General features: G+C 50.9%; 1 protein-coding gene and 2 long non-coding RNA genes across 4 annotated transcripts; 2 read left to right on the forward strand and 1 right to left on the reverse strand.

The window, feature by feature from the left end:
- Window positions 1–2,207: 2,207 nt before the first annotated feature.
- Window positions 2,208–19,906, forward strand: LOC141975593 (uncharacterized). The gene is made up of 4 exons (XR_012635956.1): window positions 2,208–2,297; window positions 5,774–5,828; window positions 16,974–17,290; window positions 18,710–19,906. It is a non-coding gene; the product is annotated as an uncharacterized LOC141975593 (long non-coding RNA).
- A 3,370-nt stretch (window positions 19,907–23,276) lies between these two features.
- Window positions 23,277–90,749, forward strand: ADORA1 (adenosine A1 receptor). Of its 2 annotated transcripts, none has more exons than XM_074936084.1 (3): window positions 23,277–23,469; window positions 24,621–25,001; window positions 89,765–90,749. In XM_074936084.1, the coding sequence occupies exons 2-3, from the start codon at window positions 24,661–24,663 to the stop codon at window positions 90,516–90,518; spliced, it is 1,095 nt and encodes a 364-aa protein (XP_074792185.1). In that variant the 5' UTR covers window positions 23,277–23,469; window positions 24,621–24,660; the 3' UTR covers window positions 90,519–90,749. The 2 variants fall into 2 exon arrangements, with proteins under 2 accessions (XP_074792185.1, XP_074792184.1); XM_074936083.1 differs by lacking the exon at window positions 23,277–23,469 and adding an exon at window positions 23,995–24,065.
- LOC141975594 (uncharacterized) lies at window positions 26,882–60,131 on the reverse strand. The gene is made up of 3 exons (XR_012635957.1): window positions 60,110–60,131; window positions 29,703–30,013; window positions 26,882–27,268 (listed from the first exon to the last, which is right to left on the reverse strand). It is a non-coding gene; the product is annotated as an uncharacterized LOC141975594 (long non-coding RNA).
- Window positions 90,750–103,695: the final 12,946 nt, after the last annotated feature.

Here is a 103,695-nt window from a genome sequence, read left to right on the forward strand (position 1 = left end):
GTGCTGGGGAAGGGTAAAGGGGGCTGGGGAGCTCCAGCCTGGTAAACCCCCAGGCTTCAGGCCTTGCTAAAGGCCAGGAAAGATACTGGGGCTACAGAGGTGTAGCCTGGGAATAGGCAGAGGCAGCAGGTCCTAACCCTCTTGCCAATGATGAGTGGCCATTATAGACTGTAGCCTGCCCCAGGGAAAGGGGGCTAGATGATGATGACTGGCAGTAGCCACTGAGGCAAGGTGGGTTTAGAGAGTTGGGGGTTCCCCTGGGAGGGGAGACCCAGAGCTTGGGATTACTGCTGGGGGCAGAACCCTGGGGTAAAGAGGCATTGGGGTCCAGGAGGGACACGGGGCCAGCGGCAGGTGAGACACTGGCCTGCAGAGGACGCTCCTTACGCTGGAAAAGAGCTGATGACCAGCAGACATGCCGCACCGGTGAGTCGTCCCTTTGCTACAGCACAGAAAAGGAACTGTTGGTTATAGACCACGCGGCAGACGGCTCTGCCCCACGCGCTGTGGTGTGGACGTCCTCCTCACGGTTTTATGATTATGAATCCTGCGTGTGGCGTTTCCCCTAATTAATGTCAGGTGACTTCCCTCCTCCCATTAAATGTTTCTTTTCTACACTCTGTGCTTGTGAGGGGGGAAGTAGGGCCTCTCAGAGGCGCCCGGGGGTGGTGTGTAATTTTCCTAGGTTTCTGGGTGGGGGCTGAAGCCGGTTCTATGTTGTATTGTTGACAAGGAACCCCGAGATATTGAACCGGGCCCTGGTTGCTGTTGGCTCCGCCTGGCAGAAGGTTAGACTAGGGAAAGGGTAAATTGCTCTCGGCAGCTCCTAGCCCCACTGCTCAGCTGTCAGCCCTCTGCTCCTCGTCCTACACTGGCTGGTGCAGAGAGGGGCAGGAGCCACTGAGTGATGCCCAGAGCCAGCCGGCATAGTTGGGGCTCATGCAGGCTCCCCCTGTGATGCGGGAGGAAGACTAAGGAGAGAGAAAGTGGATGAGAGTAAGGGTGAGGGGAGGGCTGAGGAGAGAGGCCAGGAGAGGCTGCTGGACAGAGCCTGAGGCGCTCCCAGGTTCACAGTTTTCTCCCCTCTAAATCCTGGTCTGCCCCTAGCGCTGGAGGGCTGAGTATCTGTGGACAGCAGGCGGAGGCTGGGGCAGCTGGGAGCGAGGGGTGGGTGGGATGCCCCTCACAGTCGGATGTGGGAGGAGGAGGCTGTGGGTAAGAGGCCGAGGATGAATCCAGCCTCGGACAGCAGTTGCTTCTGAGTGCCAGGTGCACTGGCCAGGACTCTGCCTTCAACGCCGACTCTTTTCTAAAGCCTCAGGAGCTGTTTTAAAATAGTGGCCTTGCAGCTGGCCTGGCAGCGCCAGAAATGCCCTGTGTATTCATACCATCGGCGCTGCTCAAGCATCCATCCTGCCCCAGTGGGAGCAGCACCTTTGGGACCCGTGGAGGGGGTGGGTGTTAGCCCTCATGCCCCGCCTAACCTCCACCTCCCTGCTGGGAATGTTACTGAAGATCTGTGCATTGAGATCCCTGCTCAGGGTGCAGGTCACTAAAGAGCCATCGAGGTGGCCTAGAGATGAACGATGCCATCTCCCATTACTGATCCTCTCCGCTCGCCTGTCCCCAAGATGTCGAGAACTTCAGCCTGGCTGGGCACTGGAGACAGGAGCTCAGGCAGAGGGCTTACGGGAAGGACAGCAGCCCCCGCCGTCCCTGCGCTGCTGTATTCCATGAGCCCAAGCTGTGGGATGTGATTCCAGTCTATAGAGATTGTTACCCCTGAATGATGGGCTATGTACCTTTAGCATCCTGTGGGCAAGGTAGAGCATCACCAACCAAGCCATGCTGACGTAGTGGGCTCTGTGTGCTCCTCCCCCCGTTGGCACTTCCGCCCTGGTTACAAAGGCCAGAGAGTTTCTCAGAGAAACATGCCAAGATTTTTGTTTCCCTCTATAATCCCAGCCCCCCAGTGCAAAAAACTTCCATAATTATCTTCCAAGCTAGCGGTTTCTCAGCATGAGTGCAGAAGAGACCCAGTTAGCAAGGTTTTGGGAAATGAGCATGTTCCCAGGACGCTCTTGCCCAGTGCCTGTGTCTCAGCTGGTCACTTTTGAGTCATTTAGTTAATCATTGCTTGTGAAGAAACGGCTGATGTGAGCAGAATTTCTTGGCAGCCGAAGTCTCTGTCTCTCAAGACGTCTCGGGGTGAGTTCAGAACCTTGTGCTCAGTACGTGCCAGGAACCATTTCCTACACCCAGCCCACTCGGCAATGTAGCACTTCAGACTGAAACAGGTAACTAACATGCATGTGTTTCGGTAAAGGCCTTCAGGCCACCTCCTTCCGGTAAGACGGAGGCTCACGGTTCATTACCTGGTTTATTGGTAAATGTTCCTTGGAGAGTAAAATCCGGGAATCCGAGGCCCCGGTGGTTGCTCTGCTAATCCCCTGTGGTGCATTGTTAGGCTAAGACAGGACTTGGGCGTTACTGCAGCCACCAGAGTGCAGCTGGGTTTGCCTTTTTTAGCAAGGTTAATTCTGTGGGGACGTTCAGCCCAAATTCCCCCGTTGAAACAGACGCGTCTGTTTCAAAGCAGGAGAGCGGCAGGGTTATTGGCCCTTTGGGGTCTATTCTGAGCAAATATAGTTGTGGGGAGAAGTTCAGGACTGACACCGGCGAGGCTAAAGCTCCTTTTTGTCTGTAGAGTCAGCAGCAGAGCAAACGCCCTCCATCCCCCGCCCGGCCTCTAGGCCTCCGCCCTGAGCTGGAGGGACTGTTTCTGGCAAAGACCAAGCAGCTCCATCTCCTGGGAAGGAGAGCTTTGATGGGGCCTAGCCTAGCCTAATGTACAGCCGTCTGCTAGGGAGTGGGTTGAGACCATCCAGGTTTTGTTCACAGTTCTCCTCCACACAGCCAGACATGGGCTACTGCAGAGCTGAGGGCATTAGCTGGTGATCTACAGGAGAAAGGCCCTGGATGAAGCTTAACTAGCAACCCCTGGGCCATCACATACACCCACTGCATTCGGCAATGCGCATGCAGAGACATGCAGAGCATTCTGTGGTATACACGTGTGTGTGCACAGCTTTCACTAGTGTATATACACACACAGAGCACTCTGTAGTACACATGCAGATGCACACACATACACGCACACACAGCATTTGGTGGTTCTCCTCTTAATCAGACCCCTCCAAGATGCATTTTGAGTAACTGTCCCAGGGCTCCAATGTTGAGACTGAGACTCCCTGGTGCAATGGCCCTGGCCCCAGGCCACACTCAGCCCAAAGACGCTCCCCACCCTCAGAGCAAGGCAACCCACATCCCTTCCTCAGCTTTCGCTTTTCCTCAGGGCAATACCGCATCCATAGCACTGAACAAACTGCCAGCCCCTAACCTAGAGAGGAATGCTGAGGAAGCAGCCCTGGGCAGCAGGTAGGGGAGAAGTGACATAGGAAAGATGGAGAGCATTGACCTGGCTCTCCCATAATCTCTGTTCAATTCACAACTCTACCACAGCCCTGCTGCATGACCATGGGCAAGTCACTTAAGGTATGTCGACACTGCAAAAAAAATCCCAAGGCAGTGAGTCTCAGAGCCTGAGTCAACTGACTCCAGCTCCTGCTACGGGGCTCAAACTAGCAGTGTAGACATTCCTGCTTCAGGTTGGAACCTGGGCTCTGACACCCTTTTGTCTGGCCCGTTGAAGACGGGGAGTCTCTCAAGTGCAGCGTCGCACGCAATGGGGCCCTGGTCCTGTTTGTGTGCCTGGCTCGGGGACCCGCAGGCAGAGGAATACCCTGCAGAGAAGAGCTGTGATGCAGGAACTGCCCAAACTACGGCACCTATTAAAGGGAGGCAGTCCTAAAGCTGTGTGAAAGAGCCATTCAGCCCAGGAACCTGGCTGTGGAGAATGCTGCCAAATGGGCAAAGAAATGAAATGGGCCAAACCGAGCAAAACAAAGCTGCTCTCTAATCTCCTTCTGGCTGAGTGACCCCGGGTGCCCTCCAGAACCACAGGAGGTAGAAATGTTGTCAGAGAAGAGTTTTAAGCCACTGAATCCTTCTTGAGTTGCCTTTATGGCCTGTCTGTCGTGTGTGCCTGGCTTGGGAACATTGATACGTGGGGCGAGGATCTGGCTTCCTCCATGGGAGCGAGGGCAGATGAACAATGCCCACTTGTGAAATAGGCTTTCAACAAAATGGACGGATCTTTCGTGATAATCTTTGCAAGAAACGTGATCCAGTTTTCATCCCTCTCTCTCTGTCATCAACTCCCCTCCAGGGGTGTGCTGTGGAGGCAAGCGCTGTAGTACTCCCAGGCCAGGACTGGGGTCTACGGGCCCCCAGAGACCCTCACATATTCTGGGTAACAGAGGATTCCTCTACTGGGTGCCAGCCACTACAAGCTGTGAATGCCCCCCACACAAGGGCTTTGTTACAATAAAACAGCACAACTGTCCCTAGCCCAGCCCAGTGCCCGGCTAGAAGGGAACCATATCATAGAATATCAGGGTTGGAAGGGACCTCAGGAGGTCATCTAGTCCAACCTCCTGCTCAAAGCAGGACCAATCCCCAACTAAATCATCCCAGCCAGGGCTTTGTCAAGCCGGGCCTTAAAAACCTCGAAGGAAGGAGATTCCACCACCTCCCTAGGGAACCCATTCCGGTGCTTCACCACCCTCCTCGTGAAATAGTGTTTCCTAATATCCAACCTAGACCTCCCCCACTGCAACTTGAGACCATGGCTCCTTGTTCTGTCATCTGCCACCACTGAGAACAGCCGAGCGCCATCCTCTTTGGAACCCCCTTTCTGGTATCAAATCCCCCCTCACTCTTCTTTTCTGCAGACTAAATAAGCCCAGTTCCCTCAGCCTCCCCTCATAAGTCATGTGCCCCCGCCTCCTGATCATTTTTGTTGCCCTCCGCTGGACTCTCTCCAATTTGTCCACATCCCTTCTGTAATGGGGGGACCAAAACTGGATGCAGTACTCCAGATGTGGCCTCACCAGTGCCAAATAGAGGGGAAGAATCACTTCTCTCAATCTGCTGGCAATGCTCCTACTAATGCAGCCCAATATGGTGTTAGCCTTCTTGGCAACCAGAGCACACTGCTGACTCATATCCAGCTTCTTGTCCACTGAAATCCCCAGGTCCTTTTCTGCAGAACTGCTGCTTAGCCAGTCAGTCTATAGTCTGTAGCGGTGCATGGGATTCTTCTGTCCTAGGTTCAGGACTCTGCACTTGTCCTTGTTGAACCTCATCAGATTTCTTTTGGCCCAATCCTCCAATTTGTCTAGGTCCCTCTGTATCCTATCCCTACCCCACAGCTTATCTACCTCTCCCCTCAGCTTAGTGCCCTCTTCAAACTTGCTGAGGGTGCAATCCACACCATCCTCCAGATCATTAATGAAGATGTTGGGAGTGGGGGGGGAAGCCCTAGGACTGACCCCTGGGGCACTCTGCTTGATACCAGCTGCCAACTAGACATTGAGCCTTTGATCACCACCTGTTGAGCCCAACGATCTAGCCAGCTTTCTATCCACTTTATAATCCATTCATTCAGCCCATACTTCTTTAACTTGCTGGTAAGAATACTGTGGGAGACCGTGTCAAAAGCTTTGCTAAAGTCAAGGTATATGACGTCCACTGCTTTCCCCTCATCCACAGAGCCAGTTATCTCCTCATAGAAGGCAATCAGGTTGGTCAGGCATGACTTGCCCTTCATGAATCCATGTTGACTGTTCCTGATCACTTTCCTCTCCTCCAGGTGCTTCAAAATGGATTCCTTGAGGACCTGCTCCATGATTTTTCTGGGGACTGAGGTGAGGCTGACCTGTCCGCACTTCCCTGGTTTCTCCTTCTTCCCTTTTTTAAAGATGGGCAGTATATTTGCCTTTTTCCAACTGTCTGGGACCTCCCCCGATGGCCACGAGTTTTCAAAGATAATGGTCAATGGCTCTGCAATCACATCAGCCAACTCCCTCAGCACCCTCGGATGCATTCGATCTGGACCCATCGACTTGTGCATGTCCAGCTTTTCTAAATAGTCCTTCACCTGTTCTTTCACCACTGAGGCCTGCTCACCTTGTCCCCATGCTGTGCTGCCCAGTGCAGCAGTCTGGGAGCTGACCTCGTCTGTGAAGACTGAGGCAAAAACAGCATTGAGTACTCCAGCTTTTTCCACCTCCTCTGTCACTAGGTTGCCTCCCCCATTCAGTAAGGGGCCCACCCTTTCCCTGACCACCACCTTGTTGCTAACATACCTGTAGAAACCCTTCTTGTTACCCTTCACATCCCTTGCTAGCTGCAACTCCAGTTGTGTATCCCCACGTAACCTCTCCATAATCGCCCCACCAGTAGGCCACTGCCCTGTTTTGTCCTGCCAGCCACAGGCAATGGGCTGCTTCCTTGTCCAGCTCCCAGGCCCAGTTCCCAGCCTGCTGCTCACGCAGCTTCTGTCCCTGCCCTGAGTCTGGTCCCCTCGGATCCTCCGGATGCTACCACCTGTTCCCATATACTGCAGGCTGTGGATGGATGCTCGCTTTGGTAGCACTACACCATCTACTGGCCAGATCCTTCCCCTCCAGCTTAGCCGGGGCACAGGGAGATATCCAGGAGGAGCCAGCAAGTTTATTCCACTATGTAGCATTTTGCAACATTTCTGGTAAGTTCTGGAGCCCGGCCATTTGCAGGAGCATACGCAAGGGACAAAGTTAATGTACTGTGGGAACTTCAGCACTGAGTGTCTCTGGCTTTTGTGTCGTAAAAATATCCTGTCTTGGAATCCATATCCTCTCAAAGCCGCATCACTGCAGCAGAGCTCCAAGTCCTAGCTCTGGAGAAGCTGGCTCTGTAGGGGAAAGGCTATAGTACCCTTTGGAGCTGGAATCCACTGTTTCAGGTAACTTTGATTCCGAGACATTTTTAGATATGAAAAGCTGAACATCGACAGCATAAGAAAGGAGGATCTGCGCAAGGGGAGGTTCCTCTGGAAACAATCAGTTCACTCATACCTTTCGCTATGCAGCCAGGGTTTGGAAATACCCCGTGATTGTAATAAGGGGAATTAGCCAGGGCCAATGAGAGACTCAATCCCAGACTCAACTTCTTGGCTGCGCAGATATTGCAGAGCTTAGAGGGATTCGCAGAGAGCTCTGTTATTAACAACAGCGTCTCTTTGCTGCAGAATGTCAGTGCGTGAGGACTGGGGAAAGTGCCTTACAGGGAGTGAACGAATGAGCTCAGTCGGTTTCATTTATCAAAAAGCTAACGGGGCTTTTGAGGGAAATGGATCTGCGTCCTCCTCACGCCACCCACCAGTGCCTGACAGCAGTCAAGGAAGCTAAGGATCCAACCGGCGAGACAAATTCCACGAGCTCAGCGAACCCCAGCACTGTCGTCACCGACAACCCCAACACGCAGCCCAGTGACTTCTGTGTCGTTGGTCCAGCTCTACGCTTGTTCCAGCTCAGTGTGGAGGGTTTGTCTGCTGCCAAGCGTGATTTACTCAGCGTTCTTGCTCATTGACATACTATCGACATCATTTGCTTGCAAGAGAGACACGTGACAACTGCCGAAGCTGGGCATTCTAGTATCGATGGCTTCAACCTGTTGTGCCAAGTCACATAGATTCGGTCTGATATTGCAGATACATCAGCTGAATGGTCTACTGAATTCCGTGATAGCATCTGGGTTGGCGGTTTCTGGCTAGCAAATGTTCACAAGCATCAGCTGGAACCAACAGGTTCTACCAAGCCTGCCACACCCAGCTGTCTACATCAGACTTCAACAGCCATCACACAGACTGGGGGTATGAGGCGGTTGACACCAATGGTGAACAACTTGCAGACTGGGCATCTCGAAATGACCTCGCCCTTATCCATGATGCTAAGCAGTAAGGCACATTCCATTCTTCTAGATGGGATTGTGACTACTCTCCTGACTTGTGCTGGGTCAGTTCAGTTCATGGCCATCCTCAGCCAGCAACATGCCAAGTCTTTGGACAACTTTCCACACAGTCAACACAAACCGTCGCTGATCCATATCGGGCTACAGCTCCCAGTTGTCAAGAGTTCCAAAAAGAAGCAGTGAAATTTCTGAAAGGCCGACTAGGAAAAATTCCAGGAAGTGCTGGAGAAGAGTGTGGTGACAATACCAGCCCGGCATCTCTCAGTAAATGAGACCTATTGTCGCTTCTGTGGTGCTATCTACAAAGCAGCCTGCAGAGCCATCCCACGTGGTTGCCACCCCTCCTACATCCCCTGTCTCAACACGGAGAGCGCTGCCTTGCTCAAGCAGTATGAGGCATCTGGTGTCCCAGATGTCACCGACCATCTGACAGAATCATTGGACACTGCTCCCCATGCCAGATGGGAGGAGACGACCGAGAGGATGAGCTTTACCTGCTCCAGCCGCACGTGTTGGAGTCTGCGCCGATGGCTTGGAGCAGTGCAGCAGCCACCTGCACTCTGCCGACCCTCAGTGACACCCAGCCAGGTAGCTGGACACCTATTTAAAGTGGCCAGAGTACTTTTGGAGAAACAGGTGCAAAGACAAGTGAGGAACGAATGGCGTGCGTTTAAACATGTACACCAGATCAGAAGCTGCCCAGAACCATTCACTGGAACAGACACTGGGTAGCATCAAGTGTGGAACAGCTGCGGGCTATGACAACATATTTCCTGAAAAACCTTGGCCCCTGTGCTCGGCTTTGGCTTGTGAAATTCTTCACCAGGGTCATCAGTGAAGGGAGGCTACCAAAGATATGGTGCACTGCAAAAGTCATTGGCCTCCTAAAGCCCAGAAAGGACCCAAGTCCATCATCAAGCTATCGTCCCATATAATTATTGTCGGTGTGCTTCAAGGCACTAGAGCGCATGATCCTACAGCACATATTACCCAACATGGAGAGAATTTTGAGCCCTGACCAAGCCGGCTTTCACCGAGGCCATAGCACATGCGACCAAGTACTCGCGCTGACCACATTTTGTTGAAAATGGCTTCCAGAGACACTTGAAAACAGGAGATGTTTTCATCAATCTAACAGCGGCATACGACATGGCATGGCACACTGGCCTGCTCATGAAGGTAACATGGGTCCTGCTACCTTGGGTCACAGGCGTCGTTGAACTGTTCCTCTGCAATAGGCAGTCCAGAGTCCATATGGGGGAGAAGACGAGTGCTTGGAGATGACGGAGCAACAGGTTACCCCAGGGCTCTATTCTTTCTCCCACCCTCTTCAACCTTTACATCAGTGACCTGGCAACAACGGAGTCATGGTAGTTCACTTATGCAGATGACATCTGTCATGGTACCCAGGCCTGGACATTCCACGAGCTCGATGCCACCTTAAACCGGGACATGGTAAAGTTACCTGATTACTATAAGACTTGGTGCCTCCAGCCAAACGCCATAAAAACAGTTTCCAGTTTGTTCCATCTTCATCATGCCAGTGCAACCCGAGAACTGAATGGTCAGAAGGCGAAGCTCGAAGTAGAACCGGTCTATCTAGGTGTGATCTTAGACTGCACACGGAGTTACCATGCCCACCTGAAGAAGACGTGCAACCGTTTTCTTAGCAAACTGGCAGGTTCGTCATGGGGTGCTCGCGCTCCAACTCTGTGGACGTCCACTCTTGCCACCTCGTATTCGGTGGCGGAGTCCTGCGCACCAGTGTGGAGTCGATTGTCACACACCAAACTGGTGGATACGCAGTTACCTGCCGCCATGCGCATCATCTCCAGCACCCTGGGTCCGACTCCACTCCCATGGCTCCCAGTTCTGAGCAATATTGCTCCTCCTCATATCAGATGAGAGGGTGCCACTGGCAAGTTACTGGAGAAAGTACGCACCAACCCAAGCCTGCCACGGCACAATGACTTTTTCTAAACCACCAGCTGCATGTTTTCCATCACGTCACCCATTATGGTCTCATCCGCCACGCCAGGATGGTAGGGCAGAAACACTCTGGCGAGAGGAATGGATATCTGTTATAATCCCAAACCAGTCCCTTTGTCACCAATCCCACAATCTGCCCGCCTGGTTTTGACCTGTCCTATTGCCAATGGTCCCTGTTGAACAGGTTCCGGACCGGGCAAGGTCTCTGTGCAGCCAACCAGTGTCGCTGGGGCCTTTGGGACAGCTCTTTGTGCAGCTGCGGGGCGACACAGACCATGACACGCATTGTCGAGGAATGCCCGCTGACTAGGTTCAGCGGTGGCCTAAAAGAACTGCATCCCACCCCTGAAGAGGCCATTGCTTGGCTAGACGACTCTGCACACTCTAAATCACATAAAATCAAAAAGCTTTCAAGATGACCTGATGATGGTGTGTAGGCACCCTCTTGGGGAGAGAACACCGTGTGCTAAAAGGCTCTTTAACTAGTGGAGAAAGGCAGAGCAGAGCAAGAACCAATGGCAGATTAATTTAAAGGCAGATCAATTCAAATTAGAAATGAGGCACATCTTCAACAGGGAGGGTGATTAACAAATTCCCCAGGGAAGCGGTGTATCCTCCATCTCTTGGTGTCTTCAGATCAGGACTGGAAGCGATGGTGCAGCTTTAGCCAAACCCAGCACGGTGCAGGGGTAATTGGATTAAATTCTCTGGCCTGTGGTATACAGAAGGTCAGACTAGATGATCGAATGGTCCCATTTGGCTTTAAAATCGGTGAGCCCTGACAAACGTGAAGAGGTCAGTGTGCGTGGAGGATATCAAGGAGAAGCCGCAGAGCATTGGGATGCAACCCCCCCCGCTGTATCAATCAGTTGCAGGAGCTTGTACGGCTTCCATTACTGTAATATCCGCACACTGTATTTATTCTCACACTCCTCTGTCAGGTGGGGTCAGGCTATTATCCCCATTGGACGGATGGGCAAATGAGGCATGGGGGGGGGGGGGGGGGGACTAAGTGACTCACCCAAGAAATCTGTAGGTGAGTGGGGACTTCACCTCATGTCTCAAGTCCTAGGCTAGTGCCTCCCCACTGGCCCATCCTTCCTCTCTAGCTACACTGTCCTCCTCTCTGCCCAGATCCCCTCCATGTCCTGTACAGAGCACAAAGACCTTTCTGAACCCAAAGAAGTCACCAGTTTCCTCCAATTCACAGCTCTGGCCCCACACAAAGTTGCCTTTGAAGATGCTGGACAAATTTATGAGTGTGGCTGCCTGCTGGGGTCATAGGTGCTGGAGCTAGGGGTAGGGATGGGGTGCTGCAGCACCCCCTGGCTTGAAGTGGTTTCCATCATATCCAGGGTTGGCAGCTGGGTTCAGTGGCTCTCAGCACCCCTGCTGTATGCATGGTTCCAGCGCCCCTGGTCGGGGTTGCTTGAGACAGTGGGGAGCAGGGCTCGGCTGCCCTGGGGCTCACTTCCAGTTTGTCTTACATTCCTAAAAGTTCATGCTTCAGGGTTTCAGACGGCTACTGGCAGGGGTCAGGACGGGATTTTTCCCTCTCTAATGTATTCTAGATTGTTGTTGGTTGTTTCATTTTTTGGTCTCTTTCCTCTGAAGCATGAGAGATGGCCATGGCTGGAGGTGGGATATTATTCAAGTTGGGCCAGAGCTTTGAGGTGGCACTCAGCATTTGCTCTCTCAGGTGCTTGGCTTGGCGAGCTCACATGCGCAGGGTCTCACACTGCCATATGTGGGGTCAGGAAGGATTTTCCTCCAGGTCAGATTAAGAGGGACTTTGGGGCTTTCTTGCTTTTCTCTGCAACATGGGGGTGACTTGCCAGGATTATCTGGGTATATCGCACTTAATCATTTCCCTGCCATTAGGAAGACTTCACACACTGGTGCACCTCAGTCCCTAGCCTATTCTCTGCCTGTGGCACACAATAGGCACTATTATGTGCCACAGGTGGAAAATAGACTAGGGACCTAGGTGCACCAGTGTGTGAAGCCTTCATAATATTTGGGTACTTCATAATACTGTGATACTTGGGTCTGATTTCACTTGTTGGGCTCAGTGAGCAGGTGCTGGGAGGGACTGGTGGCCTGTGACATACAAGAGATCAGACTGGATGACCTTGTCCCTTCTGACCTTACACTCTATGACTCTATGCCAGTGGAGAATGGTCCTTTTGAAAATCAGGTCACAGAGGAATCCTGCCTTCAGTGTTTTACCTGGCTCCACTCACTGCCCAGAACACAATCAGCCCTTTCAATGAGCTAAACAAATGTGTCACCGGTATGATGAGGATCCTTTGTTCTCTAGACAATAGCCATAATGGAGCCCTGTGTTCTGTTCAGTGTGTTGTTACCGAAAACAGAGCATGGGAACTGGAAAAGCGCAAAGGAGAAAGGGTGTTTAAATCAACCTGTCTGGGTGGCTAGCGGGGTCCTGGCAACGTCATCCGACACCAGATGGCCTGTGTTATGCAGGAGATCAAACTCTATGCTCATTCGTATTCTCTTCTGCCCTTAAACCCTGTAAAATCTGCAAGCCTCCCAGTCCCGCAAATAACAAACAATGTTGCAATAGGTCAAATATTCCGCCCTGTGTCTGGACTGGGTTGTTTTAAATGTTCGGGTTTTTTTTCCCTTCTCCTCTGCTGTTTTCAGTTGCAGTTCTCTTCCATCCCTGCCCTTTCTACCCTGCATCCTCTCTCTTCGCGTCACCCTGCTTTCTACCTTGCCCTGCAAAACTCCCCTCTTCCTTTGCGCTTTTCTTGTGCCGCTCTCCAAGTGCTCTGCAAACGTATCATTTTCCCCATGTGATAAATGCAGAAGCTGGGGCACAGAGGAGGGGCAGCAGCTTGCCCAAGGTCACACAGCAGGGCAATGGCAAAGGTAGGCTCTCTGGGGTCTCCGGGTATGTCTACGCTGGAGGTGAGTGGCAGGAGAGGCTGGCTGCCCTGAGAATGATCCCCTCTGAAATCCTGGATAGGTTCTCAGGCTCCTAGTCCCTGGCACCACTGCTCTATACTGCCTCTTTAATGTGCTCACTCCATTGGATATTTGGTACGTCTACATAAGCTGGGAATTGAACCTTTCAGCCAATGCAGACATACCCTCAGTCCAGTGTGGTGCCCACTAGGCCACACTGCCATGCACAGGGGTGATGGAGGTACGGGTAGAAGACAACCATCATCCATCACTTCCGTACACCAAAGCAACCTGCCCACTCTGTAATTCCCACTGACTTCTTGCTCCTACTTAGCTCCTCTCTTTCTTCCTCTTCCACATGCTCTTATTTAATGATCTTCTTCAAAACACTTAAACAGGCTCTTGGGTCCATTAAGGAAAAAGGTTTTGGCTATTATGAATCTTCCCTAATAAACATCATGTCACGCGGGCACTCATGCAAAGCCTTTAGTGAGTTTTTTTTATTTATTATTTTTCTTGACGTGATTGGTTCACCTGGGCCTCTTGCACCAGGAAAATTCATCCTTTTCTGGAGTCAAAATCTAGAAGATCCAGAGGCCTAGTCTACACTAGAAAATTAGGTTGGCGTAATGACAGTGCTCAGGGGTGTGAAAAATCCACCCCCCCCCCCCGAGGGACATACTTAAGCTGATCTATCCCCCCTCCCTTGGGGAAGTGGATTACCGATGCCAACAGGAGAACCCCTCCCCAAGGGAGGGGGATGGGTCCTCTTGACTAAGCGGCTCGGGTATCTACACTCAAGCCCAACAGCTGCGCAGATGCAGCGGTTCCACTATAGCATTTCAAGCGTAGACAAGCACTTCCCTTTACAGAATCGCCTCCCCTGGGGCACGGTGTCTGAACCCGCAGATCTGTCAGCTGCAGCGGGGTGACCAGTTTTATGTTCTGTGTTTCTGCAGCTCTCTCCTGCTGGAAGAGACGGGCATAGTCCGGGAGGGGGGGCAGGCAATGATCTTATTTGTCCTACGAACACCAATGTGCTGTTTTTTTTGTTTTGTTTTTTGTTTTTTTTCCCCAATGGAAACATTTGGCCTGCTCCTGCAATGCCCTGAACATAACTTCATTATAAATGGTTATTAGGAATTGCCCTTGGATTAGCTCCCAGATTGATAGTATTAATGTTAACTCTTTCCAGCGCTGGCTTGGGATTAAAATAGGCTCTGTCCATGGAAAAAGTGTTCATGAATGAAAAGAAAAGAAACTCTGTATCTGGATCCTAATGACAAAGTGCTGATGCTCGCCTGTTTCAGGAGACACACCCTGCTCATCTGGAGCCTGCCAAGCTCAGGGGCGGGTCAGGAATTTGTTCCTTCAGGCAAATCAGATGTGCCCGGTAGAGCTACTGAGCCTGCCAAGGACAAAGCTGGCAGAGATGTCATTTCTGGAGCTTTGGAATGCTCCCCTCTTTTCCCTTTCATCAAGTGACGTTTCAGACGTCCTAGGGTGCATCGCGAACAGCTCCTCAGGGGGCACCTTGTAACCTCCTGTTTCTCCCCACTTGGCAGGTACGGTGGTTGAGGCTTGGATTTCTATAAACAAAGCATAAATCCTTGCAAGTCCATGCTCGCTGTGGTATGTTTTGGTACTGTCACTTTAAAATTACAGAGACAAGGTGGGTGAGGGAATATCAACAAGCTTGCGGACAAAGGAGATCCAGTGGATAGAGTGTACTTAGATTTTCAGAAAGCCTTTGACAAGGTGTCTCTCACCAAAGGCTCTTAAGCAAAATAAGTAGTCATGGGATAAGAGGGAAGGTTCTCTCATAGATAGGAAACAAAGGGTAGGAATAAATGGTCCATTCTCAGAATGGAGAGAGGTAAGTAGTGGTGTCCCCCAGGGATCTGTACTGGGCCCAGTCCTATTTAACGTATTCATAAACGATCTGGAAAAAAGGGTAAACAGTGAGGTGGCAAAATTTGCAGATGATACAAAACTACTCAAGATAATTAAGTCCCAGGCAGACTGCGAAGAGCTACAAAAGGATCTCACAAAACTGGGTGACTGGGCAACAAAATGGCAGATGAAATTTCATGTTGATAAATGCAAAGTAATGCACATTGGAAAACCATAATCCCAACTATACATATACAATGATGGGGTCTAAATTAGCTATTACCACTCAAGGAAGAGATCTTGGAGTCATTGTGGATAGTTCTCTAAAATCATCCACTCAATGCGCAGCGGCAGCCAAAAAAGTGAACAGAATATTGGGAATCGTCAAGAAAGGGATAGATAATAAGACAGAAAATATCATATTGCCCCTATATAAATCCATGGTACGCCCACATCTTGAATACTGTGTGCAGATGTGGTCGCCCCATCTCAAAAAAGATATATTAGAATTGGGAAAGGTTCAGAAAAGGACAACAAAAATGATTGGGGTATAGAACGGTTTCCGTATGAGGAGAGATTAATAAGACTGGGACTTCTCAGCTTGGAAAAGAGGCGACAAAGGGGGGGAGATATGCTAGAGGTCTATAAAACCATGAGTGGTATAGAGAAAATAAATAAGGAAGTGTATTATGAGAAGGAATAAATAACAAGAACAAGGGGCCACCAAAAGAAACTAATAGGTAGCAGGTTTAAAACAAACACAAGAAAGTATGTTTTCATGCAATGCACTGTTAACCTCTGGAAATCCTTGCCAGAGGGTCTTGTGAAGGCCAATACTATAAGGGGGTTCAAAAGGGAGCTAGATAGATTCATGGAGGATAGGTCCATCAATGGCTACTAGCCAGGATGGGCAGGAATGGTGTTCCTAGCCTCTGTTTGCCAGAAGCTGGGATTGGGTGACAGGGCATGGATCACTTGATGATTACCTGTTCTGTTCATTCCTTCTGGGGCACCTGGCACTGGCCACTGTCGGAAGACAGGATATTGGGCTTGATGGACCTTTGGTCTGACCCAGTATGGCCACTCTTATGTTCTTATGACCAACGTCCACTGTGGAAAAAGTCAAGCTCTTCAGAAGCTGTCTGTCTTGAAAGCTTGTCTCTCTCACCAGCAGAAGTTGGTCCAATAACAGATATTCCCTCACCCTCCTTGTGTCTCAAATATCCTGGGATTCTCATGGCTATAACGCTGCAACCGTCTTTAAAATTAGTCATGCATTGTCACCAGAGGGCTGTGTAAGGGGGTCTCTCACAGCCCTCCCGTACTATAAGTTAGTCCTCGGAACCAGGGAGCAACACAATACTGAACAGGAGAGAGACACAAGATTTGTGGCCTTCAGCCCCAGTCTGCCTGCCACCACGCTTAGGGTCTGTCTACAGTGCCATCAGGGGGTGTGATTTCACCTTTAATCCAGCTTGCTCAGTGACCGAGAGCATGATGGTTGTGTGGAAGCCCAGCTGGGACCCTGGGTAATTGCTCGGGTGGCCAGCCCATGTCCATGTTGCTGCAGCTTTATTGCTCTTGGTACTTGCAAGATGTACTCCTGGATGCATCAGGCATGTGCCGCATCACAGACCCAATTGCAATGTAGACATACCCTGAGATTTAGACTAAGCTGTGCCCTAGCTGACTGCAGCCAGTTTCTTGGCAGCCCACACATTTGACCTAGTGGCACAGACGGGTCCTCTCTCTACCACTCAGACTCCTCTCCATACTGAACTTGGGTTCTTTCTCTCTGGAAGACTCTTGCACCAAGGAACCACAAATAGCATTCAGTAAGAAGGCGCTCATCCTCCCAGATCCCTGTCATGCAGAGAGATCATTGTGCTTATAGGAGGCAGTGTGGCCCACTAGCTAGAGCACTGGGCTGGGACCCAGGAGACCTGCATCCTAGTCTTGTCTTTCACACTGGCCTGCTGGGTGAGTTTGGGAAAGTCATTTTTCTCTACGCCTCAATTTCTCTATCTGTAAAATGGGGAGATGATACTGATTTCCTTTGTAAAGTGCTTCGGGATCTATGGATGAAAAGTGCTAGATAAGAACCAGGTATTATTGTCCCCATTGTATAAATAGGAAAGCCGAGTTCCCAATTCTTGTGATATTTGGTGTTCTTACAGCCTTAGCTCCTGGAGTCATGTGATTATGTGAGAATCTCACTTTTTTTCTTTCTTTTTCTTTTATGAAAGCTACGTTTATAGCCCACATGGCAGAGGAGAAAAGCTTGGAAATGTGACCTGATGGCTCAGAAAGCTGACAGCAACTGAAAGAAGCCTGAGCAGTGGACCAAAAAGGAAGTCCCACAGCCAGCCAATTAGAGCCAGCCTCTTTCCCAGCTCCCAGCGCAGAGGGCGTGGAGTCAGAGCACTGCTGCGCTGTGGTTATACTCAGCTGCCCACCATCCCATAGAGGCCTCGGACAGCCTACACACAAAATGAAACACCCTGAGGGTTGCTCTAACTTACATCAGGAGCTGGCTGGGACCTGAGGACCAGGAGGCACAAAGGTATCCTCACTTTATTTTGCCCCGTATCTCCCTGCCCCTCTGCTGAGGGTGTGTCAGGCCCCCCTTCTGTTGCCAGTCAGTGGCGGCTATAAGTCTGTCACACAGCTAATGAGGGAGGTTTTTAGCAGTTTGTGCTCTTAGCTCTGCAGATCCCTAGTTCAGGCTCTGGTGTGTCGGCCAACATGACCGCCATCATGAATGCAACCCGTTGCCAGTGGAGATTCAGGTCCTGAGGGAGGCCTGATTGCCCTGGGTTGGTTATTGCAATGAATGTATGCAGCTTCTGCAGTGTGAGCCACTCCCCTGGGGGGCTGCTTCCTATCCCCACAGGGCAGCTGACTCTCGGCCCCTGTGCAGAGCTTCTGGGGCAGCTTCTAGACAGCAGAGAGATGGGCTGGGTGTGTAGCACCCATACTTGAGGTGCAGAGTTTGCCATCTTGGAGGTCTGCTGTCCCAACACCGTCTGTTTCATGTCAGACGTTCTCAGTATTTTGGGTGGCTCAGAGCTGTTCCCAAGCCCCTCTTCATGTGTCACCCTGGCCCCTCTGTCATGGTCCTGCTTTGAGCAGGAGGTGGGACTGGATGACCTCCTGAGGTCTCTTCCAACCCTGATATTCTATGTGAGAGGGCGTGGCTAATGCAGTGTCCATATGACATCCTCACCGGGCATCCCAGGGACCCCCATGTGTCCTCGGAGAGGCTGAGTTCCTCAAAGGTCACACAACCCCCACTCAGTAACCGTGGCATGCACTAGCCTGCCCTAGAGGACCGGAGAATGAAAGCCATGCTGCCAACTTTCATGATTTCATCGTGAGTCCGGTGGGTCTTTGAGGGTTCTCATGAATTTCTGATTTCATCTTCCAGTTTGGTGAAGGTCTGCCCTTATCCAAAATGGCTGCCCTCTCTCATTGCGTTCGAATGCCTGGCAGTGGCTAGGGTGACCAGATGTCCCAATTTTATAGGGACAGTCCCGATTATTTGGGGCTTTGTCTGATATAGGTGCCTATTACCACCCCACCCCATGTCCCAGTTTTTTCACAGTAGCTGTCTGGTCACCCTAGCAATGGCAGTTCTGGCTTTGGACTTTCTTGAACTGTTCTTGCGACAGAACAGTCGAAAAAGGGTGAACTGACCTGAAAAAATGCAGTCATTCACCTGAGAAAATCCTGACCTTCAATCATACCCTGTGATTTCAGTGTAGACCTACCCAGGGGGATGCTACATCACTGCTTCCTGGTCCCATCACACACGGCTCCTGGTGTCACGCACAGGACATGTACGTGTAGCAGACAGCTGCGAGAGCATGATCTGGGGTTCCACCTGGGCTCAGTTCGTCACCTATAAGGCTTGCACAAGGCCTGAGTTCAGGCAGTTTTATCTTTCTCTGTTGGAGGTTTCTTCATGTTCATTCCTAAACAGAGGTTCTCCAAAAGGACATTCCCACTCTAATGTGCGGGCGACGAGGCGGGTGCGTTAGCAGACGGCTTCTCCCCAACCTCGTGGGCTGGATTTTCCAAGAGAGCTCAGCACCTAGCAACTCGCATTATTCTCAGTGGGGCTCTCAACAGGAGCTGGGCGCTTTGGAAATGCAGCGGGTGCACTCTGGCCCTCGGGGCGAGAAGACACCAACATCAGGGCCCAACTCCATCACGCAGCCCTGGAGTCCTACTTTCAACCCCAGACCTTTAACGAGAGGCTTGTGGCCTGTAATCAATGTAATCTTCCTCCCACAGGGCAACATGGGGATTTCCTGATTCACTTACATTCCTCCCTCCATGCCCACAGCATCCCCATTGTCCTCTGCTGCCAGAGCAGAGTTTCCCTCTGCTTTAGCTGGGGCTAGGAATGTGATAGCAAATGGCTTTTCTGCCATGGCCATGTCAAAATCCGGTCACTTCTTCCTTCAGGACAGCTGTGAGATCGGCCGGTCCTCTGTCCACATGGGTAAAACTCTTGTCCAGGCCCTTTGTCATCTCACATCTTCACTACTGCGCCCTCACCCCCGGGCGCACACACACCCCTTTCCCAGCCTGTCTAAATCGCTCCTTGCTGCTGCTTTGGGCTTGCTGCTTTGGCCATATCCCCCCTCTCTCTGTGTCCCTCGGCCCCCCCCTTCCCTGCCACATCAAATGCTAGCTACTCATCTTCGCTTTTAAGGCTCATCATGGCCTATCACCACCCTACCTGTTATCTCATACGCACTACAGAGATGCCCACACCTGCCGCCGCTCCTCCAGCGCCCGTTGCTCAAATTGTCCAGCCAGCACCTCCGTGCTTCCTCCCCTGGCGCCCCGCGGGGGGAGCGCTCCATAAACCTCTGCTAGTCACCTGCCTCTTAACGCTCCCCTCTGCTGGGATGCAGACAAAGAACTCGACGACAGGGTGGCAGCTGGTGTGCGGAGAGCGCGGCTTGTCAGGCCGCGCAGAGTGGCCTCGTTATTACCTTGCGCCTGCCCCCCGTCTGTGTGTTTGTAGTCGCTTGTCATGTACCTACGCTGTCTTGTACGTATATTGTGAGCTCTTCAGAAAAGGGGCCGTCTTGTTCTGTTTGTACAGCACCTGGCACAATGGTGCCCTGCTCCCTTACACTACCATAATACCAATAATAAATAATACAGCCACACTGACCTCTCGCATTCCGGAGACAGGCTAGCAGTAGTTTTAATTAAGTCCTATTATTTATCTATCAAAACTATAGGCTCTGACTCCACGGGTGCTCCGGGGCTGGAGCACCCACGGGGAAAGAATGGTGGGTGCTGAGCACCCATTGGCAGCCCCCCATTAGCTCTCTCACCTGCCGGCAGGCCCCAAGCATCCCCCTTCCCTGCTTGTGCCTCCCACGAGGCAAGGGGGGAGAAGTGGGGACAGGGCACGCTCGGGGGGGGCGGGGGGGAAGGGAAGGGGGAGAGCAGAGGCACGGCAGGGGTGGGGCCTTGGGGGAAGGGGTGGATGGAGGTGGGGCCTGGGGCAGAGCTGGGGGTCAAAGCACCCCCCGGCACTTTGGAAATTCGGCATCTGTGATCAAAACCCCACATTTCATTGTCAAGAGATAGTCCCACTGCTCTGGGCTTCACCTGTCTGTCTTGTCTGTATTTTCCTTGGGACATGATCCCTATGTTCTGGGGTAGATCCAGCCAGCAATGGTAAATGATCACGCTAAGATGGTGGCACCCGAATGTTCTAACGCTGTTTTGCATGGACTTGTTGGTCCATTCTAACGTTAGTTACACTTTTCCTTCCTCATCCAAGTGTCTGCCCACAGCTCTCTGCTCATCCATTTGCCGCTGGATGATAATCAGGGTGCTTTACTATTCTGAGGAATATTTGAAATTCCTCGGATGCAAACGGGGGATCATTATCTGACGTGATCTGGTCAGATGACCTAGAAATGGCAAACATTATGCAATGCGTCACAGGGCCTGGCCAAAGGAGTGTTCTTCGTATGGCCACCTCTTATTAAGCATTACTCACAACTTACTCTTTTCTGCAAAATGAACGTGCAGTCTTTGCCAGAACCCAATGAAAGCTTTGGCAGACTGGCTAGAAATCCAGAGATATTTTCTCCTTTGATTTGTGCCCTTAGATGGAACTTAGATCTTTCTGCTACAAGGTTAGTTTTGGACATCTGCTTTTTAAGAACCTCTTCCAAGACTTTCTACTGGAAGTCACCTAGTCCCAGTGGAAAACCTAAACGCCGCAAATGCTAGTTGGCCCCACAACATTAGAAAAATGATCTTTTTTTATCAATACCCTTCACAACATTTGCATAAAAATACACTTTGAATCCGCAGACATAAAATCCCCCTTGTTCCTCCTTTTAGTGAAACTGGAAGCAGTCCCATATTTCCATAGTTGGCCTTTTAGCTTTTCTGTTTGTTTGGGTTTTTTTAATCGGGAGGCAGGTTTCTTGCTCTTTCGCAGTCTTGGAGCTCCTCCCTTGGAGGAAGGCTGGCCTGGGGTTAGTGCACTAGCCTGGGCCTTTGGAGAGCTGGTTCAATTCCCTGCTCTGCCACAGATGCCCTGCATGACCTCGGACAAGTCATGGAAGGTAGGTGCACATGGCAGCTGAGAGGTCTGATTCCCAGAATGGGTAGCGCATGGGCTAGCACCTAAAAACCACAGTCTAGTGGCATGGGCTAGCTGCCTGCTGAGTACATACCCAGGGGTCAGGGCGGACTGAACTTGGGTGGCTAGCCCAAGGTCGCACCACAGCCACGTTGCTATGCTTAGGTGCTAGCTGGGACAGAGCTAGCATATGTGTCTACCTGTGCTGGGAATTACATCTCCCAGCAGCTGTCTACCTTGAGTCCCTCTGAGCTTTGGTTCCTCGTCTGTCCAACTGGGTTAACAGCATTGTCCTGCCTAACAGGCATGTGTGAGGACAAATACATTTAAAACTTGTGATGCTCTCAGCTATTCTGAGGGCCAGAGAAGTACCAAAAGATTGTTTCTGCCAACCCATCCTTCCTCCTTACAAAGCTTATTGTACTTGCTGTCCACAAAGAGCAAACAGGTCTTCTAAATCAGTGGTTTTCAACCTGATTTCATCTGCAGACCCCCTAAAAACTTTCACATGGAGATGCAAGTCCCTTTGGAAATCTTAGACATAGTCTGTGGACCCCTAGGGGTGCCTGGACCACCGGTTGAAAACCACTGTTGTAAATCCAAATGACCTTTTATTTAGGTTTATGAGACCAGCTGAACAAGAAAGAACAAAAGTCAACTCCCCCGAGAGAGCACAGTGCGTATCCCTGCTGAATCCTGGGAACATAATGGTGGCTGAGCTGCGTGAGCTCCGCTGTTTAAAGGCTGGGGACACACAAGTGAAAGGCAGTGCAGTTTCATAGCTACACAGGTCACAGTGGGTGTTTACGCCCTGGTATTTTTGAGACTCTTGCTTGAACTACACCTAATTAATCAAAGACAAATCTAGTTGGGTAAACTTTCTGGACTCTGCTAATTGTGCATGCTGATTTTAGGACTGTAGGGGCTGGAATTGGTCCAGGCAGGGGTTCATAGTTACTCCACAGCCTTGCAAATGCAGACAGTGCATTGCTATTGGGTAATACAATGGGGGGTGGGGGGGGGGAGAGAGACCAGGAAACTCCACAGGTAGCAGGGTAGCACCACTAACCCGCTTCTTCTGTGGCATATGGCACAGGTGTGGCCTTGAATGTTGTTGGCATCTCTTCAAACCCAGCTCTGCCTCCAAACCTAGGCCCTGATCATACTCCCCTAACATGGAATAGTCTCTGAGTCTGTGCCTAGCCCTGCTGATGTCAGAGGAACTCTTAATGGTGCTCCCAAACACAGAACCATAGAAGATCAGGGTTGGAAGGGACCTCAGGAGGTCATCTAGTCCCACCCCCTGCTCAAAGCAGGACCAACCCCAACTAAATCATCCCAGCCAGGGCTTCGTCAAGCCAGGCCTTAAAAAGCTCTAAGGATGGAGATTCCACCACCTCCCTAGGGAACGCATTCCAGTGATTCACCACCCTTCTCGTGAAACACTGTTTCCTAATATCCAACCTAGACCTCCCCCACTGCAACTTGAGACCATTTTTCCTTGTTCTGTCATCTGCCACCACTGAGACCAGCCCAGCTCCATCCTCTTTGGAACCCCCCTTCAGGTAGTTGAAGGCTGCTATCAAATCCCCCCCTCACTCTTCTCTTCTGCAGACTAAACAACCCCAGTTCCTTCAGCCTCTCCTCCTAAGTCATGTGCCCCAGCCCCCTAATCATTTCCCCGTTGCCCTTCGTTGGACTCCCTCCAGCATGAGTAAGGGGGTCCCAATCTGGCTCTGGTGAATTAAACACAAGTGTGCAGGTGAGGCCATGAGCGCGTCTCCTGCATCTCCTCTGTTCGCAGGCACTTCCAGCCAAGCTGCTTGGGGGCTTGATTTGGAAAGGGCCCAGGCGGTGCTGGGGGAAGTCATCCCCAGATCGCAGGCGGTGTTTACAGGCCGCCCTCCTGGGAGTTCTGCCCGGGCTGACGGTCCCACTCTCGGGCTGCGCCGGGTCCCTTGGCAAACGGGAGCTGCAGGCACTTTCCACCGCGGCAAGGACAGAGGGTGATGCCGGCACAGCCCGTGCCTGCCGCTTCATCCGAGCCCGAGGGCAAGACTCCGCGGTTGGACGTGCTAATCTCTCCCCCGGCAAAGCCAACCCCGCAGCGAGGGGTGAGGCCCGGGTGGGACTGGGGTGTGGCGGTCCTGGAGATGGGGGGCGAGCTTGCAGCTCGTGCTGGAACCTGGCTGTGGGGCGGGGGGGCTGAGGCTGGGGCACACCCCTGCCCTGCAGTCCCTGCTTCCTCTTCGCCCCTCCAGGCGCCGGGGCAGCCGCGCTCCGAGCCCCCGGCCGCCGTCCCCCCTGCCCGGCCGCCGCTAGCTCTTTAAAATGTTGCCGGGCGAGAGCGCGGCGCGGGTGGCCATGTGATTGCCGGGGCGGCTGCAGGCGGCGAGCCGAGCCGAGCCGGGCTGCGTCCGGCTGGTGAGCGCCGCGGCGGCCCCCGGAGCCCGGGCTGCCAAGAGCAAGGAGCCGGCTACAGGCGCGGGGTGTCGGGGGGCGGGATGGAGGAGACCCCCGTAGCCCCGGCGGCCGCTCGGACGGGCTGAGTCCGCCGCTGCCCCGTCGGGGGCCGGCCGGCTGCACGGTCGGGAGCCGCGCGTCGCCTGCCGGCGAGGAGCGCACGGGCGTGCGGGGCGCAGCCACCTCGGAGCCGGGCCGGCGCGGCTGGGAGGCGCCCGCTGCTCCGGGGGCGCAGGGACCTGCCTAGGTGAGGGGGGTGGAAGGTGGACAGGTGAGGGAGGGGGTCCACAGGTGGGAGTTGGTGGCCGGCGTAGGTGGAAGGGGGACGGCCAGTTGCGGGAGGGGTGGACAGGTGAGAGGAGGTGGGCTGGTGAGGGGGGGTGTACAGGTGGGGGAGGAATGGCCAGAAAGGGGTTGGCCAGGTGGGGGAAGGGTGGACAAGTGGGAGAGGGGTGTACAGGTAGGGGAGGGGTGGCCAGGTGACGGGGGGAGTGGGCTGCTGAGGAGGGGTGGATAAGCGGGAGAGGGGTGGCCAGGTGGGGGAGGTGTGCCCAGGTGAGAGAAGGTAGGCTGGATGGGGGGGTGGACAAGTGGGAGAGGGGGTAGCTGGCTGGAGGGTGGGTGTACAGGTTGGGGAGGGGTGGTCAGCAAGGAGGTGGCCAGTTGGGGGATGGGCCGGCAAGGGAGGTGGCCAGCAAGGGGGCGGACAGGTGGGGGTTGCTGTCCTCACAGCTGCTCTCCAGTTGGTGGGCTAGGCATAATGCCATTGCCGGGGGTAACTGTCTTCCCCACGTGTTTGCAGGTGACCAACGAGCCCTGTCACCAGCGGGGACCAGGGCACTATGGCACATTCCGTCTCTGCCTTCCAGGCTGCCTACATCACCATCGAAGTGCTGATTGCCTTGGTGTCTGTGCCAGGGAACGTCCTGGTGATCTGGGCTGTCAAGAAGAACCAGGCTCTGCAGGATGCCACCTTCAGCTTCATCGTCTCTCTGGCTGTGGCTGACGTGGCAGTGGGCACCCTGGTCATCCCACTTGCCATCGTTATCAACGTCGGGCCGCGGATGGAATTCTACACCTGCCTGTCGGTGGCCTGCCCCGTCCTCATCCTCACCGAAAGCTCCATCCTGGCTCTGCTGGCCATCGCGGTGGATCGCTACCTGCGTGTGAAGATCCCCCTAAGGTAGGAAAGCCCCTGGGCACAGCAGAGCCTCTGCTGCCACCTTTCAGACTCACCTTGTGACACAGCCAGGACGCTGCTGCTAACAGCATGAAGACAGGTCCATCTGTAATCCTGGCTGAGATCAGGCACACCCCAGCTCCCTCTGCAGTAGCAGGGCCACTCTCATGTCTCCAACCCCCTCGTGTCTCCATCCCACTTAGCAGGCTGGACGGCCAGGGGGTCTGTCCGTCCATCGTGCGGTACATGCCTGCCACGTTGACAGGCCAGCCCGTAGCGATCGTGACAGCAGCGAATGTGTCCAGCTCCACAAGGGGGGCTGGTAGTGCCCGGCTGCCCTAGAGAAGAGGCCCAGAAGCTCTACCTGATACAGAGCTGCTTGCCCTACTCTGGCTTGCCCACACACTTAACACTTTGCTTCAACACTTCCTCCTGGGATGTGTTTCTTTAGAATGTGCCTGCGAAATGCGCTCCTTTGCCATGTGCCTTGCGCCATGTGGCTATGTAACCCCCCCACACTCCCAGGCCAGCACAGAGCAAGGAAGCGTGCCCTGGAGTTGAGCGCCACTAGAGAGAGGATTAATGGCAGTGGCATGCTTCAGACAGCAGGAATGTGAAGACAGCCCTGGTGTGACTCCTGGCTCAGAGCGGGGCATGGAAGCCAAGCGTCTGATTATAATGGCTTTGGGGCATTCAAAGCAGGCAGTGGTCTGGTGCCCATGCTATGCGGGGACTCCTGAGGGTCCAGTGCTGGTGCTGCCTTGGGGCAGAGAAAGATCCAGTGTTTGAATCAGTGCTTGCCACCTGCCCCCCTCTCCGTCCTGGGGCAGAACTGCCTGCCCAGAGGAAGGGCTGCCTAGGGAGATGCTCCAGAAGTTAGGAAATTCTGGAATCCTTATCCTCCTTGCTATTATGTTTGTTGACAAAGCCAAGCCTATAGTAAGTGAGTCTAATGGCCATCACATTGCGCCCCGGCAGAATGCGGGGTATAAATCAGGGAATGCCCTTTGTTTGAACTCTGCAGTGCTGATAGGAAATGTTTAACCCCTTCACTTCTCCACTGCTGCCCTGGTGCTCCTGGGCTGCCAGGCTCAGTGGCCTTTTCACGGCAGAGACCCTGAAACCCATGGTGGGCCCTGGGTATGCCTGGCGGGGGGGCGGGGGTGGGGGGAGGGGAGCTGCAAGGTTGCTAGATGTGGCCGTGCTGGAGCTGCGTGGCTTCTAGATGCATACGTACTGCAGGGAGCTCTCTGAGGTTCCTGCTTTGGTTGCTTCTGCTCCTACTGGCTGGAGTCCCTGGCTGGCTCCCCTCGGCAGTTTTTTCCCAGGGCTCCATGGCAGAAGGAGAGGGGCGGCACCCCCAGACCATGCTGCACGTAGTGGTCGTGGGGGTCCTTGAGGAAGGAATAAAACAAACTAGAGAGCGTCTGTGATGAACTGCTCTGCACAGCTACCCTGGGTTCTCAACCCAGCTTCCAGGGCACATCTCTCAACTCCTAGATTCATCATACTGACCCTCCTGAGGAAGCGTCTCTACATTATAATCTTCCACAAACATCTCTCTGCATCTTCCCTCTTACAGAGAAACCAGTTAGCTCTTAAATATATACATATATAAATAAACAGCTAACAACCATCTTATAACATGGATGTTAAATACTCTACCCATGTCCAGCACGTTTCCAAACCCAATGTGTCAACTGCCTAGAGAGGAGAGGTTACCAGCACATCTCTCTGGAGTGAGTCTTTACCACTCACTTTCCCTTTCCCTTTCTCCAGTCATGGCCTCTATTTTCATTCAACCTCAAATCGGCATTTCTGTGAAAGGTACAAAAGAGTCATGGCTACATTACAAACAAAATTAATGTCTCCTTTCATCCAGAGTATTTACAGGAGAACAGGAAATAGCCATTTCAGGGACAGCAGCTGCCTTTGCTGGATGCTGGAGCTTTGCAGACAAAGCCCGTGGCACAATTATTGCATCCAGCTGGGCAACAAGGAGCAACAGCCCTTTTTGCAAGAGGTGCACCTGCAATTTTTGGAGTCAGGAGCCGCCGGTAGCACAAGGACAGTCCTGGGGATCCATCGCTCACTGGGTTGCTGCGATAGCTGCTCGGTCACACGGAGGATCCGAGGGGAGGCGAGGTTTTTCTCCAGGCAGCTTAGCAAGTCCTCTGAGTCTTTCAGGACGTTTTTATCTCCCTCTCTGATCTTCACGGGATCTGCCTTTCAATAGTTGTTCTCTTGTTCCTTGCCAGTTTCTCCTTTGTCTGTTGATGATTAAGGATTAGTCAGTTTAGAAAGGCCAGAGTCCACATCAACTGTCAATGTGTTGGAACTTTCTGGGATTACTCCTAGATCCCTTTGATTAAAATGTGTCCCCCTTGTCTGTCTGGACTACATAAACCCTTGGATGCAGCTGTTCTTTAATGGTACCCCTTTGGCCCCAAATATGAGACGTGTGATTCCTCAGGCACGCTCTGTCACCTGGGTTAAGAGATGGGGAGATCCCGGCCCTTTTGTCAAAATAATTCTGCTTCCAGTTCTGATTTTCTTTCATCTTCTGCACAGTTTCATTGTCATGAGATTTCAGCACGGTATCTGTGATTGGTACATTAGATCTGATCCTCCTCCCCTTTACCAACTGAGCTGGAGAAAAGCCATTCTCCAGGGGCGTACGTTGGTAAACCACTAATGCTTTATACAAATCACCCCCACTGTCAAAAATCTTTTTTCAAAGGGTCCGTTACTGTCCGTATTGGCCTTTCCACAAGCCCATTCGATTGGGGGTAATTTGGGGTTGATGTTTTGTGGTGAAAATCCCAGTCTATGGCAAATTGCCTAAATCTGCACTGGAAAATTGTGACCCATTAACACTAAAGATTTCATCTGCCATTCCATGCGTGGAGAAGATTCCCTTCATGCCAGCTATCGCTGATTTGCTATTAGTACTGTGCAGTGTGCAAATTTCTGGATACAGGGAATAAGAAGCTGTGATTGCCAGGTAAATAAGTCTGGGCCAACCTTCTCATAAGGCCTTGGTGGAAGCCGGTGAGGTCTCAGCAGCTCTGCCTGTTGGCATGGCTTGAATTTCAAGCATGAAAAGTAGTTTCCTACCACATTAGTAATGTCGTGGTTGATCCGCGGCCAATACAGCACCTCTCGTGCTTGTTGTTTTCACTTTTCAATTCCTAAATGACCCTTGTGGATCTTCTGTGGCATTTCTTTTCGGAGGCTCATTGGAATGACAGCCTTACTGCCCGTGAAAATCACCCCATCTGTCACAGCCAGCTCATGCCTGCAGTTCCAATGGTCTCTTATAGTTGGGCAGCAGCTGCTTCTTTCTACAGGCCACCTTTAATGATCACTTCTTTAAGGATCCCCAATGATTCATCTTTCTCTCTTTTTCCTCTTATTAGTTGCGGTTTCCTTCTCATTCGGCACTTGTGACAGCAAGTAATGGTCTTGGGGTTCATTAACCAACAAAGTGGTGAACGAGGAAGGAATAAACCTTTTAATAAAACAACCCAGAGAGCGTCTGTGGTGAACCGCTCTGCTCAGCTCGGCTGGGTTCCCCCCCCCCACCCCACTCTCTCTCTCTTGCTGGGCACAGCTCTAAACTCCTAGATTCATCATACTGTCCCTTATAAGGGAGCGTCTCCAAATTATAAACTTCAGCAAACCTTTCTCTACACTGCATGGACCTGCTGTGGCCACAGCCCAGCTGAACAGCCAGAGTTTGCTTTGTCGGACTGTCTAGACAGGGTGTCCTGGCAGGGCTACTGTCCTTCCTGCGAGAGACACCCCCCACCCCACCCCCAGCTCTTGCGGTGAGCGTGATGGCCTGATTAGCCCAGACTGGCCTTCTCCTTTAAGAGTATTCTATTTATCTCACAGGGGAAAAAAAATCCGTGCCAGTTTGGCCAGAAGTAAAGAATTTAAACACAGCAGCTGGGGAATGCACAGTTGAAATTCCAGCACCAGGCTTGTCCCTGCAGCCTGCCCATCTCCTATCTACCAACCTAAGGCAGTATGCATGCACCCTCCCACCTGAGAGCTGTACCCCCCCACCCTCTCCACCAAACGGAGCTCTGACTGCTCTTTTGGATCCATGATGATATTACTATTCTGTATTATTATTCATTTCTATTGTGGTAGCACTTAGGAACCCCAGTCATGAATCAAGAGTCCGTTGTGCAAGGCACCGCACAAATACGGAACTAAAAGACCATCTCTCCCAGCCCAGGAGTGCCGGAAGGATAGTTGTTCAGAGATCTCTAGGCCTTCTCAAGAGGGTGAATTGAGGGGCAGGAGCCTGCAGGAATCTCACAACTGTATGGGCACAGCTAGTGAGACAAGGGGGTACAGTTAGCCGGGCTCCAGACTGAGAATTGCCTGGTGGTCCCCTTGTTTTACATACTAAACCTTACATTTTTAACAAATGTGTTGCTGTGGGAATTTCTTTGCTTTTATGTGTATTTGCCACAGTAAACTAGTAGCAAAGCAGGTCGCATCGCTACGCAGCTTGCTTGCAACTGCTTGTAGCAGTTAAGGCTGCAGGGATACAATATCGTAGTTCAAGGCTGGGACAGACAATGTTTGTGAAGGATTTTTCCGAGCTATATGTAATTTTATACCTGGTTTATCATTGTGTAACCACCTCCCCCGCCCCACGTGTTAAAATTACTCCAAAAATATTCTTACTGGGTCTGGAGCTTGCAGCTTTAAGCACCGCGTCACTGCACCGTTGATCAGGATGACGCTGAGGCCAGGTCGACCCAGCTACGGTGCTCAGGGTGGGGTGTGATAAATCCACACACCTGAGCAATGTATTTCAGGCAACCCAGTGCAGACAGGATGCGGTCGACAGAAGAATTCTACTGCCTCTCGGGGTGGTGGATGAACTCTGCTGACAGGAGAGCCCTTCCCGTCGCTGCAGTGAGCGGCTGCGGCTGCCCAGCTTGACAAAGGAGTTGATCACCACACCTGGGTGCTCGGCATCGCTGCAGATCAGACTGCTTGGGAGAAGTATGGTGATAAAGTGCCGGGCCATGTCCCTGCCCTGCGTAGCCTGGCTCAGGCAGCGTGCCAGGGATGAGCGGGCTGTGACTGGCTGATGGGATAGGGCAGAGGAATAGGTGCCTTCTAAAGGGGATGGTGAGTCAGGAAGGGCCGTTTGGAGACATCCAGAGCGTAATCCCCATGCCTGTGTGCCCCAGCTGGTGTTTTGGGAAACCCTGGGGCGGGCTGCTAACCCAGGGTCCTGTGTCTGGCAGTTCAGGCACCAAGACACGAGGGAGCAGAGAACCAGGCTGTGATGGGATTCTGGAATCTGTCAGCAACCACAACAGGGCTTTACACAGAGAGAGAGAGAGAGACACGCTGCCACCCTGTCACACTGCAGAAGGGGCTCAGCTCTGACCTCTGCACCAGCCGCTTTTCGCCTCTTTCACCTCCGTCCCATTGGGTTGGGGAGGACTCGGGACTGACCGCTCAGAGGCAGTGCAAGCAGGCATCGTCTTCCAGGTGGAGGAACCAGGCTGTCTGCCAGCATGTGCATGGCACAGGGGGCTGATAAACCAGCCCCCACTGGATCATGCTGTTAGCCACAGTCATGCTGTTAGCTGTGCTGGAAGGATGGCCAAGTGGCATGGGAGCTGGTCTGGGAACGTGGAGACCTGGGTTCAATTCTTTGCTGTGCCACAGCCTTCCTGGGTGACCTTGGGAAAGTCACTTAGTTTCTCGCTCTGCCTCACTTCCCCATCTGTACAGTGGAGATAATAGCACCTAATATTGTTCCATGCACGTACATGGTACAGACTGGGTGGGGCTCAGATACTACAGTAGTAGGGGGCATATAAGCAGAAGTGGATTTACAGTAAAACCCATGCTGCCCTGGCACAGGGCCCCCCCAATGACAGGGGGCCCCAAAGTCAGGCAGCTGCAGGGGCAGAAGCTTGGTCCTGGGGCTCCTGCTGCAGGCTCCGCACCCACCGGCAGCCAAGCTGCCCCTTCCCCACCTTGTCCCCCGAGTGTGCCGTGTTCCCGCCCCTCCCAGCAGTTCCCCCGCCACCAAATAGCTGTTTGCCGGTGCTCTGGGAGGGAGCAGAAGAAGCGGGGCCGCAGTGCACTTGGGGGAGGAGGTGGAGAAGAGGCAGGGGTGCGGCCTTGGGGAAGGGGGTGGAATCGGGACAGGGTGGAGCAAAGGCAGGGCCCCCGCACTCTCCCTACTCATACCCCCCCCAGTCCCCTGCTGTGAATCAGACAGGGTGCTGGGGTGGGGCAGGGGGCTAGGAGCACCCCCGCAACCCCAGCCCACACCCCCATCCCCTGCCCTGACTCCTGCACCCCCCTCACATACCCCCTGCCCACCCTGACTCCTGCAACCCCCCCCCCATATCCTCACCTGCACCCCTCGCACCAAAGGGAGCTGCCCCAGGTAAGCGCTCCACACCCCAACCTCCTGCCCCAGCCCTGAGCCCCCTCCCACACCTTAACTCCTGGCCAGACTCTGCACCCCAACCCCCAGCCTGCTCCTGCACCCTAACTCCCTCCCAGACCCTGCACCCCCAGCCCTGAGCCCCGTCCCGCACCCTAACTCCTGGCCAGACCCTGCACCCCAATGTGTTTTTCATTTTTTTTTTTTAACGAAGCCCTCTTATCCAAAGCACTTTACAATCATTCGCTAACGGTACAAACAATATTTGGAAAGATCATTAAATGGTCTGCCGAGACCCTCCGCGATTTTCAAGTGGTCTGTGGACAAACAAGTTAAACTACAAAAACAATCAAGGTACCTCCCTTTATTTTAATTTACTTCCTACTACTTACAGGAGGAGGATGAAGAAAAAAATAAGGAAAACAGAGGCTGGGGGAAGATAAGAGCGAATGTTCTTTTTCTTGGCTGGGCCCCACGGAGGGGCCCCATAAATGAAGCTGAGCACAGGGCCCCACTAACTCTAAATCAGCCGCTGAAGATAAGTTAAGCAGAGTAGCCCTGAGGAAGGGACATGGACCACAGTCACTGACCACCCAAGGCAGGACAGTCGCGTGGTGGACACCAGTGGGAAGGTGGGGCTCTGACAAGTAGCTGCCACCTTGTCTGATAAAGGGCAATAAGGCCAACCCTTTCGGCTGTTCTGTTTGCTCTTAAATTGTCCCAGAGCCCTGTCTCCAATCAGCAGCTCCCACAGCGAGCACTGGCTCTGTGTTTGCTGGCAGGGCAGGTGCGCCGGTAGCAGATGGGGGAATGCTTGTCTGATGCTGCGGGCTCCCTGTGAGTGGAGCAGGAGCAATGCGTCCTTGGCCAGCACCTCAGCTCCATCTTTGTGCAAGCGGCCACGCTGGTCTTCCTTCCAAATCAGCGTCCGTCTGAGTTCTGGGGCTTCTGTCTCAGGGTCCTGCTTGTTTTTCAGACCCCAGAGTGGTGGGGTCACTTGGCTTCAGGAGGGCTCTTCACAGTCAGTCATTTAGTGGCCACGGGGAAGTTCTGCTCCAGTAGGGACCACTGGCCAGATGAGAGAACAATGTGAGTGGACTGAATTTGGCCCCACGTTTGAACCGTTTGACTTGACTTCCTCTGCCTCTGTTATCCGCACCTGCAAAATGGGGCTAACGCCCGGCTAGCTCACAGGGTATGTCACAAAGGCTCCTCCGATGGAAGCCCCACGGCAGGTCAGCATATGATTGCTACCCACAATGACCAATATTGTGTGTGCCGCAGTCTAGTGCTCACCTACCAGGGCAAGCAGGCTTTGCAGTTACCACTAGGAAATAGGCAGGCTGGTGCACTAGGAAACGCTTTGTTTTGCATCCTAGCAAGAGACTCCTGAGCATTAACCCAGTGATTAAAGCTAAAGCTCCTGCTTCAACTCTGGGTCCCGTCCCCCCATCCCCACCCCTTCCCCCACAGTGCACTTTCCCAGAAACCTGCATGATCAAATTAAGTCCAGTTGCAGAGCAGCAGACGTGAGGGAACCCAGAGTGCTGAGTGCTTTCCTTGCCTGGCTCCCATTTTTTTGCTACGTAAGAAGCCACATGTGAAGTGATCCAAAGCAGCTGAGGCATCTGGTTAACATTTGGAACGTTCTGAGCCTCGTGGCTGCAAGACAAACGGGGGATACTCACGGCACGGACACGCTCTGGGCTGCTGCCAGAGGTGACCCAAGGAGCTGGGAGGCAGATAGCAGCAGCAGCTTGGCTGCCCGGCTTCTGCCTCTGCTTGGCTGGGTGCATGTCTCACTCTGAAGTTCGCATTCACAGATCCAAGGCCAAATCAGCACGGAGAAGAACTCTTTGCTCGGGAATGGAATGCACAGTTCAGAACAGGGGACTAACCTTCCCTCGTGCTTTTTAAGCACTCGCCCGACCATGATTTTCAATACAGCTCAGGGCAAGGTTCCCAAGCATAGCCAGGGTCAGATGTTCCAAAGAACTCGGCACCCAATGTGCACCCAGCGTGCTGAGCTCTTGGCAAGCTCATCCTGCTTGTAGAGGTGTCTGACTGAGAACAGGCCATCTTGGAAAGTGACTGCCAAGCAATGCTAGTGAGTGCCTGGTTTGGGGAGAGCATGGTGACCCTTTGGATGATGTGTTTGGGCTCCAGTGCACAGGAAGCTGAGATGCCAGCAGCCCCAGGTGACGTTTTACTTTGTTTTTTTGTGGCAAACAGGAGATTTAGGCTTTTTAGTGACCTTCCTACATTCATCGAGGTTAAGGCCAGAAGGGACCATTATGATAATCCAGCCGCAGCTCCTGTCTAACGCCAGCCCTAGGACTCCCCTGAATGAATGTACCTGGTTTTGTCTAAAGCTACATCACCAATTGTTCTGCATCTACCTTCCTAGTGAAAGAGGGGGTAAACTGCTTAAATACCTGACCCTGTCAGTTAATAAATAAATACATGTCAACAGGCAGAAGGAAAGAAAAATAAAACGGACTGTAAGTGGCTTTCTTTGATGTCCATGCAGAGAGACGGTTGTAGGCTCTTTCAGCAGGGGCTATCATCACAATACAATAAAGTAATAAGAATCTGAGCACAGCTGGACTGGGTTGGGTCAAGCTGCAGCACCCTGTATATCCCTGTTTCTGAGAACAGCGTATGGGGCATCACCACTGAAAACCGATAGGTACCAAGCCAGGCACCTTCCTCCACTGGGTCACCTCAGAAATAAGGGTGGGGCAGCTGCACTGGTCTCTCTCTCTCTCTCTCTCATGTGCGTGCGCGCGCACACACACGCACGCACACACGCACCCCCTACCTGTTCTTGCTGCTCTTTCAGCAGCTTCCCACAACGATCTAATGTAGTGCCAATCTTTAAAAAAGGGAAGAAGGAGGATCCTGGGAACTACAGGCCAGTCAGCCTCACCTCAGTCCCTGGAAAAATCATGGAGCAGGTCCTCAAAGAATCAATCCTGAAGCACTTACATGAGAGGAAAGTGATCAGGAACAGTCAGCATGGATTCACCAAGGGAAGGTCATGCCTGACTAATCTAATCGCCTTTTATGATGAGATTACTGGTTCTGTGGATGAAGGGAAAGCAGTGGATGTATTGTTTCTTGACTTTAGCAAAGCTTTTGACACGGTCTCCCACAGTATTCTTGTCAGCAAGTTAAGGAAGTATGGGCTAGATGAATGCACTGTAAGGTGGGTAGAAAGCTGGCTAGATTGTCGGGCTCAACGGGTAGTGATAAATGGCTCCATGTCTAGTTGGCAGCCGGTGTCAAGTGGAGTGCCCCAGGGGTCGGTCCTGGGGCCGGTTTTGTTCAATATCTTCATAAATGATCTGGAGGATGGTGTGGATTGCACTCTCAGCAAATTTGCAGATGATACTAAACTGGGAGGAGTGGTAGATACGCTGGAGGGGAGGGATAGGATACAGAAGGACCTAGACAAATTGGAGGATTGGGCCAAAAGAAATCTGATGAGGTTCAATAAGGATAAGTGCAGGGTCCTGCACTTAGGATGGAAGAATCCAATGCACCGCTACAGACTAGGGACCGAATGGCTAGGCAGCAGTTCTGCGGAAAAGGACCTAGGGGTGACAGTGGACGAGAAGCTGGATATGAGTCAACAGTGTGCCCTTGTTGCCAAGAAGGCCAATGGCATTTTGGGATGTATAAGTAGGGGCATTGCCAGCAGATCGAGGGATGTGATCGTTCCCCTCTATTCGACACTGGTGAGGCCTCATCTGGAGTACTGTGTCCAGTTTTGGGCCCCACACTACAAGAAGGATGTGGATAAATTGGAGAGAGTCCAGCGAAGGGCAACAAAAATGATTAGGGGTCTAGAGCACATGACTTATGAGGAGAGGCTGAGGGAGCTGGGATTGTTTAGTCTGCAGAAGAGAAGAATGAGGGGGGATTTGATAGCTGCTTTCAACTACCTGAAAGGGGGTTCCAAAGAGGATGGCTCTAGACTGTTCTCAATGGTAGCAGATGACAGAACGAGGAGTAATGGTCTCAAGTTGCAATGGGGGAGGTTTAGATTGGATATTAGGAAAAACTTTTTCACTAAGAGGGTGGTGAAACACTGGAATGCGTTACCTAGGGAGGTGGTAGAATCTCCTTCCTTAGAGGTTTTTAAGGTCAGGCTTGACAAAGCCCTGGCTGGGATGATTTAACTGGGAATTGGTCCTGCTTCGAGCAGGGGGTTGGACTAGATGACCTTCTGGGGTCCCTTCCAACCCTGATATTCTATGATTCTATGATCTCCTCTCCGAATCCTTCATTCCTTTTTAAAAACCCTCTGCTTTCGGTCCTGACTCTCAGCGTCCCCGCTTGCAGGCCAGATTGAATTAAATCAAGGCCCTTTAAATCGCGACTTAAATCACCGAGTGGAAAGCCTCAATTTAAATTGTGTGTGTTAATCAACTTCCCCATTTGTACGTCAGTTATGTTCTAAGGAATGGTTCCTTTTTATTGCTTGACGTAACTGTTTAAAATGTGTTGATTTACAGCTAAATAAAGCCTTCACACTAGATTTAGTTCATCTTTTTTGCTTCCGAGGAGGGAACGTGATAACTATATTCGTTTATTTAAGCAATTATATAACTTAATATTTTCATATTCTTATTAAGTGTACATTTTTAGTATGGCAGAAAATGGCGAATGATACATTGCTTATTTGCTGCTGTTTTGCAATATTTCTAAAGCGTGATCTCAAAAGCTAGATGTTTTGCCCCTGATTCTTTATATAGAAAAGCAGCCTTTAATGCAGAGTTTTTGCTAGAGGCTCACGGATTCAGCATATTCAAAGGAAGTATTTTTTTTCACACAACGCACAGTGAACCTGTGGATCTCCTTGCCAGAGGATGTTGTGAAGGCCAAGACTATGGCAGGGTTCAAAAAAGAACTAGATAAATTCATGGAGGACAGGTCCATCAATGGCTATTAGCCAGGATGGGCAGGCATGATGTCCCTAGCCTCTGTTTGCCAGAAGCTGGGAAAGGGTGACAGGGGATGGATCACTTGATGATGACCTGTTCTGTTCATTCCCTCTGAAGCACCTGGCATTGGCCATTATCAGAAGACAGGATACTGGACTAGATAGACCATTGGTCTGACCCAGTAGGGCCGTTCTTATGTTCTCATATTTATTTTTTTATTTAAATATTGTAATAGATTATAATTAGTTTAGCCCTGTTGTATTAATTCAAATGGAATATATGGGCTAAAAGTGTTAACATAACCCAGCTGCTGTCCAACAATAGACAGTGTTAAATAAGGCTTGGCATATGGCGACCTCCACCTCCTCAATACCATGGCAAACACACCATGAAAACTCCATTTAACCTTCTAATAAAGAGACAGAAAAGGAGGAAAAACAGTTAAAGCATTTGCAATGTAAATGATTACATCAGGCTTTCATTCTAACAGCATCCCTTGTTTCCTTTTGGGGGAGAGAGTGTTTTGGAAAACGCTTCTCATCTGACAGTCTTTTAGCTGGAATCCAAGATGATGGTAATTGTCCTTTTGGGGGAAAAAAGGAGACCTTGAGATAGGCTAGAGCAGCTGTTGCTGTGGTTAAAATCCGGTCCTGACACCCTAGAAAAGAGCCTTCTATGCAGATGATCTAATATCAGTTTTATCTAACCCAAACATTTTCCTAAAATTAGTTTCTGAAGAAATGAGGACTTTGGGAAAGTGCCTGGATTTATCGTAAATTATGCCAAATCTGACACGCTCGCTGTACGTTTGCCAGACTCTGAAAAGTCACTCCTCCAGAAAACATTTGAGTATAAACAGGTAACAAATTCTATAAGGAACCTGCAAATTCAAATCTCAAACACCCTAGAAGAGCTCTAAGATGAAATGTCAAACCACTCCGTCAGCCAGTGAACCAAGCTCTGGCGGGCTGGGGGCAGCATGCAATTTCCTGGTTGGGAAGAATAGCCACAGTCAAAATGAATATTCTGCTAAGGATCTCTGTCTTGTTTCCAAATCTTTCTGTGATTATCCCAGATAAAACCCTAGCAGAAATACAGAAGCGCTTGTTTAGAATTTATATGGAATTAAAAAAAGACCAAGAGTGAGCGCAGATACTTTGTACAGACCCAGTAAACTGGGTGGACTAACTGCTTCAAATATTCTGTGGTGTTAGCAAGCCAACCCATTCAAAGCAGAAGTGGACCGGGGGCACGGTAACCCAGCCCAACAGTGGGTCCTGTTGAACAAGAAAATTGCTACAGTATAAAACTTCACTAGGCTACCATAAATTAATAAAAAAATCACGCCTGCCAGAAATTTACACAAATCCTTTAGCAAAGGCTTCTCTAGGGGTTTGGGATAGAACTAGAGATAAGATCAGTTCTTTCCCCTCACCAGCGACACCCATTGCACATAATCCAGCTCTTAACCCAAATTGCAAACCAGAGAGCTTTAAAGACTGGGACAGCCATGGAATACACACGGTTGTCCAGCTATTCGGTAAAGAAACTTTTCTAACTTATTTAGAGATCACAACTAACTTTAACTGGCCCACTGGCACTGGTGTGATCACTGCTGGAGAACTGTGTCCAGTTCTGGGTCCCGTAATTCAAGAAGGATGTTGATAAATTGGAGAGGGGTCAGAGAAGAGCCACAAGAATGATTGAAGGATTAGAGTGATAGCCTCAAAGAGCTCAATTTATTCATCTTAACAAAGAAAAGGTTAAAGGGAGTCTTGATCACAGTCTACAAGTGTTTACATGGGGAACAAATTTTATAATGGACTCTTCAGTCTAGCAGAGGAAGGTCTAACATGATCCAATGGCTGGAAGTTGAAGCTAGACAAATTCAGACTGGAAATAAGGCATACATCTTTAATGGTGAGAGCAACCACTGGAACAGTTTATCAAAGGTTGTGGTGGATTCTCCATCACTGATCATTTTTAAATCTAAGATTGGATGTTTTTCTCAAAGCTCTGCTCTAGGAATCATATCGGGGAAGTTCTCTGGCCTGTGCTCAGACTAGATGATCACAATTGTCCCTCCTGATCTTAATATCTATGGATCTATGAACATATGGGCCGAAAGTGTTAGCATAACCAAGTCACTGTCCAACATTAAATAGTGTTAAACAAGGTTTGGGGTTTGGTATACAGAGACCTCTGCCTGCTCGGTGCCATGGCAAACACACCATGAAACGGCCTTTTCACCTTTTATTAAAATTACAGAAAAGAAGGAAAAACAGTTAAAGTCTTTGCAATGTAAAGTATTAAATAAGGCTTTCATTCGAATAACGTCCCTTGTTCCCTTTAGCTGGAGAGAGATTTTAGAGGGAAGACCCTCCCTTGTTTGACAGTCTCTTAGCTGGTATCCAAGATGATATAATTGCTGTTTGCGGGCAAAGAGAAGAAGTGAGTTGAGCTGGGCTGGAGCTGTTGTTAAAATCCGATTCCATCTCATCGCAGGTGGTGGTTGGGATCAAGCCGGAACTGGTAGAGGGGCAGTGTCATCTGAGTCCCTCTATCTAGCCTGGTTTGTCAGGACATTTCTCAAGATCAGGTTAACAAAGGCCTGGGTCTCTGGAAAGGGTGCGGGCAGCAGCTGTGATGGTGAAGTTTTTGTTCTAGCAGCCTCTGTCTGTTCCTCCCTCCCGTCCTTCTCTCTGTTCTTCAGTAAAATTCCTTTCTTTAAAGACCCACAAAGGGGAACAGTGGGTGAAATAGCCCATTCTCTTGTTATTTTGTCCACAATTAGGCCTACTGTCTGACACATCAATTTTGATTCATTAACTTCCGGCTTCACCGCACCTGATACTCGTTCAGCCCTGGAATTATCTCTGGAGGCCCTCTCTTGCTGATGTTCTCTTGCACCTGTTGATAACGTTCTTTATTGAAAATAACGTGACCTACTTTCCACGGTAAATTCCTAAGCAGGCAAAAATTACAGACCGCTTGTCACATCTTTTATACGAATGTCAGATTTCATTAGAACAGGTTTACTCATTTAAATAACAATCGAAAATCTGATTTAAATAAAAAAAATCCAATTTAATTTCTTTTTTTTTTTTTTTCAAAAAATCATTGATTTTTATCCCGCCCGCTTGCTTGCCGGTCCTAGCACTGCTGAGTGCAATGGCTCAGCTCCTGCCTCCCACGTCCACCCAACCTTCTCCTCACAGCAGTGGAATGAGGAGCTCAGCTGGTCTGCACCTGAAAATGGAGCTTCCCTCCCTTGTCTGTGCAAGCTGCACCCAGGAGACGCCAGGTCTGGAAATATCACAGGAAAGGCCTTTTGCGGGCTCCTTGTGCAGGCACCACAAAAGGATTTTAACGAAATGTCTTTGATCTCCGAGCAGGCTCAGCTTGCTGCTGGTTTTAGGGATTTGTGAGGCTTCTTATTTGCTCTGACTTGATACCCACCACCCCTCTCTCTTTCAGAGATTCCTCCCCTATGCACGCTGCCATCTCCACAGCAGGAACCTGGGCAAAACCACCCAATATTGTCTGAAAGTGTGAGGTGTAATTCTGTAAGGGGGAGGTAGGCAGAGCGGCCTGGAGGGTGAGGCCAGGGCTGGAAGCCCCAGACTAGGATCCTGGCCCTGCTTTTGGGCAAGTCACTTCCTCTGTCTGAGTCTTCATTGCCTGTCCAATGAGGTGGTTGATGATGCTCAGTGTGTGTCACGTGTGAGAGGAGGGATGGTCAAGTGGTTGGGTGCCAGCCTAGTTTTTGGGAGAGCTGGGCTTAATTCCCTGCTCTGCCACAGGTGGCTTTATAATCTTGGGCAAGTCCTTTAGTTTCTCTGGGCCTCAGTTCCCCATCTGTACAATGGGGATAATAGCACTGTCCTGCCTTCTGGAGGGCGGGGTGTGAGGGTTAAAATGATAATTACTGAACTGCCCAGATCCTGTTATATGATGAAGGGGGCCAGAGAGATACCATGTGATGTGAGTTTGCTGGAGGAATCTTGCAGGAAAGTCATGATGTTCCTAAAGGTGGGAGATGGGGGGCGGGGGGTAACGTGTCTCCTTTCGCTCCCACACTGTGCCTCGTGCGCCCCAGCAGCATGGAAGCAAAGGTCACTTCAGGAGCCCCATCTGTACCAAGCAGAACAGAGCAGGGACTCTCCCCTGCCCCATCTGCAATGCATACGACTGCTGACACGCAGGCCTGGGCTTCCTGTCCTGCAGCCACGCTCTTGACTCATTGTGCTAACTACTGGGAAGACGGAACAAGTTCAAAGGGGCCGGAAATGAATGAAAGGGAGCATCTGGCAGGAACAGAACCCCGCCGAGGGCCACTTCCACCTATAGGGTCCCATATCCAGGATGCTGGTAGAGATATCAACAGAGAGAATCGGCGGGTGGGACTGGCTCCCTCCTCTGGGTCTTTACCAAAGTCTTAACTTCCCTGCAAGATTCTTGGGGGGAAATCACACGGTGGAGGCAAGCTGTGAAGGCCTGTATGCAGAGAGCCTGCATCTTTGATCTGAGAAACTGCTTCAGGCCGGATGCTTTTATGGCACAATGCCCCAAAGGCAGAGCTCTGAGGCCAGCCAGCTGCCTTAAAGTTGCCCTCCAGGTGAGCACCCAAAGTTGCTGCTGGCCTCTGCCACCCGTTGCAGAGTGAGCCTGGATCTGGAGGGGTCAGTGCCCACCAGGGACGTGACCCATCTGACCCAGCAGGCTGCTGGGGGACGGACTTTCATAAACAACACCAGCAATGGCAATCAGCCTGGGAGGGAGGCACGAATTAGTGTTGTCTCACTTGTTGGAAGATGTTAGGGCTAAGTAGAGACCTGGGAAACCGCTGGAGTGCTGGGATGGTATTAGGGAATAGAGTCACGGGCAGGCATCGTTTCTTCGCTTAATAGAGAAGTGTCATCCCTCCCCCTCCCCCTCAGCGTGTTGGGAATAAATAAGCCTTGCAGCTACATAAGAAATGTCACGGTCCGAAAAAATACCCTTTGTGTAAAAGAAGTGTGATCTCCCCCTCCCGTCTTTCCCAGCTACACAAGCGAGCCCTGGGTCATGGCCCCTTCCTCCCGCCCCTGAGAACCGCTGATTCAGGGAATTTGTAGTGACAAATCACTGGAAAGAAATGTATTTTCAAGGTAAAAATGCCTAAGATGCGTAATGCTGTGAACAATAGAAAGGGTTGGGTCTACTAATCGTATGGGTGTTTCTATTACTTAACGGGGGGGTTGGGGGCGTTGTAACGGATGTAGGCATTTACATACTAACTTAAATTTAAAAGGAGCGTGCTGTAATTAATCCAGTGCTTACTGGACAATTGGGTCGAGGGGAACGAGTATCGCAATAAAGAAGCCCGCGCTCAAATCCGCCTCCGGGTCAACCAGCTCCTTTGTCTTCTAACATCACCGTTGGGCTCCCCGACCCGTCTGTATCCAGCTGTTATCTCTTGTCTGACACTTGGCACTTAATTCATGCCTGGCTCGCTCGGGCTACGTCCCAGTACCCTGGCTTGGCAGGTCAGAGCCCCAGCCCCTCTGGGCTTGCAGCATCGGTTATGAATGTAAAAAAATTGCTTGAGCCCCAGCACATCTTTCATTACAAATTAAGCCCTGCTGATCCTGTACGTTCCTTGGGATAAGGATCGTCTTTTGGTTCTGTGTTTGTACAGCCCCTAGCACCGTAGGCCCTGGTCCGTGGCTGGGGCTCCTTGGTGAAACTGCAATGCAAATAGTAAATTGTCATCACCAGCTCTGGATTGGCAAAAAGCTCTCTGGACACTGCTGGCGAGCGAATCCCACCCTTCGCTCAGTAGAGGCCAGTAGAGGTAGTTGAAATGTTTTGGGCGAACAGGAAATTCACTTGGAAATGCAGTTCTGGGATGACCGAAATTATCTGCAAGCATGGTGGATAGGTTCAGCCCAGTAAAAACGAGGACTTTGAAACAGTTCATTCTGATATTTTTTTAAACAAATCATTTGGCCTTTTGGCTTTCAAAAGGTTGTTTCCAAACAAGGTTTGAAAACGCTCTCTTTGACCCGAACAGAAGCTTCTTGATGGTTTGGTTCTGGCACCAAGAAAACGGAAATTGGCGGGGTTTTTCAGTATAACCACCGGACCAAAACCGCAGTGAGTCCCTCAACTCCTGTGTCTACAGCAGCCCCGTAGGACCAGCGCGTGCCAGCCTTTATTCATGCTGAGTACTATCTTCCCCTGCAAGTGGTCCTATTGGTCTTGCTGGGGCTACTCATGGAGGAAGCTGCTCCCCGGCAGAACCTGGTGAATCCTGAGTGAACAGCAAACAAAGCCGCATAGCCAGCGCTGCAGGGTGAAGAACCATTACCCCTCCAGCTCTGGAAAGCCTGAAGGATCTTACTGTTGTCCTACAGGGCCGTCTGTGTATTGGCACTTACAAACCTTGTGCCCCTTTAAATTCTTTCAGACCCACTTTACTTTGCTGCTAGCCCCTGTGAGAGACAAGGCCATGGCCAAAGGGCTCAGGAATCTGGTCTGATCGGGTCTTCCCACCTCCCCCTAAGACTTGCAGTCTGCAGGGATATGCTTGGTGGGGTGGCAGGGCCTGTGAACTACCAGGGACTGGTAACCCTGTTTACAGGGAGAATAAAGCTCCTGCTCTGTGATGAGTGCAAACCTGAGATCTAAATGGTCTGGGTGGGCTTCTGCCAGTAAGACCTGCCATGAGCCCTCTTCTGGATGGCTTCATAGAATCATAGAATATCAGGGTTGGAAGGGACCTCAGGAGGTCATCTAGTCCAACCCCCTGCTCAAAGCAGGACCAATCCCCAACTAAATCATCCCAGGCAGGGCTTTGTCAAGCCTGACTTTAAAAATACCTAAGGAAGGAGTTTCCACCACCTCCCTAGGTAACGCATTCCAGTGTTTCACCACCCTCCTAGTGAAAAAGTTTTTCCTAATATCCAACCTAGACCTCCCCCACTGCAACTTGAGACCATTACTCCTTGTTCTTTCAAAAGAGAGGCAAGCCAGAAGCAGGGCTTTGCATCCCTCCTTGCTAATATGCGGAATGTCTTTCTGAAAGTTCTGCTTCATCTTAGCCGTGAGCTCTGGGTTGGATGTGAGAATCCCTGTGGATGGTTCTCTGGCCTGTGCTGTGCAGGAGCTCAGACTGGGTGGTCATGTTGATCCCTTTTTGGTCTGAACATCTCTTGAAATGGACAGAAAATTAAAAATGGCTTTAAGGGAACACTTTTTCACATAATGCATCGTTACCCAGTGGAACTCTCTCCCCCAGGATGTCATGGAGGCTTAGCTTGGTTTAAAAAAGAAATAGACATGTATAGGGGAGGCAGAGTGGCCTAGTAGATAGTGTACTAGAGTGGGACTCAGAAGACCTGAGTTGGATTGCTGGGTCTGCCACTGGCCTGCTGGGTGACTTCAGGCAAGTCACTTATAACTGCCTTGTGCCTCAATTTCCCCCAGCTGTAAAATGGGGATAATGATACAGACGTCCTTTGTAAATCACTTTGAGATCTATGGGAGGGGGGAATTAAAATACTCTATTATTATAATGAGAACATCTCCAATCACACTAGCTAAGGGGAACATAACACATGGGGCGTGAGCCCTTATAAACCAATCACTATGTAACAGAAATTGGAGGAACTTTCCCTTGAGGGCAGGTGATTCCATAATCACCCACTGGGGGCTTTCTTGCGCCTTCCTTTGCAATGTCTAGCACTGGCCATTGTTGGAGATGAGACACTGGACCAGATGGGACCCGCTGCTCCGATGTGACAGGTCTATCTTGTAGCATGAGAAAGGGTAACTGGGAGCTCCTGGCTGACTTTTCCCACACCACTCTTTGCATATATTAGTATTTTTATTATTTGTATTCAAGTAGCACCTAGCAGCCCTAGTCCCGGATCAGGACCCCACTGTGCTTGACGCTGTACAAACACAGAACAAAACCAGCCCCTCCTTCTGAGAAGTTACAATCCAAGTATAAAACAAGAGACAACAGGTGGACGCAGACAGATGAGGGAGCCCAAGGAAGAAAATGAGAGAATACAGGTCAGCATGACAGACCGTGGTCTCAGCACACCGGCAGGCTAGCCCTTGCCAATATTTCATGCAGGCTTCATGACCAAGGGGAGTTTTCGGGCAGGAGTCCAAGCAGGATGAGGAGGTTGTTCTGTATATTGAAGCTGTGTGTGGTGAAGGCTAAGGCTATATTTACTCCTGAGCAGAGGCCGTGCAACATGCAGAGTCAGAGGGAGGCCCCCAGGGATGCTGCATGGAGGGGCAGCCAAGACGCTACAGTGGGTTTTAACATGGGACAGAGCAGCCCGGGGCCGGTGGTTGAAAAGGCAAAGCGCTGCACATCATTGTTGCTCTGTGAGCGTCTCCCCTGGGTGCTTGTTCTCCTAACAGCCAGAGCACGCGGAAGAAGAGAAGACGCATTTGTAGGGAGTCAGACGGGTTCATTCTCCAGAGCCCTGACACACAAACCATTTCCTTCCGGCCTGAAAGTTTGCATCTCACAAGGAGTTTTAGGCTGTGGTTTGGGGCGGGGGGAGGGGGTGAGTGGCAAGGCTTTTGCCATCTAGCCTGTGGTGTAGAGATGGGGGGGGGGGGGGGGGAACAGTCCACAATCGCCTCGAGCGATTTCATGCGATCGCCTCAAGCGAGGCTGAAAAGTCGCTCGGAGGTGCGAACTGGACAGCCGCTCCGCGGGGAAGAGAAAGGTGTAAATGCCTGCCCGGCTCAGTGAAGGGAGTATGTGGGAGCTGGTGAGTCAGGCGCTACGTGACGGATACAAGGGTGGCTACAGAGGAACAGCTCTATGTATGGTAACGCCAGCACCTTTCAGAGGCGTTAAGCTGAGCCTTCCAAGATAAAATAGCTGAGCTAAACCAGGGGCATAAATCTTCCTGATAAGCCCTGTCACGGGCTACAGGGAGGCTTCTGGCCTCCCAGAGCCAGAAGTAGGGAGAATTCCAGACATCCTTCTGACAAGACACCCATAATAGCTAAGGCGTGGGAATGATTCTAGCCAACCAGTCTGTGGCTTTGGGCCAGCAGATCCTAGTTGCCTTCAAGGGCAATAAAATATGTGGAGTTGCTTCTGAGGAGTAGTTCCCAGGGAGCTCAGGTGAATGAAGTGCAGCCCTGTGACCCCCAAAATCCGGGATAGGCAGGAGAGAGCTGCAGGAGCTGGGTGGGGTTGATGAGGCTGGAGCTCCGCTTCCTCCCCACCCCTTTTGAGGTGTTATCTGAGACAACCAGGGGAGGTCCTGTAGCCTGTGACGTGCAGGTCAGACTAGATGATGATGATGGTTCCTTCCAGCCTTCAAGTCTATGAGCCTGTGACAAACTGAGTAGGGCGTGATCAGAGGGCAACGTTGCCGGGAGATGGAAGCAGCACTGAAAACCTCACGTGTTCAAAAATCATGAGTTAGGATCCCCCCAGAATAATGAGATTTAAACAACGAATAATTCTCTGGTTTTCGTTGCTTCCCTTCTGGGTTTTGAAGCTTTAGGAGTCATGTTTTCCAGCTTTTCTCTGCAACTATGAAGGCCAGAAACTGTTGGGGTGTTGTTTTTTCTTTTTTCACATGATAGCTGAGATTCCCCACAATAACATGACTCCAGAAGGTGGGGCTCTAAGAAAAATACCAAATATTGCCAGAGTCGCGATACATTTGCACAAGTTAACAAGGCTGTATCTAGTTTAGCGTGAGAGAAGGGTCAATCCAGATATGTGAAGAAAACCGTTTCTTCCATGTTTTCTCCCTCTTTTTTAAATAAATCATTTTTTTAAAGATGACTGCTGTAGTCTGAGGTAATTCTCGCCCCCCAACCATCCTCAGAAAACGAGAACCCCTCAGCTCTCCAAACACGTAGAGAAGGTTAAAAACTTTCTGCAGCCTCAACCTTAACTGGGATTTTGGTCAAATGCCCTGTCCTGGGAGGTGTGTCACCCAGGACAATGGTCAAATGCACACAAGATGAGGCCTAAAGACCAAGGAGGAGATGTGTATTGGTGCAGGTGACAGCAGAGCAGGCTGGGTGCATGGTTGGTGTGGCCACAATACTGCTGACGCCTGCCCCTTTGGGTTAAGGTGTAACCTCATAGTTGAGGCCAGAAGGGACCATTCTGATCTCCTGTATCACACAAGCCAGAGAAGCTTGCCCAGGGACTCCTGCATCCATCCCATAGCTTGTGGTTGAGCTACTGCAGAGCACATGGAAAGAGACATCCAATTTAAGACAGCCCTGGGGCCACTTGGCGGGAGGAGTTTCACGGCAAGTCCACTGACGGCAAAGGTGGCTGGTTCACCCGTAGCTGCTCCAGTACTGCACACGCTGTGAGCGCTATGGGACAACCCCAGAACTGTATTTTCACTGAGATGGTAAAGAGGTGCTGAGCCTGGGATTTTGTGCCGAGGCAGGGAAGCCACTGCAGACCCACAGCACAGACTCTATTGGTGTGAATTTGTGTCTTCTCCTCTTGCTACTACGCCATTGTACGGGCACCCAGCCTGGGGAAATCCAGAACAAGAGTGCCTTTTTCTGATTTACCTTAATCCCCTTTGGTCTTAGTCTAGAGATGAGAAAGCTGAGGGGCGACATGATAACAGTCTTCGAATGTAGAAAGGTTCTTAGAAAGAGGACTGTGATCAGTGGTTCACCATGGCCACCAAGGGTAGACCCGAAGGAATCAGCTTAGTTTATAGAAAGAGAGATTTGGCTGGATTTTTAGGAAAAACTTTCCAACTCTCAGGGTAGTTCAGGGCTGGATCAGGTTTTAAAGAACTGGTTGGACAAACACCTTTCAGGGCTAATCTAGGTTTACTTGGCCCTGGGGGGTGGGCTAGATGACCTCTCAAGGGCCCTTCCAGCTCCCCATTTCTTTGATTCTATAAGTGTGTCCACACAGGGACCTATTCTGCAATAGTTATAGCACTGTAAATCCACAGCCTGCCTTATTCTGGAGTAACTTTCCTGTCAGATAGTCACCATCACATGGTGATTTTCCAACACCCCTCTGCCAGTGATGAGCCTGAAGACCAGTGGCGCGCTCACCCCGGTTAGCTGTATGTGCATCGACCAGTCTGAGGCTGTGGAAATGGTGGGCATTGGAATGGGCTGTAGCAGGGGAAGAAACTGCCTTCTGCTTTGCTTGACAATCTGAGTGCTGCTTTATTTGTGTCCTGGCCCCGCTAGTGCTTTGCACTATGAGTTCTACTGCAGATATTCCAAGTGGTTCACCGATGCCTGAGAGCCGGGCGTCAGACCAGCTACGCCGTGAACGGGAAGTGTTCTTACAAGCAGGGTAATGCCGTGCTGAGCCCCCGGGTGGATCATCAGCTGAGTGGATTGAACCTGGGACTTCTGGGTCTTCAAGCATGAGCTTCCACTGCTTGCGGTAAAAAGGCCCGGCTCTGTCAACCAAGAATGCAGCAGGATCATTGATATCTGCAAGTGGCCCAGCCAGCACTAGAGGGGGACAGAGCATCACACTGATGGGGGTGGGTTACACTGACACCCGATATGTATTGCTCCCTGTGATGACAATGCTAAGTGACATCACATCCTGTTGCCAGTGACCAAAAAGCACCATGAACAAGGTCAAAGCCAGCCTGACGGCAGGTGTCAGGGCACTCATTCTTTAGTAGCACTTCCCTTGTGTAACAGCAATTACTCCTGGTCTTTGTAGGGCTGCCCTAGGGGCATGTGCCGTTCTAGCTCCTGTTCCGATACACAGCACAAGCTTCTCCTTAGATAGAAAGAAGCTTATGAATCTGCCTTGAAAAACCATGGATTCAGATAACGGGGGGGAATTCCCCAGGTGGAACTAGTTCTAGGACTCCTGCAGACCCGTAAAGTCCTTTGCGAAATTTGGGAAAGCACAGACACCCAGAGGCCTGGCCATCCTTGCTAGAGAGGTTTGAGACCTGGGTTTGACATGAGGGATGATTCAACCTGGCAGATGCAAGCGATGGTAACACACCAGAGGAGGAAGCTGTCATGTCCAAAGAGACCGAGGGCAGAGAGGCCGAAGCCAATTAGACGTGAGTTTGCAACGTGATATGGCAGCAAAAGAGACTTGTGGGTTTTTTGCAACACACGTGCAGAAGGATCACGTCATGGAGCGAGGGATTAGGGCGTGCTAGTGTCCCCATGGCCCTGAGGAGGCCAAGCCTACAATCCTGCAGTCTGTTCGGAGCACCTCTGCACCAGGAAGAGAAAGATCAAGTGGAAGGAGTTCAGAAAGCAGTGACCAAAATCATTAGTGCCACAATTTCCAGGAGGGCTTGACTCCCAAAGGTAGTGGACAAATTTTCAAAGAGCTGGGCACATAGAATCATAGAAATGTAGGGCAGGAAGGGCCCTCGAGAGATCATCCAGTCCAGCGCCCTGTGCTGAGGCAGGACCAAGTAAACCTAGACCATCCCTGCCAGGTGTTTGTCCAGCCTGGTCTTAAAAACCTCCAGTGCCAGGGGTTTCACAACCTCCCTCGGAAACCTGTTCTACCTCTTAACTATCCTTAGAGTTAGTTTTCCCTAATATCTAACCTAAATCTCCCTGGCTGCAGATTAAGCCCATTACTTCTTATCCTACCTCCGTGGATGTGTTGGGTGCTGAGTGTGTGGAAATCTGTCTGGGTAATCTTTAGCTCCAAGAGAACAAGTGGGTTGAGTTAGGAAGAGAATTAAAATTAGTAAGTGTGGGTGGCTTGGCTGAGGGGCCCCCTCCCATTTTCACAGCGCAGAGAGTGGGTGAGCTGGGCATGGATGCAAGGGGAATTGGAATAACTGTTGTGACAAAAAGAACAGGAGGACTTGTGGCACCTTAGAGACTAACAAATTTATTTGAGCATAAGTTTTTGTGAGCTACAGCTCACTTCATCGGATGCATGCAGTGGAAAATACAGTGGGGGGATTTTATATACACAGAGAACATGAAACAATGGGTGTTACCATACACGCTGTAATGAGAGCGATCAGGTAAGGTGAGCTATAACCAGCAGGAGAGTGTGTGTGTGCGGGGGGGTCCTGCGCTTATTGGCGGCTTTGCTCGCTCAGAGGTTCACGGCAGCCCTCAGTTTGGCCACTTTTGCCAGTGGTTCAAACCTGCTGTTCACTTAGCTAACCTCATCACTGGCCAGCATGGGGAAAAGGAAGGAGAACAATCCCCGCAGACTCTGCTGGTCCACCTAGTGGGTTGGGGGAAAGGCCAGGGACCTTCCTCTCTGGTGGAACCCACAGTCCAGGTCAACTCCTCCTGTATCCAACAAGGAGTTGGGGAGACGGGGGGAACCCGGGCCCGCCCTCTACTCCGGGTTCCAGCCCAGGGCCCTGTGGATCACAGCGGTCTATAGTGCTTCGTGTAACACCTGTGTGATAGCTACAACTCCCTGGGTTACTTCCCCATGGCCTCCTCCCAACACCTTCTGTATCCTCACCACAGGACCTTCCTCCTGATTCCAGATAGTGTTTGTACTCCTCAGTCCTCCAGCAGCAGACCCTCTCATCTCAGCTCCTTGCATGCCCCTCCCTGACTGAAGTGAGGTCCTTTTTAAACCAGGTCCCCTAATTAGCCTGCCTTAATTGATTCTAGTAGCTTCTTAAGTGGCTCCAGGTGTCCTAATTAGCCTGGCTGCCTTAACTGGTTCCAGCAAGTTCCTGATTGTTCTGGAACTGCCCCTGTTACCTTATCCAGGGGAAAGGGACCTGCTTAACCTGGGGCTAATATATCTGCTTTCTATCACTCTCCTGTACCCTGTTGTTCATTAGTTGTCCCCTGTAATTATTTGGTTTTTCCAGGTCCTGTGGACCCCTCTCTTAGGCTGGGGGGGATCCTTTAGCAGTGGGCGGGCTTTGCCCACCCACTTCCTGGATCCCAATAAGATCACTCTCCTGTAGCCATCTGGCCCAACCCTTTCACACTGTGTATATCTGAAGGGTGGAACCATCAAGAGAAGTTGGTTAAGATGGCACAAGGGTTCAGCTAAGAATGAGGGGGCGACATTAAGAAAGGGAACTGTATGTCGAATATGAGGGAAGTCTTCCTTGCAGTGAGCTGTAGCTTGCTGGGAACTCCCCATGGGTACAGCTGGAAGCCTAGACACTGAGGGTATTGACATGTAGGCTGGACAGAGCCCCAGATACCGTGCAAATGCAATTGGGAGCAATTCTACTCAGCCAATTGAATAAACTACTGAATGGTTCTTTCACTGCTAATTTTTAGTATATGGGTAAAATTATCAAGAGTGCCCAATAGCCAGATTTGTAAAGGTTTGAAATCAGGGGGAGTTAGGCACCTAAAAACTTTTTAAAATCTGGCCTTAAGCACCTAAATCTCATTTCCAAAAGTGACTTGGGCATTTAGGAGCCTTAATTTCCCTGGAAATCAATGGGACTTAAGATCCTATGTTAATTATGTGCTTTTGAAAAATGTAGCTGATACCATTATTAGACTCTCACACCATTCTTACTGGCATGTGAGCAAAGGCGGGGGGAGGCTGATTTCCCATGCTGTTTGAAAAGAGGAAAGTGATGAAAACTGGAGGAGTTAGATCCCTCTAGAAATCGCATAGAGCTGTATTTCTCCTGCGGTGCAGAGCAAAACCTGCAAAAAAAGAAAGAAAGAAAGCTGCTACGATGAATCCAATTATAAGCCAGGCTGGTATCTAGTTATAGTTCCTGGAGTTTTAGTTGTGTGTGTTTGAAAAGGCTGGCTGTACTTCTAAGGAAGATCTCCTTTTTCCAGAGCTGGGGGGCTCTTGTAGAACTTGCTTGCTCTGTCAGTGGGCCTTCCCCTAGAGTAATTTCAGTCTCTTCTCTTGCTGCCCACTGGTGCAGAATTATATTTTTAGCAACTGAGGGTGCCCGGAGGTCACCTTTATTCCCAGGAAATAGGTAAAATCCATTGAAAACTCCATTGTCACCGAGGACAAAAAATAAAAGATCAGGAGATGGATCAAAGTCCAGTATCTGGTTAAGCTGCAGCCAGAAATTTTTGAGTCCCTCTAGGTCACATTTTTAAATGCTCCAACTCCAGAGTCTTCAGGCTTCAGCACATTAGGTGCTTAATCCAGCCACGTGTCACAACGGGAGACGAACGATTCTCAGACCCTGGCCCTCAGTGTTTCAAAGCCACGGATGGGCCATTCAGGCACCTACCTCCACAACCCTTTTCCTTAGAAAAACTTCTTTCCATCTCTGGTGCCCGGGATTTTTAGTCTTCAGGGTGGATAGTGATTTGTGAGCCAGGTGCAGTTTGACGTCAGGGAGACCCAGATATTATTTGTATTGCAGTAATGTCCAGGAGCCACAGTCCTGGACCGGGACACTGCTAGGCGGGATGCTGCTCAAACAGAACAAAAAGACAGCCCCTGTGCCAACACACTGACAATTTACATAAGTACAACCCCTGATGTTTGGGTCCATCCTCAAAGGCTCCAGGTACCAATGTAATTTCTGCAAATCCTGGGAACAAACAAGTTGTCTAGATACCTGGAGTGTGAGAGCTCAGTGGGAACTGAGATAACCCACTGTCCCCCGCTAGCCATTGTTGTCAGTTTGCCTGCGTGTGTGTTCTCTCCGTGTGCTGTCTCAGCTCTGCGCGGGTAGCTGGCTCAGCAATCTCGAGGGAACTGCCTAGAAAGACCTGACTTGGCTTGGTGGCAAACCAAGGCCCAGGTTCATCGCCCTCAGCACACAGTGCTAACATCCCATAGACTCTACAGGGCCACGAGTTCGAGTGTGCAGTGCCAAGGACCAGCATAGTTAGCAGCGGGACTTTCTGCTACCCCCTAGGCTGGACAAAGGTGCCCCTCCTAGGATTTCTCTTTTAGACATTGATACATACTGCACTCCTGACATGGGTAGTTACCAACCGCTTGTACCTGCTGGTTCAAACAAAACATCCCCGTTCGTCCTGTCCTCCTGTCTTTGTCTTTGCTCGAGGTCGGTACCATTTCCTGGGATTGTGTTTATGCCATATCTCTGTATTGGTGCATACCTGTACTAGCCTTCTGGAAGGTGTTTACATGAATACCCTGTGCCTCATACTTCTTGGGAGTGCCTGTGTTTTAGCAACACCAGCTGTGCTTTTGCAAAGTTCATGTACTGGACAGGGAATTTGCAAACAAGTGCCTGCTTTCTGACAGGGCCTGACTTCCGCTCAGAGCATGGCTTTTGCTAACTTTGGTTCAGGCCTCAGGCTTGCACCTGGCCCAGTGCTCCAGACTCTCTCTTTCTCTCTATTACAGCCACGTCCTTGTCTCCTAGGGTACGTGAACACTGCAGTGTAAACCAAGGGTTCAAACTCAGGCTCAAGCCTAACCCCTCTTCTGTTTACACACAAATCACGCTAACCCAGGGCTCAGACCAGGGTTCCAAGACCTCACCACGTTGAGGGGTCCAAGCCTGAGTCAAGCCGGACCCAGGGTTCAAGCCCTGTTTCTTTACAGTGTAGACACAATCCCACTGGACTTATGCTCCAGGAATCAGAGAAAAGTATCCCACAATCCCCCCAGGCCCGCTTTCTTCGTCCTCTGAACTGTCATGTTTTCCCACACTGCATCACGAACGAAGGGCGAGAGCAGCCACATTTTGGGAGGGAGCTAGGAAATCTGGGGTACTGGGAAGTTGGACTCAGACCCACATAATGGAGTATAGATACTGGAGCCCCACGTCGGGACCCAGGGTTCAATGATTTTCTGGGGTTACAAACGAGTGTAGACGCTCTGCTAACTCGAGTTCTACTACCCCTGGGCTTACACTGCAGTGTAGACAGACCCTCTGAGCTTCCCCATGTTAGGCTCACTGTGAGCTCACTGTGCTCGATGGGTGGCACCAGGGAAAAGAAGCTGATTGTATCCCAGTTCAGGAGGCAGGGACGGGACTTGAAGATGAGAGGAGACTCCGAAGCAGAGCTGAGTGAATAATGTAATTTTCAGTACAAGAACTGTTTTGATTCAGACTGAAACCTTGTTATTATAATTTTTCATCAAATCAAAGAGATTTTGTTTCAAATTGACCTGAACGTTTTGGGTCGGTTAGCAACAAATATTTGTCAGGTTTTCAATTTGTTCAGAATTGACCAAAACATTTTGGTTGGCTCAAAACAATTTTGTGGTCAAGATTTTGGTTAAGATTCAGCCATTTTCAGGTGTGTTTCACCCTCTTTTTGTATTTGGTTTTTGAAAACAAAATAGCTGAAACAAAACGTTGAAAATAAAAAAAAAATCCAATTTTTTTCAGCCAAAACGATATGCCAAATTCTATGTGACTTCACAAGTAATTTTGGAGCCCTGAAAAAACGCATTTTTCTGGAGAAAAATCTATTCACCCAAATAATGCATCCAACTCTGCTCCCGAGAGTTCACAAGAAAACTTATTTAGACAGTGTTAGGGTTCCTTCCCCACTCTGAACTCTAGGGTACAGATGTGAGGACCCGCATGAAAGACCCCCTAAGCTTATTCTTACCAGCTTAGGCTAAAAACTTCCCCAAGGTACAAACTTTGCCTTGGCCTTGAACCGTATGCTGCCACCACCAAGCGTGTCAAACAAAGAACCGGGAAAGAGCCCACCTGGAAACGTCTTCCCCCAAAATATCCCCCCCAAGCCCTACACCCCCTTTCCTGGGGAAGGCTTGATAAGAATCCTCACCAATTTGTACAGGTGAACACAGACCCAAACCCTTGGATCTTAAGAACAATGAAAAATCAATCAGGTTCTTAAAAGAAGAATTTTAATTAAAGAAAAGGTGAGGGAATCACCTCTGTAAAATCAGGATGGAAAATACTTTACAGGGTATTCAAATTCAAAACACAGAGGATCCTCCTCTGGGCAAAACTTTAAAGTTACAGAAAATGGGAATAAACCTCCCTCTTAGCACAGGGGAAATTCACATAAAACAAAAGATAAACTAATCCACCTTGCCTGGCTTACCTATACTGGTTGCAATTATGGAGACTTGGATTAGGATGGGTTGGAGAAGATGGATTTCTGTCTGGCCTCTCTCAGTCCCAAGAGAGAACAAACACGTAAACAAAGAGCACAAACAAAAGCCTTTCCCCCCCAAGATTTGAAAGTATCTTGTTCCCTTATTGGTCCTTTGGGTCAGGTGCCAGCCAGGTTAGCTGAGCTTCTTAACCCTTTCCAGGTAGCAGGATGTTGCCTCTGGCCAGGAGGGATTTTATAGCCCTGTATACAGAAAGGTGGTTACCCTTCCCTTTATTTATGACATACAGTGTTTGATCTGAATCAGCATTCAAAGCCCTTTGACAGGACAGGTGTCTTGGGGCCCCAGGTTTGTCTACATGGGTATGGTATTGCCAGTAAATTTCCCTGTGTAAACAAGCCCTAAGTGTGGCTAGCACGATCCAGTCAGGCGTTCCCTAGCTCCGTGTTCATTAAGCCAGAGATCAAAGCTAGCTCTGGGCAGCAGGGGGCTTCCCTTGGCAGGGCAGGCGGAAATCTGGATTACACGGCACATTCTGCTCTCGGAGGGCGCACAGCTGCCGCTCCGCCGCCGTGCGTCGTTGGTTGACAATCACATACACAATCAGGTCACTTCAATAAGCCACGGATCCACCAAGCCAGTCAGAAAGGGATTAACCTGGGCTCTAATCAGCATGTCTGCTGCCGTATCCCTATTGCAAGTGCCTGGATTTCCCATGGCATCAGCAACCCTCCCTGTGATGGAAGCAGGGCGAGGGGAGGGGGGGTCCATAAGCCCCCCTCTTCCCCCAGTAGGGCAGATAACAGGGCACTTCATCCCAGCAATAAGGAGGGGGAAGGGCCCTGAATCTTGCTCATTTGCCAGAGGGGTATAAAGGGGCTTCCTGGCATTTGTGGGAGTGTCGATTCCTGGTCTTTTAGGACTAAAATTCCAAGAGGAGGCACAGGAGCTGTGCGAGTGAATCATGCAGCAGGGCGCACTGATTGCACATTGGTGCACGACTGTCGTGGCTCTAGAGCCCCGTGCATGAGGTGCTCACGGTGGCTGCAGCCTGTGTGAAGCATCAACAAGGGTTGCAGGAAGACAGCGTAACGCAGATGGTGTGCTCAGACGAGAGAGAGCAGACGGGGTTGTGGAAAAGAGGCAATTTGCATCACCAGGCGCAGCTCGCCCCCTTGACCTGAGCCATGTACCCACTGACAGAGCGGCTCAGAGCAGTGACTCACCTTACCCAGACTCCTCTTGCTGACAGTGGCTGATCCCACCAGCTGCAGAGGGCGGCGTCAGAAACTCTGCCGAAGCAATTATGGATAAAGTCCACCTAGGGTCATTCTCCTCTTGAGGCCCGCTAGCGGCGGGGGCAGGGGGGAGGGTTACGCCCCTCTGCACATTCAGGGGCATGTGAGTCATTAACAATCTCTCTTTGCACAGTGCTCTGCTCCCCATTCCCCTCAGGTTGGTCGGTGGGGGAAGATTTGATTGGAAAGATTTTCATTGTTTTTGTGGCAGGTGAAGATGCCACCTGATGTGCTGAGATACCACTGAGCCCACCTGCTCTGCCATTCCAGAAGGGGAGGAGGGGTGTCCAGTACCAGGTGACTTGGACCCGTGTCTTTGCAGGGCTGTGGCAGCCATTGCTCGTCGGCTTGTCTCGAGCATCAACAGGAAGACTAAGCTCTTTTACAGACCATTGTCTCTGCTAATGGCCCATTAGCACTGTCTGGCTTTCTCACTGAGTCAACAGTGTGCCCTTGTTGCCAAGAAGGCTAACAGCATTTTGGGCTGTATAAGTAGGGGCATAGCCAGCAGATTGTGGGACGTGATTGTTCGGCATTGGTGAGGCCTCATTTGGAGTACAGTGTCCAGTTTTGGGCCCCACACTACAAGAAGGATGTGGAAAAATTGGAAAGCGTCCAGCAGAGGGCAACAAAAATGATTAGGGGTCTGGAACACATGAGTTATGAGGAGAGGCTGCGGGAACTGGGATTGTTTAGTCAGCAGAAGAGAAGAATGAGGGGGGATTTGATAGCTGCTTTCAACTACCTGAGAGGTGGTTCCAGAGAGGATGGAGCTCGGCTGTTCTCAGTGGTAGCAGATGACATAATAAGGAGCAATGGTCTCAAGTTGCAGTGGGGGAGGTTTAGGTTGGATATTAAGAAACACTGTTTCACTAGGAGGGTGGTGAAGCACTGGAATGCGTTACCTAGGGAGGTGGTGGAATCTCCATCCTGAGAGGTTTTTAAGGTCAGGCTTGACAAAGCCCTGGCTGGGATGATCTAGTTGGGGTTGGTCCTGCTTTGAGCAGGGGGTGGGACTAGATGACCTCCTGAGGTCCCTTCCAACCTTGATATTCTATGATTCTAAGATTGTTGTAGCTGAAGGGCTGGTTGAGGGTGACACCCAAAGTAACCCATTTGAAATACAGTTATCTAGCCAATGTTCCTCACTTCAGATACAGAAGTGATACAGGCATACAAACTGGATAATCGCATTCAGTAAATCAGAACCTATCCAATGATATCTTACATGAGCCACCTTGCATAAAGTACATCTCAGTTTTGTCATATCCATATCATAAGCATATTTCCATAAAGAATATGGAGTGTAACATCAGTTGTGTCTGAAATTTCTGCCGGTTTCTAAGGTTGAAAAGTCCCCCGCAAACAACCACCCCTAAATCCAGGCGAACAGAGAGAGCCATTCCGAAAGAAAGCTGCTCTCAGCATCGCAGCAGGATGGGAATCTGACCTAAGCAGCCCCGTTATAAGAGAAGCATCTCGCTCTCAGCTGAGCCACTCGCATGCACATATTCAGCTGAAAATGAATGTATGCTGGGAGAGAGCCTGAAATGCCGTCATCTCTCCTGGTCCACGCTCCCAGCTCTGCCTGCGTACGTCATGAGGAGTGAGTGAGGCGAGAAGAGGCTTTTCCCTGCTCAGATGGACTCTAGGCCCAATTTCTGGGTGGCGTGAGTGCTCCCGACACGTAGGGGGAAGGGGGTGGGGTGATGAGATGGAACCCCCCGCCTCCCACTGTGACAGCCAGGAAGGAGTTAATAGACAGACCACTTACCCACCAGCTGTGACTCAGGGGCAAATTAGCAGCAGCTGGCATAAAGCAGCTTAGACTGAGATGTGAGGCTGCCAGAGAGGCTGAGCGTGGCCTTGAGGAGACAGAAGTCCAGTGTGGGAGTAATGGAGGCTACAGCCCTGTGAGACGCCACAAACAGGAAGGGTAGGAGCAGCCCAGGGAAGGGGTGAGGGAGTGTAAGGCGCAGTCCTTAGCTGCCCAACACAGAGTCCTTGGGCTGGGACCCAGGGGAGAGGGCAGACCTGGGTTCTCCGCATGATGGGAAACACAAGCCTCTGCCCTAAAAGAGGCAGAGACTGGCATGTCTGAGAGGGGGGTCCAACGGCGTGACATAAAGGCTATTAGACTTCGGGTTTTTCTGTTTCCCGGGAAGGGACGGAACTGAAAAGTGACCCGCTGGGACGGGAGGATGTGTCTGACAGCTGGGAGTGGTAGACCAGACGTACCCCTGCAATGCCACATCCTGGCATGTGGGCACGCTCTGGCCATGAGGACAAACCGAAACTCCCATCTGTGTGGGGTTAAGGCCCGCTGAATTCAATGGGAGCTGGCTCAGGCCCTTAAAGAGGAGTTGGAGGGGGAGAGTGTTCCTGTTTTTACTTCGAGCCCCACAGAGGCCTCGAAAAGGGAGTTCGTAAAGACAGGATGTCCCTGAGGTGTGTTTGGAAACAGCTGCCACACTGAGCCCTGGTCCCGATTTCAAAGCTTGAGATGCCGACCCTGCTCGGTAGCGAGGAGGAGCCGAGAGCTAGAGGTGGAATGGAGATTTCCTCAGGAGCACAGGGTCCAGGATCACCTGTCTGGCAGAGTTCAGAAATGAGAGGCGGATCGGGCATCATTGAATTAATATGCTCCTGATTATGCTGTTTGCAGCAAGAGTCACATTCTCTGCTTTGACCTGTGAATCCAAATCAGTCCGTCCCAGGGAACGAGCCCTGGTTGTCAGCCTGGTGCGTGATCCGCGAGGATCGAGGGATCATGAAAATTCATTTTTCTGTGCTCATGACAATGCACCACAAGGTTCGGAGGAAGCTGTAAGACGCCTCAGACAGGAATAGTGTCAGCACCGGAGCGGTCGCTCTGGGCCATGGTTTCCAAAGCGCTCAGCAGGTTTGGTGCAGAGCTCACGTGGCAAATCCAGCCCCGCACTAAGCGACGGACAGTTGTGAAGCCCTGGTGCTCCTATAAAGAAATGAAGCCACCGAACCCGCAGCCACTGTGTGTGTAACGATTGTTGGGAGGGGATGTAATGGGCCTTGCAGGGACAAAAGGACAGTGAGGGGGTCGCTGTAATTTTGCAGGCGGGAGACACCGACTCCTAAGAGTTTGTGAAGTAAAACCAGCTGGAAGCTCCTTGGAATTTGAGAAGAGATCGTCCAGGTTCCCACAAGTCTTGTTGTCGGAGTTACTGGGGCGGGGAAAAGGGAAAAGTGATGCAAGAAAACAGGAGGAGTCAGGGACAGCCAAAAGCACAAACTCCAAGCCACCAAGCCCCTGTTCAAGGGCCTGGAGCCTGGGGCCAGCTTGCCCTGGTAGTTAATCAGATGCAGAAGGAAACAGGTGTTTCCTACAGGGAGCAGGGCCCTCCTTTGGGAGGGAGAACAGGAAGCAGGAAAAGTTGCGTGGCCCCTGGGATAGGCTGCCAGGGGGGTGGCAGGGGGAACCTGCTGGGGAAAAGGGCCTTCAGAGCTACAGCCGTGGGCTTGGCTAAAAGAGCTGGGAACAGGAAGGGCTCGGCAGAGCCCAGGAGTTGGTACAAAGGGCGTGTAGTAGGGGTGCTCAGAAAGCGGGGTGACTTTCATGTTGTTGTCGTGTTTAAGAAGGGCTTGGTGTGCCCAGCGTTGAAGGCCGGCTTGCAAGGAGCCTCGCTGGCAGTGGAAGAGTGTCTATGATTTTGCAGCTGTTGAACAGTGTCTGTCAGGGAGGGAGAGCAGAACCAGCCCAAACCCTTTACAAGGAGCTGGAGACTCCCAGGAAAGCAGTGCTGTGTTTGCGCCTCGCTGACGCATCTCTTACATAACACTTGCCGTGGTGTTTGCCCACAATGGAGGCCGCAGGCACCCCACGACTGTGCTTGTGTGACCTCCGTCCTGGGGCACAGACTGTCCAGCTGCAGAGCCCTTAAGTCTGTCCCATTGACTCCTGACAGAGGAGACTCAGGCACAGTGGGACCACTCATACAAGGAACTGCTCCCCGGCGTAAGTAAGAGTGGCCCAGTCAGACCCAGAAAGGGGACAAATCCCAGAGAAACCCAATGTGAGCCGTACTTTGACAATGAGACTGGGTTATAAATAGCTCATCGGGCATACTGTGAGATGATAATACCTTGCCACAGTGCTTCCCATCCATAGATCTCCCAAGTGCTCTACAAAGGCGGTCAGTATCATTATCCCCATTTTACAGATTGGGAAACTGAGGCACAGAGATGGGACGTAACTTGCCCAAGGGTACCCTGCAGGTCAGTGGCAGAGCTGGGACATTTCTGAAAGCATTAGCCTGCTTTTGTTATGTTATTAATAATACACAATATTTTCTGCACCTAAGGAAATCTAGGCAGAAATGCAATTTAACATACTCTTCACTGAACTGGCATTTCTCATTAATTTTAATGTTGAAATCAGCCTGTTTTAATAGGTATTAAACAGCAGCCCCCAGAACACTAACCTGTAGAGAGATTGGATCATTCATGCCAGCAGAGTCTGAAGCTTTTTTCTGTCGAACCGTTCAGGGTTTTGAAGTCCAAACTAGCTTTAGTTAACACGCTACCCTGAAATCGTTGACTACATGAGTCATCGCCTGAACTCCCAGGCAAGGTCCACTTCCAGAGAGTTCATTCTGCACCAAAACAGAGAGGAAATTTTTCATTGACTAGTAAATTAACTGGAAAATGCATTTTTTGGCGCACAGAAACTATTTGTGAACTGGGGTTGAATCTGGCAAATAGTTTCAGCAAAACAAATACATATAAAGTCTAAATGTTTTGTTTCAGTTTTTCATTTAGAACCATTTCGTTTCTGCCACTTCAAACGTTTTGATTTTTTGCTTCAAAACAGCATTTCATTTCAAATTTTCATTTTATTTTATTTTTTAAAGTGCACACACCCATACATAGAAAGGTGGAAAAACACCCGGAAAAATGGCCCAAAATAAATCAAAAAATGAAAAGGAGAAGAAAAAAATGTTTTGGGTTAAACAATATGTTTTGTTTGAGTTGAAATGAAATTTTTCTTCCCCCTCCCCTCTCCCCCGAATTTGGTTATAAAAATAAACCAGCTTTGGTTTTATTTTCAGAGTTTGTGATTCGGCCCCTGAACTGAGAAATCAACGATTCTCTCAGCTCTGTTCTGCACTACTGACGTCTGCTAATCCTAAGGGGCAGTAAACTTGTAGGCACAAGTGGTTCAAAGTAATCAGCCTGTATATACACATACAAAGCAGAGGGCTTGAATCCCTGCTCTGTTCTGGTCGACATAGGTTTTCATGTCGCACTCATCCCCGCAGCATCTGAGCGTCTTGCCGAGTTTAGGTGCAAAGCGCAGCTTACCCATAACTGTGCAGCCCACAAGAGCTCTTTCCCAGTAACTTTATACTTTATTTTCATACTTTGTTCTACGTGGCATAATAATTTGGCCTGAGCATCCATGAAAGAAGTTTTCAGGGCTCTTTGTTTGAAGGAAGATTGGGAAAGGAGCTGCTGGCAGCTGTTCACGTTGGGCCGTATCCTGGTCCTGAATCCCATTAGGACTGGGTGTGGGCCTGTAGCACAGTGGGAGAAAGCAAAGGCAACAGCAGGCCACTGAGGCCTTTGGGACAATCTGTGCTGTGGGGGCACCCCACAGGACAGCGTAATGTGGGTATAAAGTGCTCCACTTCCACATTTCCCACTCACGTGGGGCAGCATGGGACACGCACTCTGCACATGGCACACCAGCTGAAAGGAAGGTAGCCCAGGGGTTAGGGGGCTAGCCTGGTCTCCGGAGACGTGGGATCAAGTCCCTACTCTGCCGCAGGCTCTCTGTGTGAACTGGGGCAAGTCACTTAGCCTCTCTGGGCCTGGATCCCCAGGGACATTGTGCGGGTAAATACATCACATGGAGGTGCCTGGATCCTTTGGTGATAAGTCCCAAGTATAGTGAGCAGGAGAGAATCAGGCCTGTGGTGTTTTCCAAGAGCCCTTCCTTGCTGGGCCAAATTGACCCTTCGGAATCAGTTGGCAGAATGAAACACTCCTGGGTGTGGGGAAGGAACCAGCCACTGTCTCCTCTGAGCAACCCTTGGAGACTGGGGAAAGGCAAGTGATGCCAGAAACCATAGATCAATCTGTGACTTCAGTTCAAGTGAAGTGCTGTTAACCCGAGTGCCCGGAGAGTTTAAATGAGCCTGGACACATGTATAGAGCCCTTTCCATCAGCACAGTGCCACGCATCCATGAATCAGTCCTGCAGCCAAGGCAGTTGGCCAAGAGAGCAGGATCCCCTGGGGCTTTGCCAGCTCCTCCTCCTACGAATTATAGTTTTAAAAGTCTTAGTGCAGCTCACCTGTAAAATAAGGGTGAGGTGAAACCACCACCTGCCTGAGCATGTGAGGAACAAACCCATTGCAGTCACTTCTCTGTCAGACTTGACATTAGACAATGGGAATTCGAGAAGCATCTTGTTTCTTTCAAAAGTGGTTTGACACCTTGTACGGGTCCCCTGCAGCATCGGGGCTCGCCTAGGCTAATGTCAGACAGGGACGGAATCAGTTAAAAGCTGAATGCAGCTGTTTAATTATTAAAGGTGTGAAATACGGTAGAACAAAGGTGGTTTCGTGTGGCTGTTAATTACCAGGAGGGACCGACAATGACCCAGGTCATAGAGAGCTGGGAGGGTTCGCAACTAGGGCTGGCCGAAGAGCCAAAGTTTTGTTTTGTGACAAATTTTGAAATTTGTTTTGTCCCTTGTCAGAATGCAGAGAGGGACCCCTCCTGCTTGAATATCCGTTAGCCCAGTGGGATGGGGGAGACCCGGATTCCAGTCCCTATTCCACATAACTGAAGCGGACAGTGCAGGGACTTGAACCTGTGTTCCCTATCCCGGGGGAGTGTTGTGTCCACTGGGATATTCTGGACATCCCGACTTCCTTTTCCCAACAAAATTTCCATCAAAACCAACATGTTCCCGTGAAACAGTTTGGTTTTGATGAAACAGGATTTCCCAACAGGGTAGAAGTTTTGTTGGAAAATTTTAAACTAGCTCTGTTAGCAACTCCTGCAGAAGAGGAAGACTGAGGCAGAAGGAAACTCACTGAGATTAGGATGCTGGTGAGTGATGTTATGCTTATAAGAAGCACATGGGATCATTTTCAGGGGAAAAGGCAATACGCCGTGTTTATTGGAGATACAGCAATTAGCATATGCATTCAATCACACACACACACACACTGTCCCGCCAGTTGATGTTACAGTTACCAGTCCAGAGTCCAGAGCAATCTATTGCCCAGCTAGGTTGATCACGGGTAGGGAGGAGCCGGGTTCTGTTGGTCATGACACGATGCTCCAGGGAAGTCTTGGCAGGACGAACCCAAAGTTTCATGGCAAGGCACCCTGTTTATATAGTGATCTTCCTCCTTTGGGACCAATGAGTTTTGCACCATCATGTTGTAAACAACTGCCGTTTGACGAATGCTTGTTTTCTTAAATTGTTTTTCTCATCCTTTATTTTGTTCCTTCATCAGTCTCTCGGGGAGTTACCCCATGCTGGTTTTAATCACAGCTATCTTGTCCCAATTGATAGGTGCCTCCCTCATTTTTAGAGTAGCCAATCTACCCTCCTTTGACATCTCAGTGGGGCGTGTTGCAAAATCCTGGCGTCTTTACGTCGTCTGTCCTTGGTTCCTCCCTAGAACATCTGGTCCGGTGATGGCCTTCACACTTATCTTCTAATATACACATTCCTCATGCACACACAGAACAGGATTGATTTACATAGAACATTTAAACAGGAACATTAAATTGCAATGGAGAAGAAAACAATCATGGCATTCTTTTACTTATTTCAAAATGCTAATTTTAAACCTACAACAAAGCGGTGATCCTAAAGGTCTTTTACTGCCTTGAAATCAGCTTCAGACACAAGATTCTGGCTGATGCATCTTTACCAATGGCACACGAGGCCATTCCTTTCTGCTTTCAGAAAGGGTGGCTGGCAGAATATGGTCAAATCATTCAATACATTTAATACATGCTACATCATTATTCTTTATCCTTCATTCTAAAGTATACAAAATACAGAAAACATAAAATCCTAGTACTACAGTGAGCACTAATGCGAGCATCAACGGAGACAAATGCAAAGTGGCTGAAAGTTAGAAATATAACAGGCTGGCTCAACCACAGCACTGCAGGGATGGCCCTGGCATTATGCCCAGAGCAGCAGGAATGGAGTGCGGGTTATGAGAGCAAAAGCAAAAGGCAAAGGATATTGTCACACGCTCAATGGACTGACTCCGACAGGGGCCGCTAGAGGAGAAATGCCCGCTGTGCCAGCCCAGCCACTAGGGGGAGCCCCAGCAGCGAGCGCACTCTGTCAGTGCGGCTTATGGAATGGAACCGAAACTCTGCCCTGAGACATGGAGACAGCCAGAGTGGCTGTATGAGGAAATATAAGGGACAAATGGACAGATCTTGCTGTAAGGCAGCGGTTCTCAAACTTCATTGCACGGCCACCCCCTTCTGACAACAAAAATTACTACGGCTCCGGCGGGGGGAGGTGGGGTGACAGAAGCCTGAGCCCACCTGAGCCCCACCACCCTGGGCAGGGGGGGCCAAAGCCGAAGCCCAAGGACTTCATCCCCGGCCGGGGGTCCTGTAACCTGGGCCCTTCCGCCCCCAGCCAGTTTAACCCCAGCCCTGGTGACCTCACCAGAATGGGGTCGCAACCCACTTTGGGGTTGCTACCCACAGTTTGAGAACTGCTGATCGAAGGTACACTAGTGTGAACCGAGAGCGGTGGAGTTACTCCTGCTTCACACCAGTATAACTTAGGATCATAGGAATTGCCATAACAGATCAGAGCAACGTATACCTCCTCCAGCAGTGGCCAGGGGAAGGTGCAAGACGAGAACCCCCTCGTGGGCAATTATGGAATAACCTGCCTACAGGGGAAGCGTCTACCTAATGAAACTTTGCTTTCTGCCTAGAAGCTTGAAGGATTATAGCTTTTCCAGGCTTTTTTTTTTTTAATCTGTCTCTTCAATGCCCAAAGAGCAAATCACGTGTCTGTCACTCGAGGTGACCTTTAGTTCAAATTAAGGAAAACCACAGAGAAAGAAAGAACCAGTATAATGTCTTATGGTTGAGAGAGAGGGAGAGAGAGCACAGGGTGATTCACTCTGTAACAATCTGCATCTGAAATGAGCCACAGAATATCAGGGGAATTTCTCTGCTTTTAAAGGCGCAGTTCACAGGAAGCAGGATGACAGCCACTCTTGTCTGTTGTGTAGATAACATCAGGTAAAAAGACAAATACTGTAACCTTTGAAATCTGATCAGTAAGAAGGAGGAATCCCAGTGGAGAAACATCAAGGCCACTAGACAGGCAGGGAGTGAAAGGCCTGAGCTTTCACCACAGAGGATGCTTGGGGAACCATCTCCCCCAGGGTGACTCATTAGAGGTAGCAAAGAGCAAGCTGTGTTGGAGTGAGAGAGACGATGGGCCAGTCTGAGAGGTTAAACAGCGCTAAATCCCCAGGAGTGAATGGCATCTCCAGCGGGAATGACAGCCAGCACAGCTGAGCTGCTACCAACAGTAGCAATTTATCCCTGAAAACATCTGTTGTCTTTCCCCCGGGGTATCCTGTTGGGGGAGGGGAACTTGACATTTCATCGGATAAATTGGAGGGGAGCAAGGTGGAGAGGATGTGGGTGGGGAGGGGTGCACAGTAGTTGAGGAAGGATGATCGGGAGACCTGCCCTGTACACCCAGACTGGTTTCTAAGGTACATGGGCTTTTAACTGAATTGAAGTCTTCTTGTCACCCGGCCCACTCCCCTCTCTGTGCTCAGAGATGAGCATCACTTGGACCGGAGTTCCAAAGAAGGAGGCTAGCTGGTCGGAAACAAGTGTTCTAATTGTGCAGAGCATCCTCGTTGGGTGCTGGCAGGGAGGGTGACTCCCCCGAGCTGTTCCTGGCCAGCCCCAGACTCTCACACAAGACACCTGATCACAAGAAAGAACGATTGACAAAGTCCAGAGCAATCACAAAGAGCCACACAGCACTCGGGGTCCCTTCCTAAACAGCTGTGAGCCAAATGCACCGCGCTAGCCAGCCAGCCCGTCCACCCCCCTCCTTAGCCTGCTTGGGGGCACGTAGCCGTGTTCAGATACGAGTGCCAGCTTTGAACTGACAGCACCCTGGTTAAAAACAAAATCATCGGCACTGAGCTGAAATGCACTCGTAGGAGGTGAAAATCTCCCTTGCGCAGAGACGGTCCACGCATCACTTATGTGTGTGGCTACAGTTTTGGCACAGGACAGGACACGGGCAATAATAAATCACAGATTTATTGGGGCCCGAGCCTGAGCCCTGCTGCCCAGGGCTGAGTTATTGGAATTCTCAAGAAGTCACAGAGTTCTTGTAAAATCACAGAATCTGTGACAGGTTCGTTGCCTATGTGCCATTTTAGTGGAGGGGACCGTAGTGGTGGGCTTTGAGTGGCTTTGGGCGCTGGCCATCAGCATGGGAGTGGGTTTCTCCTTAGAGGTGTACGAAATTGCAACATGTAGGGTGAAATCCTGACTCCATTGAAATCAATGGGACTTTTGCTTTGGGGTCAGGATCCTTAGTAGTGATGCGAGATGCAGACATCTTGCTGCATCTGTCCTGCCTCCCACCAGCTCTTCCTCTTCGCTTTTCTCTCCCTTAGTTTTTGTTTCCCAGGGAGGGCAGGGAGTGAGCTGTGGAACAAGAGCCCCAATTCCCTCCACTAACAGAACTGGGGCATGCTGCACCCAGCGCCGGTTTCTTTGTAGCTGGCTGGCACTTTTGATTATTTTAATGAAAATCTTTATGCAAATAGGAGCAGGAGAAGGAGGTGGAAAATTCCCACAGCCCGTGAATCCGTGCTCATTGACATGCCCTGCATTCACCAGTTTGAGAAGCCTGCAGCATAAATGAATGAACAGAGGAAATTGCCTTCTCTCTAGCCTAATGTTAACTGGAGCCCCACCCACCCGTCACCCCTGCTCTTCTAGAACTAGTTCCTCTCCCAGGCCTGTCTCTTCCTACCTATCTTCCCGTAGTATCTTGAGCTGCAGCTAAGCACAGGCAACATGTGTTGTGTCTGGCCAGGAGAGTACAACAGCCTTCTACTGCTACCAGCTAACGGAGTTTGTTCTTTAGCTCACAGGGCAGTGCTTTTGTTCTCCAGTCCAAATGTTTACGCTGTCTCCTGCTTCTCCTCAGCTGCCACCTGTCCCTCTACAAGCCCACCCCCTCCTCTCCCTCCTGACTCTCTGGAGTTGTCACCTCCTCTTCCCCAGTCCCTCCCTGGCTGCTGCTGCTATCTATTCTTAGGATAACCAAAGCCATCTTCCCCAGCCGCATCTCCTGCTGTCAGGCGAAGTTGACTTTCTAGCTGTAAACTGCAAGGTCCAGACAGACATGTGCTCAGCTACCAAGGGAAGGAGCCTGGTGTGAGACCCTGGCTGGAACAGAAAGATACACAGGGCAAATATGTAGCTTGCCTGCACAGTAATGCCACTGTCAGTCTGGAGCAAATGGTGCACCTGACCCCGCTGCTGTCTAAGGTACTCAGCTGTCATTTTGTCCAAGCTCCTCACAGTCTTCAATGGATTGACCCTCACCACACCGGCATGAGGCCAGGCGTGCTATTATCCCTGACTGACACATGGCTGCTGAGCTTTAGGGAGGCTAAGTGACGTGCCCAGGGTCACACAGGAAGTCTGGCAGAGCAGGGACTTGAACACAGGTCTTCCAAATCCTAGGCTAGTGCTCTTGCCACTGGGCAATCCGGCCTGACTACTGGAGATCTCATCTTATCCGTGATCGAGCAGAAAGAGGAAAGGTCTGAGAAGGGCAGCAAAACTTACTAGTGAATGTGACAGGAGGAGAGATGAAAGAAAGAGAGCGTTTAGTGTGGGTGGAATTCTCTCCATGCAGAGGGCCAGCAAAAGCCCCCCGCAACGCCCTTCACTAATGCGCAGGCCTTGGCTCAGGGGTGAATTTCACCCGTGTGACTCCAACTCTTGTACAAAGAGAGCCTTTCTTTGGCATTACCAGAGCAGATACGGGCTGTTTTGGCAACGGATTGTGATGGTGGGTTGAGTGGGAGCTTTGAAGTCATCCTGGGTAAATGAGCGTAGCAGCTACAGAGGTGGTGAAGGAGAAGTGTCCTACAGGGCTCCCAGCTGGGTGCAGCTTCGGTGAGGATTCTCACTGTTGTTTGCATTCTTCTTTAGCGCCTGCGCTGGGGAGAGAATATTTGCCCGCATCAACATCTGCTTTTTCTTCAAGGAGAAACTGTGACTATTTTGTAGGCTGAACATTTAAACCAGGAAGATGCTAGTGAGTCACGTAAGACGAATTCTTGTGGTTTGATTCATCTTGATCTGTTGGGTGATCTGGAGCAAAACCTTCCCCAGGCAGAACAGTCCATTGTACCTACCCCTATTGACGCAGCCCTTGCCCTGCCCTGGTGTGACTCACCACCCAAAGCACAGGGCAGAGGAGAAGCGCCTTGTGTCTAAGGCTGGCATGGACCAGAGTGAATGGGGCTTCGAGGGCACTCTTGCCATGCCAGCCCTGCTTCACCAGCCTGAGGAGTGTCCTTGTCTGGCCCACATATGGGGGGCTATCACAGTTCTAGTGCTCAGAGACTGGGCATGATGGGCCAGTCCCCATATCCTTTCCCCATGCTGGTTACCTGTGCAGACCCAATCTGCCCCGATGACAGCTCTCTCTGAGCGGACGCCTCGCTGCCAGAGAGCAGTGCCATAGTGAGACGGAGGAGAGCTGTCCTGGCTCTGTGGAGACTCACCTGTGTCCCTGGGAGTCCCAGCCCTGTCCTGTGCTCTCTCCAGAGCGGACACTTCAGAACCATTTTGGCACTGGTTTTATTTCCGTGGTGTTCGTTTTCTGCTCCGATACCAGCCTGACCGGTGCTGGAGAATCTGCCTGAGGACTTGCTCGCTGCCTTCGGTTTGGATCAACATTGCCGGTGAATGAGTGCCAGCGTTCAGAGGCAGGTGCCCAGCTGTGCCAGGGGCCGTCGCCTGCTTTCCTCTCTCCTCGGCATGGTGGCAGCCGTGGGAGTGCTTCCACAGCAGGAGGGGTTGAGAATCGGCAGCCCTATTGTCTCCCACGGCGCCTCTTCTCCGTCACTATCTGGACACCTCTGTGGCCCTCCCCCTCTTCCTGCTGCTTCTCCCCACATGTTCCCTTCCCACCGTCCAGAAGCAGCAGTGGGAGGAGCAGCCCTAGCAGACTTAGGACTGGTCTACACGGGGAAATGCCCTGGCATTACTCTTGCAGGGTAACTAGACAGCTATGGTTATACTTGTTTTGCTCCCCCTGGGGTCACTCTTATTCTATAGCTGTATTATTATACCCATGCTGTGCCATTTCTACCTGTAGACCAGCCCTGCTTCAGGTCTTCTTCTGCCTGCAGCCCTGTGAGCATCACAGGGAAATGTGTGCGACAGCAGCTACATCTCGGAGGAAATCCTTCCCCTGTAGGTCTAGTCCATCCATTGTTCCTTGTGCAGCCTCATTGCCAGCGTCATCAACAGGCTGATGGCTTGCAGTGAATGACACAACGTTCATTCAGTCGCCCATTGCTCTCACCTGGGGGTCTAAGATTCTGCTCTCCGCTATCCAGAGCAATTCCCTTGCAGTCAGTGGGTTTACACTGGGGTAACTCAGAGCACCTGGTCTCACCCCTGGTGTCTAGTATTTCCTGGGCACAGAACTACATTTCCCCTTATTATACAACTGGTTGCTGAAAGTGAGTGGTTGGATTGGCTGATGAGATATGCCCGTGTCATCATCTACCAGCTAATCATTACGTGAGAGATAAGGAGCTCCTATATATTAAGCTATGTCATATTGGCATGACTATTATGATCTGGCTAGCAAGGCCATGTAATGTGTAATGTGGGTCGGTGTAACTGTGTAATGTGGGTGGGTGATTAGAATGTCCTCTATCAATGTAGGGATTTGACTTTATAGGGAAATAGCAACAGGAAGGCCACACAACCAGTTTAGATAAGGGCACCCCAGCACACACTTGAAAGATAGTGTATCAAGGAGCCTGTATCTTATCTTCAACAAGCTGCATGCTGGGAGCTTGGAGATCAAAAGGGCACCCCAGGGCTAAACCTGTTATCAGGAGTAGAAAGGGGTCAGGGTCAGCTGCTGGCTCGGGAGACAGGCTGACACAGAGGAAGACACTGCAGCAAGAGCGTGTGGGTCTGATCAGTAATACGTTGCGAAGAAGGCTGTTTGGTCCCTGCTAGCCACTGGCACTGCTCCGGGAGAAGGGAACGCAACTGCAGGTTCTGAGCCCAGGTCAGCCCCGGGGAGGTAATTCAGGTTAGGACCAGGGGACTGCCACCCCAGCCAGTCTGAGAGTGGAAGAATCGTGAGTTCACCTGGAGGCACCTGAGAATGAAGGTGCTCTTGGTGAGAGCAGGCGGGGGTCAGTGGGGGAGGTCACCCAGGAACTGTGACAGGAATGTTCAGGTTGGAGTTTACCAGACCCCGCACCAGTGTTAAACCTAGAAAATGCAGCCGTACCGTTCGCAAACATTCACAATCATGAGTCGCCCTCCCAAAAAATGGTAAAATTGACTTATAAGTCATGAGATTATAAAAATAATAAGGGTTGGGTTCTTGTTCTTCATTTTCTGGGCCCTGAATCATTAGGAGTCACATTTTCCAGCTCTTCTCAACAGCCAGGGGGGCTGGGAACGTTCTTTCTTTCTTAAAGGAAAGCTGAGATTCTTCTCTAATCGCGTGAAGCCAGGAGATGAGGCTTCAAGAAAAGTGCAATGTATCACGGGACTCATCATAAAGCCGTGAGAGTTGGCAACACTGGGATGTTTCTTGTCCCAGATCCTGGTGTCAGGTGGTGGTAACAGAATGTCAGTTTTCGGTTTAAAAAATGATGTTTTTAGCCTTCTTGGCTGTGACGAAAAGCTTGCCTTGAGTGAGATCATAGGAGAGCCACCTTCCCCAATTCATCCTTAGTACAGATTTTAAAGAAAACATCCCATGTCCAAATTTAATCTAGGAAGGGTGGCTGATCATCGCTATATTGGTCTGTAGTCTCAAAAGTGTAAGTAAAATGTGCTATTCTTTACCAAAACAGCAGATGTTCAGTTGTGAGGAGGGAAATGGCTTCTATAAACGTCTCGATATTTTCTTTTGTCTTGTAATGCACAAGGGCTTGGTGAGAAAAATCAGTGTAGCCAATTGCTAGTCTCATGATATTTGGTGTTTTACTTAAAGCTCCAGCTCCTGGGGTCATGTTATTATGTGAGAACCTCAGCTTTCATTTTAAAGAAAGCACGTTTCTAACCCTTGTGGTTGCAGAGAATTGCTTGCAAATGTGACTGGGATGGGACCCAAAGTCTCAGAAAACAAACAAACAAAAACCCCAGCTTTTATTTTTCACTGTCTTAAGCTTTTTAAGCCAATTGCATTGTTTCATGGCTCAGCTATTAGCTGTGAATGCTCCGGGTTGGCAATATCATGAAATTGTCCCTTGCCAAGATCTCGTGGTCTCGGGGCAGAAGAAGCCAGTGCAGCACCCTGAAACTCCAGGAAACAAATGCTGCAGCGTGGCGTGCTCTGACCCAGGCAGGCATTCACTAATGGTCGGGCTCAGCAGAGAGGCCAAGACTAAAAGGGGCCATAAAGACTGAGCTATCTCTGAGGAATCCCCCAGATCACGGTTGATGCCTGCTGGCAGGGCCATAGGTGTGGGTAGCTTCCACTACAGCTGCCCTGTAGATAAATGGATAATGTATAACACCGGGGATATCAATCCAAGACCTTTCACGTGCCTTAAAGCCGTGACACAGTGTTGTAAGACTAAAGTTTATGGTCAGATGCAAACATGCAGTGTATGCATCTATGCAAATTAGATCACTAAAATATTTGCATAGAACAATCACATGGCACTGACACAGTGTCCCTAGCTGTTTCCCCAGAGGTCTCTTTGGAAGCCATGCAGAGACATCTGCCCAAGTCTGGACAGAGCCTGACATGACAGATCAAACGCGTGGGTTTAGGGACCTCCCGCTGATGCCAAGCCAGCAGCTGGCTTTGGTAGAAGGGGCCCCTGCTGCCTCCTAGCATGGTTTTGCTTGAGTGGATGGGTTCAACAAAAGCTCTTGGAGCCAGGGACCGTCATTTTGCTGTGTCTTGTACAGCGCCTATCACCCCAGAGTCCCGGTCCATAACGGCGGCTCCTTGGAGCGGTGGGACTAAAACAAGATAATTAGTACTAATAATAATAATCGTGTTGATTGCCAACAGGCTGTTTGAAAAGCACACGGAACTTTCCTGACGCCAGCCGTACGTTTCTGGCCTTCAGGGTTTCGCACCGTCCATGTGGTTAAATAAAAACATTATATCTCGGAGATAATGTCCCCACTCTGTTGGGAACCGCATCTCACAGCACCCGAGTGCTGCGGGTTGGCAACAGTAAGCCCAGCCCTCATGAGGTATCATTGCTCGTATCTTGAGAGTTTATTTTAAACCCATTGGGAACAGAGTGAATGCTACAAATCAAAGAGGGTCAGTCAGTGGGTAAAACATTCACAGAGGATGAGGATCAACTTTGTGTACATTAAATCACTGTTTTTACTGCTTGGCTGAAGGACACTTCATGAAATATGTGAGAATGTGAACACACCACACACTCATCACTGAGTTCCATTTCTTTGCCTTCTTTGGACAACATCCATTACATCCTGTGCAATGCCGTGTGGTATGAAGGATGCAGAAGGGGTATGAGGTCGCCATGCATGCCACACATCTTACATAGCGATCCCACCTACTCCTTACTTTCGCATTCCAGCGGTTATTTCCTAAAGACCTCGCTAATTTGCAGCACTTCTTCTTTATTCTCTGTTTTCGCTGGTTGGTTCCATTCAGTTGTCATAGGGAGTAGGAAGTTGTCTGTCGTGCTAATGTTACTTTGCTGTTTTATTGGATGAGGGCAGGGCACCTACCAGGGGATCTGTAGATTCCTGGAAGTCTGTGGCTTGCTTCCGGAGGGTGGAATGTGGACCTTTCTTCATAAATTCCTAGATTAAAGCCAAAAGAGTCCATCAGATCGTCTAGTTTGACTTCCTTTATATAGGGACCTGCCAAATTCATGGTCCATTTTGGTCAATTTCACAGTCATAGTATTTTTAAAAGAGCAAATTTCATGATTTCAGCTATTTAAATCTGAAATTTCATGTTATTGTAATTGTAGGGGTCCTGACCCAAAAAGGACTTTTGGGGGGGGGTTGCAAGGTTATTGTAGGGGGGGTTGTGGGACTGCTTCCCTAATACTTCTGCACAGCTGCTGGTGGTGGGGCTGCCATCGGAGCTGGGCAGCCGGAGCGCGGCGGCTGCTGGCTGGGAGCCCAGCTCTGAAGGCAGAGCCACTGCCAGCAGCGGTGCAGACGTAAGGACGGCCTGGTATGGTATTGCCACCCTTACTTCTGCGCGGCTGCCTGCAGAGCTGTCAGCAGCCACCGTTCTCCAGCCGCCCAGCTCTGACGCCAGCAGTAAGGGTGGCAATATCATACCAGGCTGCCCTTACTTCTGCGCTCCTGCTGGTGAAGGCTCTGCCTTCAGAGCTGGGTGCCTGGCCAATAGTCGCTGCTCTCCGGCCTCCCAGTTCTGAAGGCAGCGCACAAGAAGGATGGCCATACCGTGCCCAACCCCTAAAATAATCTTGTGACGCCCCCCCCCGCCCCCCCGTAACTCCCTTTTGGGTCAGGACCCCCAATTTGAGAAACGCTGGCCTCCCCTGTGAAATCTAGATGGTAGAGGGTAAAAGCCCACAAAGGACCAGATTTCACGGTCCGGGACGCATTTTTCAAGGCTGTGAATTTGATAGGGCCCTACATATATAACACCGGCCATAGAATTCCACCCAGTTACTTCCCTACATTGAGCCTTATATCAACTCTCAATTAACACGCCCCAATCAGGGTATCGCTGTGACAATTTCTAAGGTCCTGAGGAACAGCAATGTACGAAGGGAGGGCTCTTCAGTTTAGCAGACAAAAGGTATAACAAGTTCCAATGGCTGGACTGGTTTAGACAAGAAATAAGATGCAGTTTTTAAACTAAGGATAATTAACCATTGGAACAACTTGCCAAGGGCTGAGGTGGATTTGCCATCGCTGGAAAATTTTAAATCAAGACTGGGTGTTTTTCTAGAAGATCTGCTCTAGTTCCAACAGGAATTAACTCAGGGCAGGTCTCTGGCTTGTGCTATGCAGGAGCTCAGGCTAGATGATCACACTGGTCCCTTCTGGCCTTGGAATCTATGAAGGTTCTGGGCTAAATGTGTCTTCTACGTAATACGCGTTAGAGCTGGCCTGAGCCTACAGTCATAGTGCTTGTGAATGCCCGTTCAGCGTCCAAACAGGTGTGCAGTCTAACTATGCCAATATTCCTTGTTAGTTCCTATTTGTTGACATCTGAGCTTTTGTTTGCATAGAGTGGTCCCTGATCTGTATTCACTACTCATTCATTGTCCTAGAGGATTAAACAACTCCAGTTAACCAATCAGGGAGCAGTGTCAACTCTGTATGAGTCCGGTGACTCTGTACACAGGGAGGCCAGGCGTTGTAAAATACCCTCCAGATATCTAGTTGGGCACCTTTCTACCACACAAGTGTCTGCACCCCCAGTCACAGTGTGGATCGGAATCCAGCCAAGCCAGGCCATGGCTGTGGCTACTCTGGACTGGCCAGTTAAACCTGGGCCCTGTCACGCTGCAACTGGAGTGTGCCCAACTGACAACATGACCTGGCCCCAGAATTTTTTCCCAAACAGTTCTGACCCATTTCTCCCCAGTCCCTGCACTGGGGCTGTGTTGGTGGAACTGGAGTCAGAGGGCTCGTGTTCCCTGGAGGGCCTGTTACTGGGGGAGTGGGGACACCAGATGCACAGGGAACCGGATGAGTTCGACTGGAAGCAGCTCAGCTACACGGACAAAACAGTGCACAGGGTTTCATACAGTCCCACTAGTTCAGTTTCACCTGCGGGCAGCCTTGCTCTTTACAAATGACACACTCTGTGCTGTGATAACACTGGCAGCTGCGTTCTCATCCCCTTCATCTTCAAGCCTTAGGCAAATTGATGGAGCGAGTGTAGAACAAAGTGAATTCATGCCGATGGTTCCCTGTTTGTTGTCGCTCTCATTTATCCGTCAGGGGAGATCTGTTGGCCTCGCATGATGGGATTCACCTCGATTTGCTTGACCTTGCTCTGCTTGGTCTGGCGTTGAATCAATGCCGTCTATCTGTGCGGGCAGCAATGCAAAGACAGCCAAGAGAACTTTCTAACATCCGCAGCAAGTTCTTCTTTGGCAACAGGCCTGTACAAGGGGCCAGAGTCCCTGTGTTGGTCCCTGTCACTCTCCGAGCCCAGAGCTGGGCAGGTGTGGGTGTGTAAGGAACAAGGAGAAGGCCTGGCAGGTTCCTCTCCATCCAGGCTATGAGGGCAGTGTGTGTGTCCTAATTCCCAGGGCTTCCCACTCTGAGCCGTACAGGGGATGGGGAAATAGGCGTTCTGTATTAAGGACCCTAATATATGGTTCAGTGCTGACTTGAAAGCCTCTGCCTAGAGACTGAAGGTCCTAGAGCAGGTCCAGCTGAGCCTCCCTGGGCAGCTGAGCCTGGGACAACCCTGCCCAGAGCCATATGTCATTGACATCCGTGCAAACGGAATATGAAATGCACTCAAATCAGAACAGAAAGGTTTGCACCAGTGTGGACACGTCTACACTATGGCAGCCTCACACACATTCCCAGAACACCGGACATCACTTCCGGAAGCAGCGTGGGCCGGCCCTCGCCGGCGTGACCTCTCATGCACAGGGCGTGCGAGGTCATGCCCCAACAGGGATGCCATTTTGAGGAGTGTACTGCCTCACCCCTGCTGGCGTGACTCGCACGCACAGTGCATGTGACAACATGCTGCCGGAGCGGGGCACCATCTTTAAGAGCGCACTGCCCAGCCCCCAGCAGCATGACCTCACACAGGGTGCTTTCCAGGTCATGCCAGAGGAGAAAGAGTGGTGCGCTGTTAAAAATGGTGTCTCCCGTCTAACCCTGGACAAAAGCACTTCTGGTTTTGTCCCAGTACCAGACGGGGGAGAAACTACATCTCCAGCTCGAAGTGTAAACATACCCTGTAAATGACACGCAAGGTGCAAAGCTGGTGAAAAATCAGACCCTTGAAGCCTGAAAGCTGGAGCAGTTTGGGCATGCACCTTAAATATCGTAGGAATGGCTTCTTGTATGGAATATGAGTTCGGAAGTATCCTGTTTTCCTGGATTTTGTGCAAATTTTGGTAGAACACTGGACTATTGGGTATAATGCGACATACAGAACAATCAACACCGAAAAATTCCTGACCTGGTCCCCCTGTGCCACCTTTGGTGCAGGACCCAACTCCAGTAGGCTTGCTCTGAGCATGACTGCTGGCTTGGCCCCACACGCGAGATAGGTGGGGAACACGTAGTTTGAGAATCAGGCCAGGACTACACACAGATATTGTACCAGTGTCAGTGCATGTGTGTGACTTTTTATCAATATAGTGGCACTGTTACAACCCCTAGTGTTGGCTAGTGTAAATGTGATCGTCCTGTACGGGAATCATCTACACTGGTGTCCGTGCTTTTATACCCAGATAACTTCATCCGCCCCAGGGAAGCTGTCCAGCTTTTACTGTACAGGTATAGTTAAAGGGATCTAACTTCTATGTGTAGGCAAGATGCTTTTGAAAATGTTACCCATTATGCCATCCAATTTACCCTCACTGGGTGCTTTCTGCAAAACTATCATTTTCTTGCTCATCTTATGTTGCCTGCTCTCACTACAGTAGGGACAGATTCACGTACCGATTTATTCTTCAGCTGACTTGGCCCATCTGCCTTCAATTGCTCTATAAATTCTCTCCCTCTCACCCCTGCCTTTTCCTCCTCCCCTGGGCATAGTCATTTCCATACAGGTGTCCTGTCATTCTCCTGCTTTAATTGTCAGGCCTAAGCATTTTGCATTTTGCTTTCCCCGGACCCAGCTTCTCCCTCTCACTTTGGCAAGGCTGGAAGCACAGAACCCGTCACATTTCTGCTGATTTTTTATTTTTTGCCATCGTTTGTTGTTTATCCAACGTTTAGTGCTTTTCCAACAATGATGCTAGTCAGATTGGACTCCACTCATCGATACACTAAGAAAACACACAATCAGCGAGATGACAAGCGGAAAGGGCACGGTGGACAGGAAAAGTAAGGACTGGTCAATTTCTGCAACCTAGATTTTTTTTCCCCCCTTGTATTCCTCTTCCTCGCTGTCGCTAGGACATTTCCACCAAAACTGGCCATCAGTGACTTCTGGGGCTCCTGAGCACTGCTGCAAGCAGAGCTACCAGTAAAGATCAGAGTGTCTTTGTTAGTATAACACGCTGTACTCCTGGCCCTGGACACGCACCGAACTTGGATTGGCTTTGCTAGAATCGGTTTTTAAACAATTTATTTAAACCAGAGTAAACCCAGGGTGGACACACAAAATCCTGGTTTCCAGTGGCCTTCAATTAGTTCAGCTTGTGTCTGTAAAGCCAGTGCAGCATCAGTGGGCAGTGCAGAACTAGGAAGCAGGATGGTGTCCAGGTTTACTCTGCAGTTAAAGGTGTGATAGCAGTAGTGTGCAGTTGGTGGCTTGTGTACAGAGGGCAGGCTGCTATCGATTTGCTGTGCTCGCGATTCATATTTAGTAGCAACCACAGGGCATTCTTCTCCGCTGACTGCCCCTGCATGGGTAGATGTACTCGAGCTAGCTTTAATCTGGCTAGTTTGTAGGAGCAGGGAAGCTATGCCAGCCTGGACTAGCCACTTGAGTACATGCCCAGAGATCCTGAAAGACAGCAGCACTGCTCCCTTGTGCGTAGACAGGGCCCGAGAGCTTTTCTCTGTGGGGATCTCAAAGAGCCTTGCACACTCTGTGCAGCAGAGATGGGGTTAAGGTAAGAGAAAATGGGTGAGCCCTTTCCCCCTCGACTGCTCCGGCTTACATCAGGGAGCAAGATGGGCACTGGACAGCCCACAAATCAAGGAGCTGCAAAGGGACTGAAAGCCACCTTTGCTGCAGCCCCCCTGAGCTGCTGGGGTGCTGGCCAGGGTCAGGGCCTGTGATTTCAGGTTGCTTTTGTTAATGCTCAAACGCCTGAATAAAGTGCTGAAAGGAAAGCTTTTGTGTTTAAGATTAAACAGCCAGGAGCCCCTCCATCTCCAACAGAGTGGGGACGGTCAGGCTGACCTTCCTGGCGCCGCTACGGCCTTGTCTATGCTAGTAAGTTGTACTGTGTTAACTCTCGTGGTATAGTTAAAGCAGTACCACTGCCCACCCCCACATCCTCGTGTGGGCTCACGTATAAAGAAGCTTTATAGTGGTAGAGCAGTTCTGCAGGGGAAGGGCACGTGTACTAGGATAAGGCCCAGGTGTAACTGCGTCCACAGTGGACTTGGTCCTGGCATGACAAGTCTGGTCAATAAAATCACACGCTAACTGAGAGCGTTCTCCCCGTTGCCCTTTCGAGTGTAGGCCAGGCCTAAGGTACAAAAAAGGCAGGAGAAGAAACATTGTATGTGCGTGTGCAGGGTCCTTTCCTAGCCGCGTCACCCACCGCGATGAAACAAACAAGGGTTCAGACCCAAGTGGTGTTTGAGTGACTTGCCCATGGTCACGCAAGTCGTCTGAGGCTGACATAGAAGCCTGCTGGGCCAACTCCTGGCCAGGTGCTTTAACCACCAGTCGCCCTTTCCCAGCGCTCTCAGGCATGGCGGAGTTCCAGTCACGACAGTATCTGGAACGGCCCTCTTTGTTCATAGCCCTTCAGACCAGCTATTTGGAGCTGCTGGGAATGGGTCAAATTCAGAGGCAAATGTTTTGCTTTGGAGCAGAGAAGCAGTGGCAGCCAGGGGGCTCCTGCACACAGGTGCATTGGGTGGACCCTGGATAGCACCGAAGGTTCCTGGCAGGTGAAGGCTGACAGGAGACTTTCTGTGGAGAAGAGCAGGTTCCGTGACCGGCTAACCCCATCGCTTTTCTATCACAGGTTGCACCGGGAGCTCAGTGCACATTACTGGCCCAACACAAAGACTCCCGTTACCTTCAACGGGGTTTGGATCAGGCCTTGGAAAAAAAGGCACTGTGCCATTTACACAAAAGAAACGACACCTCTAATTGTATCTGTGGATGTTTCTGCTTTCCCCGTGCCGCTGACCTGGCTGCCTGGGAGCTATCCACTTAGTTGTGTTACTCCCACTGCCAGTCGCGCCACTGAGCCCTGCTCACCACCCTGGACCTTGTGCATCGCTTACGCTATCCGGGTTCACCCTGAGAGGAAGGACCTGAGCCATTTCCGGGAGTTTCCATTCCACAGGTGAGACGGGAGGATTTAGAATCAAGAGCTGCCGAGGGGCCCAGCAGGACGAGTGTGGATGGACATCCCATGCCTACGGCCAGGAGGAGGCCACCCACCAGAGCAACAGGTGCTGTCTCAATACCATCCCCTGACCTGAAGCCTGGCAGAGATCCAGGATATGGGCAGTTAGCACTGCAGACTGTTTGCTAGATTTTCAACAAGCTTGCTGAGAAGAGGGAGCCTAGACCCGGGTAGTTTGCAAAGTCTAAGGTGAGGTTTCTGCATGCTGTAGCATAGGTGGTAGATTGCACTCATGGGAGATGTTGACGGTTCTTTAGAGGCAGGGTCCCAGCTGTTCTCCATACCACGCAGACACGCCTAGGGTCAGCGTCACAGCTTGTGGCCTGGGTTGCCATCAGTACATCCAGGACTCATTGCGTAACCGGCATGAATGCTTCGGAGGAGGGTGCTGTGCGTCTGGTCTTGCTCTCGGTGGCCCATGCAGCTGTCCCCGATGTAACAGATCTTCTCTACAAAGTGAGAAGACAGTGGGAGGTGCTGGACTCTGTGGCTGAGTTTATGCAGAGTTCTGTGGGTTGTGTTTTTGCAGCCTGTCTGGTGGAGAAGTTGGGACTCTTCCCACCCTTCTTGGCAATGGTGTTGGTTCAGAGACTCTCTGTACCAGACCGTCTTGTCCATCAGTCAAGTTTGAGTTCTTTTCTTTCCTATGTTGTCTGCCATAGGTCTGTAAGGGTGACTCCCTGGTTATAGAGCCCCTTCTGTGTCTGATCCGCAGGGGCTGGGAGTCTGTTACCTCACCCACCTGGTGAGGTAGCCTCTGGATCTCAAGTTGTAGCAGCTCGTGCTTTTAGCTCTGGCGGTCCCCGGCTGCTAGCCGTGATGAGCGCTCTCATGTAGTGGGTTTCAGCCGGGATCTGAATGGTTGCTGCTCTCAGACATTTGAAATGAACGACCTGGACCCAGAGGAAGTATTGAACGCTCTGGTGGTGTGTGCTGTGTACTCCTCTGTGCCTGACCCAGGGGGTGCGAGTCTGTTACAGCTCTAAGCTAGAGAGCTGGCTCGTTAGCTGTGAAGATCCCTGAGTCGATCCCTGGGTCTGGCCAAGATGGCAGCCATCACACGAGCTCTCTAGAGCAGGGGCTGTGGTTTCTGGAGTTACAGAGTTAAAGGCCAGAAGGAACCAGCAGATCATCCAGCATGCCCTCCCGTGCATCACAGGACACCAACCCCACCCAGCACCCACACACTAAACCACACAACTGAAATGAGACCGAAGTCTTACAGCCCACAGGAGACTAGACTATTGTGGGCCGCAGGCAGAGAACAGGAGGGTCTGAGGTGCACCACTGCCCGAAGCCCCCGCAATGGTAGAGAAATGATTACGTGAGAGAGACCCATATAATCCTGGCAAGTGACCTGCCCCACATGTTGCAGATAGGGTTGCCAGGCATCCGGTTTTTGACTAGGAGTCCAGTCAGCGGCGCAGTGGGGCTAAGGCAGGCTCCCTGCCCGGTTCCACACGGCTCCCGGAAGTGGCCGGCATGTCCCTGCGGCCTCTAGGCACAGGGGCAATCAGGGAAGCTCCATGCACTGCCCCTGCCCCGAGTGCTGGCTCCGCAGCTCCCATTGGCCAGGAACCATGGCCAATGGGAGCTGCGGGGACGCCGCCTGCGGGCATGGGCAGTGCGCACTGCACAGAGCCACCTGCCTGTCCCTGCACCGCCGGCCGGGAACCACCTGAGGTAAGTGCCGCCCAGCCAGAGCCTGCACCCCCTTCCACACTCCAAGCCCACCTGAGCTCCCACCCACACCCAAACTTCCTCCCAGAGCCCGCACCCCAACCCCCTGCCTCAGCCCTGAGCCCCCTCACGGAGCCCACACCCCAACCCCCTGCCCCAGCCCTGAGCCCCCTCCCAGAGCCCGCACCCCAACCCCCTGCCTCAGCCCCGAGCCCCCTCACAGAGCCTGCACCCCCTCCCACACTCCAAGCCCACCTGAGCTCCCACCCACACCCAAACTTCCTCCCAGAGCCCGTACCCCATCCCCCTGCCCCAGCCCTGAGCCCCCTCACAGAGCCTGCACCCCATCCCCCTGCCCCAGCCCTGAGCCCCCTCACGGAGCCCACACCCCAACCCCCTGCCCCAGCCCTGAGCCCCCTCACAGAGCCCGCACCCCCTCCTACACCCCAACCATCTGCCTCACCCCTGACCCCCCTCCTGCACGCCAAACCCCTCATCCCTGGCCCCACCCCAGAGCCCACACACCCAGCCAGAGCCCGCGCCCCCTCCCGCACACCAGCCCCCCTGCCCCAGCCCTGAGCTTGCTCCCACACCCCTCGGCTCTAGCCTGGAGCCCTCTCCTGCACCCCAAACCCCTCATCCCCGGCCCCACTCCAGAGCTTGAACCCCCACCCGGAACCCTCACCCCATCTCACATCCCAACCCCCTGCTCCAGCCTGGAGCCCCCTCCTGCATGCTGACCCCCTCGTTTCTGGCCCCACCCCAGAGCCTGCATCCCCAGCTGGAGCCCTCACTCCCTCCTGCACCCCAACCTCCTGCCCCAACCCAGTGAAAGTGAGTGAAGGTGGGGGAGAGCGAGCAACGGAGGGAAGCGGGATGGAGTGAGTGGAGGCGGGGCCTCGGAGAAGGGGCAGGGAGGGAGCAGGGCAAAGGTGTTCGGTTTTGTGTGATTAGAAAGTTGGCAACCCTAGCTGTGGAGGAAGGCAAAAAACCCAGGGTCCTGGCCAATCTGACGGGGGGGGGGGGGGAATTTCTTGCCAACCCCGCATACGGCGATCAGTTAGACCCAGAGCATGTAAGCAAGAAACAGCCAGCCAAGCACCTCACAGAGCGACCGCTCAGTGCCACCACAGAGCCCTGGCACGCCTGGTCCTATGTCCCATCTCCAGCTGGGGCCATCCCGGATGCTTCAGAGGAAGGAGATTCAAAAAACCAAAACCAGAACACATTGCGGGGGGGGGAACATCGCTTTCTGACCCCGGCAAGTGGCTGGTTGAAACCTTGAAGCATGAGCTTGTAGGAACATGAGACACAGCCCTGGGCCCGGGGCTCACTTCCAGCGTATGTGGCCTGCACTCAGTAACCTTTTTGGGGGGCTGCCACCATAGAACTAAAGAACAGTGATAAATTAACAAGTTTCCATTATGACTCCCTCTGGTGATAAGTGATTATTTTCAGTCAGTGAGCAAGCAGCTGGGAATAAGTACCCAGCTTCAGCCTCATAAAAGTTTATCTTTTTTACAACGTGTCCTTTAAACACTTCCTGGAGAAACAGCTGTTCTTTACAATTTTTCATAGCACTCATTGTCCATGTCTCTGTGCAGCGGCCTTCAGGAGTCTGCAAGATCTGAAGCAAAGATAGGCAAGGGAAAAAGGAACAGAAACCTAAACTACCACAGATCAAAGCTTTTTTGTCAGGGGGATTTCCATGAGATCAGCAGCCATTCTGGCTTTTATTTCTGTGTAATCATAACTCAGATAAGCTGCATTTCAGTTGTACTTTTTCTTCCCCATGCACTTTGTCCAGCTTCATGTGATTAGCTGAGCCCTGTCTTCATTAGAGAACTTTTCACTGATTTATTTCCCTGGGGATCTTACTGGAATAAGATGTACCATTGTAAGAATTACTTTATTTGAGTCCAGCGCACCTGCTTGAGCTACTTGGAAAATTATAGCTATTTTCTACACACAAAAAATCCAAAGAAACCAAAAACATTTGTTTCGTGTGAAAATTTTCTCCAAAATTTTTAATTTTTTGTCAAAACAAAAGGGAAACATTTCATTTTGATTTGAATCTAAATGAATAATTGGGGGGAGGCAGTTTTGAGGGTATTCCCCCCCCATCTCTCCCTCCCTCATTTTTCCACTGGAAAAGGAGGGGGCGGGGCCCAAAATCTGAAAATGTTTTGTTTCAAATTAAACCCAAATGAAATTGAAAAATTTCAGATGACCCGGCCGTTTTCTGTAAAAACCTTTGTTTTTGCTGCTCGAAAAACATTTTTTGTAAAAAGAAAAAACCCTTTTGGATGAAAATTACATGTCTTCCAGTGCCATTTGTGGTTTGCCCTGGAGAATGGAATCATTATAGATAATACATGAGTACAAATTTCTCTAATGTGAACAGGGCCACACTCAGCCACCAACTCCGACTTACAATAATAAGAGGCTGCTGCTGGAAATGGAATCAGGCTAAGCTCTAAAGCAGACGCTGTTTTGAAAAAATACTGTAATTGTAACCTGAGTGTTGTGCTGTTCAGTGTGAATCTTCGCTGTCATGGTGATAGGTGGAGTTGAAAACCAAGAGAGAAGAAAAATCCATTAGCACAATGATGAGATACTGAAGGGGGATATAATAAAAGTGTAAATTCATAGAGTTGGAGGCCAGAAGGGACCATTACATCAGCTAGTCTTGCTTCCTGCATAACACAGGCCATTAAATTTCACCCAGTTATCTCTGCATTGAGTCCAATAACGTGTGTCTAGCTAAAGTCTCTCTTCTAGAAAGGCTCCAGTCTGGATCTGAAGACATCAAGAGATGGAGAATCTGCCACTTCCCTGGGGAGTTTGTTCCAAGGGTCAATCATCCTCACAATTAAACATTTGTCCCTGATTTCTAATTTGAATCGGTCTGGTTTTAACTCCCAGCCATCTCTCCTTGTTCTGCCTTTCTCCACTTCTAACCATGAGGCATAACAATAATGAATGTATTTGCTATTAATGTGATTTTTTTGAGCACTTGAACAGGTGCTGGGTACCACATAAACCCACAGTCCTGCCCTGAGGAAGACTAATTTCAGCATGACATAAATGAAGGTAAAAACAGTCCTGGAGATGGATGGAGGACAGAGGAGGATGAGGGTCCATTCACACCCCGATGGTCCCTCACTTCTCATGGGCTCCGTGGCTGGAGTTGAGTGTTGGTTGGGATTTCAGTGAGGTGAGGGAGTGGCGTGGAGATGGAAGAAGCATGAGGAAGAAGACGAAAGGGGTACCCAGGGGGCACTGGCAGAGAAGAGAGGGCTTGAGGGGATGACATAAAAGGGGATGACATCTATCTATCCATCAGAGTTTTATGCTGCTGCCCATCACCATAGGATCTGGGCACCTTTCCATGTAAAATAGCCAAGTCCCTAGTGGACTTTCTGGAATCTCTGAAGCTTCTCTGTTTTTAGGGTCAATCCTTGGGGTAGGATGTTTGGTTTTGATTTGGTTAGGTGTTATTAATTCCACTATTTAACTTTGTTTATTTATCCGGATAAGTCAGGGGTTCGGTAGAAGGGGGTACCTGGGTGGGGTGTGTCATTCTTATGATGCAAAAAACCTGTACTGCCCCCAGCCTCAGACATTAGTGTCTCCCAAGTGACCTCACACTAGCGCTGTTCTAAGCCCTTCTCCCAGTGTCGCTGACTCCTCCTGCCTCTTCTTGCATGCTCTTCGGGAGGCATGCTCACCATTATCCGTGCTGTAACGTGTCATTCTCGGGCACAAAGCAATAGTGGTAACAAAGGGCAGGGAAGCGTGTACAAACACCTACGCACAGGCATGTGCATGCCTATGCACGTGTGCACACAGACACAGAAACATGTACATTCTGATCCCATCTCTGATATAGACCACGGCTGACAGTTTTGTATTCCCACCCAATAAGCACTGGACATGGCTGTGGAGAGGAGCTGTCTGAGGGTCCCGAGCCAGGGGTCTGTTCTCCCCCCAGTGCAATTTAGGAAGGGGGGGTGCTATATGGCTTGTGAAACCGTAGACTACTGGGAACTGAATTGTGTGCGAGTGCAGAGACAGAGGAGCAGGCAGCATGGTGGGTGACATGCAGATGCGTGGCTGTTACAAATGCCCGAGACGGATCGGACGGGTTATGTGGAGAGCTGATGGGGGCTTTAGGGCAGGATGTATGTGGGGTACGGGAGGGGGTTGAAGGTAGGATTCTGGGAGGGTTGGGTGGGGGTAATGATGGGACAATGGGTACACTCTGTGTGTGTGGTCAGGGGAGATGGTGTGCAAGGACTATAAGAGACCTGTGTGAGTGTGGGGGTGCAGGCAGGAGAAGGTGTATGGTGGGGCGTCTCCCTGGGGCATAGGTAGTGTGTGTGGCGGGGTCTTTGTGTTGGTGGGGGTGGAGAGGCCATGTGTGATCTATGTGTGTCACCAGGTAGGGAGGGTGCTGAGGGTGTCGCCCATGGGATGTGGGATGTGGAGGGGGTCGGTGTAGCAAGCTGGGCGTGATGTGGCTGGGCCGTGTGGGGAAGTGGGGCAGGGCGGGCACTGGGAGGGTGTAGTGGAGTACAGGGGGGACCATGGGGCTGTGGTGGGTGTTATTTGCATTACCATTGCCCATAGGAACTCCCTGTCATGGCCCCATCCCCGTTGTGCCAGGCGCTGTTCAAACACAGAACAAAACAAAAGCCCCCGTCACAAGGAGCTTCTGGTCTAAGTAGAAGACAAGACACCAGGTGGATACAGACATACTGGGGAGCACAAGGAATGGGGTTTGGTGGCGTTGGGGTGAGAAGGGGTGGGTGTCTGTGCGTCAAGCCAGGGTGCGTGCTGTGCACACCATTACACGGGGGAGTCTAAGGGGGTGGAGGCCCATCAATTCTGGGCAGCGCTGGCTTGCACACACCCTGGAGCTTGGCAGGGTGATTATCATTTCCAGCAGGCTGAAGTGCTCTGGTGCAGGGTGGGGAAGGCAGGTTTCCTGCAGCCCGCCCAATGCCCTCCCTCTTCTGGGATACCATGCCCGCCAGATGGCCACTGGTTAGTGGAAAGCGGGTGTGACACAGCCAGAGCTCCCTTCTGCAGACATGCTCTCTGCTGGGATTCAAATGCACAAGCTGTAAATATCTAGGATCTCAACAGGAGAGGGCAGAGATGCTGTCTGAGCAGCTCGAGCCCAGAAAGGGCTCTTCACCAGGGGCCTCTGGGCACTGGAGACAGATTCCTCAGACCGAGACAGCACCAATCCCTGCTGTAAAATGCAGTACGCGGATGCGATCGATGCATTGCGCCCTCTGCCCACCCCACCCCCCCGCTCTCCGCACTGGCCCGGCTCCCCAACTACCTCCAGCCCCCCAGCGCCCACAGCAGATTCAAGCAGCCCCATTCTCTGAGCTATGAGATACAGCCCCGCCCCACCATTCCCTCCCCGCAAAGTGACGCTGCTCTGAGGGGCCTGCACCAGGGACTGGTACGGAGCCTGCTCTGCTCCCACTCAACTCACCGGGAGCCTGCGCACCCCACTTCCAGCAAATCCACTAACACTCAGAAATGGGAGCTGCAGCCCATTGGACCGGGGGTTCCCGGTGGCTCGCTCCTAGCCCTGCGAGGGCCGGAGAGAATAGGCTGCCGATGGGCATGGCTTTAGGTAAGTCTTTGTGAGTGGGGTTGAAACCGCTCAGTTATCATTCCCCTTTCCCCTGAGCTTGGCGCCACTGGACTCAGGGTGGCGAAGGCACTGGCCTTCACAGGCGGAGGGGTACATGAAATATTGTACTGCCCAATGGCAGTATTTAAACATCAGTAAAATATGTGGCATATACAGGGCATGTCCCACCCCGCTCCCCCTGAGGGGCTCTCCCTCCCAGCCCCCTGTCTAGCTCCCTGGAGGAGTTCTCTATCCCAGCTTTGCTGCCCCTCCAATCCACTGCCTTTCCAGGGGCTCCCCATCCTCCAGAGTTCTCTCTGGCCCTGGAGGTTCCTGCCTCCCATCGCTCCAAGTGAGGTATATCCCCCTTTTCCCTGCTCTGTCCAAATTCACAGGACCACCCCAAGTAGAGAGCGATGCCGCCCAAGCTCCCCTGTGCTTGCCACCAGCCAGCCCTTCCTTGCCTCCTCTACTCCCGGGGCCCCTGCCTCGCTGTTCATGCCACATGGCGCCTTTCTCCTGCGTCACCCGCCTCTGCCCAGAGGCTGCTCCCTTTCCGGAGTATAAATCACCGACTCAGAACACGGGCTCTGCTCGCAAAGGGAACAGCGAGCAATTCTCAGGCCAGCCGTCCTTCCCGTGGGAGCCAGCCTGCCCCTCCGGTTGATGGGAATCATTTCCCAGACGAGAGGTGGTTAGCAGGGGAAATAAAGGGGGACTGACTGCAGCAAACCCTTCTCCGATGGTAGATACACCAGAGCACGCTTATGGTTACTGAATAATTTATGCTCAGTGCTCTAATGAGCTTGGCAGCCTTTCCTTCCGCACCTCCCCTCCTCACGCTGCTCTGGGGGGCCATGACACACTCCAGTAGGCTCACCCCACCCTCTAACATCCTGCGTATTAGGACAGCAAAAGCCCAGACAGCTGTCATTCAAGGTGACCTGCAATGGGTTTGAGCCCTTACTTTGCTTACTCGTGTATAAAGCCCCATGAAGTGATTCATAGATTCATAGATTCATAGATATTTAGGTCAGAAGGGACCATTATGATCATCTAGTCTGACCTCCTGCACAATGCAGGCCACAGAATTTCACCCACCACTCCTACAAAAAAAACCTCACACCTATATCTGTGCTATTGAAGTCCTCAAATCGTAGTTTAAAGACTTCAAGGAGCAGAGAATCCTCCAGCAAGTGACCCGTGCCCCATGCTACAGAGGAAGACGAAAAAGCTCCAGGGCCTCTTCCAATCTGCCCTGGAGGAAAATTCCTTCCCGACCCCAAATATGGCGATCAGCTAAACCCTGAGCATATGGGGGTGGTACCGTTCCTTTCGGTTTGGTTTTTGCATCAGAGCTACTGAGCTTGTCTCCCCATTTTTTCTTGGGAGACTCGCTGGAGACCTGGCAGGGTTACGAGACCACCAGCACCACAGAAGTGAACCCTGAGCAATAGGTGAGGGAGGGAGGTTTAGTCTGACTGCTACGTTCCAATTTGTTGGTGTTCACACCTATCTAATTGAAATGCCCAACAAACAGTTGGTAGAAAGGCGTTCCTGGTTAAAGTTTCAACACCTCCATCCCTTCAGTTAAGCGTTAATAAAACTTTTGCTCCTCACCTCTACACCCTCCCTGGAGATTTTTTGCAAAAGCAGGGAAGGCAAGACCTGCTGTTCTGATGGTAAAACTTTTGTTGGGGGGTGTGAAATAAAACCTTCCAGGCTTTATTGATTGGTCTTGACGATATTTTTCAAAGGGGAACAACCCCAGAATGTTTTCCTGTGGCAGGTGGGTGCGATGGAGGGTTGAGCCGTGCAGAGCACCACCTAAGACTAGACAATGCTCTGTCTCTCCTGCCCCTCAGCCCAGGCCTCAGAGAAGGTAGGCCTGGTCCTCAGGAACTGACACATTAGGAAATGAAAAAGTTCTTGTCCAGAAGCTTCTCTTACTGGCAGCGGGGGGGCGGGGAATTGATTTCTCCTCCAGCCACCAGCTGGTACGGGAGGAACCTTTTTGCTGATTGCTGCCTCGGTGTCAGGACTCTTTTCTGTGGGGCTTCCCAGGCCACTCCACTCCAACTGAATACAGCCGTACGGAGCTGGAGAGCGCCCTTGGGCAGAGCCCCAGAAAGCCAGAAAGTCATTTTGCTGGGACACCCTGACTTTGCCATGTCAGTGTCCCCTGCTATTTATGCCACACGGCGATGCAAAATAACATCAGGCCGTCACGCTGTGGTGACAGTCCTGGCCCTTTAAAATCCCTCCTGACCGACAGGAAGGGGATAACTTTGTCACTTTAGATAAGCTATTACCAGCAGGAGAGTGGGTTTGTGTGTGTGGGGGGGGGGGTGAGAAAACCTGGATTTGTGCTGGAAATGGCTCAACTTGATTATCATACACATTGTAAGGAGAGTGATCACTTTAGATAAGCTATTACCAGCAGGAGAGTGGGATGGGAGGAGGTATTTTTTCATACTTTGTGTGTATAAAAAGATCTTCTACACTTTCCACAGTATGCATCCGATGAAGTGAGCTGTAGCTCATGAAAGTTATGCTCAAATAAATTGGTTAGTCTCTAAGGTGCCACAAGTCCTCCTTAACTTTGTCACAGGATCTCAGGGCCCGGCCCTGCACCTTGTGTGTCATTTGCATGTGTGCAAAGTGAGTGTGAAATGCTCCCACTGGTGGGAGTGGAGTGTTCTGCTTCCAGCCACTGCTAACTTGGCTGGACTGTGAACAGGTAACCTAGAAGTGAATGGGCCATAGCAATTCTCTGACCCCCACCCTCTTTGCGCTTAAAACTGTCTCTGGCCTCTGAGGTCAACGTAAAACTGCTGTAAGACCAGATTCAGTCCCCATCCCTCTCTCTGCCCCCACAAAGTCTCACCCCCTTAGTGCAGGAGCTTTCTCCTCTCCAGCCTCTGACCAGCCTGCCTGTGCCTCTCTGCCTCTCCATTCATCTCAGCTCCTTGATCCGGGCACCCCTCCTGGTGCACCCCCACCACCCTCCTCAGGCATTCACTCTATGGGTGATGCTGAGGCCAGATTTTCCAAAGAGCTCAGTATCCCACATGCGCCCATCATGGGCTCTTCTGCAGATTGGGCCACTTGTTTGGATGACTCCGTGGGAGCTGAATCTCTCAAAAATCCCCTTTTGCTGCAGGGCATGGAGCTAAGAAGTGACCCAAGCTGTGATTTCACCTGTATCTAACGCCGCGTGGTGTTTTCTGTCTCCTTCACAGGTACAAGAGTGTAGTGACACCCAAACGAGCAGCTGTGGCCATTGCTTGCTGCTGGATCGTTTCCCTGCTCGTGGGGCTGACCCCCATGTTTGGCTGGAACAACCTGAACAAGATAAGGAGGACTCAGGAGGCAAACGCTAGCCACACGGCGTTCATCATCAGGTGCCAGTTCGAGAACGTCATCAGCATGGAGTACATGGTGTATTTCAATTTCTTTGTCTGGGTGCTGCCCCCCTTGCTGCTGATGCTCATCATCTACCTGGAGGTCTTCAACCTGATCCGCAAGCAGCTCGACAAGAAGGTCTCGTCCAACTCATCGGATCCTCAGAAATATTACGGGAAGGAGCTGAAGATCGCCAAGTCCTTGGCACTGGTCCTCTTCCTGTTTGCACTGAGCTGGATCCCGCTGCACACGCTCAACTGCATCACCTTGTTTTGCTCGTCCTGCCAGACTCCCAGCATCCTGACATACATCGCTATTTTCCTGACTCACGGCAACTCGGCCATGAACCCCATCGTCTACGCCTTCCGGATCAAAAAATTCAGGACCACGTTCCTGCAAATCTGGCACCAGTACATCTGCTGTGAAACCGACAAGAACGCTAACAACCTGGACAACAACGAGCTTGGCACCTGGCCGCTACAGAGAGCAGGGACCATCCCAGATATGCCGTTCCTTGATTTAAAAAGTCCTTTTAATGTCCAAAGAGCAAACTTGGCTTCACCCCTTCCACACGCACACAATTGTAAATGACTGGTAGGGAAGGGGGAAGCAACGACCCAGGAGACCTGAGATGGTCAGACCAAGCTGACGTTTACCTGAGCTAGCATAGGGCATTATTTATTCACAGCCATTGTACTGTTCTGATATTGTAGCCTGCACTGTTCTTATTTTTTTTTTTAGGTTGAAGTGTATCTAGGTATTCAAAGGGGAATTGTCCAGTCAAGGATGTGATTTATCTTTAACTCAAATAAAAAAGAAAGACAGCAGCTCTGCAGCATTATGGATGGGTTCTCGCTCCCGGGGTCTCACTGCGGTGCTCGCTCTTAGAACTGGGACAGCCAGAGGCTGCTCAAATCTAAAAGGGGTATGAGACAGGAGAGGAGCACAGAGTGGGACAATGGGGAAGTGGCTTAAGGTTGTAAATATCCCCATGTCCTCTCTCCTACATCTCCCATAAGGATTCCTGTGATGCAGCCCCTCCCCTCACAGAGGGGGGAGAGTCGTGCATCATGGGAGATGTAGTCCGACCAGGGAGTCCAGCATGTTATGGAGAATGGGAGCATAAGGCACCCAAACTATTACTCCCATGAGGCACCGTGGCAGAATGTTGAATAGAAACATTTCAAAATTTGACCAAATTATTTTGCTGAAAAGTTAATTTTCTGAGGGAAAAAACCCTTATTTTCCAACCAGATTTAGGTTGATGACATGAGGGCTAAGCTGCCCAAGTTTAGCAGGTCAGGCATCTGGATTTTAGCCAGACAGTCCTATTTTTGGAAAGGTTTGTCCCCATCCAGTACTGGTCATGGCTCTGCCCCCGGCAGAATGACCTCATATGCATGGTGCATGCAAGGTCACAATGGTTCATGTTAGGTCATGGCGGTAGGGTATGCCCGGTATTCTGGGGATGTGTCAGAGGCCACCCTGTCGTGCCCGCACTATAGCTTCCACTGGTGGAGTTGGGACACCTGAAACTCCCAGTGCAGATGCTCAGCCGGGGACTCTGGGGATGAGTCCTCGGGGACTACAAATAGGTGGTCTCTCTGTCTACACTGAACCCACAACTTGCTTCCAGACAGGCCTCCGATGTGGAGCCTAGCCCAGACCTTAACCATGCTTCATAACCAGGCTAAGACAGGGCCTGACGGGACACAGGGCTACTTTTAGCTGCAGCTTCTCTCACTCGTGCCTTGGCCTGCTTGCGGAGACGGAGGCCTTCCCGAGGTAAGCGAGGTTGGCTTCCTCAGGTTCATTAGCCTGAGTTGGTTGCTCTGGAAGCTCTGGAGCCAGATGGCGCCTGTATGTAGATGCCACAATGGTGAAAATACACAGACAGCCTTAGCCAGCGCTGCCAGGTCAACGACATAGCAGGCCATGATCTGTGGACTGGCAGATATTCAGGCTGCCCTTTAGAGACATTGGCCAGAGCAAAAGCCATCTGCCCCCAGACTCCATTGTGGTAGAAGCTTGTATCATGGGGGCTGCAGCCTCTTTGTTCACATGCTGTGAGTTGTGAGTCACTGATCTGCACTCTGAGCTCCCCTAGAAAGTCTTCCACCTGAGGGAGAGTGCGCGCCCCGGAGCTGCAACCTCCCCAGCCCCAGGAAGGCGGGCGGCATGGCCCCACTCCCTGGAGCCCAGCAGCACCGAGGAAGCGGGGCTCTAGGGGGTGGAGTGTGGGCTGGGCCACACCTAGCTGTTTGGGGAGGCTGAGGGAAGTCACTTCCTCCCCGGGCTCTGCGTCCCTAGGGACGGCCCTGTTACCCTACGCTCTGTACTCACCCAAGTTGGGCCTCCCCATCACACTGCTGCTTTTACCAGCGCAGCGTCCCGCTGCTGGAGCCTTGCCCCACCACAGGAAACGATTCACCAGCTTAGCCCTTTCCCGCTGCCTCCCCTCTGCCAGAGCCTTTCACCGACATGTAGCTACCCACCGCAGCACGGACACAGCTTGCTTTTCACTCTGACGTGCAGCCACATGCACGCTACAGCCGGTGGTGTGTAATGTAGACGTGGCCATTGTTGCTTGCGCCCAGCTTACCAGATGGTCCAGATTGTGCTGTTTGAGTGACCTGTCCTTTATCACTTTATCTTGTGCAAATTTTATCACTCATTATATTAAGTTTTCTTCCAGGTCATTGGTAAAGATGTTAAATAGTGTAGGGTCAAGAACCGATCCCTGTGGGACCCCCACTGGAAACAGACCCGCTCAATGATGATTTCCTGCTCTCAGTTACATTTTGAGAGCTAACTGTGAGTCAGTTTTTAATCCATTTAATATGTGCCATGTTGATTTTGTATCATTCTAGTTTCTTAATTGAAATTGCATTCAGTACCAAGTCAAATGCCTTACAGAAGTCTAACTATATTACATTAACACTATTACCTTTATCAGCAAACTTGTAATCTTATCAGAAAAAAAGATATGCAATTACTTTGACAGGCTCTGTTTTCCATAAGCCCGTGGTGATTGGTACTAATTATATTCCCCTCCTTTGGTTCTTTATTAATTGACTCCTGTATCAGCCACCCCACTATCTTCCCCGGGATCAATGTCAGACTGACAGGCCTATAATTACGCAGGTTGTCCCATTTATACTTTTTCAACATTGGCACAGCGCTAGCTTTCTTCTACTCCTCCGGAACTTCCCCAGAGTTCCAAGACAAGTTGAAAAAAATCAACATTAACACTACAGCGAAGTCTTCAAACAAGTCTTAAAAGTCTTGCCTGCAAGTTATCCAGACCTGCTGCTTTTTAAATGTCTAACTCTAGTAACCGCTGTTAAACATCCTCCTGAGTTACTGCTGGGATGGAAAGTATTTCATTATCATTATATGGTATGATTATTATATGGGGGGAGGTATAGCTCAGTGGTTTGAGCATTGGCCTGTTAAACCCAGGGTTGTGAGTTTAATCCCTGAGGGGGCTATGTCAGGATCTGGGGCAAAAATTGGGGATTGGTCCTGCTTTGAGCAGGGGGTTGGACTAGATGACCTCCTGAGGTTTCTTCCACCCCTGATCTTCTATTCTACTTGAATCTGCCTTTTTCCAAAATACTTATTGAACACTTAAGCCTTTTCTGCATGATTATTAACAATTCTACCATTTTCATCTAGTAATGGACCAGTACCACGGTTAGGATTCCTTTTGTTCTTGATATACTTCAAAAACTCCTTATTGTCCTTAACTCCATTGGCCATAGATTTCTCCTTGTATCTTTTTGCTTTGCTTATCAGTTTTATACAGTTCCTTCCTTCTAATTTATATTCATTGCTATCAACTTCCCCTTTTTTCCATTTGTTTATACATAATATATAATATTTTATAGCTGCTTTCACTTCCCCTCTAAGGAAGGTTGGTTTTTCAACCAGTGTAGCCTTCTTTCTCCATTGTGAGATTATGGCTTTTGGGGCATTTACTAAAATGTTCTTAACCAACTCTCAATTATCATTCACATTTTTCTGTTTAAATTTTTTCTCCCAGCTGATTTGGCTCATAGTTGTTTTCGGTTTTGTGATATCACCTTGGCTGACACACCAGGGACCTCCAGAGCTAAAAGCATGCTCTGCTCCACCTTGAGTTAAAGGGTCAAGCTTGTCTGACAAACTCACTTCCTCTGTGGATCCGGCACAGAGTGGTACCTCTAAAACACATGAACCAACGGGTTACATAAGATTTCCCTAGGCTTGTATTTGCTCCCCTACCCCATTTGAGCTGTAAGAGAACCCTCCAAGCAGTTATGGGCTTTGCCTGGCCTAATGGAAGCTGCATTCGCCACTGGCATAGATGCCAGGAGTGATCATTTCCACAAGCACAGTATTTGACAGAGACTTCAAATATCGTGCTATTTCCCGGTGCTCTCACTTGCTTTAAAATCTCCAGTGACCTGGAGAACATTCAATGTCCATGAAGCTTCTATAACCAAGCAAACAAATACACAGACCTAAAAAAAGTCTTTGTTAATTAACCTTAACTCTGCCCCCATAATCCTGCACACTGTCTGTCTAATTGGTGGGGGAGGGTTCGCTGGCATAAATCATTGCAGCTTTAGAAATATTTGAAATGGCTGACTTTCAGTGATAACCTTACACAAACTACAAACATGCTCTCCTTCAGGATAAGTGGGTAAACTGAGAATTAGAGTTAAACTTGAGGTTGGTTTTACAATCGCTTCATTTTCACGTCTCTTTGTTTGTAAAACACCATGCTGATAATGTTGTTTCAACTCAAGCACTCTTTATTCACTTCTATAACTCTGTCTTCCAAGACTTTAATTTGGCAAAAATGTGGCACGAATGACCTGCCCTGGGTGACGTATTCCCATCAGGCAGCCTCTAGGATGTTTGTAGTTTATTGCTGATGTCATTGTAAATCATGGGGCCTCGTTCCCACGTTGAATCATATTCAGCCAAGCGGCCAGGTTCCTGGAATCGACATGTTTAGCTGGGACTTGCAAAGGTGCCCAGAGGCCCTGGGGTGGGAGGCTCATAAATTAAAAGCCACTCTGATGATTGTTCTCAGCAGAGTTCTGCAAAAAATTTTCCACTCTGTGACCTGTGGAGAGAACTCTGTATTTGAGGAGGCAGGTCAGTGCCCTTACCCATGGCTTCACATTGCAGCGAACTCATTTAGTACCAGTTACCCATCAGAGTCATAGATTCCAAGGCCATAAAGCACCACTCTGATTGTCGTCTGACCTCCTCCATAACATAGGCCCGAGAACTTCCCCATAATCATACCTAGAGCAGATCTTTCAGAAAAACAGCTAGTCTTGATTTAAAAATAGTCATTGATGGAGAATCCACCTCAACCCTTAGTAAATTGTTCCAATGGTTAATTACCCTCCCTGTTAACCATTTACACCTTGTTTCTCCTCTGAACTTGTCTGACTTCAACTTCAGCCATTGGGTCATGTTAGATCTTTGTCTGCTAGTCTAAAGAGCCCATTATTAAATATTTGTTCTCCATGTAGGTGCTTATAGACGGTGATCAAGATACCCCTTAACCTTCTCTTTTTTAAGCTGAATAGATTGAGCTCCTGGAGTCTATCACGCTTAGGCATGATTTCTAATCCTTTAATCATTCTCCTGGCTTGTCTCTGAACCCTCTCCAATTGATCAACATTCATCTTGAATTGTGGACACCAGAACCGGACATAGGATTCCAGCAGCGGTGGCATGTATTTGAGAGTCTCCCATCATTACCATCAACTTCTCCTTTCTTCCATTTGTACATATTATTTTTTATAACTGTCTTCACTTCCCCTCTAAACCAGGTCATTTTTTTTAAGCTAGTACAACCTTCTTCCTTGATTGTGGGGTTGGGGCTTTGGGGGCATCTAGTAAAGTGATCTTAAACAATTTCTAATTATCCTTCATATTTTTCTTATTACATTCCCCCCCCCCAGATGATTTGGTTCATAAATATTTTCAACTTTCTGCAACTGTCCCTTTAAAATCACTAAATATATATAGATATATATTACTGGTTTGGCCTTTATTCTGTTTGCACATAAATATGAGCAAGTCTTGATCACTCATACCTAAACTACCACTGATTTTTGATTCTGTGATCAATTCCTCTTTACTTGTCAAGAGAAGGTCTAATATAAAACCCCTCTGGATTGGATGCAACACTTTGTGAGTTAGAAATTTGTCATCTATAATTTTTAGAAATTCCGAGGCTGTTTGAGTACTGATAGCATGTGACCTCCAGCAGATGTCACTCAAATTGAGGTCCCCCATGAAGTCCCCCTTTTTTCCCTACACGTTATAGATAGGTGCTTAAGGAGCCAGTTATCCTGATCCCTACTGTGATTTGATGGTCATGTACCGACATCGACTTATATCCCATCTTGTGCTTTAGGACATTGATCCATAAGCGTTCAGGATAATCTTTTTCTGAGCTATCAGTGACTCGGAAACAGATAATGCCATTTTTGGCATCCCGTGCCACTTTTGCCTGCTCAATCCTTCCTAAATAGGTTACAATCATTGATTTTAAGATACCTGTCATAGGAATCATCCCATCAGGTTTCAATCATAGCAACTAGATCAAATTTATGTTCGTAAAACGTGGTATTGGTCTTTAAAGCCGAATCAGGAAGCAGGGTGGTGCAGTGGATACAGCAGTGAAATGGGACTCGGGAGTCCTTGATTCTACCCCTGGCTCTGCTGCTGGGTGACCCTGGGCGCACCACCGCCTTCCTCTGTGCCTCAGTTTTCCCATCTGTAAAATGAGGATAATGATACTGCCCTCTTTGGTAAAGTGCTTCGAGAGATACTGATGAAAGGTCCTGTATAAAAGCTAGGGATCATAATGTTCAAAAATCATGAATCAGCCCCTCCCTCCCCAAAAGCACCAGATTGGTTAAAAAAAAATCATGGTATATTAAACACAGTAACGATTGGGGATTCTTCTTTTGCCTTTCGGGATCACATTTGCCAGCTTTTCTGCCCCCCACCCCCCACTCCCCCTCCAGGCACAAGGGTTAGAAATGTTTTACAACTGAAATCTGAGCCTCCCATGTAATCCCTGACTCCAGGAGCTGGGGCTTTAATGTCAGGAGACGTGCTAAAATCAGTGTGAGAGCCAGCAACATTACCATGACAGGACGCAAAATACGCTGTCACCCAGCTCCTGAACACCTGGGGATGGTGAGGGGCCTTTGGCGGTGGGTGTGATGATGACTAGGGTGACCAGATGTCCCCATTTTATAGGGACAGTCCCGATATTTGGGGCTTTTTTATATGGGCTCCTATTACCCCCTGGCCCGATTTTTCACACTCGCTCTCTGGTGACCCTACACACACAGCCCATAAGCCTCTTTCTTGTGAGAGTGGCAATCCGTGGACACAGCTGTGCCATGGGGAATACTGACCTGTAGCAAAAGTAGTGTAAAGACCTTGATATAATTACTGGGGTGATTTTACACTGTAAAAACATTGTGTTTAGAACTGGGGGGGGGGCTGGTTTTACTGTTGAATTTCCTGTGCTTCTCTGTGCTGAACAGAAGCCACCCCACTAACAACAAGAGGCCGCAGCCGGAGATGGGGAGCAGCCCATGGGCAGTGGAGAAGAGAGACCTGGCCCAGGCGAGCTCTAAAAGGGCAGGACGTGAGTTAATCATCTTGCTTTTCCCCGAAAGGAGCTGCGTTCCCGAAGGTGCAACGCGGGCACCGGGGGTGGGGCTGGATACGCAGGGCCTTGCTAGTGAGTGGTAGAGCCTTTCCCCTGCAGGGCGCCAGTCTGAATCCAGTACCCCCGTTCCCCTCCGCCCCCCAGCTCTCAATTGCACCATCGGGAATTATCTCATCAAAGAGCTAGTTGGTGGCTCCTATACAAAGTGCTTTGCAGCGTCAGGACGTAGCTAAAGATCGATGTGGGTGGCGCGCGGTCTGCAAGGAGGCCATCCCCTGAGGATTGCCGGCAGGATGAGGAGGCGAGTTTGGTGGCTCCCAGTTCACATTGCAAACCCACCTCCAGGCTTTGCGCTAGATTTAGGTGACGTCTGCACTGCAGCAAACGTAGCTAGCTGCAATCTAGCTAGCTGGGGTGCTGAGAGGCCATGGCAGTCCAGGCTAATCAGGTGTCTACAGCCTAGGCTGGCGCAGCTTCCCCCCATCAGTACCCAAGCGTAGCGAGACTAAAGCTGGCTCGGGGATGTCCACACGGCCTGCCGTCACGCCCCTTGATTGCAGTGTGGTATGACCCTGACTGAAGATGGGTCATTTCATGAGTGCTCCTGCAGTGGGGGGGCCGAAATCACCTGGCTCGCTCTACCTGGTGAGAGCTGGCGACACCGTGCTTGGCACGCGCACACCGTGGGCGAGGGTTCGGGCGACCAGAAGGCAAGTGTGAAAAATCGGGATGGGGGGGGTAGGGGGTAATAGGTGCCTATATAAGACAAAGCCCCCAAAATCGGGACTGTCCTTATAAAGTCGGGACATCTGCTCACCCTAGGGAGGGTGAAGGCGGATAAAACACAAACTAACCAGGAGTTTGTTTAAAAACAAAACAGCTCGTGATTTTTCTGCCAGTCCCAGGATATTTGGGGGCCTGATGTTTTGACCTTGCCGGGTTGGTGCCGCTGAACCCGATGGCCATGGCGCGTGGCCGACAAGTGCGGATGGCTACCAAGCCCCTCGCTGTCCTGCCCTGCCCACCTTGGGGACACGGGCTGTGGGGCGCATCTCCCAGAACTGTGTGCCGATGGGCTGGGGCGATTCTCCCCGGCCTGGCTCCCCTGTTCAGATGGGAGGCCGAGCACAAAGGGCCAAGGGAGAGGAGCGCACTCCATGCCCTTTGGCGCTGGGCCCCCGAACGTGCCGCCCCGGTGGCTGCAGCCCCCGGCTCCCCTGGCATGGCTCGCTGGCAGAGTCATCCCCGCTGTTTAATGCACCTGCCTGCAGAGATGGGGGCAGGGAAATTGGTGCAATGGCGCCCTCTGGTGGTGGAAGTAGCGTGAGGGTGCTGCCCTGTGAAAGCTGCTCGGGCGAGCAGGGTGGGGCTGGTGAGGGTGGTGGGTGCTCGGGCTGGAGGCTGCCTCTGCTAGTGCCCAGCTCCCAGGGTGCCTGTGGACATTGGGAATGGGGCAGCGGGGAGGGAGCAGGAGGCAGGGGCAGCAAAGGTGGGGTCCCCTATATCGAGGGTGGGCTGCGGGGACGATGGGATGGACCACAGGGGTGGGGAGGGGTGTCTTGAACTCTGCCTGGCTGGGGTCCCACGGCGAGCCCTTCCCAGGGCAGCAGGGCTATAGGAGTGGAATAGGATTCCCCCTTAGCTGTAAGGTGTGACCCCGTCCTGGCGTGTATCCCAGGGATGCAGCTGGGGCTGGGGAGGCCACGCTCCACTGGCAGGCCAGGGGCAGAGCGGCAGGGTCAGGGCTAGCTGTCCAGCCCAGCAGCCTGGCACCCGAGTGCACTTGCCCCTGGGGAAGGCCCTTGTTCAAACACGTCCTCCAGCTCTTCAAGCTGAGCCTTTCAGCCGTTCCCACACACCCAGGATTAGAAAGAGCCTGCAGCCCAGTTCCCCAGTGCTCCCGCCGATGCGGGAATTCATCACTGCCACGTGGCCCCTTCATGGCAGCTATGCCAGCACCAAGCAGCCCCAAAACAGCTGTCCAGCTGTCCCCGCCCCGGGCGATTCCCCACATGCATGGACTCTCTGCCAGGGTCAGAGCTGATGCCACCTGTCCCTCACATCCCCTGCAGGAGGTGTGCTGGGGACCGGGCAGGGACATGCCTAAACCCCAGCTCCTCCGCAGTGCTGCAGTCTGTAGGGACCGCGGCAGCAAGCCTGTAAAGCTGACCTAGCAGTGTGCCTTGAACGGGTATAAAACTGACCGAGATGGGTGCCAGCGGGGGGGGGAGGGGCTGCTTTGTGATTTGTCCCCAGCCTCAGACAGACAGTCTCTACACAGGTGATCTTTGATCTGTTGTCGGCACCATTGCACAAACCTGCTACCAAGACAATCTTTTAGCAGGCAGAAGGAAAACGAATACCCAGCTCGTCCGATGCATGGTGGGGCTTCGGTATGTCAGAACATGCGTAGTGTTCTATAGATGATGAGCATGACTCCTCTGCTTTGCCACATTATTACCTAACACCCAAGGTTTGCTACAAATTCTGTGTGAACTATCTGAGCCCGTTTGGCCAGCTGACGCTGCTGATTTACACTGAGCAGCCCCGTTCAGGGACCAGGACCCAGGGACCTAGGGGCAATGCAAGCGGATTCCCTCCCTGAGCCCTTAGTTATCCTGAGAAGGCTGAAGGGCCATTGTTTCTGTCTGCTCGCATGCAGTGACTCTCCTGTAAGCAAGATTTCAGAGTAGCAGCCATGTCAATCTGTAGCCGCAAAAAGAACAGGAGGACTTGTGGCACCTTAGAGACTAACAAATTTATTAGAGCATAAGCTTTTGTGAGCTACAGCTCACTTCATCGGAATTCATACTTCGCTGTCTGGGGGATTTGTGTCTGGCACAAGCCATTGTTAACTGGGACTTGACATACAGCCTGCAGGGCTGTGACCACTGACTTGGCTTGGTTGCTGAGTGACTGACTGGGAACAGAGGCTACTGCATAAAGCGATTAAAGCCCTTTCCCTGCCATCCGGTTACCAGTTGTTTCTTTTTAACCTGATGGATCACTCTAGGGTTTATGATAATAAACAGCCTCTGACCTGAGTAGTCTCCGCTCTGTAAGTAACGAAGCTTCCTCACTGTTATTGAGTTATTGTTAGTTAAAGGGTTTTATTCCATCTCCCTGTAACGTATTGATGCATTGTCTCATGCCCACATCTTGCGACTGAGAATAGTATGGTAACATCCATTGTTTCATGTTCTCTATGTATATAAATCCTTCCACTGTATTTTCCACTGAATGCATCCGATGAAGTGAGCTGTAGCTCACGAAAGCTTATGCTCAAATAAATTTGTTAGTCTCTAAGGTGCCACAAGTCCTCCTGTTCTTTTTGCGGATACAGACTGACACGGCTGCTCCTCTGAAGCCTGAGAGTAGATGGGGCTCGTTAACTCACCAAGGGGCTATGGGCCGCCAGCTGTTGTGTAGAAGGGATATTATTTTTCTTTTATATTGCATGACTCGCCCTTTTCATCACTGGCTTATTGGATGCTCGGCTGGGGATTTTGTGGTGTCCAAGGTACAGTACATTTGGGCCGCTGCTGTTCGTTATTCTAGCTGGGTTCAGGGATTCGCCCAATGGTCTACCACACAGGCTGCAAGAGCTAACAACTGAGGTGCTCGCAAATATACTTTTAATACTAGGGAATGCGCAGTGCTCAGATTTCTAGGAGGCAGGACACATGGCAGGGAAATTCTCTGGGTTCAGGATGAACTTTGCAATGATTTGGGGTGAGTTCCTGGCCCCAGTGATGCTAAAGGCTGAACCCCAGTTAGCTTCTGCAGGGGCACCCTTTGTGGTTCATTCTGCTGGGAATTTTAAAACTAGAAGGAAGCAATTGCAGGTGGTCTGATGAATGTGTCAAGGAGCTAAGGCCTGCTTCGGTTGCTTTGGAAAGTCAGCCTGGATCACGTTCAATAGCTTATGTTGCTGAGATCTTTATGAACTAACCCCCCACCACCCCACCTTGCAGCATATTTTGAACCCTGTGCTATTGGGCTACATGGTGCCCCCAAGATCCCGACGTGGAGGAGACCCCACCATCACCACCAATTGACCCCCCTGCATGGAAAGAGGGCTCAGGTAAAGTCTATGGCCGCATTCTCCCTTCCAGGTTTCCTGATGTCCAGCCCTACGGTCGCTCCATAGGTGTCACTGTCTGTGCTGGCTTTCCTTTGCCCTGGGGGCCTGTCTGCTCTAGGGGCGCCATAAAGCAGCCGCCTAGAAATGCTGCTTATTGTATATGAAACTCTAGACCCCAGGGGACGACAGCTCTTCAAGGGAGCAATGCCTCTGCGGTGCATGGGGTACTTGGGTATCCTTCCTCGAGACCCTGGGGGAGCAGCAGCATCTGCTGCCAGGTTCTGGGAGGGAGTGATCATCGTGACCCATCGCGAAGGGGGGGTCAGAGGCAGGAGGCCCTGCAGATCTGTGGAGGTATGGGGGGAAGCTGGCAGAAGGAAGGAGCCTGTGTGAGACCAAGCCCTGAGTTACCCAGCTGATATGTCTCGGCTTCCCACACTTTGTGCCTTTCACGGGTGGGTTGCAGACGTTGGGTGAGTCTCCGAGCCCCCAGAGATGGGTTAGGGGTGTAGAGAGCAGTGTTCAGAATGCCACACTGAGGGCTGGGCTGGGTGCGAGACCCCAGCCAGCGACAGCAAGGAAATGCACCCCTCCAGGGTAAGAGGCAGCTGCTGGTTTAAATGCCCAGCAAGGCTACGCCGCAGTGCAGGGTAGGATGTGACGACTGATGCTGCAGGCAGTTGGGGTGGGGGGCAGAGCGGGTCGGGGCAGAGGGTGGAGAGGCAGCTGGGCTCTGCAGTGAGACTGCAGGGCTGAGGCAGGGAAAGGGAATTCTCTCTGCAGCAAGGGCGGAGGCGGAAGGGGCGGTTTGGAGGGGAAGGCGGCAGCGTCACCGGCCAACAGCCCTGCTGCTGCCAAACAATCCATTTGCAGCAGGCCAAGGCCAGCTTTTCACCAGAGCTCAGTGCAAGGGGTGCCGGCTGGGTGCTGAGTTCTTTGGAAAATCGGGCCCCGGAGGTGGGCCCTGAGTGCCTGAAAACGTGGCCTGAAGGGCTCAGGCCCTCGGCGTCCCAGCTCAGCAGAAGGAAAGCAGCAGCGTGGCCCCGCCCCGGCCCCAGCACGCTGCTGGGGTGTTAGCTTAGTTAAGGAAGAGAGACATCAGCTGAGCCAGCCATGCTGCTTCCTGCGGCACAAGGGGGCCGGATCCCCCACTGTCTTGCAGCCAGGGCTAAGTGGGTGTAAAACGCTGCATTGTACGCTGAGATCTTTAGCAAATCTGCTCCCATGTGCTTATCATAGAAGATCAAGGTTGGAAGAGACCTCAGGAGGTCATCTAGTCCTATCCCCTGGTCAAAGCAGGACCAGTCCCCAATTTTTGCCCCAGATCCCTAAATGGCCCCCTCAAGGATTGAACTCACAAACCACTGAGCTATCCCTCCCCACAGCTATCCCTCCCCACAGGGGTCAGCAATGTGTCCGTACAAGGACATGAGTGTCTGTGGTAAACATGTCGAGATCCGCGGTAATGAATGACACAACTCTCCCGCTGTCCGTCACTACGTCCGGGAATTCTGTCAAGAGTCTGTCGTGCAACATGGCGGTGCCGACCCCTGGTTCCCTCCACCCCTTTGACTGTCCCCTGTCCACGCCCCATCATCCTCACGGATCCCATTTCACCCTCTGCCTCATGGCTTTGCTAACGCCGGCGCTCCCCACCCTGGCCGCCTGCTCATGCCGCTCCTTGCACGGGGACACAGCCGCAGCTTCCCCCAGGGGAGCATGACGGGCCCTTCCGGGGGCCCACAGGCAGTCTGAGCCCTGCCTGGCCCCACGGGCAGGGGTGCCCAGTTCCAGTCGCTAAGGCAGAGCCCTGCTGCTCAGAAGCGCTGCACCCCCCCCCCACAGCTCCTGTCCCCAAACTGCCCCCTTGCAGCTCCAGATGCTCCAGCAGCCATGCATGGGGAAAAGACTCTCATCTCCCCCCCGCACACACACACACGCTGCCATCTTGTGAGGCTGGTCCAGAATCCCAACAACCGAAA

The sequence above is a fragment of the Natator depressus genome, chromosome 21 (genome assembly GCF_965152275.1).
Source record: "Natator depressus isolate rNatDep1 chromosome 21, rNatDep2.hap1, whole genome shotgun sequence".
Lineage (NCBI taxonomy): Eukaryota > Metazoa > Chordata > Testudines > Cheloniidae > Natator > Natator depressus.

Coding starts and splice junctions, on each gene's coding strand:
- ADORA1 (XM_074936084.1), top strand. CDS start 24,661: ATGGCACATTCCGTCTCTGCCTTCCAGGCTGCCTACATCACCATCGAA. Junction 25,002..89,764: donor CGTGTGAAGATCCCCCTAAG/GTAGGAAAGCCC, acceptor TCTCCTTCACAG/GTACAAGAGTGTAGTGACAC.